The sequence below is a fragment of the Microcebus murinus genome, chromosome 8 (assembly GCF_040939455.1).
Source record: "Microcebus murinus isolate Inina chromosome 8, M.murinus_Inina_mat1.0, whole genome shotgun sequence".
Classification (NCBI taxonomy): domain Eukaryota; kingdom Metazoa; phylum Chordata; class Mammalia; order Primates; family Cheirogaleidae; genus Microcebus; species Microcebus murinus.
Genome location: NC_134111.1, coordinates 85,697,728 through 85,841,906, shown reverse-complemented (window position 1 = coordinate 85,841,906; position 144,179 = coordinate 85,697,728). Strand labels below are relative to the sequence as shown.

Sequence of the window (144,179 nt, the reverse complement as noted above, 5' to 3'; positions counted from 1 at the left end):
TCTGCCTGCTACAGGAGCTGGGGGGAACCAGTTATAGGATGTGGGCTGTCATGAGAAGAGAGAATGATCTTCGGGAAGACAAATCTGTTCAGCCAACGTGATTCTGTAGGGAGCCAAGAACTGAGAAATGCCTGTCAGCAGCATTCCCAGGAGGTAGGGGATAAATTCTTCCAGTAGAATGATTTATCTCATCTATTGCCTCATCCTTCTTGTCTAGATTATTATGCCCACTTCCAGTTTTGCCCTTTCTAATCCACTCTTCACACAAATGACAGAGTACTTTTTCTACAACACAATCAGATGATGTCATTCCCCTCATTAAAATAATTCCCTACTTATCCAGAGCATTTATTTATACCTTTGCCTTTATTACCATGCAATACAAATTCTTCATGGATAGTCTTTCCTTACCATTCAGTCTAAGACGACAGACCTTTCCATTTCTTGTTCTTTTTCTGGAAAGCCTAGTCCATCTTAACTCTGCACTTGTACCTGAGTAACTTTTCCATCTTTGAAAACTGACCATATCATCTCCTCCAGATAGCCTCTAGAGAGCCTTTACTTGTGGCTCATTCATCATATGGGCTGATCCATGTCCTCTGTGCCTTCCAGAAAAGCCCATGCTTACCTTTATCACACTATGTGCCATTCGCTTTAGTAGTTTATATTTCTTATTTTTTCTTTTTTCTTTTTTTTTTTTTTTTGAGACAGAGTCTCGCTTTGTTGCCCAGGCTAGAGTGAGTGCTGTGGCATTAGCCTAGCTCATAGCAACCTCAAACGCCTGGGCTCAAGCAATCCTACTGCCTCAGCCTCCCGAGTAGCTGGGACTACAGGCATGCACCACCATGCCCGGCTAATTTTTTCTATATATATTAGTTAGCCAATTAATTTCTTTCTATTTATAATAGAGAGGGGGTCTCACTCTTGCTCAGGCTGGTTTCAAACTCCTGACCTCAAGCAATCCGCCCTCCTTGGCCTCCCAGAGTGCTAGGATTACAGGCGTGAGCCACTGCACCTGGCCTATAGTTTATGCATTAGACTGTGAACTACAGGAAGGCAGAGCATTTTTAAGTCTTTATCCCCGTCACATTTCTAAATCTTTTTCATCCATCCCCATGCATTTCCTACTAATTATGTGCTCATTAAACATAAAGGTAAGCAGAATTTGAATGACCCTTGTATTAGTCCATTTTGCATTGCTATAAAGGAAATACCCAAGGCTGGGTCATTTATAAGGAAAAGAGGTTTATTTGGCTCATGGTTCTGTAGACTATACAAGTGTGGTGCCAGCCTCTGCTTCTGGTGAGGGATTCAGGGATCTTCCTATCACAGAGGAAAGTAAAGGGGGAGCAAGCCTGTCACTTGGCAAGAGAAGGAGGAGAGGAAATAGTGCCAGACTCTTTTAAACAACTCGCTCTCATTTGAACTAATAAAAGCAAGAGCTCATTCAGCATAGATGGGAGGACATCAGCCATTTATGAGGATCTGACCCCACTACCCAAACACCTCCTACCAGGCACCACTTCTAATGCTGGGTATCAAATTTCATTTTTTTTTTTTTTGAGACAGAGTTAGAGTGCCAGTGGCATCCAGCCTAGCTCACAGCAACCTCAAACTCCTGGGCTCAAGCAAGCCTTCTGCCTCAGCCTCCCGAGTAACTGGAACTACAGGCATGCGCCACCATGCCCGACTATTTTTTCTATATATTTTTAGTTGTCCAGCTAATTTCATTCTATTGTTTAGTACAGACGGGGGGGGGGGCTCACTCTTGCTCAGGCTGGTCTCGAACTCCTGAACTCAAGCGATCCTCCCACCTCGGCCTCCCAGAGTGCTAGGATTACAGGTGTGAGCCACTGTGCCCGGCCAGTATCAAATTTCAAGATGAGATTTGGAGAGGCCAAAATCCAAAACATATCAACCTTGTTTTTGTTTCAACAAATAGAATACACTTAAAGATAAATATCAAGATATTAATATCGGTTGAATTTGAGAAGTGTGAAAATGTGATATTTTTCTTTTTGGCTTATGTTGCATTTTTAAATTTGTAAGTAATAAACAGGAAGGATTACTATGAAGATCAAGACTAATCACAGCATCCACCCACCTCTCTGTCCAGAATTCTTTCAATCACACACAAAAAATACATCTTTAAAAAAGTATTTCCATCACAGTGCTAGAAAACAAGAGTGTCATCAGTGGAACAGAAAAGTCCTGATAGAAAACAGATGGGATCATATTGACAGAGAAACAAGATTAAAAGAAAACATGCTCAAGAGGAAAGGTCTGGAGAGAGAAGAAAAAGTCCAGAGATGTTCCAAGCTCAAAGTAAACAAATACGAAGAGCCTGGGAAGGCATAGAAATATCATCAGGGTATTAATTAATTGTGTTTGGAACAGTAGTGGAAAGCATGGGTACTGCTCTCCAGGCAATGCTCTAATAACTGCTTTCTAAACCTAGTGAACTACATGCCTAGAAGTTCTCCTGGCATGAGTGCCAGTCTTGGAAAGAGATGCAGAGCTGACTCTGAGTTACCTACAGACCTCTATAAGAACAGCAGGATGAAAGAAAAAGCAAGAGAGAATTTGACTCCTCCCTAGACCAAACTAAACCATAAATATTAATTTCTAATGTAGAAATGCTCAAATAGGAGCTGCACAGAGTGGGTACCAGAGGTAGAGAAGGAGGCCAATGCCCAACTCGGTACCTCTGGGGAGAATGAGGACCCAAATGCCTTGATGCCAAAGCCCCCCCCCCCATGTGCCCAGCCTGGCTTCAGGTACTACCCCTCCCCTAAAATCACCAGAGGCAAGCTCCTGCAAACAGAACCTATAGTCACTAAGAGAAAAATAACAATTTTCATAGATTAACATAAAGAAAAAAATATTATTATCAAACACTTAAGGAAAAACTATGAAATAGAGGCCCCGGATTCAATATAAAACTCATCTCAAAGGATACAGTTCGTAGAGCAAACCAGACAAAACAACAATGCAAAAAATAAGTAGAGATCAGAGAAATGAAACAATCTGATGCCTGAGATAAAGCATCCAGTAGAAGGGCAGGCTAGTAGAGATGGGTGAAACAACTGAAGGTTCAATGAAACAATTGAAGGTTGGCTTAGCTAGGGGCCCAGCTGAGCTGCGTGGTTCCTGTGAAGCTCAGGAGAATAAAAGAGGCAGAAAGAACCGCAGAGAAGTCAGGACTGGAGCACACCTTCAGATGGCCCTACAAGCATTCCAGAAAGAGAGAGAACAGGACATGAAGGGGAGGAAATTATATTTAAAAGAAGGAGAGGAGAGAAGGAGGAGGAAGCAAAAAGTAAGAAGGGGGAGAAGAAGGTATGGAGGAAAAGGTAATTTTCCACAGCTGACTGAGGACTGATGGAAAAAGACCCACAGATAGACACGTTCTACAAATATTTCAGAGCCTTAAGAATAAAAAGAAAACATTCAAAGGTTTTCAGAAAGGAAGAAAACAAACATGCGTCTACGAAGGAATGAAAATAAAGTTCAGTGTCACCACGACTTTACAACCCCCATAATGCACAATTCATACCGCGCCCCCGAGTGGCGGGTCACACAGGACTGCGGCGTCGCTGGCGCCCCCTGCAGCCGCGCAGTACAGCGCCCGGCGGGACCGCCACTGCTCACAGTCCAAGCTAGGAAATGGAGCCACGACTTCAGTGTTCTGAGAGAAAGTGATTTTAAATCTAGGGTTCTATACCCAGTCAATTTAGTGTGAGAGCCAAACAAAGACATTTTTTCCAGACATAAAAAGCTCAAAAAGCATCTCCAGGTCCTTTCTGAAAGAATTCCTTAAGATAAACTCCCGTTAAGACAAAATAAATACATAATGCCTTTTAACAGAAGGAAACAAAGACAGTTGAATTGTTGATGTACAATATTTAGCAAAAGCTACTTTGACCGTAGGAGAGTATGAGAAAGGAATGTAAAGTGTAAACTGAGAGCAAGCTACTGTTGTCTTGTTCAAGGAGAGGCTGTGTAGTTATTACTTGGCATCAAATAACAGAGAAACCCAACTCACAGAGGGATTTTTTTTTTTTTCATAACAATTTTGGAGGAAAGAAGCTGCTGGATATTGATCCAGAAACTTGATGCTATGTCAGTATAGGTGTCTCTGCAGTTCTCTCAGCCTGTCAGGCTTAGCATCTCATGGTTGTGAGGATGCCTTGCTGCACCTTCTTATGATGTAGCCATGTTGATAACAGCAAGGACAAGGGAAGATGGCACGTCATTTCTGTCTCTCATGGCAAGAAAGCCAGAGAAGATTTCTAGTATGCCTTATTGGCCCCAATTCATGTCATATGACTGCCCCAGCTACACAGGAGCCTGGAAAAAAGAGTGTTTCGCTCTTACCATCCCTGTATGGAAGAGCACAGGGAAGAAGGAGTTGAGGGAACAATGGTGGATCATCTGACCCGAGTGTTTGCACAGAGGCTAATGATGCTGATTCACTATTGACATTGATAGAGAAGGGGGTCAAGATATGGCACCCTAAAATACGCCCCTTTGGCAGACAGTTTATTTGGAGCTGGTGGCAATTAAGAATGAACAAATACAGGAAGAGTTCTCTGTCCTCCCCCTTCTGCCTTACCCTGGGGCATAAATTTCCCTTTGTGAAGGTGGCATAAATTCCACACCCCCTCCTGGACCAGGATGAGGAGAGGAGAGTGACTCTTATCCCCTGAAAACGAGAGACAGCACCAAGATGAGTCTGCATAAACAACTGTATCTTCCATTAGTTCCCTCATGAATTTCCTTTATAGTCACTTTCCCACAGTTTATCATCACTCGAAGCCCAAACCCTCTTTCTTTTGTTAAGAAAGGTATATAAGTTCTCAAATCTAACTGCTTCTTTGAGTTTCACTCCTTTTCTGTAAACTCCCATGAATGTAAAAAATAAATAAATAAATAAAATTCTATTCTTTTTCTCCTGTAAATCTGTCGTTTCTCAGGCATTGAACATAAGAGAGTAGAGGAAATAAAGGGTAACCACAAACTTAAACATGGGAAAAAACTTAATAGCAGCCGGATGCCAAATCCCTACCTCCTAACCCTCACAGAGGAGACTGAATAGTTTGTTCTGCCATTTGGGGCTGAATATGAGATTCCAAAGATGCAAAAATGAAATAGTCCTTGAACTATTTCCTCACGTGGGTAGAGTAAATTAACTACAGGACTTTTGTTTTTGCTGAATGTCACATACAGAGCTGATTGCTCAGACTTTTGAGAGCTGGGGGACAGGGAAAGGAAAAGAAGAGAAGTTAAAATGGCAGGTCTCCAAGTACTCTCACATTCATCAAATACATGTTTCTGGTGCTCTAAAAAAATAAACTCCAAATATGCAGGCAGCATGGCCCTATCTATAAAAAATATAAGAGTATGCATCCTTTGTGTATGTGTGCTTTTAGTTTAGAAATGATGAGCTGCTACACTGTTTATTATGTGAGGACACCAGGGTCAAATGATGTTTTATTACTAATAAAGCTGAATTTCTTCTTTCTTTTTTTAAGATGCAAAATAACTATAAACGTCTTAACATTTTCTTATTCACCTCACTCTAGAGACCAGTGTTCCAAATACCAGATTTGGAAACAACTTTAAATTTCACTTGAAAAACTGACCATTTCCATAACTTGCCTGATAGAAAATCCCTTGCATAGCTCAACCTGCCGGATCTGCTCTGAGGAGGTGTTCTGATCCCAGCGATGCAAGGCATTAAGATGGGAAGGCTGCCTGAAAAGAAGATTGTTTAGGGATTTCTTTGTACTGTGATTGTTCACTCTGGTGATTGTGCATGGAATTCAAATCATTTTAAGCAAGCAGAGGAGTTGCTGAATCACCTTGACCGTGGGCTTGCAAACCTGCAGCAACAACCGGGAGGGAGAAAAGGTTAAAAACTCAGTTAAAATTTCTAATTATAAAAATGCAAAATGGAATTAAAAATTCTTTAATCATAATAAACTATAGATGTAAAATTTATTACTTGCTGTTCTTGTGACTTGTAATAGACCACAGGCAAAATTATTAAGATCTATTCACAGTACTAACATTTTTCAAGAGAGGCTCCCCTTTTTAAATTTTGCTTATATGGTGTTATCATTTGAGTTTATCACTTCTGTAGCATGAAACAAACATAACCTTTTTTTGAAGTACATTTAAATGACGTCAAAATCTAATAAAATTAATGGTCCAGTTCTTTGCAATTGCTCTAATATATTTTCTTTCTTTCACTAAAATTATGAGTAAAGATGCCATTTCTTTTTAAGTGATTTCACATAATAAAAATATGAAGTCTAGATTAAATTGATCTTTCTACTACTGTTCATTCTGCTATATTCCCTCTATGAAATTGATGTTTCATCTTCAATTGTTTAATTTCAACTAAAATTGGAAGACCAAAGCAACTCAGGCTATATAATAATAAAATTACCTTACTCTGGTACAGTTTTATATTTTCAAAGCACTTTCCCCTTATTGAATTTTGTCTCACAACAAATCTAGTTATTATTATTTCCTTTTTGATATATGAGGAAAACGAAGCACCAAAATGTTAAGTGACTTGTTTTTTAGTTACACCATTAAGCTAGTGATAAAGCTAAGGCTGGAACTAAGTGTTTCTGTTTCTGTTATAGAGTTCTTTTCTTCTCTGACCATTCTATGAGACCTGAAAATAACTTGGGAGTGTGTGATCACATCAGCTAAATCCTAAGCTCTTCAATGAAGAGTTTGAGGAGATTGTTGGTTCTTGGAATGCCCTTCCAAATTCCACAATTTGGACACTATGATTATGGAAACTATAATGAGATTGGCAATCTAATCTTTCTTGTCCTTCAACAGCTGAAATAGAGCTACACAGCAGGTAGCTATAAAGCCAAAGCTGCATGTTACTGGAAAATATAAGCATTTTCAAGGCTGCCAGGGCCAGGGACTAGGGGGGAGGGTTTTTTGATTAAAAATAAAAATTTCAAGGTCTGGCATTCAGAATTAGTCAAGATCTCAAGGCCTGAAACGCCTGCTGCTACTTCAAACAGGATCTGGGAATATGAATATCCAGGAATAAAGTTCCCAAGACTGTGTATCTCAAGTCATAATATCAATGCTGACTACACAATTATGCTAAGGACATGAACTAGAGGGACCGTGTCAGTATGGACTTAAACCAGATGCTATGGGACAAAGTCAGAAAGATAATCCAATAGCTGTAGGTAGTTGCTATGGTTTGAATGTGTTCCCCAAAAAGCATGTGATGGAAATTTAACCCCTAATATAACAGTGTCAGAAGGTGGAGCCTAATGGGAGGTGTATAGGTCATGAGGGCTTCACCCTCAGGAGTAGGTTAATGTTGATTATAAAAGTGCCTGAGGCTATGAGTTTGAGCTCTTGTACTTGCTTCCACAGTCTTTCTCTCTCTTTCTCTCTCTTCCCCCTTCTCATTGTTTGCCCTTCCACCATGGGATGACACAGCAAGAAGGCCCCTACAAGATTCTGGCCCCTTGATCTTGGCCTTCCCAAACTCCAGGACCATAAACCAATATTTTTCTGTTTATTATAAATTACCCAGTTTAAGGAATTCTGTTATAGCAGAACAAAATGGACTAAGACAGCAATAGCTGGAGCAACTTACAGTAAGATTTTTTTGAAAAAACTCAGATTCCCTAAGAGGCAGAAGCCACGTGGGAAAGAGGTCTGCCCAAATTGCACTATTAATGAAGATAATTTAGGTGGAAGAATAAAGGGAGAGATTTGGCTGTTTTCAGATTATAAAACCAAAAACAGTATTTTGCATAGGGAATTAAGTTCAGAGTTGAGGAACTTAGAGTTTTGTGTCATTATTCATTCCCCCAGCTCCAGTCCAATTCACCACAATCAGATTTTTGAGATATGAGAAAAACAAGCCCTAGAAGAATGTGCATAAAAAGCATCAGACCCACCTTAAACACTTTACTCACCAATGCACAGGGGGCATAGGCACAGCTATGTGCCAGCAGGATAGGTAACCACTGAGCACCAATTCCCTGGATCTTAGCTCATGTTACTATAACAAATTACCATAGACTGGGGGCCTTAAACAACAAACATTTATTTCTCACAGTTATGGAGGCTGGGAAGTCCAAGCCAAAGTGCTGGCAGATCTTGTTCTGGTGAGGGTCTGCTTCCCAATTTGCAAATTGCCTTCTTCTTGCTGTGACTCATAAGTTGGAAAGCAAAGATAGTGAGAATAAACTCTCATGTCTCTTAATTTAAGAGATTTAATCCCATTCATCACTAATTGCCTCCCAAATGCCCCACATCCTAATATTATCACATTAGGAGTTAGGATTTCAACCCATGAGTTTTGGGGGGGCCACAAACATTAAGTCTATAACATCTGGTATTCTGAGAAAAATAAAGGCATGCTGGAGACATCGTTGAGAGCAGCATCAGCATTCGTTTCTACTGTGGTGTACTGGAGCCAGTTCTCACCTCCACTTTTCAGCCTCCATAACCACATGAGTCGATTCTTCATAATCAGTCTTTTTCTGGCACCTGTGGGAGCTGGGGTGGGAGGATTGCTTGAGTCCAAGGAGTTAAAGGTTGCAGTGAGCTATGATGACACAACTGTATTCCAACCTGGTGACAGAACAAGACCCTGTCTCTAAACAAAAAATAAAAATAAGTCTTTTCTATATATCCTAATGATTCTGTTTCTCTGGAGAACTCTAATACAGCCTATGAGAAATAAAATGCTTCAGAAATACAGTTGTTGATCACTGTTTCATCAGATGTTTATAGGATGCCTTGTAGTTTTAAAATATTCTCATAAACTGATTATTTTCTGAGTTCTTTGCAATAAAATGATATAAATAGGTAAATAGTGTGGTATCATCCTTTCACTTTTGCAGATGAGGAACTGGGTTTCACAGAGAATAAGTAACTCGGCCAAGTGATACGTAACTGAAACTTTGATTCTTGTTAGTGGGTTTTTGGTTTCAAGGGACCAAAACCACTTATACTTGCTAAATAAAGGGTCTCAGTAGTGTGCTGGTAAATGTTTAACAACTGGAAAAAAAGGGTCAGGATGTGTAATGTTTGCTAGATTTCCATGGTGTAAATACTTTTCACCTGTGGCTAATTTTCAAGCTATCAATGGTGATGCCACTGAATGAAGAGTTGGGAAAAGATGTGCATGATCAGTGCAAGTAGGTGAGAACTGGCTCCAGCACTCTACCAGGAGTTCTACATGGGAGGCTGCAGTAGGAAATCTCTGGGATAGCCAAGGCTAAGAAATAAATTATGGCTAGGACTTCTTTTAAAGCATTTGATGAGCAATCTTGAATCTTTTTTTGATTTGCTTTGGACATATTTATTGATCTTAACCATGTCTCTGAAAAGTTTACTTTGCTAAAGTATGACTTTCAGAGTACAAGACAGAAAAGGGAAATAGTGTGTAGAGTCACTGACAATGCTATCTTTCTCCTTATAGAGCCACTGTAAGGGCAAGTTTCTGCTGTTAATGGAGTAGAAAGGTATAAAATATCAGTGTTTTCCTGTATAACACAGTGGTGTGCCATGGGGGACAATCACCTGGTAAAATACAATTCAGAAACATGCAACAGAAAAACTAAAATTCACAGAAAACTATTTTTCTTATAATTTCTGTAACTTCTATCACAGCCATGTTGACAATTCACTAGAAAGATCCTATTAGAATCTCTTGAGGATGGACAATTTCCATACTAGAGTGATGCCATAAAGGAAAACTAGAAATTGGATTAACTACCTTGGAAACTTCCATTGACTGAGATTTTCAAAATTAATATCTTATGTCTTGACCACTTTCAGACAAATAGTAGACCACCAATAAATATTTTTGAATTTATAATGTTTCAAAGACTAGCACATACAACATTTATTTATGATAGAATTTTAATGCGATCAGTTAAAACATGAAAATTTCACATACAACTTAAAACAAATGGTTCTGCCTTTCTAATATCTACCTTCCTACATCTTGTGAGGTTAACTAGTTCCCTCTAATGAACAATGAAGTACGCTCTCTGAACCAAGTTAAGGGCTAGCTGCTACAAAGAAAAGGATTCATAGAACACAGCCCCTCTGGGAGATCTTAGACTAGCTTGAATCTTCAAATTAAAATCCAAATCAAGATTATGAATTTTTTTTCAAAAATGAATTCAAATAAGTCCAAGAGCCATGTTTTAATCATCTTAATTTTCCATCTGGTGGTAATGCACTTTTTATTGACTTTCCTTCCTCCCTTGGGAGAATAAAAAGTAATTCTAATAAAATGTTTAGCACAGGTGCCTGGCATGGCAAGCATATGTGTATCTTTTAGTTAACACTATTATCAGTGTTTACCATTGTCAGCAACCAGAACTCAATCTTGCTGTGGACTTTCTGAGAGAAAGTATGGTATACACTCCATAATTGTGCCATCGAGCGGTGAATCCCAAGCAACCCCTTCCCTTATTTGTTGAGGATTGGGTTGCTACTACTGGCACTAACTCTTCAGCATCGCTGGGTGGCACAGGCAACCCCCTTACTCACTGTTGTGTCCCATTGCCTCAGGACTACTCAAAGACCTCACCTGCAGCAGATGCTTCACAAGATGATGTTTGTCCTCAAGATCAACCTTCATCTCCACTCATTGCTTCTAGACAAATGACTGGGGTCAGTTTTAAGGAAACAGATAATTTACCCAAAGAGCTTCCGGATCCAGCTAGTATGCATCAGCAAAAAGCAGCAGGGTATACATGATATAAATTTTGCGAGTGTTGAATGGGGAGTGGAGATTGAGGTGGAGATAGAATATAAACTTAACAAGGAAAAGATCATTCATATGGGACACTTTCCTGTCACTCAGACTATAACACCTTCACAAGGATGCCTGGACTCAGTTCTAATATGCTGTTGTATGTCTCCTGGAAGCTTGGAAATAAGGATGGTCTGTAGTGGAGATGCCAGCACTGCCTTGGCAGAACATTGAGGAAGGGGGACTCATGTTCAAAGATATAAGTTCATTACATAAAACCAGAGAACCAGCCGGGCATGGTGGCTCACGCCTGTAATCCTAGCACTCTGGGAGGCTGAGGTGGGTGAATCTTTTGAGCTCAGGAGTTCGAAACCAACCTGAGCAAGAGCGAGACCCTGTCTCTACTATAAATAGAAAGAAATTAATTGGCCAACTAATATATATAGAAAAAATTAGCTGGGCATGGTGGCACATGCCTGTAGTCCCAGCTACTCGGGAGGCTGAGGCAGCAGGATCGCTTTAGCCCAGGAGTTTGAGGTTGCTGTGAGCTAGGCTGATGCCATGGCACTCACTGTAGCCTAGGCAACAAAGAAAGACTCTGTCTCAAAAAAAAAAAGAGAGAGAGAGAGAACCCACCAGACTCTTACCTGGAAGGGCCTGGGCAGGCACTCTCTCCCATAACTATAAGGAATGCACTAATGAGGGGGTGCTGGCATCATTGAAAAGCCATGAAATTGAGCTTTGTAGTGATAATGGAGATGATAAGATTCTGCAATAGCAGAGGCCAAGCGGTATCACTTAACTATAAGAGATAAGGCTGATGTAATTACTGTAACATGTGGACACAGTCCATAATGGTAAGCAAGGAAATTTGACTCACAAAGATGTGTGGTGATGACTAATTGACCAGAGTGTTCCTTGGAATAAGATAAATTAGCAAACAAACAAAAAGAAATCATTATTTGGTTTGTATAAGCAAAAATAATCAATAACTGGAAGGTAAATGACTGTTGTCAACCATTGCCACGGAAAAATCATGATCACTTACGTAGTGTCTACATCTGAGCCAGTTCTCAGACCTAGGGCTCATCAGTTGAGAAGGAGAAGGTCAGGTTCCCTTGCAAAAGGTCCTTGCCATGCCATAGCAAGTGTATAAAATAAATATTTCACCAATCCTTAATCAAAAGAACCTAGAACCTTTATCACTTTAACTGTACACTGTAGAAAGAGTAATACCCAGATCTTGCAAGGGCTGCTGGTAATAGGGTCAAAGATGACACTGATGCTAAAAGCACACAAAAAGTCATTATGGCCCCTAGTTAGAGTGGGGATGTATGGAGGCCAGGTGACAAATGGGGGTCATATCCCAAGTCCATCTCACAGTGGGTCCAGTGAGTCTGAGGCCCCCCAGGTGATCATTTTCCCAGTTATAAATGCAGCATTGGATATTCTAAGCAACCAGCAGATGCCTTACCATTAGTTTGTTGACCTATTAAGTAATAGCCATGGTGGTAGAAAAAGCCAAGTGGAAGTTCCTGAAACCACCCTTGCAACTTGGCCAAAATAATAAATCAAAAGCAATCCCTATCTCAGCTGCAATGGCAGAGATTTGTGCCATCCTCAAAGTCTAAAAGATGAATGAATGGTGGACCCCATCATATTCTCATTTAATTCACTGGTATGGCTCCTACAAAAATCAGGTTGAGCTATGCGTGGTGGCTCGTGCCTGTAATCCAAGCACTTCAGGAGGAGGATGGCTTGAGGCCAGGAGTTCAAGACCAACCTGAGCACAAGTAAGGCCCCATTTCTACAAAAAGTAGAAAAATTAGCTGGATATGGTGGTGTGTGCCTATAGTGCCAGCTACTTGAGGGGGCTGAGGCAGAAGGATCACTTGAGCCCAGGAGTTTGAGGCTGCAGTGACCTATGATGATGCCACTGCATGCTAGCCTGAGCAACAGAACAACACCTTGTCTCAAAAAAAAAAAAAAAAAAATCAGGTTGATCTCAGTGAATCATAGTGGACTACCATAAAATTGACCAAGTTGTAGCCTAAATCACAGCTGCTATGTCATATGTGGTAGTGCTACTAGAACAAATCAACACAGCTGCTGTTGAACTGAAAAGCAAATTTTAAAAATATGTTATCAGGAAAAAGGATTGAAAGAGCGTAGCATTCACCTGGATGGAGAGCAGTGCAAGTTCAGAGTCTTGCCCCAGGTCTATGTTAACTCTCCTCCTCTCTGTTTTAACAGTCTAAAGGGATACTTCGCAGAACTTCCTGAGAGTCCACTGAGTGAATGACATTATGTTAATCAAACCAGTGAGCATGAAGTAGCAAATGCACCAGATGTTCTGGTAAGTTACAGGTGAACTGGAAGGAAGATAAACCATACAAAAATTTCAGGGTAGATCAGTGACATTTTTAAGGTCTAATGTTTGGTGGCCATTCCTTCAATATAAGGGACAAGTTATTAGTTCATGCACTTCCTATCATAAAGAAAGAGACACAGTGCTTCAGTCCTCTTTGAATTTGGGAGATATCCTATTAGTTGGGTTCACTATCTCAAGTTTCTTGCCCCTTGATGGCACAATTCAGAGAGATGTTCCACTCTGTCTCTCAGAGAATCCCCAGCAAAATTGAGCCCCAGTTGTCCACAATAGTAACCTACTCAATAACACTAAATCCTTAATTGGCTTTTTTTCTGTACCCTTCTCTCTACACTACTCTCTACAATGCTTCCTGGGATACTTCTTAAATAAATTACACCAAAATTCTTGCTCAGGACCTACTATTGGAGGAGCCTAAGCCAAGATAGCAGATAAAGGTAGAAATAAGGAAGATAGCTACAAAAATATTGAAATAATCCAGGCAGGAGATGATGTGGCTAAATCAGGGTGGTATCACTTGTTAAAATAAGACATTGGGGTCGGGTACGATGGCTCATGCCTGTAATCCCAGCACTTTGGGACACTGAGGCAGGAGGATCAGTTGAGGCCAGGAGTTTGAGACCAGTCTGAGCAAGAGAGAGAAAAATGGAAAAATTAGCCAGGCATGGTGGTGTGCACCTATAGTCCCAGCTACTCAGGAGGCTGAGGCATGAGGATCCCTCGAGCCCAGGAGTTGGAGATTGCAATGAGCTGTGATGATGCCACTGCACTCTAGCCCAGGCAACAGAGCAAGACACTACCTCAAGAACAATAACAACAACAATAATAATAATAACTTGGGAGGCCATTAGACTGAGGTGGTGCCCTGGGTTCCTACATTAAGCAAGTGGAAATCAAACTCAGTGTAAGTGTTCTTAACCAGTCAGAAACCACCATCCAACCTCTAACTGGGTCATGTTAACCAATCGAATATTTTCTCTGCCTTGCTTCCTCATTCACATTTTAAAACCCTTCCTTTCATGCTCTTCTGGTGGAAACATGACCACCTGTGGTCAGAAGCTGCCTGTTCATGAATTGCTGTCTGCTCAAATGAACTCTTAAAATCTTAATGTGTCAACATTTATCTTTTAACACAGTGGAGGTAATTGGATATGGTCAAGTGTGGTTGAATTCTGGATGTATTTTGAAGTTAGTGGTGCAAAGTTGGATGTGTAATGAGTGAAAGGAATCCAGTATGTCTCCTAAGATTTTGCCTGAATCAGCAGGAATGATCAAGATTCTTTCAAGTGAGACTGAAAAGAGTTCGGGAAGAACAGATTTTCTACGGAAGACAACAGAGTTCAATTGTGATCAGCTTAAGTTTGAGACACCTAGTAAATATTTAAGAGAGGTTTTCAAGTAGGCAGTTGGGTACATGAGTCTAGTGTTCAGGAGGAAGGCCCACACAAGAGATATAAATCTGGGAGTTGTTGGGATATGATAATATTTCAAGCAATGACACCAAATGAAATCACCAAAAAAGTGAATGTGTAGAGAGAAAGAGAAGAGGATGGAGGCCTGAGTACTAGAGTCCTCTAGTGTTAAAAGATAGAAAAAAAGAGATGGACTGAAAAGTAGCTGTCAGTGGGATAGGAAGAAAACCCAGAAAATGGGATGTCCAGGAGGCCAATGGGGCCAAAAACATACAGCATGTCAAGGAGGAAGCAGTGATGGGCTATACCAAATGCTGCTGAAAAATCAGGTCAGATAAGGGCTGAGCACTTATGAGTGGATTTAGCCATGGGAAGATCAGCTCAAGCCTGGTGACAAGTTTTTGGCATATAAGCATATTACACAGCATACTTCATGAATCCAGTGAGGTCCAATGAATATCTGAGCATCCGGTGGCAAAATACAATACAGTCTTTCTCAAAAAGATGGGGAAGGTATGCATGAAAAGAAGAAAGGACTCTTACAATGAACTGTGGCAATTTTGCCTAAGGTCAACTATGTCACTGGCAATAAAACATTGGGAATAATATGATTATAATAGTAATAATATTATAGATGAACAAACTCACCTGTGTGCCCTGGGGTGGAAATATAATAACACTAGAATCTCCTGGCAGTCGAGCCAGATTAATTTACTGAATGCTTTTGTGATGGATTTTGCTGTAAAATAAATTGGATAGTAGACTCCATTGAAAAACAGCGCCTAAAATTTCCAGTTGCAGAGTGTTTTGGCTTGTTATAATCAGTGGGAAGCCCCTAGATGCTCTGACAATGATGGCTGGATTCAGGCTGGTACAGTCACCTGATAATAATGCTGGAAGTCATCTGTCAGCAAGCCCTAGTTGTTCAATGAGAACCCGTGAGGAAAAATGCCAAAAAAAGCCTCACACATGAAAAGCAACTGACTCCCAGAAAGTAGGAGGCAAAATAAGTCCATGTAATCATTTCATCCATTCTCTATCTGGCAAGCAATTGTTGTGATGTCTAGTTTTAACTTTGGTACAAATAATAGCTTTTTTTTTTTATCTCTTATAAAAGCATTTGATTTTGTTCTAGGAATTATCTTTAGTTTATTTCATCAGTGCTCAATGTCATCTTCTCTTCTGATAGAAAATGTTGCCTACTTGGTGTTTGCATTTCTTTTTTTTCTTTTTTCCTTTTTTTGTTTGAGACAGAGTCTTGTTCTGTCGCCCAGGCTACAGTGCTGTGGCATCAGCCTAGCTCACAGCAACCTCAAACTCCTGGGCTCAAACGATCCTACTGCCTTGTCCTCCCCGAGTGCTAAGATTACAGGAGTGAGCCACTGCACTGGCTGGTATCTGCATTTCTTTACCCACCATTCTTCTCTTGCCAATAGTCACACTCAGGATAAAAATAGTATCTACCTGTAGGGTTGTTAAGAAGATAATGGGACTTGGAAAAGAGCTTGCACTCTGTGTATGAGTGTTACCTCTTATTTTTACCTTTATGACATTTCCCTAGGGTGCCTGGAGGAGGCAGAGTACGGGTCTACCTCTTTCAGAACCTCTAATCGCCAACGCTTCCAGGACTTGGTGCCTCTTTCAGTCTTTGTCAAGTCTGGTTCCTGTTCCTAAGAGTCCCAGAAGGCCAGGCACAGTGGCTCACGCCTGGCACTCTGGGAGACCAACGTGGGAGGATTGCTTGTGGCCAGGAGTCTGAGACCAGCCTGAGCAAAAGTGAGACCACCTTATCTCTACAAAAAGTAAAGAAAAAATTAGCCAGTCATGTAGGCACACACCTGTAGTCCCAGCGACTTAACTTGGGAGGCTGAGGGAGGAGGATCACTTGAGCCCAGGAGCTGGAGGTGGCAGTGAGCTATGATATCTCCCCTGCACTCTAGCTTGAGAACAGATCAAGACCCTGTCTCAAAAAAAAAAAAAAAAGAGTCCCAGAGCCCTTCCCTTTTTTTTGGACTATCTTCTTATCTTTTTCAAAAAAGTTTTTAACTCAGTTCTCCATATAACCCAAAGCCTATCCAAGACAGGGAGGGGTAAGAGGAAAAGAAATAAAAAAATAGCTCTCGTGCTCCTGATCCATAGCTGTGCAAATAAAACACAAATTCACAGCTCAGTGGATTTGTGTGGCACACAGTAAGAAAATTGGCCAAACCATCTCTTGCCTCTGGCCTTCACACATGCTGCTGCTTCTGCCTGGAATATGAGGCTTCCCCTCCTCGACTGGCTGACTCCTACTCACTCTTCACATTTTAGCTGCGACATGAGTTCGCAAATTTAAACAATGATTCATTATTTGAAAACATCAACACAGATAAAAGATTTCAAAAAGATCAACATACTTCCATACATGATGTTTACTAGCAGCTCAAAGTAAGGACAGGAGAGCTTTGAAAGAGCTGTGATTGAGGCTGAGTTTCTCATCAAGGGCTCCCACTTCCTTCCTGCAGCTTCCCCTCTTTGGGTAATCCACCTTTTCAAAGGCTGTAGGTTTCAGACCCTTTCTTTCTTTCTTTCCTCTAGTCTTCCCACAGAGAAGGATCATTAATCGCTAATTTGCATCTTAGTGCAAATGTAAATAGAAGTGTTAAGTCTCCCTGGGCATTCCAAGGTTAAGACCAGGTACTCTGGTGGAATGAGAGACTTTGTTCCCAAATAAAGTGATGCTATACTGCAGAAGGAAGGATTCACTCATTTCAGTTTAGTACTAAGTGACTTTGGACCTGCACTAAGCTCTCTCTATCAGTACAATAACATCACATGTATTCTGATTTTCCCAAGGATTATTTTGAAAACCAAATGAGATAACGTATTTGAAAGTGTCCATAAACTATCAAGTATTACATAAATGCTAGTTCTATTACTAGTAACTTTTAGGAATTTAACATTCATTGACATTCAAGGGAAATCTGTAGGTCCTTTATTCTAAACTTCTAGTAATAGTTTGCAGTAAAGTTGCTGTATTCTGTTCTGCATGCAGTAGGAGTCTTAATTCCACGTAGATTTAGGGACAGGTTCAGACTAGTTTCATAAAGTGAGAAAGTATATTTCTCTAAGAATAAAACAATACATGTGTCTTGCAATGATCTCTTTTTTTTTGTAATCTTTTGGAATTTTCTCTTTTGTCTCAGTGGAAATCTTCTGAGCTTTCCTTACTTTTGCACCAAAGAGCATTTTATTTTCTCATATAACTTGAAATATATTTTTGCTGTTTAACCCAAGGGCTGAACTTTGATATTTACTGAAACAACTCATTTCTTCATTTTTAATAAAAATTTATTAGATCCTCTGTTATCTCTTAATTAATTAGGAAAAAAGATTTTACTTGTTATTTCTTATAGTTGAATTACACAGATCTCTAGAATCTTAAGTAAAAAAAAAAAGAAAAACTACATTTTTCTGCCATAACAAATGTGTGCAGTACAAACATTAGCATACACTTCATATTTCCTGCATGTCGCTAAGGCACAATAGTTTTCCTTTGATCAAATATTATGCATTTGCATGATTAAAAATGATCATTGCCTACACATATTGAAAGTTTACTTAAAGATTTCCAAGCAGCTTAAGTTTTCCTGTTAGGGATTCATGTGAATCTGTTTTTTCCTAAAGTCAAAGTAATTTTAAGGAGTAGGCAGTGAATTATGCTAGGACAAAAAGAATTTTAAAAAATCTGTTAATTTATTTTCTGTTAAAATGATATACACTAGGTAAGAGTATGGCTGCGAATATGGCTAGGTCATAGGCAATATCCTTTGAACCCAAATCAAATAAGCCACTGAGCTTTTCTCACAGTGATGCACTTAAGCACAATCACTCAATCAACCATTCTTCAACATAGCTCATAGTATCAGAAAAGTGTCATGTGTCAGTATGTCTAGATTCCAAGAGTGCTTGCCTTTTTTTTTTTCCATTTATTTGTTTACTCATTCATTCAACAGATATTTTTGGCCATTGATGTGCCAGACACCCATTTAGATGAACAAGTGCCTGAGCTGGGCATTCAGGTGAATAAGAGAGACAGGATTCCCCACTTTCATGGAGACTGTGATCAAGTCGGAAGATAAACGAAAACACAAAACAAGATAATGATGAAGCAGGGCAATGGGGAAGACTGGTTGACATAGGAAGGGGGGACAACTAATTTTGATTGGATGGTCAGGAAGTGACTCTCTGAGGATATAAAACTTGCTTGAAGATCTGAAGAAAAGAGGGAGTCCACCAAACCAAGAACTAAGTGAAGAATATTCCTGGCCCAAGGAACAGAAATGCAAAGGCCCTAACTAAGGAACAGACTGGCCTTCTCAGTATTTCTGCAAGAAGCCATTGTGCCTGCAGCTGGGGAGAGTGGTGGGACACGAAGTCAGAGACAGAAGTAGGGTTACATCATGAAGCTCGTGAAGACCAAAGTAAGGGATCTGGGTTTTACTTCAAGTGGGAGAAGCAGCCATAGGAGAGTTTTAAGTCGTGGAGCAGTAACAGGGTCTGTTACATTTACGGGACCACTCTGGCTACTCTGGGGAGAAAGAATTGTAAAACTGCAAAAGTGGAAACAGGAAAACTAATCGTGAAGTTATTGTAGTGGTCTAGAAGGAGATATTGGGGGCTCAGACCAGGATAAGAACATGGGAGATGGAGATAAATTAATGGATTCATGACACATTAGAAGGTAAAGCCAAGTTACCAACATATTAAATTAGATATTGAGAAGAAAGAAATATACCAAAATAACATAGGCTGGAGAATGAAATATAACAATCAGTGTTGACTGATCTGCAATTAAGCAAGAAAGAAACATGCTTCTTCCAGAGTTATATTTTTTATGTATATAAGACTAATGAATAGGCACAGGTAATTTAATGAGCTATAGCTTGAGGAGTGCAGTGATTGTGATTAGGTGGCAAAGCACATGGACTCATGGTACTTTTTATAGAACATTATAAAACATTGATACATTTAATTTTATCAGATAAGTTAGAAAATATTTTGTTAGCAGAAATATATACATACATACATACATATTACATATATTAGAACTAAAAAAAGTGTCTGACATATAGTATATGCTCAAGAAATTTGCTGAATGAATGCAAATATGTATAAAGTACATGTGCTCATGAAAAAGGCAACTAAGCATCATAAACTATGCGTCTAATAATGCTTGGTTGTGAGACGAATAGCAGCAAAAAGCAAAGGTGAACACATAACAGCAGGCTTCTGACAGACATACAGTTTAAGATCCACTGGGACGGAGAACCCATTCTGAAATGGAGCAAAAACTAGATCCAGTTATCAGTTCTGCACAAATCACTTCATTTGGAACTCTCCAGCACAAATGCGGCCAGGCAGGAAATGAGTGAGCAAAGGGATTGGAACTATCGGGAATGGCAAGCATGGGATAAACTAGAGGACACCTGCTTGGTACCAAGAGGCAGATATTTCTCAGCTTTAGGAGATAATTACTGCCATGCTGAACTGAGTTCCATAGTGCCGAATGTTTTCATTTTTCAAGGCTTTTATTTTTTTTTTTGAGACTGGGTCTCACTCTGTTGCTTGGGCTAGAATGCAGTGGCATCATTGTAGTTCACTGCAGTCTCAAAGTTTTGGGCTCAAGTAATTCTCCTGTCTCAGCCTCCCAAGTAGTTGGTACAGTCATGCTCTACCAAATCTGACTAATTTTTCAATTTTTTGTAGAGACGGGGTCTCTTTATGTTGCTCAGGTTGGTCTTGAATTCCTGGCCTCTAGTGACCCTCCTGCCTCAGCCTCTCAAAACTCTGGGATTATAAGTGTGTAGGCCTAAGCCACTGCACCTGGCCTTTTTCTTTGTCATCTTCTTTTTTTAGATACAGGGTCTTGCTCTGTCACCCAGGTTGTTGAGTGCAGTGGCATGACCATAGCTCACTGCAGCCTCAAATTCCTGGGCTCAAGCAATTCTGCCCCAGGCTCCTGAATTGCTTGGGACTACAGTGGTGTGTCACCACATCCAGCTAATTTTTTTTTTAATTTATTTTTTCATAGAGATAGGGTCTGGCAGTGTTACCCAGGCTGGTCTCAAACTCTTGGCCTCATGCGATCCTCCTGCCTCAGTTTCCCAAAGCACTAGGATGCTTTGAACCACTATGCCCAGCTTCAAGACTTTTAAATGTTGGTAATCCAATTTTTTAGAAAATGTCAACTGGCCAAATCTGGCTGTTGCACTCTTTATTTAGACTTTGGACTTAATCTTTCTGGGCCTCAGACAATATAATTATGTGACAGTGCTCTGTAAACTAAACATCATTTCTTCTGGTGGTTCATAAAATTTTGGGTCATAAACTCCTTCAAGAATCTGATGAAATTATGGATACTTTCCTTAAAAATTCTCCAGATAAATGACATTTTGGATAAAATTCCAGGATTTTCATGGGCCCCACAAAGGTTGTTCATGAACTATGAAGGATTACATTGACCCAGTTTAACACATTAACTGCCATATGAGTTGTAGCTAACTCACACTAGTTTTGAGCCCAGGACCTCATGAAGCAAAACCTGGGCAAGACCCTGCAGTTAGTTCGTGAAAATCTTACTAGTTGATGTTCTTATTGTTACAATTAATATTGACAATTTAATTCTAAAACCATGGATTAAATGAATAGAAGTCAATAAATTTTGTTTCTCTATTTATGTTTACCTTAAATTACACTTAAGCTTGACAAGTCAAGAAAAACATTTTACCCTTATGAACTATTTTTCAAGTTTTCACACTACTTTTACATTACTAATTTTTAAGTTTTTATATTACTTTTTATTGAAAAAATACAGAAAACAATAAAAAATAACAATTTTTTATTAAATTAGAAAGGATTGGTTTGTTTTCAAAGTTTTTATTCTATTTTTGTAATAAAACACCATGGCCCAAGGAAAAAAAATTTTTTTTCTAGTATGGCAGTCAGTGTGTTAAGAATTACTGGCTTGGGCCTGGCACAGTAGGTCAAGCCTGTAATCCCAGCACTTTGGGAGGCTGGGGCAGGAGGATGTCTTGAGGCCAGGAGCTTGAGACCAGCACAGGCAACATGGCAAGATCCCGTCTCTACAAAATATTAAAACAAATTATCCAGGTGTCATGGCACACTCCTGTAATCCCAGCTACTCTGGAGGCTGAGGTGGGAGGATCCCTGGAGCCCAGAAGTTTGAGGTTACAGTGAGCTATGATTGGGCCACTGCCCTCGAGCCTAGGCAACAGAAGGAGACCCTTTGTCTAAAGAAAAAGAAAAAAAAATCACTAGCTTAAAAAAAGAATCACTGGCTTAAAAAAAATACAAAAATTAAAATGTTATGATGATGATTCTTTTTTCTTGAACTGCCAGGAAACTGAGACCCAGATCTGTCACTCAAATATAATAATTATGATGGATCTTAAAATGCCTATTTTTCAGTTTGGTTTTTCTGATTGGTCTTGACCTTCTAAAATTCCATTTATCTCTTCTATTTTGTGAAGTTATAGTTGTCTATTTTATTGCCTGCCTTTTTGCTATACACCTAAAATTCCTTGAGCAACAATGAATAAATAAATGAATAAGAAATGAGAGTAATTTATGACAAGAGTAATACTAATTTATACATAGCATTGTGTACCAAATAAAAAAAATAAGAATAACTGTGAATTAGAGACAAAGTTTCTAGTGTTCTCTTACCTATCTTTTCTTCTCTCATTTTCTCTTGTAAGTTATCCTTCTTCCTTTCCTCAGGATTGTGGTCACACTGCTTTGCTTGCTCAGAGTTCTCCAAGGCTGTTGCCTACCCAAGTCTGTTGTCCATGGTAACCATCTATGTCTTCAACCTGCCTTGGGCTGACTCCCTTAGACCCCTGCTGATTGTCCTTCTCTTTCAGCAGAACCTCAGAAGTCCTTAACGACTATATGTCTCATTTTGACACTTAATCACATTTTGCTTTATAATGTTAGTAAATGTTTCACAACATGATTGTGCCATAAGGCTGCATAAAGCTTGGTGTCTTGTCCCTGTTTTATAAGCTCCACAGCACTTTGCAAAGTGGTGAGTACAGATAATGGCTACATAGACACTGATGAAGTTTGATTGTACTGCTTCTGATTCAAAGCCTTCTATTTTTCCATTTTTTTCAAACAGGGCAAATCACTCAACAAAAATGTCATTTTTAAAATAAGCTTTCACCTGGTGATGCAATGAAACCTGAATCCACAAGGGAACATGAGGATTTGGGCAGATGAAGGATATTACTGTCTGGAAGCTGTAAGAACTAATGCTGTAATTGATTTGACTGGATTCTAGGGATGATGAAGTGAACATAGATCATTGGGAAGTGGAAGAAGATTAACTAGGGAGTATGTTCTTTGCTATGCAGTAATAAGCTAGGAGTTTATGGTTTCTGATAATTTCTCAATCTATTTTACATTTTTATTAAACCCACGTTATTAGAGTACAAGTTATTAGACTTTAGATGAAGCCTGTTATTCACTGCGAAACATAGCCTTCAAGTAAATGCTAGTATGGCTTCTAAAGGTTAATGCTGCCAGTGTCAGATTTTTCTAGACAGTGGTTAAAAAGCCTTGACATTGGCTGAGTAGCCCCTGAGAAAGTACCTCTTTTTAAAACTGCACTTCCTCCCAGAACATAGCACTTCTAGGAGCTAGACTCATTTCAACAAACATTGAGAGCCTACTTCATATGAGGCATGCTGGTATGTGGGGAAAAGAGTCCTTGTCTTTGAGTTAGTAGAGATAGACATTAGATTTTAAAAAACTGAACACTTACCTCCTGCCCTCTCCCCACTGTTTAGCAGGGAAATACCATAGCAAGGATAGGCAACAAGAGAGTACAAAGGAAGAGCACCATGCCCATCACAGGACCTTGAAGCTCAGAAGCTCAGCCTCCTGGAGGAAGTGATAAAGCAGATGAGTTTTCAGACATGAGTAAGACTTGTGGAGTTTACATCTTTTTTGGGGGTGGGAGGAGACAGAGTCTCACTCTCTTTTCTGGGCTAGAGTTCTGTGGCCATCAACCTGGCTCACAGCAACCTTAAACTCCTAGACTCAAGCAATCCTCCTGCCTCAGCCTCCCAAGTAGCTGGGACTATAGGTGCACACCAGCATGACTAGATAATTTTTTTTTCCTGTTTTTAGTTGCCTCGTTAATTTTTTTCTATTTTTAGTAGAGATGGGGTCTTGTTCTTGCTCAGGTTGGTCTCAAACTTCTGAGCTCAAATGATCTACCTGCCTCAGCTTCCCAGAGTGCTAGGATTATAGGTGTGACCCACCGTGCCTGGCCTCTCTTTGGATACTTTAAATCATTTGGTAATTTTTATGTTACTTAGTGTGTGTGTGTTTGTACACACAATATTGTGTATTGTAATGTTGTGTCTTCGGTGATCAACTTTTATCCTTCCTGGTAGAGAGGAGAGGAGGACCCCTTTGTTCTTGTAAATTTATGTCCAGCTTTTAGCCAAATAGGGAAAAGACAGAAAGTTTTTCTTGTATCTGCTTCTTCTTAATTGCCTTTGGCTCAAATAATCCTTATGCCAAAGGAGCATGTTTTGGGGTGGCATATTCTGGGTACTACAATTATAAGATTATAACTGCAGTTCAAATTATCTTAATCTATAGTTATTTTTCCCCTACATATACATACAATAAAGTTAAGATCAAACCTAACAAATTGACTAATTATTTTTACTAAATTGCCATTAAGAAAAGGAATTAAAATAGCGATTCTTGTTTATTAGTTGAGAAATCACCAGCTATACTGAGACAATGGGTACACAATTATTTTTTTTCTGCTTTATTTTTTATAGCTAAAATTTTGAGATGAACAATTGACTTGCTAAGCATTAGGCATATTTTCCCAGAATTTGTTATTATGACCTAAGAATAGCATAACAAGATTTCCAAGAGTAAAATCATAACATACTTCTCAAAGATTATATTTCTTTTATATAATTATCTGGGCATTTATAGGATGCTTGGTAAAACAGACCATTCTTGATTATTTAGAGATCAGAGTGGTCTTTCTTCTGAGTTTTCATAATCAAATTACTGGATTTACAAAAGATTGTTTAGAGAAGCAAAATACAAAATATATACAAATACAAATACGTAATACAAAACTGGCCAGTTATATAATTAGTCATCAATCACATAAGAGAATCCTCTCTGCCTAACATTAACCTTTATACTTCTCATTGCTTAAAACATCAGTATCTGGACAATGTGATATAAAATACAATGCAAATCAAATTAAAGTGAAAATGCAATTATTGCACAAGATAAAAACTTTCTTGAAGACATTGAAAGTGATAATGGAAAACTGTAAGAACCACACACAAATGAGAATTAAACCACTCAACAACTGAAGAGAAAAGCAAGAGGCATGATGATTAGGTAGGAACTTCTAAAGAGAATAATTTAAATATGAAAGGATTAAAAGAGGCCCTTGGGAAAATGTGGATTGAGGATGTCTTGTCTTACTATCAGAAACATTTTCTTTGTTAACAGAAAAAAAGCCAAACTCTGTAAAATAATTTTAAAGAGATTTATTCTGAGCCAAATTTGAGAACCATGACCTGGAGCCATGCCCAAGAAGCCTTGAGCAAGTGGACTCGCTGTGGCTGGGTTACAGTTTGGTTTTATACATTTCAGGGAGACAGGGGTTACAGGTAAAGTCATAAATCAATACGTGGAAGGCATACATTGGTTTGGCCTGAAAAGCTGGGCCATCTCAAAGTTGGGGGGCTTAGAGGTTGTAGGTGGGTTTAAAGATTCTTTGGCTTATAATTAGTTAAAGACGTGAAGCTCTGTCTAACGGCTTGGAAGGTTTTAAGACAAGGAGCTGTTCATCAGAGACAAGGACATATATTTGTTGTATAAATTGAGGACATGCGGGTTTGTCTTATATACCCTTATGACTGTTAATGGTTTACAAAGGATGTTTCCAAGAAGTAGGGGCATGATGAGTCCTGTCTGACCTCCCTCCTCTTGGAAGGCAATTTAGTTTTGGGATATCCCCTTGGCCAAGAGGGGGTCCATTCAGTCAGCCTATGAGGTGGGAGAGCCTTAAGATTTTATTTTAGTTCCCAACTTGCAATATTACACTCCCAGACTCAGGGATTTTTTTCAACTTATTTTTCATTCTAAAAATCAACACATAATTGCAGTTGTAACCCAAATGTTATTAAATATAATTTATTAATATTGTCACACTTTTTATTTTCTTTTTCAAGTTAAAGATCCATCAAATATTTTCAATCTTCCTCTTCACCTTTTTTTCCTCTTCTTCCTTTTCCTTTTTCCATTCTCCCTCCTCAGTATTTATGACATTTTGGCCTGAGGATTAAGAAGATCCACCTTAAATGGGCTTTTCCCAGTACCACATAGTATCAGATCATGAGAACCTTCTGTGCAAAAACAGAGAAAGGAATGAGGCTGTGCCATCTCAAATCTCAAGATTCTGAAAACAATGAAAACACAGGTACCTCTGGGACAGAGGTAATAACACCTGCTCTGGCATGGCATCATCTTTTGGAATGGAATGTCTAACTCTTGTGGCCTGTTCTCACCCCCTCAGCTCTCCTACCACTGGAGGAGGACTTTCTTACTGTATTATTATTCTGCAGTGTGTGAAAAAAAAAACCTCTCCTTCATTCTGCATTTGAAAATAGATCTCTTCCCTATTCAATGTATTTTTTTAAAATTCTAAGCATCAGAGAACCCCATTGCCTGAATACATTTTCAGTCTCTTCCTGGCTTGAGTAAATGGAAAAGGGGATATGACTGAACAGCTTTGTTCATTATGATTCAGCCAAGGCTGTCCATACAAGTGAGGAATACGAAATATTGGTACATACCTTCCCAGTACATGCTGATGAACCAATAGGTAATTAGTATTCGATCTAGTATAGATGAATAATACAAGTGAGAATCGGGCATACATTTTAGGTTGAGTTTGAATCTTAAGGAGCTATATATATTTGCAAATTATATTCTTCAGATACCTTACAGTTGATATTAATAGGCTATTTTAAAGAAAATTTCACCAGTGACATAGCTCCAAATATAAAATGTGAAATGATTATTCTTTGGAAAAACATGCTTTATAAAGGATTTTATTACATTTCACTTAAACGGTTATTAGGTAAAATGTGTTTTGATTGTGATTAAAAACTTTTATAAAACATTTCATGATATTCTTCAATTATGCAGAAAGAGTAATATATTATAGAAAGGAGCTCTTATCCTCTCTAACATCATGTTGGAAAGTGATAAATAAAAGGTTTATTATTTTAAAAACAAATTCACAATTTTAAAGTTATTTCTTCCTGCACTTTATCTCTGTGAGTTCAAATATTGATTTTCACATTTTTAACTTTTATTATATTAGAAGACATACCAAACCTTGTAAAATAATGAATACTATCTTTTCATTCAGAATTTCTTCTAGGAATTTTTATAAATAAACCATTTGTCCTAAGTAGTACATGAAGAAGAATATAACCTGTGGGCCTATTTTAAAATATAAAGGCTGTAGTGCAACTACCTGGAGTATGATTATACTTCTCTTTTGTTCCAAAAAGCTTGGTGCCACTTTTCACCTTAAGTTTTTCCCTTAAGAAGTACATTGTCTGAAATTCTAGTGCTCTCTTAGTAAGGTTGGGTTCTTTGTTGTCTTGACAGGATATGAAAGTCTTGAGTCATGTTTACATAGAAGTACACTATCACAGTTTATCATACCACTATTGAAACTATTTTACTGGCTTTCTGTCACATTACAAATTGGTTATAAAATATGTTTACCTTATATAAAGTCAAAAACTGCGTTACTTGTGTTTAAACACTGCATAAAACAAGTTTAGTGATCTATTTATTCTTTATGCTTCCATGGACCATGTTGTTTGCACTTCAGAATGTCCAATTATCTGCAGTAATTTACGGCAGAAAGAACCCCTTTCCTGTATTTCTCAAACTGTGACTTTTTAACCTTATGAATTTAAGAATAATGAGTCAGTTTAATCTTATATCCTACAATAATATATTTGTATGTATGTACTATTATATTTATATACACATGATCTTAGTTGTAATGTATAGTGGTTTTATTCTATGCTTACTTAGTTATAAATTTCAATAAAGCACAAGAGAGATATGCATACACATACTGATTTATTGACAAAAACTGCAAACATATTTCAGCTTGTAGGAAAAAAGATGATGCATTTATCTATTTTATTGTCTTGTGAGGTCTATATTGGTATTCTTTATTTTCAAAAGTTAATGGCAACTTTTTTTAGAAGATCAATGAATTAAATACCCTTTAAAATTTGCATGACACCTATTTCAAAACTGGTATGTTCATCAACAAGTAAAACTTGAAATACAAAATATATTCGTTTCAAGTAATACTTAATTTTCAATAATTATAAGACACTTGGCAGAGCTAAGCTTGTCAAGATTGCTTGATCTGTGAACATGTTAGTGCTATAATTTAAAGAAACATAGTATATAAATGAGACTAAATGGGAACATAGGTCTATGATTCTGTTTGATTTGATATTAAATTTATACTATGAGTGGGCAGATAAAATGGTTATTTTAATTTCATATCTTAAGAAATTATTCTTAGGTATGGATTTTTTACTATCTTGTGCTGATGTTGTGTAATAAAAAATTACCTGAAGTCTGAGGATCTCTATTTAAATTACAGGGTTTTTTTGTCTATGGTTCGCCTACTGGGACAGAATGAGTTAGATTTTGTGATTCTTACCCAATGCTTCAACCGTTTATTCTGGCACCCTATAATTCAAGAAAGGAAATTTAATTCCTACTTGGAAATGAAATATAGAGGAGAAATTTCAAAGCAAGCCACATTATCTATTGATCATAATGGGAGTTGCATAAAACCTAGGTAGGTTTTTTTTTTTTTTTTTTTTTTTTTTTTTTTTTTTTTTTTTTTTGAGACAGAGTCTCACTTTGTTGTCCAGGCTAGAGTGAGTGCCGTGGCGTCAGCCTAGCTCACAGCAACCTCAAACTCCTGGGCTTGAGTGATCCTTCTGCCTCAGCCTCCTGAGTAGCTGGGACTACAGGCATGCGCCACCATGCCCGGCTAATTTTTTATATATATATCAGTTGGCCAATTAATTTCTATTTATAGTAGAGACGGGGTCTCGCTCTTGCTCAGGCTGGTTTTGAACTCCTGACCTTGAGCAATCCGCCCGCCTCGGCCTCCCAAGAGCTAGGATTACAGGCGTGAGCCACAGCGCCCGGCCCTTAGGTAGGTTTTTTAAAGAAGGTATTTTTCCCCTACAGAGACAATTGTGTACTGACAATTGAAGTTAATAATTTTGTTTTAATTTTAACAAATGTGGGGTTGGCTGAGAACCTCTTATTTTGAGTTTGGAGAAAGAGAAGTATAATAATAATCTCTCACATGTATTGGTTACAGAATGCTTTTACATAAGGTATTCTTATTTAATCCTCACAGCAACGCTATGAGAAGGCAGTTATTATTTTCCCCATTTTAGAGTAAAAAAAGGATGTAAACTCTATGAGGAGAGGCTCAGGTCAGTCTTAATAGCCCCTGTACTTCCAGTACCTAACAGAGCAACTGGCATATGATAAGCTCTCAGGAATCATTTGATGCATTAGATTAATTGGAAAGATTTAGCATTGAATGGCTTAATTTTTAATGCTAAAACTCCCCCCCTCACCAAGGTTGCTCTACCTAATAAAACTTGTAATTAAAAAAATATATATATATAGCCATATGGGAGGGCCAGGGCTTGAACATATATCTTATAACTCTAAGAACATTTCCGTCCTCATTTTTTTGTTTTTAGTTATTCATTAGTAGTTATCCCATCCCTCCTGTTTTCTCTTTTGGCTCTGCCATAGATACTTATGAATTCTTTAAAAAATATATATACATTTTAAAATGTATTTTTCCTTTTAGTTTTAAATACTTCTTTTTTTTTATTTTAGCGTATTATGGGCATATAAGTGTTAAGGTCACATTTATTGCCCATGCCCCACTCCCCCCTCGAGTAAGAGCTTCAAGCGTGTCCATCCCCCAAACGTTGCACATCTTACTCGTTGTGGTTGTATAAAATAGTTGGAAAACAAAGCGTATTTTTCCTTTTTCTGTTCTTTCTTGGTTTGATAATTACTGCTATCACAGCATCCATGTTCACCTAAAGCAATAAGCCAGCAAGATGTGAAAATCTTTGACATCAAGTCACTGAGTGTGAAAATAGAACTCTATTGAGAAGATAATATGATCACAAAAAAATTTCAGGTTATATATTTTGCCCATAAGGACTGTCATTTCTTGCCTCTGGAAGATCAAGCCTGCAATTCATAGGCTGGTTGGACAGTTTTGGGAATGAGACAACAGAAACCTGAAACATCTAGCACTACTGCCTTTGTCCATCTTGTTCTAATAGCAAAATGTTTCCCCCTGGGAGCAGGAAGAATTGTTTTTTTGATATAGAAAAATAGCAAAAACCAGAAGCCTTTCTTACCCAACCATACAGAGATAAAACAGAAGACTGGATTTCAAACCAAATGCTCCCAAATCTGAGCTTTTAGCAGGTACCATCTTTGCTGACAATTTCACTTTCCTAATTATTCCCAGGTTCTAGATTGCTGAGCCCTCCCTCACACCTTTCTTCCTTTCTTTTGTCATATCATGATGATCTATAAATAATGTGTACAGCTACTTCACTTACACAAAAGGGTCCTGTTGGGACATGAAGCATCTTCACCTTTCTACTCAGTTACATAGCTAACATGGCATTTTCCAGGGAACCAGGTCTTATAAATCCATAGTTCCAGATTTGTTTCCATAGCAATCCTATATTCTGGTAAAAATATTCCATGACGAAGGACTCTTGTTTTTAAAGTTTGCAGTCACTCAAATCCTGGGACTTTTCACTGGCTGCTTTTTCCTGATGTAAGTCCAGTCTTATGACATGCTAACTCCTCTCTCTGTCTCTTCTCCCTCGCTCCTCTCTTCTTCCTTTGCTGGCCCCAAACCTAATTTGTCTCTCCATGTCTCATGGAATGTAGTTAAGACATTGCCTGTTGATACTTTGGGTTTTGCTAATACCCCTCTTAGCCCAGCATCTTATCAAGAATTTTCTTGAACTATCCCACAATAGAAATCTGGTCTGAAATATTAAAATGCATTTTTAAAAGTTTTTTACACACTCCTAGGTTTTATTTGCTTTCAAACAGTCAGGCTATAATTGTTCCAGTTACAACTTTATGTACAGTAGATGGATGCTGGTGTGAGGAGAAGTAGACTGAATCTGTAGGAGTACTGAAAACCATATTCCAAATATGGTGTTTTGGCAAGCTGAGTGCTTTGAATTAAAGAAGACTGAAAGGCAAGCTGGGTGCAGTGGCTCATGCCTGTAATCTCAGCACTTTGGGAGGCTGAGGGTGGAGCATGGCTTGAGACCAAGTGTTCAAGATCAGCCTGGTAGAGTTTCAAAGTTAGTAAAATAATAATAATAAAAATAAATCAAAAAAGACCAGCCTGGGAAACATAGAAAGACCCCATATCCACAAAAAACAAAGACAAACCTGGAGGGCCTCAGAAATAGACCTCAGAACCAAGCTCTCTCTCTGAACCTTTTTCTTTCTCAAAGCATCAGAAGAGAATCTGTAAAATTTACTTATCTGACTAGGGAAGCTTCTTTAGAAAGAAACACAATTGTCTAAAGACCCCCTGCTCCCTAAGAACCTCATCAAATAACCAGAAAAGATTAACCACTGGAGAAAAGACTGGGAGTCTTGATGCCCAGGCAGACTATTCATCTATTCTCTGAGGGCAGCTTGGAGAGATTACCTGGGAGATTATCTATAGAATAAGATAACCTTTATTCTCACTACTCATCTTCCTGCCACCTCCTCCACAGCTCGGGAGAAACTTGTCTAGTCACATTGTTCTTTGGGCTCATTCATTTCCCTTGAAAATAATTTACTACCCTTCACAATCAACTACACTTTCCATTTCCTTCTCCCTTTTGAAGAGGGTATTTAAAGAGTCAACAGTTTGGCCCTTCTTTGAGTCTCATGTGTTACATGGCTCCCAAGTTTATGCAAATCAAATAAATCTATATGCCTTTTTCTCCTATTAATCTATTGTCAGTTATTTCTGTGACTCTTCAGTGAGCAGAGAGGAAGCTTTCTCTTTACCCTCACAAAACTAAGCAGCTTCCTCCAAGGAGCCAGAAGAATTTAGTCACATTAGAGAACTTCCAGGGCACAAACGATCTAGGAATCTCTAGGGAGAAAAATTTACCCTAAGTTAAAAAAAAAACATGGAAAAAACAGTGAGCAATTTTGGTCCAGAAATAATGCCCCAGCATCAAAGGGCCAAGTTGATTTTGACTATGTCATGGTGTCTTCACTTTGTCTTCATTCATTCATTCCTGTGAGTACACATTATGTCCTCAGTGCTATTCTGGGTATTCTATAACAGAATATATGTAATATATTCTGAATATATGTAATATATTCTGAATATATATGTAATATATTCTGAATTCTATAACAGAATATATGAAATAAATTAGATAAATGAGTTAAATACATATTGTGTTAGCTAGTCATATGTGCTAGAAACACATAAAGAAAAAAAAGTGGGGTAGGAAATGATTCTTCAGACCAGCCCCACGTGGACTTGTGATATTGATGCTGAATGTAGGTTCCTCTGCCTGACACCTGAGAACTAAACACGAGAGGTGAGTGTTGGTGAAGGCAAGGTGGTTTATTCAAGTTCTAGCAGCTTGAGGAGTTGGCAGACTGTTGTCTCAAAGACCGTCTCATCTCCTCTGCTCACTGAGCAACTTATAAAGGGAAGGAGTGAGGGAGGCTAGGGACAGAAAGCAAGCTTTGTGCAAGTCATCACAACTCTCTGGATGGTTAACAGTAAATTATAGGTCAGTAGGTCATCTAGTGGGTCTTGTCCTCAGCAGTCTGCAGTTGGCCCATTCCATTCTTGATCTGTTTTTCCTCAAGGTCATTTTCTAATCTTGAGCCCAGCAGCTGTGTAAACCACCAGCAGGTTAATTCTAAACTTTTAAGACAGAACTAGTTGAAAGCATTCTGTAAACCAAATGGCTTCACTTTAGCTAGCCTAGCGTTTATAGTCTGAATGGCCCTTGGGGTATGCTTACAATATGAATGTAAAAAAAAGCACACACACACACACAAAAAACAACCCCAAAAAGCCAATTTCACACAGCACTTCTGAGAGATAATGAAGGCACAGGCAAGACTAAATTAGTTCAGAGTAGGCGCGAAATTAGGGAAAAGACATACTCCCTATTTTAATAGAGCAGTGTGGCCATGGAGTACATTGCAAAAGAGCAGCTAGAGGCAGTTTTGGATTGGAGGAGTTGTGGGGTCTGCAGGGGTGAGGAGCTCATGACCTCAGCATATGCCAAGCTTCTGGGCCTGAGTAGCAAACGTCACTGTGGGGCTCAGAGATAAAGCCTGAGAGGAGGGAAGATCTGGATGCCACGTTGTGCCGATAGCACTGTGTTTGTGAGTCAGTGTGGAATACGATGTGAGACTCACAGTGTGGTAGGTAGGGGAGACATGAGACCTGACATATGGGTAGATGCACTGATGTCTCGGCAAATGCTGAACAACCAGCTTTCTGAGTGTAGTTCCGACATATGTGTCTGTTGATATTTGTGTTAATTAATGAATAAGCTAGAAGAAGACATTGTTCATCAATGATATGAGTGAGTTGTTTGCTGAGTTGAATACTGCAAAAACATATCAGTTACAATACAACAGCTACAGACATGATATATTTTAAGTGACGTCTGTATTAACATTTTCATCATCTAAGTCTAGAATAAACAATCAACAGAACAACATATCAGATCCTAATCTGTAGCACTGGTCAACATCCATGGTGTAAATGTTCTCACCATGGCTAACTTCAAGCTACCAAGGTGGTGTCGCTGAACATGGAGTTGGGAAGAGATGTGCAAGAGCACCTTAGCATATACTGTAGTATTTCCACCACAGAGATTTAAAAAATGTAAATAACATCAAGAGCAGAGATAACAAGAAAATGTAGTAAAATATTTAGAAAGTAAATTTTGAATATTTATTACCTTTCCTTTAAAAATTATCTAATAATTCTCAGTTCACATAATATAATTTTAAATAATGGCAATGTTTAACAAACAGCTGGTAATATTCCTGAAAATGTAAGAAATGGCTCTTGTGAGCTCATACATGCCAGCTATCACTCACCACTGGTGAATGCCTAAGCTATATAAATGTGGGTTATTAATAGGGTGATTTAATATTTATCACATTAAATAGAATTGCCCTGAAAGGGGAGTTTTTCAAAATATATTTCAGTTCTTTAATTTTACTCTATTTGCTTTGATTGGAATGGGCTTTTCTTTGAATATCTAAGCACTATATTTCCAAATCTCTCTTCGGGTGACATAAATGAGCAGATAATAATCTCAGCCATTATTTGTTGATTCCTGCTAGCTTCCTTCTCAGAAGGTGACTTTTCATTCATTCCTCCCCAAATTCTAGAAGTTCCTTATTGGATTCAGCTACCTATAATCACTGCTATCTAATAGGTATTAGGTTAAGCCAGATGAAATTGCTGTTTTCTGACCATTTTTTGACCTACAAAAATAGTAATTTTATATGCTTCAACCTGATATCTTTGTTCTAGTCAAACTGGCGGTGATTTCCCCTATCATTTGTCCGTGTTGCTATGATTTTGCCCATCTGAAATAATCTTCCTCTTCCCTTTTACTACTTCAAACTTTTTATCTTCTAAGACTTAACTCCCACTTTTACTTCTTCCACAAAACTATCCACAATCATGCCAATCTTCATTAATCAATTTTAAGTATTCTCTCTCTTGACCTTTTTTGATGCTTATATGTGGACTACAGAATTGAACACTTAATTATAATGTCTCATATTATTAGTATTGTTTCTTGTATAGTCTTGTCTGTAACTAGGCAGTAAATTCTCTGAGATACTAGAATTTCTTCTGTAACTTATAATGTATAATTGTGCTGAAAATTTGTATGCACTCTGGTATTTCAACTGATTAAGCTTTAAATGACATCCTTTGAAGTTGAACTTAATTAAAACTAGATTATGTAGGTACTTAAATGCTTGGGCTTTGGAGGCAGGCAGACCTGGATCTATTTCCTTGCTCTGCTATTTGTAATCTATGTGTTTTTGAGAAAGTCACTAAACAACTTTGAGCCCTTTTTCCTCTTTTATCAAATACGGTGATAATGGTGTCTATACTATTGGGTTATAATAGTAGGATTGTATGATGAATCTGGATTATATAATGGTGTCTATACTATTGGGTTATAATAGTAGGATTGTATGATGAATCTGGATTATATAGACTCTTTTCCAGAAATTTAAACCAATGGAATATATTTTTCTCCATGTTTTAAGCAATTCAGGGAAGGAAAGATTGCCATTGTCTTTCTCTGGTTTAAGAATAAAGAGAAAACTTGTTATAGTTATTTTTAAGATGATGTTTTTTGGCTTGACTCAACTTCCCAATCTCCCAAATTAATATGTAAAAAATGGTGTGTGTGTATATCTATCTATCTATCTATATATATATATAAACATACCCACACACATTTTGGGTGGGGGCACGGATATTCTTAAAAGTTGAAATATACTGGATTCTTGTCTACTTGAGTATCGGTGAGGATATTGTGGTTCTTATTACCTAAAAAATAATTCTTATCATTTTATTATTCTTGAACCTACAGTTTTTTGCACAGTAGTAAGTGCTAGCATTTATTAAGAACTTAGTATGCTCCAAGCACTTTGCTAAGTGAGTTAGCTTATTTTATTCATACAACAACAAGGTATTTTCTATTATCCTTACTTCACAGATGAAAAAAATATGTAAGTTATCTTTTGAGATACTAAGAAAAGTAACTAAAGGCATATGCAAAAATACTGAGAAACATTTTTAAACTATCTCTCACAGAAAGTGACTTTATAATTGTAACTAAATTTTAATTTAGCCTCCTAAACTCTAAAATATATTGCTGAAGGGCTATTAAGGGTTATTACCAATACTAGTAAAATGAGTCCAATATGAACAAGGCATAATTTCCAATACAGTATGTATGAATGAAAAAAAAATACAGCTGTAATGCACTTTGTAGTTGATCATTGCTTTTATGGATAGTGGTATACAGTCATTCGTTCATTTATTCCCATATTTATTGAAAACATATTGTGTATGAGGCATATTTAAATACACTAGTTACTGCTCACTTGTCCTTTGAAAGAAATTTAAATTATTGCATGAATTTTGATTAAACTGATTACAGAATTTTGAAACACAATGGAACCCAAACTAGGGCCAATGCTCATTTCCTAAATGAACATTTTATGTGCAAACAAACAGCTGCTAGAATCCAACAGAATTTAAAACAAGCTGTTTGTAAATTTTACTGACAGCTGTTTTTGGTGATTTTTGTCAACAGAGTTTTCCTGCGTTGCATCACAGCATTCTTTTATTATAGTGTCCCCTCAAAGAATAACTTGCTTGCTTTAATCACGTTTACAGAGATTTATGACTTGATGCTTATTCAGTGGTAGAGCTTCTCAACACAAAATGTCAGTGAGCCTGTTATAAATTGCTTCTGGCATTCCTACTCTATCTTTTATTTGGCTGGGAGTATTTCCACCTGAAAGTGATAAATTCCTGTTATAACTGCTTTATGTGCTTCAGTAATTACACTGTACAGAAAAAGGGGGTTTCTACAGAGGTGTCTCCTTAAAAATAGCAAGCAATAAAAGGCAGTGGAATGGGCTGAACTATCAAGTCTATTGAACAAAAAACAATGACCAGTGAAATATCTGTGTCAGACTGAATTTGATAAACGATCACGAAGCACAAAAGATACCAAAACCTTTAAAACAAGTGCTGTGGAGACATCTTAATGTAAATATCCTTAGACTTTTGAATCTGCGACAGAAATTTGGCAGGTGACCGCAAGAATAGAGTTAACATCCTTTCAAAAACCATTTCAAATATCTAGATGCTTCTAGAGAATTGGGTAATTTTTCGCTAAATGCCAAGGTCTGCATGACACTGACAGTGAGTCTATATATGTTAGGCAAAGAGATTGTGGCCTGTCAAAACAGTTTAGTATAATCCTTTACAGCCAATAGCTTGATCAATACATATAGGCACACAACTGAACTGATCAAGAGGAGAATCACATTAATCATTACGATATCTATGGGTGGTGGGTACTGATTAGTTTTGGCCCTACTGGTTTCTTTGCTCCACATAAGTTGTCTATTGTTACACAGGATAAAAAGACTGTTTTTAATTACCGAGGCTTTTTTGCTCTTAAAAGAGAAAAGAAAGGATGTAAATAAAAGATCCTCAAGTTCATGAAACAAAAATTATAAAGATTTTCATTATCAGGTCCTAATATATGCCAAGGATGGTGTTAGGAATCTAGTAGACACTTTGAGATGACACTAAAAGAGATTATGATCAATAAATAGGATTTATGTTTCCTTTCAAGGTTATTGCATCATATTTGCAAAGGAATTGCTGCAGCAAGTATCTCTGTTCCAATAGTCACAGAATGAGAGGCTCCTTCTTGCTTAGATTATGTGTTCTTTCATAAACAAGTGTAGCTGGCTTAGTGCAACTTCCCAATGCTAAGACTAGTCCTAAAAATGGGAAAATGTATTGTGTGCTCATTGTGAATTAAGCTTTAAGATACATATTGAAGTTTAAGGCAGTCCATTGTGAAGGGATTTCCATTGGTTGTGCTACTCTGCTGGTTTAGGACAGTTTCATAAGCTGGAATTCCTTTGTCACAACACCGCTGTCAGTATGAGATTGGTATACATTAATCCTAAATTTACAAAATGACACTAAGTTCCAAGATAGGTTACATGAGTCCACGGATACAATCCTAGGAAATGTCAGGGCTAGGATTATAACCCAGTTCTGCTTGCCTCCAGATCTCTGAGCACTTACTCATTATTCCACATTGGAATCCACCAAAAAAACACAAAGCATATGACTTTAACGTAATAGCATTTTCACATGTAAAGGCAAGCTCAATCAAATGTGTAGAACAGATACCACAGTCCTAGATGCTGAGGTGGTTTGTTCCATTTCATCAATTACCATGTTTGATTGTTCCTTATCAACTATTTTCAAACTGCACTTTTTGAGGTGGAGACTATAGATAATCATAGAGGTGCTGGTAAAGAAAATTTATATCTGACAAAGAGAATGTGCTCAAAGAGTCAAAGTGGTTGAATCCACTGCATAATACCAAAAGCCACAGAAGGATTAGTGTAAAGGCCACAATTTGTAAGCTATGTTCATATTCCATGGGAGGAGAGTCTGAGTATTATGGATATTCCATTTTGTTTGTTATATATGTTTATCCAAGTGTATATGAAGAAGATTTACTACTTTGTAAAACACTTCATCATACAACAGAAGAAAAACATTAGCATTTAGACTTTTCCACAAACTTATACTGAAACTGAAGATCAGAAAAGAGATCCAGGCTGGCAATGCCTTTGTAGCACAGCAGCACTGCAGAGAGTAATTGAAGCGTTGGGGGGGGGGGGGGATGGGAGGGAGGGCATGGAGAGAGAAAGATGGGTAAATATGCTACAGTGAGCTAATCTGTATGTCTCAGAGTCCCTCCAGGACCAGAGTGTTACACTGGGGGAGGATGAATCATTTTGAAAGAGTCTAAGGTACTTGGGAATACTGCTTAGTTGGAAGAGAATAGACTAGGAGTGAAGTGGAGCAACAAGCCTAAACTTTTATGTATACAGGAGGTCCTTGCAGGGAAACTCTGAAAGGGAATAAGATACCATTAAGCCCTTCTGGAAGTGAGAAGAGGATATCGTTAAAAAGTCCTAAACCAAGGCTTTACTAACCCTGCTGATGGACTGACTTCCCTGCAGAACTTTTTCTCTGAAAGCATTACCGGATTTTACACATTGGTGGTGCACCTTACCCTGGAAAGGTTGCCCATCTTCTATGCACACTCAAACATGAGAGAAGGAACTGGCTCTTGAAATTCAGGACCCAGGGTTGTGGGAAAGAGTTGATTCAAACACACATATCTTATCTCCACCAAAAACAAAGCACCAGCAACTTGAGCTGTAGCAGAGCAAGGCTGGAAGGAAGGAAATGGAAGGGGAAGTTGAAGATGAGGAAGTCACCTTGCTTATTCTTTACAAGTTTACTATGGCTGACATTAAACAGCTGCCAAGAACATCATAAGCCTTGGGGAAAGGGAATGGGGATATGACTGAGGAAAGGAAAGGAGGAAACTAACAGCAGAAAGAACTCATTGCACCTGCAACATAATTCATTTAATAGCACTATACAAATAGGCCAATTACAATTGTTTGGTCCCCAAAGCATTTTACTAAAATGTGAAATTTCTGTTTACTCTGATCACAGTTAAATTGTGCCCTAATTAAAAAAGCACCTGAAAAAAATGTTCAGTGTTATTACCTGGTAAATAAAGCATCAATAGTACTGAATATATACAATCGTCTTCAATTAGTTGCCATTTTTTGAGTAGTTATGATGTAGGTAATTTTATATTTAATCTCAATAATCTGAAATATCACTATGATAAATATTATTCCTATTTTGAAGAAAAAGGGAACTAATGCTCAGAGAGCTTAAGGCTTTACTTAAATTGCACAATTATTTAGTGGAAGTGGGATTAGAAGTGGGACTGACTCCTGAAATCCCAATTCACTCCATTAACACCATAGTGTCTCTCCAAGTTTTAACATTTTGTTTTTTAGAGTTTGATTTCTAGAGTTTGATTACTCAGCAAAGAGTAAGCTATGGTTTAACAGGGTTAATAATCAAGGACTAACTTCTTGAGTGCCTCTGAGTTATAAAAAAAATTATTTCATGTGCTATCATATGTCTAGTTAAAACACCTGTTAAGACCTTATTTAGTTTTTACTCATTCTGCCTCTACTAACCAAGTATCTGATTTTGGCCAAGACACTTAAACTCCTTGAGCCTTCATAATTTACTGGAGCCATTACGAATTAAAAAGATCTTGGTTAAAATTCTGCCTCTCTCATTGTCTCTGCCTTCACCCTGGGAAAGTAACTTAAGATCTCTGAGCCACACCTGCCTCCTCTTTTAAAGAACACAATCTTAGCTGTTATAGTACAACATACTATAGTCTGGGTGGTTTAAACAACAGAAATTTATTTCTCACAGTTCTGGAGGCTGCAAATCTTGAAATAAGGCTGCCAGCATGGCTGGGTTCTGGTGAGGGCCCTTTTCTCCTGCCTTCTTGCTGTGTCTTCACATGGCAGAGTAAGAGGGAACTCTTCCTTTGCTTATAAGGACAATAATCCTGTCATGGAGGATGGACCCACAAAACCTCATCGAAACATAATTATCTTCCAAAGGCCCCACCTATACCGTCATATTGGGGATTAGGGCTTTAACATACATATTGGGGGTTAGGGCTTTAACATAGGAACTTGGGGGTGACATATTCAGACCTTAACAGATACTAATAGCCATTTCATGGGGTTCTTATGAGGATTAAGGCAGGTAATAATATAAAGTAATGCTTACAACAGGGCCTGGCTTGCAGATAGTCCAATGATTCAACAAATGCTGAGCACCTACTGGAGCCAAGCACTACATGTGCCACATGGCACTACATTGGGGAATATGTCAGATGCAGCCAGTCTCTGGTTTTTCGAAGGTTTTGGATTAGATGGGGAAACTAACATATATGTATATATACACAAACTGGTGATATGAAGTACCTGAGAGAATCCAGTCCAGGGACCAGGAAAACCTTCAAAAGAGTGATATTGAGCTGAGACCCCAATGAGGAATGGGGAAGAGGACAATTTCAGTTTCCAAAGGGAATCTCTGTGCAAAAGCCCTGAGGCAGCAAGGGGTAGGTGCTTTTAAAGACCTGTTATAAAGCCCTGTGGGGGTGGGACAGTGATGGCTGGGGAATGTTTTGACCTGAGGCTAAGAGGCTGAAGTAGGGTCGCTTAGGTAAGGAGCAGTGAAATACCTTTAAAGAGTTTTAAGAAAGGGTTGTGCCAAGATGAGTTTGGTGTTTGAAAAAGGATTTAGGCGGCTACAGGGGTAGCCTCGGGGTACTGGAGAGGACCTGGGCGGACACTTGCATACCAGCTAGAAGCTATGGCAGAAATCCAGGTGAGGAAGAGGAAACTGGGACTGTTGTGGAGAGAATTGGGTAGATTTGAGATAAGCCAGGGGGGAAAAATGCAAAGATTTGGCAATGGATTGGGGGGTGGGGAGGAATGAAGCCTTACTCCATAGGTGTGATTTGTAAAATATGGTGATCAATGAAAGAACCTTATGAGGAAGGTAGACACAAAACGTTTTTGGAAATTTTATTCCCCATATTTCAAAAGTCAACTAGAACTTTTTAAACATGTCTTTCAGCAGATATCTGTAACTAGTTAGATAGAAACCCTCCTTATATATATTTTTTTAACAAGGCAGAAAATTTTAATGACCTTGGATTTGGCAAAAAGTTTGTTTTTTTTTTTTGCCCCTCTGCTGGCTATCCTTCCTTATTTTTACTTGGCTCTTATGCACCACAGGTGGGGTGGGGGGGAAGAGAAGAAAAAGTTACTTTCCTAGGAATAAAGAGTGGCACTTCCAGTGTCATGGGCAAAGCTTTTGCAAGTTCAACAGTAATCTAGACAGCACTCCTTATAGCTAACGTTCCATTAGTTTCTCGGTTTGTGTCTTTTCCAACGGTTAAGTTCGCCTGAGGGTCCCTAGAGCTTAAACTCCTGGAAGCAGCGACTTTGCGTTAGTCCTGGGCGTTATGCCCTCGGGCGGCCCCGCCCCTTTCCCGCCAACTGACGCGCCACCGTGGCCCCGCCCCTCCGTCCCGCGCGCCCCGGCTTTGGTAAGTTTCAGCTCCAAGCCCCGCCCCTGGGTCCCGCGAGCCGAGACTCTGAGCGAGTTTCAGCCGCCCAGCCCCGCCCCAGGCCCCGCCCCTGGGTCCCGCGAGCCGGGACACTGAGCGAGTTTCAGCCGCCCCGCCCCGCCCCAGGCCCCGCCCCTGGGTCGCGCGAGCCGGGACTCTGGGCGAGTTTCAGCCGCCCCGCCCCGCCCCGCGCGCCCCGCCCCCCGGGCGTCCCTCCAGAGCCGCGGGAACCGCTGGGGTGGGGTCGGCTCGCTGGCCTGCGGCGTCTCCGTGGCTGTCCGAGTCCTCCCGGCCTCCCACTCTTCGAGAAGCCTTTCCCGCGAAGGCGGGGCGATGCCGGGGAACCGGCAGCCGAGGGTCCGCTCCGGGAACGAGCCTCGTCCCGCGCCCGCCATGGAGCCCGCGGGGCGCGGGGCCTGGGCCCACAGCCGCGCCGCGCTCGGCCGCCTGGAGAACCTGCTGCGCTGCTCGCGTTGGTAAAGAGGGAGCGTCGAGGGGTTGCCGCGAGGGCAGAGGCCTGGGGCACGGGTCGCCCGGGTCTCAGGGGACCGGGGGATCTTTTCTGACCTCCCGTTTCCTCCTCCCACTGCCGCCCGGCAGTCGGGCCGGGTGCAGGGTTGGGACCTGCCCAGGGATCCCTTCCCTGGCCCCCGTTCGCACTCTTTCTGGGCTGCTTCCCAGCCTCCCCTCGCTCGCACCGAGTCCAGCTGCAACGGTAGTTTTCGAATTGAGCGCGCTGAAGAACCGTCTGGGGGTGTGGCTAAAACGCGCACCCTGGCCCCGCCCCCAGATGTGAATTATGGGGCGCCGGGCGGGGCGGGGGGCGCTAAGGATTCCGTTGCTTCCTACCCGGCCTAGGTCCTCGATCCCGGAGCCTCACACCAAGGGCTGCGGGGTCGTCCCAGAGGCCCTCTAAGTTAGAAGCCGCTGTCCCTCTTGGCTGAGCTGGCTTTTTTGAGATTTTCCCCGTAGCAGCTTTTTGGGGTGTGGTGGAGTGTTGGGGAGCCTTGTTAGGGGTAGGTTATAGATGGCAGTGTAATGGACACCGCCAATTCTGTGTCTCATTTCCTTGGTTAGGTCAAAAGACTGTATGGCCAGGGGTTCCAGCTTTTCGAGATTCTGTTTGTTATTATTTTTGCCTATTTTACTTCATGCTGTTACACAATGGGAGTCCTCTCAGGGTTTTCATTCCATCCAAAGACATTATTTTCATGAGTGGTTGGTTCTTGCTCCTTTTCTTGTAGCTCTTTCTAGTATAGAAACCAAGGAAGTTTATAAAACCCAAGAAGGGCTTGGCTCATTTTTCATTTCTTCTAAAAGCATTTATTGCTGTGTGCGCAGCTCAGTATTTCTGCGTCAAGATCACTCGGTTGGCTTTCTGTTTGTGGCTGTCACAACCGTATTTCTCTTTTGGACTTTTTTCTTCCCTCTGATTTCCTGCTTGCAAAACTTAGTTAATTCTATGTTGCTTATACACAAAGTGTAAGTAACAGCAACTTTTTCTTTGAAAAAGACTTAACTGTCATAGTTTTGTACTTATATTTTGTTTTACAGAAACTTAACATCCGTGACAAAATGACATCATTGCATTCTTTAGAGAAGTGACACTTTTGCTAGAATGAGCACATGAAGACATTTTGAGTTGTATGTGTATGTTTTCCCATAGCATATGGGTCATCTGAAAATAAGATTTAAGACTAGCACTGCTGCAATAACAGAAGCAATTAAGTTCACACCGTAATAGTTCAACAAAAGTTAGACATTCACTTGGCACATTTCTGTATGAAAGCATGGTGCTTCACTTAGACTGTAGAGTCAGACATCCTGAGTTCAGGTTCCAGCTTTGATACTAGTGAGTGGGCCAAGTCATTTGACTTCACTGTGCCTCATTATCCCCATATGAGTAATAATGATTAGCTCATTCTCCTGCAAGGATTTAATAATAAATTTATTGAGCACTTCCAAAGTACCAGACACTGCTCCAGACATTGGGTATTTGTTAGTGAATAAAGCAGACAAAAATCACATCCCTTAAGGAACTTATATAAGAGGCAAGAAACTAAATGAAATTATACATGTACAGTGTTAAGTGTGGTGGTTGTCATAGAATAAATGATAAATAATAGGTATCTTGTAAAAATACAAAAGAATGTGGTCTCTGTTTGCTAAATGATTTAGAAAAGGCCGGGTGTGGTGGCTCAGGCCTGTAATCCTAGCACTCTGGGAGGCCGAGGTGGGCGGATTGCTCAAAGTCAGGAGTTGGAAACCAGCCTGAGCAAGAGCGAGACCCTGTCTCTACTATAAATAGAAAGAAATTAATTGGCCAACTAATATATATAGAAAAAATTAGCCGGGCATGGTGGTGCATGCCTGTAGTCCCAGCTACTTGGGAGGCTGAGGCAGGAGGATTGCTTGAGCCCGGGAGTTTGAGGTTGCTGTGAGCTAGGCTGATACCATGGCACTCACTCTAGCCTGGGCAACAGAGAGACTCTGTCTCAAAAAAAAAAAAATGATTTAGAAAAGACAAAATAGGTATTCTGTATGAATCATCTATAGATTGTCCTGAAATCTAACAAAACCAGTTTCATTTTTTACCCCCCACCAAATATTTTTCCAGTTTCTGATTGAAGCGAGTAGACAGTAAGAGCCAAAGGCCTGAAAGTAGACATCAGTAACTTGGCCCATATTTTTAATATGGCTCATCCATTTGGCTAGATGATATTGAATGCCACTGATAATCTTTTAAATTAATAATTAGCATATGAACAACTGATGGATGAAGTCAATCTTAACTCTTTCTTATAATGCATATTTTTCACATTGGGCTCTGTATTTTTTTCTGTCAGGGGTCAGATAGTAAATATTTTAGGCTTTGCTGGCCACAAACAGTTTCTGTTATTTTTGTTTTTTTACCTTCCTTAAAAATGTAAAAATCATTCTTTGCTCAAGGGCTGTATGGGCTGCTGGCTTGATTTGGCCCACAGGCAATAGTTTGCCAAACTCTGTTTTAAAGGTAAAATGTCTTAAGTTTAAAAATCCTTTTCTGCATAAAATTTTGTATCATGTGGGTTCTAAGATATAGAAATGCTTTCCTAATTCTTAGTGCTCTCCACTGGCACTGTCTGTAGTGAATGAAGCCTGGCTACCTGCACCTTACCCAGGAGAAAACATCCTTTCCACCTCTGCCTTTGCCCTCCTAGCTGCCTGACATCATTGCTGGAAAGGAGCAACTCGGGATGGTCTGCGTCTCACTTTTGTACCCACCGTTCAAAGCAGTGTCATGTTATTTGAAATCGTGTCAGTATATCCTTTTACAGTTTCAAAGTTCTACCCAGTGGGCTAGTGATTACCCCGATTACCCTCTCATTCAGCTGCAGCTGTCATCTATCTCATGTTCCCAGCTGTCATCTGTCTCGTGTAGCACATTGGACGTATTTTGCAGCAAGCCTTACTTGCTGTGAGGGTGGACTGGCTACATAACAGGGCTTCCCTTCTTGACCTTTACCATAAGTACAGCTTCAAGGTGAAGCTGATCAAAGTGTTTAAGAGGCCAGATGTGACATTTGTGTTAGGGCCAAGCCTCACAATTTAAAGATTTCGAAAAAGGGGACAGGAAGACCATATCATTTGAGAGGATGGCAGAAAACACAGTAATAATGTGTTCCTGAAGGAAGCAGGAAATGATAAGAGGAGCTGCAGTGTAAAAGCCCCAGGTGTCATAGGACACACTTTTGTGAATTAAAATAATGAGGTACCTCTTGGCCTATTTTTGAAGGTGAAGATGGGATTTGGCATCTATGACAATTGTAACTTGGGTCTTTTTAATCAACTTTTAGTAAAAAGTTAAAAAGTAACCCTGTAACTTTTGGGATGAGTGATTTTTTTCCCCCTGAATTATCTCTTGTCATGTAAAAGGTGATCAAGATTAATTTAGTATTCTTTCATATTTTGAGGAATGTGGCTTCTATAGTTTAGCAGTTAAGAGCTTGGATTCTGGAGTCAGGCTCTGGCTTCATGTCCTGGTTCAGTGATTTTGGTCAAGTTATTTCATTTCTTTTTGCTTCCTTTTCTTTATCTGCAAAATGAGTTAATAGTTTCTACCTTAAAAGGGGGATTAAATAAGTTGATATTTATAAGATACTTAGAGCAGTGCCTGTTATATACTATATACTATATGAATGTTTGTAAAAGAAAGTACAGATTTCCTGACTCCAGCCAGCATTCAGCTTTTGCCTTTCCACATGAGTTTTGCACGTTCAAAGACATCCTTAAATCGGGTGATTGTTCCTTTCAGTTTGCCCTGGTGCTGGTTATTCATTAGAACAACAAGCAATTACTGAGGCATTGCATTAGCAGAGAAGGGAATGCATTTTTTACTCTTAAGGAGCATACACTTGATTTCAAGGGATAAAAGGTACATTTCAGGGTAAGTTACAATGCGGGCCACCTTGGCCAAGTGGATGGTGAGAAGAGTACTTGGGTGTGACCTATGACAGCTTCATGGGCTTTCGAACTGGGCCTTAAGGTATGGATAGATTTTTAGAAATGGAGCCAGGTGGGGGAATATTAGCAAATAACTGTATACTAAAAAGAATTGTTGAATAAATGGGGAGTGGGCCAGGTATTAAGACAGGGTCAAATCAGATTGTAATATTCATTTGGTTCACATAGTTAACTTCCTAAGGAGAGCGACTTGTGTAGCTTTCCCAGGACTCTGGTGTCCTCATCTGTAAAATGAAGAAGATGGACTAGTTGATTTTTTTTAAGGCTCCCTCTCGTTTGCAGATTTCATAATTATTAGTGTCCACTGGATGTAAAGTAGTGTTTAAAACTTTTTATTGAAGTATAACATACATACAGACAGAAAAACGTACAGATTGTTGGTATTCTGCTTGCATCATATCCTACAAATTAGAAAATATCTATTGTGGGATTTATTTACTTATGTAGTATTTTGATTGATTGATATCTGTCTCTTTCAGTTATACTACACATTTAGTAAAGAGACAGGTGCACTTTGTAGCCACAATGCCAGACACATAGTTTCTTAGTGTTAAAGGTTGAATTAATGTATGAAAGAATTTAGGTTAAGGTAGGATCACATTCGAAGGGCCTTTGCAAGTGGTAATACCAGAAGGACCTAGTTAATTTATCTGGATTGCCAAGCATCCACCATAGGTTTCTGAGGTTAATTGCCTGTAGTGAACAGTTACTGAGGCCTCAGGGTAGATGTAGAAGGTACAAGTCTTTCCTCTGGGATTTACAGCTAGAACTACAACATGCACAGTCCCAATACAGGCATATACACAGCTGGTGTTATATAGGTCTTTGACTGCCATAGTAACTTACTGGACATATTGAGTTCACTTTATACTGTTCCCTATAACAGAGAGGATGGCTTTACAAGTGAAGTTATTGGTATACAAGTCTGGGCTCAAAAGAAAGTGGATGGGATGGGAATGGAAATTTGAGAGTCACCTGCATATGTATGATAATTGAGGGCATACTTCTGGGGAATGCATAGGGAAGTGAGTGGAAAGAGAAATAACCTAGGTTTGAGCCTTGAGACTCCACATTTACATTTCTGGTGGAAGAGGAAGCTTTGAAGGACAGAGGAAGATCACTGGTTACTTACATATTGTTTTGCTTTCGAAGAAAGGACATAGAAGACATAATAACCAACTCTATCAGAGTTGGGTATACATGATATTCTTTGTGACTTACCTGTCTCTTATAGTAGATTCTATTATAATTAGTCATTAATAGACAGTTCTATTGCCCATTGGACTTTTGGATTGTTTGACTTATTCATTCAACATTTCTTGACTCTAAACAGACATTATTTTTTTATTTTTCCCATGTGATTTACTTGAACCTGGCATACAAAATAACTATACAAAATAAGATGCTTCCATGTCACCCATATACCTGTATTTGTTAAACACTTTATTTATTCTGAAGATAAATACAAGTTGTTTAATTGGCTTGGAAAGTCTATACATTTTGATGTTAAACATGTTGGTCCACAACTTAAAAATACTTTCTATTTTTAAGAAGTAAGAGCACTGTGGGAGCTGTCCTTCCTACTATTAAATAGCAGTTGATATCTCATGGAAGCTTAGGAGAGCCATTCAGTTAAGAAATAGATCTGCCTCAATATTGTAATCTCAACTGAATTTGCTTTCCTTTTTTTCTTTGCAAAGAAAATTTTATATCAATGGGATTTTTTTTTTTAAATCATTTGTTCTCACTACTTAGTTCTCCCCTAAATTATAATCTTCTGACAGCACCGGTCTTTCCAAATCAACTACATGTCAGATTAACAGAAGTATGACTACAAGCAAGGAGAAAGTAGAGTAGCTGAATTTTCAAGGTACAGAAATCCTGTTACCATGCAAATGTCTTTTCTTTTTCATCTGGATTTTTTTTCTTTCTAATATGTATGTATATCAAACAGAAAATAGGGTAAGGATGAAATGGAATTGTTAATACAAATACATTTTTGTATATAGTCTTTCATTTGGTTCGTTCATTGAGGATTTATTGAAATCCCACTGTTTGTACAGCACCATGCTAGGTTGGTAATGGTGGGTTGGGGAGCTCAGAAAAAAATGAAAGTCCAGATCTTTCATCTATAGAGTTATAGTCTATTTGGAAACAAGAAAAATAGAGAATTAAAATACAGTTAAAATACAGATACTCCTTGACTTACGATGAAATTACATTGTGATAAATGCATTGTATGTTAAAAATACTATGTCAAAAATGCATTTAATACTCCTACTGACCATCATAGCATAGCATAGCTTACCTTAAACATGCTTAGAACATTACATTAGCCTACAGTTGGGCCAAATCATCTAACACAAAGCCACTTTTATAATAAAGTGTTGAATATCTCATGTGATTTATTGAATACTGTTCTGAAGGTGAAAAACAGGATGGCTTGCTGCTGCTGCCCAGCATCATACTGCATGTGTCTAGCCTGGGAAAAGATCAAAATTTGAAGTATGGTTTCTCTTGAATATGTTAACACTTGTTGAAAAATTGTAAGTAGAACCATAGTAAGTTGAGGACCATCTGTACAAAATATAATATTTCCCTTTCAACGTTGAATTCCAGAGTCCCAATTAGATGCCATCTCTCTTCTTTGGATCTTTAGACCACTTGTTATGTCTCTTAAGTCAGATGTTAATTTGGTTTATATGATTACTCTCCTACATTATAAGCCCCTTAGGAAAGAGCAGAACACAGTCAACTTTTGTATTCTTTTCCTGTCTGGTGCATAGTGTGGATTTGCTTAAGTGATGGCATGAAGGCTAATATCCAAGAATTCCTATGCTAATTTTTTTAGTATCATATTATAACAGCTGGAACAGTATTTGGATAGTATGTTGCGCTTAAGTAGTTGTTAGGGAGGAAGACATATATTCCAGGCTGGGGAAAATAGTCTGAGCAAAGTCAATAGGATTGGTGCTAGACATTGGCTTTTTGAGAATCTTTATGGGCACTGGCTTGACCAGAGCAGAGTGTTGTTGAAGAGCAATGAGACAAAAAGTTGCATGGCTTGGGGTTTACCAGATTGTAAAGAACTTTTTAATATTAAATTTTTAAAAACTAAAAATAATATAGGCATTCATGAAAAGAATTAAAATACTAACATGGTATTTGGCCATTAAATGTTTGTTAAATGAATAATAGATAAGTCTGAATTCTCTTCTTTAAGAACTCATAATTATCAATTTATCGTGGTGTCCCTTAAGAGGTTCTCTATGTTGATGTAAGCGTTATATACCTCAGATGAGAGGGTACTGTACATCATGTAGATATGTTGTGATTTATTTGCCCATTTCCTTATTGGTAAAAATTTAGATTGTTTCCAGTCTTTTGCTGTAACAAGCAGTGCTGGAGTGAATATCCTTGTCATACGCCTTCACATTTATTTACAATGGTTTTGAATTATTTAATATAATTATACATGAACATAGTTGACAAAAGCAATAGGACAAAGACTATAATGAAAGCATTCTTTGCTTATCTCTCATCACCCCCGAGTTTTATGTTCTGGTTACAACCTCTTTCATCTTCTTTAGTTTTTCTAGCATTTACCTACATTTTCAAATAATATGTTTATATTGCTATTTCTTGATTTTTTTTCTATTCTAGAGATTATTTATTATCTTTCTTCCTACTCTTAAAAATGAGTTTTCTTATTACCTATTATCTATTAATTTTGTATATGTTTTTTATTTTTTTTTATTTTTTGAGACAGAGTCTCGCTTTGTTGCTCAGGCTTGAGTGAGTGCCGTGGCATCAGCCTAGCTCACAGCAACCTCCAACTCGGGCTCAAGCAATCCTGCTGCCTCAGCCTCCCGAGTAGCTGGGACTACAGGCATGCACCACCATGCCCGGCTAATTTTTTCTATATATGTTAGTTGGCCAATTAATTTCTTTCTATTTATAGTAGAGACGGTGTCTCGTTCTTGCTCAGGCTGATTTCGAACTCCTGACCTTGAGCAATCCGCCTGCCTCGGCCTCCCAGATTGCTGGGATTACAGGCGTGAACCACCACACCCGGCCTATTAATTTTGAATTATGGAAGTTGAGTAGATATAGAAATTCTAAGTACAAAATAATTTTCAGTTATCATTTTGAAGGCTTTGCTCAACAGTTCTGTGGCATCCCTTATTATTCTTGAGAAGTCTTATGCCGTTATGATTGCTTTTAAAAAATATATATATATGACATTTTATTTTAATCTCGGGAAGCTTTTAGACTCTTGTCTAGATACCATTGGTGTTTTGAAGTTTCATTTTCACAAGTGTCTAGTGTATCTGAAGGATAAATTCCTGGCAGTGAAATAGTTGCTTTAAAGTTGGATCCCTTTAAAATATTTTAGATATCTCCTAGTTGTAATAAAAATTTGTTTTTTTAAACTATGGGAGGCTGGGTGTGGTGGCTCACACCTGTAATCCTAGCACTCTGGGAGGCCGAGGCAGGTGGATCATTTGAGCTCAGGAGTTTGAGACCAGCCTGAGCAAGAGCGAGATCCTGCCTAACTTAAAAAATAGAAAGAAATTAGCTGGACAACTAAAAATATATGAATATATATAAAGAAAAATTAGTTGGGCATGGTGGTGCATGCCTGTAGTCCCAGCTACTCGGGAGGCTGAGGCAGGAGGATTGCTTGAACCCAAGAGTTTGAGGTTGCTGTGAGCTAGGCTGATGCCATGGCACTGTAGCCTGGGCAACAGGATGAGACTTTGTCTAAAAAAAAAAAGAAAAAACATTAAACTATGGGGTCTTGCTATGTTGCCCAGTCTGGAGTGTAGTGGCTATTTATAGGCTCAATCATAGCACACTACAGCCTCAAACTCTTGGGCTCAAGCTATCCTACTGTCTCAGCCTCCCAAGTAGCTGTGACTATAAGCACATGATACCACGCCCAGCTAAGAATTCTTTTATTCCAGGGTATCTTTTCAGCTAAGCTCTGCCATTCTCAGAAAGTCTGGCTTTGGCACAGATCAGTGCCACCCTCCTCTGTGCAGTGTATTCGCCCTTTGAGCTCTTCCACTGAAGTTCGAAGTTGGCACTACCCCCCATCCAGCTTGGTTCACTTGTTCCCCTCCCTACACCCTCTCTCAGTACACATACATGCACATACTTCACATTTCTAGTGTCTTTTTTCATCTATGAATGACAACAAAAAATATATTCTAGCTCATTGATTAGAATAATTAGTATAGCTGATCAATTATTCATAGATATTAAACCACTGCTAATTACATGGTATTTAATGGCATCTTATTGCTAGGGTGAAAGGTAGGAACTAAAGGTAAAGAGTTCAGAGCCATTTTAAAAAGGAAATTTAAAGTTTAGAAACAGAATCAAGACATTGAGTCATGTATTGCCAGAGAAAGCCAGGAGGCTATGGGGTGCCTCCTGGGGGTATGCCCACATTGAAAAGTAGGAAAAGCAGCTAAGAAGAGGCTGGACTAGGTAGATCAATGTGCTATGAGAATATTGCAACTCATTGGAAGGAAAACTTTTAGGAAAGTAGTTGAAGTTAGTACTATTTCACAGAGGGGTCAGGGAGAATGAGGACCAAAAATGCTTTGGAGAGCAGTTTCAGCAGAGTGGTGGCAGTTAAAGCTACGAAGGTAAGGAGATGGAGTTAACTGGTAGAGAGCACTTATTTAAGAACTTTTATCTGTTTTAGAAAGGGGAGATATGGGGCAGAAGATAGATTGGAAGAGGTAGGATCAAAAGAGTTTATTTTAGGTTGAAGGCAAGATTACCTGTGCACGTATAGGTCCAAATGGAAGAAGAAAGGCAAGAAAGAATGAGAATTGAGTACTTTAGGAGGCAGAGAAAATACAGGAGCTAGAAACAGACAGAACAGTGCATCTTATAGAAGAATACTGAAGGAAATTTTTTCCTCTGAGACTGTAAGGAGGGGTAAGATTACTGGTGAAGAGGTAGGCATATATTTAGGGGTGAAGATGGCTCTGAGGTAGTTAACTCTGGCTGGATAGGGAATCCATACAGAAATGAATGGGGCTCTCAAGGTGGAGAGCAACCTGAAGATGGAGGTTTGGCCAAAGGGATGTCATAAAAGAGAAAGAAGAAGGATACTGTGATGGGAGGAGGTGAGATAAGACCACTTTTGAGATCTTAGAGGCAGAGCTTGCAGTGAAGTAGAATTCAACACACTTGATTGGGAAAGAGGAGGTTAGGTTTGGTAGGTCAAATAATGAACAAAAGTTATAGGGCCAGCATGAATGTTAAGAAAGATCATCTTAATTGTCAGAATCACAAAAGTTGTGTTTTTATGAGTATGTTCTATGTAGTGTGATAGGAAAATCAAATATGGTGAGTTTTTAGAAAGTAATGGGTTTTATAATGTCAGTGAGCACCATTTTCAGTATCTTGAGAATAACATTGTAGGTGTGTACTATTTTGAGCACTCTTTCTGAAAAGCTCAATTTCACTTTAATGTTCATATCTATGAAAATGTGCAGCATAATACTTTTGATCTTTCAAGAAATGTGGAGAACTATTTTTATTGATACGTGGTATGTGTACAGAGGTAATTGGATAATAATGGTGTAAATTCCTAAAGGTCCTAGGGTTAGCGTAATAAACCAAGCACAAAAAATGCTCTTTCCTTATGAGACTTCTCTGCTTTCTTCTGGCTGCATTATCTACTGAGTGACTTAATGTGTGTTTATTATGTGTGATGTGTGTATACTTAATGTGTGTATATTTAATGTGTGATTATGATGACTTAATGTGTGTTTATTAGTAAATACCATTACCTTCTTAGGACTATCAAATGTAGCAGGTATTTTGATGGACAACATTGGGACTATTTTGTTTATGTTTCTCTTCCCTCAATTCAGTGAATCTCATTCAGTCTGCCAACTGCCAGCTTGATGATTTCTATTCGCAATTGCTTAAAGGACAAAACAGTCAACTTTCTGTGAACTGGAAGAATGGCTGTATTTTTGACAAAACATCTCTGAGAAATAGATGGCTACTTAACAATAGCAAGAAACATATGCTTTCTTATGGGAAACCATGGATACTTATGGTCAGGGTGATCAGATATCCTCGTTTGCCTGGGGTAGTGTTGGGTTATACCTGTTGTCCCAGTATCCTATTCAGCTATCACCCCTCTTCATTCTCAGAAATGCTCTCAAATGGATAATACATTATATGGTCATTCTTCTTGTGGGTCATATTTTGAGATATGTGGTCTACATATTGAATCATTGAGGTGGGGAACCTGCAACCTTAGAGTCACATGTGGCTGCCTGGATCCAAAAGTGTGGCCCTTTGACTGAATTCACATTTACAACAGGTCCTTTCAATAAAGGATCCAACTATCCAGCACCCAGAAAATACATTATAAAATGTGTTATAACTTGTACTGAGTTTGATAGTTGCTATTTAAATTCAGCAGGTGTGTTATGATACAGTATTTAACCAGAGAGTAACAGCCTTTCAAATGAATACATCCTTGATATCTTCTGCTTTGAGAAAGAGAAATATGGTTGTGTTGGGCCTTGGATTTGTGCAATGTTGGACATGAAATGTTTATTTAACAATGACCTAAGACATTATTGTTTTCATTTTTTCAAACAGCACTAATATTCTGAGGGAGCCTGTGTGCTTAGGAGGGTGTGAACACATCTTTTGTAGGTAAGTAATTATGGCTTGAGATATATATATATATACAAACACACATATATATTGTAACTATATTTTTTACTTGATAACATATAATCATGTTGATAATAATACTTTATATTTGTGTAGCTTTCATAGTATGCAAAGTAACTTACTGTACATTATCTCATTTTTATCCTTATAACTATTAATTTACAAATAAGAAAATCAAAACTCAAGAGGATGACTTTTTCAGAGTTACAAAGCTTAGTAAGTAGCTTTGCTAAGTTTGGGGGGGGAAGTTAATATCTTTTATATATTAAATAATTCAAATATGTCTTTTTATTTTCCAGTTAAGTTTTGAATCTAGACTTTCAAAATAATGGACATCTAGTTCTTACAGTTATCATACTAGTTTCTATCGTTCCAACTTTGTTTCTTTGTTTCCCCTCTCTTGTCTTCCTTTGAATTTATTGATTTTTTTTTTTCAGTCTATTACAGGGATACACTTTGGTTACATAAATTGCCTTTGCACCGCCTTAGCAAAGAACTAAAAACTGGGTGGCTTGGAACAATGGAATTGTATTATCTCACAGTTCTGGAAGCTAGAAGTCCAAGATCAGGAAGTTGATTCCTTCTGAGGGCTATGAGGCAGGATCTGCTCCATGTCTCCCTCCTAACTTCTAGTGGGTTAATGCAGTCTTTGCCATTCCTTGGCTTGTAGATACATCATTCTGATCTTTGCTTTCATGTTCACATAACATTCTCTTTTGTGGGCATGTGTGCCTCTGTGTCCAGATTTCTCCATTTTATAATACCAGTTATATTGGATTAGGGCTCACCCTAATGCTCTCATATTAACTTGATCATCTATAAAGACCCTGTAGGTCATATTCACAGGTACTGGGGGCTTAAGACTTCAACATCTTTTCAGGGGATACAGTTTAAGGTATTGTGGAATTATTATTATTTATTTATTTAATTTTTGAGACAGAGCCTTGCTCTGTTGCCCTGGGTAGAGTGCAGTGGTGTCATTGTAGCTCACTGCAACCTTAAACTCCAGTGGTCAAGTGATCCTCTTGCCTCAGCCTCCTAAGTATCTAGGACTACACATGTGCACCACCTAGGCCGGCTAATTTTTCTATTTTTTTGTAGAGATGAGGTCTTGGTCTTGCTCAGGCTGGTCTCAAACTCCTGAGCTCAAGCAATTCTCCTTCCTCGGCTTCCCAGAGTGCTAGGATTACAGGCATGAGCCACCATGCCCAGCAAGCTATTGTGAAATTAGATTCCTGTGAAAGCCTTATCTTCCAGATTTTCATCTCATCCTGTTCGGGATTTGGTTTAATCGTCTGTGAGACAGAGTTCATATAACCTCCTTTGAATTGATCTTTTAATTATTTCAGGTTATGAGTATGTGACTATTTGGCATGAGCAAACTGTATTCTGAAATTTGAGCATATATGAAAATAATCTAGTGTATGACTTCAGAGGGCTGAGGATGTGTGAGGCAGTTATGCTTCGGGTCCTAATTTTGTTTCTAGAAACATAGATATGTTACGGGGGCATATCTAGCAGGAAGATGGTGTAGGAAGTTATACTTGTTGCCTACCTGATATCCCTAGATGACGAAAGGCATTTCAAACTTGATATGTTCAGAACAGATCTCTTGATCATCCTCCCTTCAACCAGTTCCTGCCTGGGTCATCTTCATCACAATAAATGGTACCACTGACAACTAAATTGCTTACCACTTATCACTGAGTTCTGCTGGTCCATCTCAGAATGTGCCCTGAATCATGAATTTTTTCTCCTTTTTTTGTAGTTGCTATTGTTTATACTTTGGTCCAAGCCACCATCGTATTATTTCTCCTCAGGTTCATAACTGGTTTCTCCTTTATGGCATTATCACCCCTTCCTCATTTTCTGCATTCTTAAATGTGTTCTTTTAAAAATATGAATCATATCCATATCATTACCTTGTTTAAAACCCTTCAGTGGCTTCCTGTTAGAATAAAATCCATGCTCTGCACTCTGATCCATAAGATTCTGTACAGGACCTAGATCCCGCCCACCTCTCAGATGGGACCTTACTCCCCTCTGGCTCACACTGTTCAGCACCTTCTCTTTACAGATCCCTAAGCATACAAACTCACTCCTGCCCCAGGACTTTTGCACTTGCTAGTTCTTCCATGTAGAATGTTCTTTGCCAGATTTTTATGAGGCTGACTTCATCAGTTAAGTTTCAGCTGAGATGTCACTGCCTCCAAAATGCCTCCATGCCCTTATGAAATGTTGCCCACTCCTCCACTCTGTAGCAAACAGATGTGTTGTTCAGCTGATGCATGGTGGATATGCTCATTGTATACAGTAGGTCATTGACAAAGCTGCTAGATCATAGCCAACTCCACGAAATTGTATACAGTGTGTGTGTTTTGGGAGGGGAAACCATACCTTTAATCAGATTCTAAAGGACTCTGACTTAAAACGGCCAATAAAAGATTGAGAGGCATGAGAACATCTTAGAAGAGAAAATGATCATGTATGTATGACATGAGTGTAGGAGAGAATCCACTCAGTGCAGTTTTGATTCATTTTGGTTATATGATGCCAAGAATTAGGGCAGTTTATATCTTAAAGTTTTATATAAATTAAAGATTATATTCTTTGCAGATTTTGAGTTATATGAAACTGTTGGACAATAAGGTTTTGAAAGTGATTTTGACATAGCTCAGTCTAATTGAAATGTAGAGGTGGGATCAGGGTGGAGAGACACAGATTTTCACATCATAGCCAGTATAGTAGTAGTTTCTAAGTACTTTGATGCCAATCCCTGATAAAAGTAGTCCATGTACTCTAAGATATAAAATTTAGTTAAGACATATGGTGGGGGTACTCAAATATTTTGATCTCAGGCCTCTATAATCTCTTCAAAATTGAGAACTATAAAGAGCTTTTGTTTATGTGTATGTGTATATATTCTATATAAAACAGACTTTAAAAAAATACTAATTCATTTAAAAATAATAAATCCATAACCTACTAACATAAGTAATACTTTTTTTGCAAAAATAACAATTTTACAAACCAAAGAAAAAATAGGAATAGTGACACTGTTTTACATTTTTGCAAATCTCTTTAATGTCTCACCAAATAGAAGACAACTAGATTTTCATATCTGTTTATGTACTCCATCTGTTGTGATATGTTTTGATTGAAGTTTGTGAAGAAAATCTGGCCTTATACATATTTGTAGTCAGAAAAAGTATTTTAATAGCTTTTTTAGATAATTGTGGATATTCTTCCTTGATACTACACAAAAACTTGACAAGTGGTAGTTTCTTCAGTTCTTCACTGTGGAATCTGAAACTGTCTCAATAAATTTTTGTACTCTGTTAAATTCCATTGATATATCTATTAATAGCACTTTGGATTGATCTTTAATTCAGCATGATTTTATGACATCATGCATTGGTCATTTGGGAATATTGGCTCACTGAGTTATGCAGATTTCTATTGAGAAATGACATTTCTCCAGAATTCTGGATTAATGTGTATATAAAATAAGTTGAGAATAGTTATAGAACAAATATTATAGAATGTATAAAATAGACTAATCTGAGTACAAGTGCAGTGCTGAGCAATGACTTAAGTAACTGGATCTCATTTTCTTCAAAACTGAAAATGAGGTGGTAGCTCTTGATAAGTAGATTTCAGATTGTATTTTACTAATATTTCTCAAATAATTAAGTGTTGCACAACAATTGGTGATTTAAATTGAGTAATCACTTTACCTACTTTTTGTGTGGGGGTTCCAAATTAGAGTTCCTTTGTTAAAGAAATTTGACATTTATTGAACTAGATGATCTCAAATGTCTCTGTCAGCTCTAGCATGGGTTACAGATTCAATTAACAACCCTTTTTGAGTTACTTTGTGTCAGGAATCATGCTAGAAGCCAAGGGTACAAAAGTTAGAAATGCTGCAGGTTTTGTCTAGGATGATTCGTGTTGTAAGAATCCTCTGTGTCTACGAAGGAGTGGGTCACATGACAAACAACGTAGTGCTTGGAGTAGATGTGGCTTTTATCACTATTACATTACCCAATCCTCAGAACCCATCTGGTGAAGGGAAGGAAGGAGTAGATTTATGGGATCCTTATTCTGGAATTTACAGATGAGATTCAGGAAGGACTGTGAACTCCTCTTTTTCACAGGATTATGTATATATTTTCATCAGATGTGCAAAGGATTTGTAACCCCAAAAGTTAGGAAACCTTTTTTATCTCCAAGACTTTAACACTTAGATAATTCAGGGTAATTGAGTCTACAGATTATAAAATTGTTTGAAAGAATCCAAGATTTTTTCTCAAAAACTACTTTAAAACCTTTAGACACTTTGCCAAAACCAAAACAAAAGATCTTTCTCAGTGTCTGTAGTAATTTTAGGTATTTCTGTGAAGTGAAGTGTTAAGGTTTAGGATAGAAAAGGTTGAGATGCGTGGCTGCTAAGCATTAGGTACTATATCTGTTTATATCTCTTCTGTACTCACCCCTTAGAAGCTATAAATTTGTTTATTTGCAGGGAGAAATTTTGCAGACTAATGTCAGGCTAAGTAAAGTCTCTTCATAGCAAATTACATCAGCAACTTTACATTTAGATTTTATATGTGTGTATCACACTCTCTGAATAAAATATACCATTTTAACAAGTATTTTATAATTGACCATTGTATGTTAGAACAAACTCTGTTCCATTTACTTCTGTTCAAAATCTTGTTTATTGTTAAGTTTTTGGAATTCAGATTCTGCAGAATGGTTTGAGATATATATATATATATATTTTTTTTATTCTTTTTAAGTGATTGTGTAAGTGACTGCATTGGAACCAGATGTCCAGTGTGTCATACCCCAGCCTGGATACAAGACGTGAAGATAAATAGACAACTAGACAGCATGATCCAACTTTGTAGTAAGCTTCAAAATTTGCTACATGACAACCAACTTTCAGGTGAGAAGTATCACTGTCTCCCTTAGTTAAATAACTGATGAATTCATATTGATCACATAAAATATGTAAAAGACCTATCAGGAATTCTGAATAATGTATTTCAGATATTAAGATCTGTAGTGTTTTGGGTGTTTTTTTATTTAAGAAATGAGGTCTTGCTATGTTGCCCAGGCTGGACTCAAACTCCTGGGCTCAAGGGATCCTTCTGCTTCAGTCTCCCAATTAACTGGGACTATAGGTGTATGCCACCATGCCCAGCTGTTTTTTGGGGAGATAATTTTTTGGTGGGGGATCATTTTGAGAAATGACAGGAACTATAGAGATAATTAATTAAGTCTAAGCCCCTTATTTTATAGATGGGAAACTAATGTCCAGAGAGATTGTGATCTTGCCTATAGTCACACATGTAGTTAGTACCAGAAACTAGAGAAACAGAGCTCACATCTGATTGTAGATCCAGAGATTTTTTTCACTACTTTATTCTGTCTGCTTTTTACATTTATGATAATTTATGTAGAAGATATAGGGAATAGTGATTTTGGCGTTAATAGTGCTTAACTCACTTAAATACACTTTTGCAAGATAGACTACAGCATTCTTCCATGGATCACTTTTCTAGACTGAATTAATTAGATGAGCACATTTTGAAAGAGTGAAAATCTAGTATTCATTTTCTTTTCTATTTAAATGGGGGTTAATGTTTCTCAAATTGTTCTTAGACTCCATGTATTAACTATGTATCTTCCCTTGTGCTTTCTGCTGAGAACTAATTAGCTGTGGAAAGAAAGTAAAGTTTTTTGCATCTTTGTAATTGGATATTGGAATTGTCTTTTTATTGACCAGATCAGACCATTTTAGTGTGTGTTTATAGGAGAACTTTTTCTTTACTGGCAAGATGCCATGAATGATTGATAATGCTCATATGAAATTGTTGGATCTGTTTTTAAATCTTTTGTTCTTAGAATTCTGATGGGCTGTGTTACTGTCAGCTCTTAAAGATGTAGTTGATTGTACAAAGTAAAGAAACTAGGCAAATACTTTTGAGTCTTAATTGACCTTTTAAGAAGTAGAATTTAAACCATAATCTACCTGTTAAATTTTCTTCATCTAGTTATCTGGGTCATTGTATTAGACTTCATTCTTTTATGATAAAATGTGATGTAGTGCTAAAATTTTACTTATTTTCGGATGTAATTATACACATTTTTAAAAGTGCTTACCTTTAAAAAATAATATTGTGGTTGTAAATCTCTTTAAGAACAAATTGAGAAATTTTGTCTTTAGTGCATCTGAACTCTTCTTATTCAAAGACACACATACACACAGATACTCACAGTGTGTATTTTCTAGTTGGAAAGACTGATGTGTGGTCTAGCTTGCTCCCCCCACATAGATACCGTGGATTAATGCAGGGGTTCTTAACAAAGAGTCCATGCATCCTTGGCAGTGTTAGAGTTGGAGTGGGGAAGGATCAGTGAGCCTCTGTCTATGAAAGTACTTTTCCTTAGATTCTTAGAGGTGTGTGGTCTGCTAGGATTATTGGCCATGCATTGAAATTTGGGGTGCTGCTTTGAAATTTGTGGCTGTCATAGTATTTTTATTTGATTCTTCTCCAGTTGCTGTATGGTAATGTGTTCATTTGGTAGAGCTGCCATAACAAAGTATCACAGACTAGGTGGCTTAAACTGGGCGGTCCCCAACCTTTTTGGCACCAGGGTGTGGTTTCCTGGAAGATAGTTTTTCTGTGGATGGGGCATGGGGTGGGCTGAGGGGGAGGTGGGGTTCCGGTGGTTATGTGAGCGATGGGGAATGGCTATAAATACAGATGAAGCTTTTCTTCCCCGCCCACCACTCACCTTCTGCTGTGCTGCCTGGTTCCTTAAGTGTCATGGAAGATAATTTTTCCACAAAGGGGTTGGGGGTTGGGGGAGAGGTGGAGCTTGGTTCCTAATAGGTCATCACAGACCGGTACCAGTTAGCAGCCTGGGGTTTGGGGACCACAGGCTTAAACAACAGAATATAGTTTGACAGTTTGGAGACTAGAAGTCTGAGAACAAGGTGTGTGCAAGGTTAATTCCCTCTTGAGGTCTGTGAGAGAGAATCTGTTCCAGGCCTGTCTCCTTGGCTTGTAGATGGCCACCTTGATGTCACATGGTGTTCTCCTTGTAGGTGTGTTTGTTTCAAATTTCCCCTTTTAAAAAAGGACACCAGTCATACTGCATTAGGGGCCCATCTTACTCAAGTATCACCTCATTTTAACAATTACATCTATGATGACCGTATTTCCAAATAAAGTCACATTCTGAGGGTACTGGATGTTAAGGACTTCAGCATATGAATTTGGGTAGGAGAGGGACACAATCTAATCCACAACAAGTAATGAGACATTTTTAGTGGGGTAAAGGGGGAGCAGGGTAACTTGATGGGTTAACTAACCCTTGATGGGTTGACTGCTGTCAGTTATGGCGTATTGTGGGGTTCAGCAAAAGAAGTATAAGATAGACTCCTTTTCCAGAAATTCTACTCTAGTTAGTGATGTTTGAATTATTAGTATAGTTTTCATATTTTGGAGATCATGGAAGTATTAATTGCCTTCATATTTCATCTTAAAGAAGATATTTAGGAAAATTGAGTTTAGAATAAGTTTCTGGGTGGGACCTGAGGCCTTTTAAAATCCTGTCTTTCTCATCCAAGTAGAGTTGGAGATTGGAGAAAGAATTATGGTGATTCATTTTCCAAAGGTCATATTGTGTTTGTTTTCCTTATTACAATGAATAATCGTTATTAAGACTTAATCCTTCCCAGACTTAACCAGTCCTGCCTTCAACATTACTTATGTTAAGATGAGTTGAAATTTCACTGTTTAGATAACATATAATCAGAATTTTAGGAGTTAGAAGGTCATCTTCAATCCCCTTATTCTGTAGGTGAGGAAATTGAGGATACAGGTTACATAGGACATCATGTTGTAAGTTTCTTACTGTTTTTTCATTTAGAACAATGTTTTCATTGGAAGTGTAGGTATTCATTACTTTTGTGGAATTGAGTTGGATAAAAATTGACAGTGCTAAGACTAATTCATCTTCTAGAGACTAAACTTAATTAAAATAATCTTACAACAAATTTTTAAAGTTTTGTTTTTTGTTTAAATAATTTATTTTATAATGTTAACATCCTCCTTTGCTACCTTGCTAGAAAATGATAATAAATCTATAGTGTAAATGTACTGAAATATAAACTTCTACCCAGATCTGTAATTACCGTGGGGCAAAGCTTTTTCTACTTTAATGCAAGTTATATTGTCACCAACTTTTTCTCCCAAAGTCCTCCCAAAACAAACTAGTCTTGAGGGGCACTTGGGATTTTTTTTTTCTGGAACATTTCTTTTTGTTTCTTTATAGTTTATTCAATATATTTTATGCAGTACTTTGCGTTAGTTTATTATCTAGTAAGTACTTCTGAAACTAAAATGGTATAAAGCAAACTATGTAATAGGTAGAAGGAACCAATAGTTGGGGACAAATGATGGTTGATCCTCTTAATAATGAGGATATTGGAAAATTATCTCATTATAAGATAAGGGCATTAGATTAAGTGATCCCTAAGGTCTAGCTCCAAAATTGTATGATTCTGTTAAATGGTTATGTGTTGAAGATGATGAATTAAGTGGAATGGTTAAACATCGCCCACATTTTATCTATCTTTTTAAAAACTCTGTAGTTCACAATTTATCTTTCAAATGAACCTGTTACTTGCATTTACTATAAAATATATAATTACTGTAATTAAGGTGGGTAATTAGGAAGAACCTGTCAAATCGTGGACATGGTGTATGGTATACTGGAGATAAAGAAGCCTGATTTATAGTAATGCTTTCTAAAATGAGCTTCTAAATACTTGAACAGATTTTTCTCGGTTCAGTGTACTTTAAAGAGAAGAAATTTGTCTGTCAAATTTTGCTGACAACCATTTATGGATAATTTTACCTTATTCTTTATAACATAATCTTCTTTCTGCTAATGGAGTTAAATTTAAAAGTTTTTATTTTCTTTTAAACCCCATGATATTAAATCAGACCTTGCAGGTGCTGGTCAGGTTCTATGAAACATGTTGATGTTGTTGGCGTTAAGAAAAATACTTTGATTATGTTTTTATAGGATCACAATTTCCCTATCTGTTTTCTGGTTTAGAGAAAGATGCTGGTCTTTCTGTAATGATTACATAGTGTTTCATATATGCTATGACTTTTTTGTAATAGATGAAGATGAGTGTTTGAATAACTGTGTTGCTTTTCTTTTTTTAAATAGAACTAAATACTTCTTAATTTGCAAAATAATCATTCTTCAGTGAAGGCGTTAATGTTGCACAGATGGTAGCAGAATACTTTCCTTTGATTTTTAATAAGGGACTAGTTTGTCAAAGAGATTTCTCAACTTCTGTTGTGAAACCTATAATAGAGAATAATTTGAAAGGCACACAATGTACATGATTATAATCCTTTGATGTAGATTAATGATAGCTAAATCACATTTTCTAATTGTCTCTCTTTTCTATAGTTTATTATTAAATTTTAAGAAAAAACTTGGCTAAGCAGCTCCTTAGTAACATGTGCATCTCTGTTCCTCCATATTTTGTGGTATACTCTGAAATATTTAGATTCAGAGAATAGAATTCTTCTAAATGTTATCATTAAGAAATTTACTATGTAGAGGAAGGACCAATATTTTTCTTCATGAAATGAATATGATAATTTATCATGCTGGGAAGCATTCACCCATAAAAACTATTGTGGCTGTTAATAGTATGATTTATGTTCCAGCAGTAGAGTTGTTTTTCTTTTTTACGGTTTTATCTTAGATATGCTGCATAAAATTCAGAATTTACAATCATGTTTGTTGTTGTGGTCCTTACTTAGTTATGCCAAGATACATAATTGAAATTATCTTGAGTAAAGTTATTATTACTGAATGAATAGTAAAATTGTATACATATCAATTATAAGAATATGTACTCTCTTCATTTACTTCTTTATAAGTTAGGAAATATGTACACCTGAATATGAAATTTGTTATCTTTTTAGATGTAGGTTTTTTAGTTAATTGAGTGTGTTGCTAATACATATAAGTCTTAATTTTCCTTTAAATGCCCATTCTACATTTTTCAAGTTTTATAAACATGGGCAACTTTAGGATTTGACTTGGTTTTAATTGAAAATGTCGTTTGTGTTTAAAATAAATCTTTAAAAAAATCAAATACAAGTTTTTACAGACTACTGGAGGATTAACCTTTAAATCTTTGTAATCCTGAGTCTTTCTTAAGAAGTAATCCTGGTAACATTTCATTTTGACCTTTCCTCTAGACTTGAGATTTTATCAAAAATGACTTGGTTTTGAAATCTACTTATCACTGCAAAGAAAAGGCCTTGTTGAATTTAGATGTAAAGTTTCTCTGTGAGTGGATACCTCATTCTCATTGTTTTGATTTCTAAGATCCTGTCTTAATAACACTTTGTGGACCAGGTGATGTTCAGCTATGACATAAAAAGGGTATGTGTAGGAAGGCCTGCTCTTTCTTATTGCTGGGATTATTGGTACTGCCTTTTCAGTATAATGTTTCTGTTTCACCAGGAGGAAGTGATGGCTCTTTGGAATATACAGTATGGTTTGAATTCTTTTGCTATGCAGGGATCATTTCTGAAATTTCTAGAGTTAAATACTAATTATTTGTTTTTCGAAACCCACTATTTACATTTCTTCTTATCTGTTTAAGGTATTTGTTTAACCTGGTAGGCATGTTTATATAGACAGGACTTTTGTACTCAAGAAATACGAAGTAAAAGAAGAATAGGTAAAAGTTATTTTTAACTTTAGAGAATTGAGATCTTTGTTAATAGTCTTTTGATATATTAATAATTCCATGTAAATGTTATACTTGTCTGTTTTTACAAAAAAGCCTATGGAATTTGCATTGGGATTATGTTATATCTACAGGTCTATTTGAAAGAAATGACATTTTTTTTTAAGATTCTTTGTAATATTCAACATAGTCAAGTCATCTGTGAATAGATACAATTTTATGTCGTCCTTTCTAATCTATACTTTTTATATCTTTTTCTTACCTTATTGTGCTGTCTAGGACTTCTAGTATGATATTGAATAGGAGTGGTGAGAGCAGACATCTTGCCTTGTCCCTGATAAGAGGAACAAAGTAATGGTTCCAGTTTTCACCAGTTAGCATGATACTAGCTGTATGAATTTTTGTAGATGCCCTTCATCGGGTTAAGGAAATTCCCTTCTATTCCTAATTTGTTGAATGTTATTAAAAAAAAAAACAAAAACAAAACAAAGAATGGATGTTGGATTCTGTCAGATGTTTTTTTCTGTATCTGTTGAGAAGATTGCCTAATTTTCCTTTAGTTGGTTGATTATAGTGAATTATGTTGATTGATTTTTGAATGTCTTGTTTAAAATTAAATACCAGTTAATGTGTACTGCTTATTAAATCCCACATCTGCTTTTTTCTTTTCTATCTTTATTTTTTGAGAATTTTTTTTTTCTCCATAGCTCTTATCACCATCTGGCATACTGTATATTTTACTTATTTATTTGCATATTTTGTCTACTCTCTGGAATATAAGTTCCATGTTTTGTTGTCAGCTATATCTCCAGTCTCTAGAATAGTGTCTGGCACAAAGTAGTATTCAGTAAATATTTGTTGAATGAGTCTCTATCTGCTCTCAAAGAGTTCATACTATAGGAGCTGAGAAGTACACAAATAAAAGGTGATACACTTTAGGAGAGCTATAAACAAAACTCTTTGGGAGCTCAAGATGGAAGAGATTTAAGTTCATGTAATATATTTCTTTTCCTTTTTTCTATCAGATTTGAAAGAAGATACATCTAGGAAAAGTTTATTTAATGATGCCGAAAATAAGAAGAATTCAATAAAAATGTGGTTTAGCCCTCGAAGTAAGAAGGTCAGATATATTGTAAGTAAAGTTTCAGTGCAAACCCAGCCTCAAGTGATGAAAGATGGAAATGCTCAGCAAGCCTCGATGTATGAATTTGTTTCCACAACTCCTCCTGTAGCTGTTTCTGAGAGGGCTAAAAAGCCTTCTAAAAGATCTGACAAAAAGCAAAAAAAGAAAACTGTAGCTGAAATCAACCAAAAATGGAATTTAGAAGCAAAAAAAGAAGATAGTGAACTTGACGCCAAAGAGGAGTTTAAGGAAAAGCTGGAATCCTGCAGCCCACCATCCGTTTTTGCTCATCACCATCAGGTAAATGGTGAAATAGACTTACTAGCAAGTGGCTCTGTGACAGAGTCTCAGTGTCTTGGAAATTTAACTGAAGTTTCTTTACCATTGGCTGAGCAAATAGAGTCTCCAGACCCTGACAGTAGGAATGAAGTCGGGACTCCTGAGGAGAAGGTCTGTGAAAATCATCTTACATCTGAGAAATCTTTGCCATTAGGTCATAATGGAAAACGTGGGTGTCGAAGCAGACTTTCCAGTCCCATTTCTAAGAGATGTAGAAGCCACACTCCGAGCACCAGTGCAGATTTTGTTAAGCCAACGGTGCTCTTCGAAAACACACCGCCAAGCAAATGTAAAGTTGGTGATACACGTAGCAGGAAAAGCCGTACTATATTAGATGAATCTGTTACTAGCCTTTCACCAGGTACCCCGCCCTCCACACTGAATACTTCAAGTTACAGAAGAATGATGTCTAGTCCCTCAGCAATGAAGCTGTTGCCCAGTAGCCTCGTGGCTGGGAAAAGAAATCATAGAGGAGAGACTTTGCTGCATATTGCTTCTATTAAGGTAAGACACTTCCTCTGAAATGCTATCTTGGGATGAGGCCAACTGTAAAGCAGTTTCTTTGGGGATTGTGAAAAATGGCATAAGACTACTAGGATAATTAATCTACCGTAGATAGTAAACTTCCTCTGAACCGGAGAAGTAAAATTCACAGGGACTGTACCTCCATCTCAGGTAGAGCAGCGGTCACTGGGTTTGAGAAGCATGATCTTGTGGGAGAACACCAGTATTTGAACATTTTAACTCCTACTTTGCCAAGTGCTTTTGCTTTTGTCTATTTTGTTTAGTTTTCATCATTTTGGCTCCCCATTCTTCCCATGCTTTATCAATGTAGAGAATTGGTAAGTTACTGCTGACAACACATTTTTATTTAGCAAAAGAGTGAAGGACCCTCTGAGAAGGGGACAAGCTTCTGGCTTGACTCTCCTAGTGGGTACTGCCAAAATTTGGAAGATTGAAAGATGTGGTCTCTACATTTCTCCAATGACCTGGACATTTGACTTACCAGAAATGGCTCCTTGTACTGGCCTGTTCGTTGAAGTTACTTCTCTTTAATTATTGCCTCAATACCTGTGTTGTTTTTTGGAACCTGGTTCATTTTCTGAACACTTGCAGTGGTTGATCTTTGAAATGGACTCAAGTATTACATATGAAACAAATCAGTAAGCACCATAACTTTATAGACTTTGCTTTGTGATTTCATGCAAGTGTTACAAAAATATGATATGGTAGACCTTAGTACTAAATTAGGATAGCTTTTGTTGTTCCCTCAGTGACTTTACAAGGTAAATTTACCCAGAAATCCTTGGGTCCTTTGGATGTATAAAAAACTTTGGGAAGTCTGGAAGGAACCCCTTGGAGGCTCCCAAACATGAGGCTGGTGGGCAACATAAAACATCTGGGAAGATCATAGAGTAGACATTGAGCATGATCCAATGATTCCTATTTTTTTGTGTGGAGAAAGGGAAGAGCACAAAATGAGCTTCTCCCAATTGTTGATTTTTTTTTCCTTGCCTTTCTTCCAAACTAATATAGAATAGAGTTGGCCCTCTGTGTCCATGAGTTCTACATTCATGGATTCAATGATAACAGATTGAAAATATTTAGGAAAAGTAATAAAAATAACAATACAACAAGAAAAAATAATGCAAATAAAAATACAATATAACAACTATTTACATAGCATTTATATTGCATTAGGTATTATAGAGATGATTTAAAGTGTACAGGAGGATGTGTGTAGGTTATATGCAAATACATCATTTTATATAAGTGGCTTGAGCATCTGTGGATTTTGGTATTTACTGTGAACCGGTTACCGGTGGATACTGAGGTGATAACTACTATATTTCTGATGCCAGTGAGAGGGGAACCTGCAGCATGACTACGTGCTAGGGATCACATATCTGTTGGACAACTTGAAGTTTTGGAATTGGTTCAGGTTACACTTTAGTTTGATTTCTGCAAAGCATGACTTAGCAAATCAGACTTTTTTTTGGTCATCTTTGTATCTATGTATATGTGCATATTACATATATATGTAAGATATTGTAATCTCAATGTTATAATGTTATTAATGCTTCACAGATATAAATAGTGTAATTATTTTTTGTTCACTTTTCTGATTAATAAGAATTTCTACGTTCTTCTAAACATAAGAAAATTTATCTTTATTAATGAGGATCCCTAGGGCCTAGAGTCTAGGCTAGGGTATGGTAAACTGTTTCTTAAAGGGGCACTTAGAGTAAATGTTTTCAAGCTTTGCAGGCAAGAAAGTCTCTATCACAGCTATTCAGCTCTGTCCTTATAGTGCAAAAGCAGCCACAGACAGTATGTAAGCTGGTAAAACTACATATGAAATTAAGTAGCTGGCCTTCAGGCCGTAGTTTTCCTATTCTTGGTCTAGGCCTGGAAAAAACTCAAAATAAAACATAAAGATGGGAAAAAATGGTGGCATGATGCTGTCTTAGTGAATTTTCTTCATTAGCATGTTCAAGATTGCCTCATACAAGTTTTGTCACATTGTCAGTTTACTTAAGAGTCTTGCCAGACTTAGAATTATTCATTTTGATTCCCTGGAACTTAATTATTAAATACTATTATTGTCACCCGTTGTCATATTCTGTTACAGTATATTTAAGAAAAGCTAATTGATTTTTATCATTTTTAAAATCATGAATTAACAATAGTGTTCTTTTAAAAATTTATTATGAGTTGAATGAATGCCCCCTGCCTCAGCTTGATTTTAATAGACCAATGCTTGGAAAAAAGTCAGTGGATTTTTCAGCATATTTATCTTTAAAAAAGTTTCATCTCATTCCTGTCTTAATTTTCTCATTTGCAGCCAAGAACGAGTAATCTATGTGTACTAGAAAACCACATATTACAATTCTGCTTATTTATATTTTGTACCCAACTACTTGGGAAAGGATTTGAAGTGGCTGTAAACCTGAAGCTACTATAAAACAGAAGAAGGAGCAGGGAAAGAGGAAAGAGTTACTGCTACTGCGTAATGAATTTATATTTGGTGACCCTTAAGACAGCCAGAGCCAACAAGGGGAAATACCAGGTTTTGTGCTGTCAGAGATATGTTTTGGGGGTTGTTGTAGTTGTTAGTTTCCCTAAAGCATACTGGTGGACTTGCAGGTTCCACAGATGAAACTGTGAAACAATGCCATTATTCGTGTCAGGTTACCCTGAGCATGCTTGGTATATATGCACTTAGGGCAGAGAACCCAGTAGTATTAGCAGTTTGTTCTCTTAGGCTAGTTTTCCCCAGTGCAGGTAGGGCTTTACTGAATGAATGATCTCTGAACTAGGGAACGTTACTGATAACATTTTTAACATCCCTGTGGGTATTGCCAAAGGCCATAGAACTTTCCATAGGTCACCACTTGGCACTTTTTTTCTATTGTAGCCTAAACAAATTACCACAAAATTAGTGACTTAAAACAATGCAAATTAATTTTCTTACAGTTCTGTAGGTCTAAAGTCTGATATGGGTCTCATCAGACTAAGATCAGTTTGCTAACCTTGACTTTCTGGAGGTTCTAGGAAAGGATCCATTTCCTTGTTCATTTTGATTGTTGGCAGAAACCACATCCTTCTTGTGTGAAGACAGATTCAGTTTTCTTGCTGGCTTTCAGCTGAGGGCCGTTCCTGAGTTCTAGAGATTGTCCTATTCCTTAGTTCATGGCCCTCTTCTTCCGTCTTCAAATCCAGCAACAGCAGATTGAGTCCTTCTCAGATCTCCTCTTTCTGACATAGCCCAGAAAAGCTCTCTGCTTTTAAGGGCCCATGTAATTAAATTTGGGCCACTTGGGCAATGCAGAGTACTCCCTATTTGAGGTATTTACCTGTTTGCTGGAGAAGCTAACTCATATACAGGTCCTGGGGATTAGGACGTGGACGTTTTTGGGGTTCATTATCCTTCCAACCACACCATTGAAGTAGCCTCCCGATTTCTTGCCCTGTTTTTCCCTTTGTATTTCCTTTAGTCAGTTCTCTATGTGACAGCCAGAGTAATCTGATGTAAGTCAAAACATACCATTGCTCTGCTCCCTTATCAATGACTCTTTCTATATGCTTCTTCCTATTTAAATATCTTTGTAACTCATGTTCCTATTTGAGTATCTGTGTCTCCTATAGTTAAAATGTTACTGAGAACATTGTCTTATAAATGAGATTTTATGAGAAAGCATTGTGCCTAAGTGGAAACTAAAATAAACACTGATTCTTCTGATTAAATAAAAAGCAAATACTAAGGATATAGGGAAAATTTTCTGTTTTATAGTATGTCACCTTTGCTTCAGAATTTGTGGGTGCTGGAATAACGCTCTCTCCCTGCTCCCTGGTTCTCTAACACAGATTCTAAAAATGGCAATGATTACTTATAATTTAGGCCACACAGACATAATAGGTAATATTTTGAAGGCAATTTACAAGGCATGGTACACTTAGAACATAACAAGGGTAGTGAAGATCCCCTGGGTAGAGGGAAAAATCCTTTCTTAGGAGTCTTCTTTCTGAGGATTTGATTTTGTAATTAATTATACTTTAATGCAGTCATGTTATATTGTGTGTGAAGTCATGTTATTATTATGCGTCCTTCGTACTAGCTTCATGAAAGGTAACAGAGGACACAAAAGCAAACTGACATCTGTGATATTGTCAAGATTTTAATTTCTAGAACACTTCCGGGAGTTAGTATTCATTTTTTTCTCTGTCACCCACCACCTATGTTCCAGTCTCCTTTTGTAATACCAGTAACTTTCTGTTCTGTTGGCTAGGTTGTCAGGATCATCTGTTAAATTACAGGCATACCTCGTTTTATTGTGCTCCGCTTTCTTGCACTTCGCAGAAATTACGATTTTTTTTTACAAATTAAAGGTTTGCGGCAACCGTGCTTCGAGCAAGTCTTTTGGCACCATTTTTACAACAGCGTGTGTTTACCTATGTTTCTGTGTCACATTTTGGTAATTCTCACAATATTTCAAACTTTTTCATTATTATTATATCTCTAATGGTGATCTTTGATTAGTGACCTTTGGTGTTACTATTGTAATTGTTTTGGGGTGCCATGAACGGCACCCATATAAGACAGTGAACTTAATTGGTAAATGTATGTGTTCTGACTTCTCCACTCCCTGGCCATTCCCTTGCCTCTCCCTACTTCCGTGGGCCTCCCTATTCCCTGAGACACAACGATATTGAAATTAGGCCGATTAATAACCCTCCAGTGGCCTCTGAGTGTTCAAGTAAAAGGAAAAGTCACACAGGTCTCTCACTTTGATTCAAAAGCTAGAAATGACTAAACTTCATCAGCAAGGCATATGGAAAGCTGAAGTAGGCTGAAAGCTAGGCCTCTTGTGGTAAACAGCCCAGTTGTGAATGCAAAGGAAAAGTTCTAGAAGGAAATTAAAAGTGCTATGTCAGTGAATACACGGATGATAAGAAAGCAAAACAGTCTTACTGCTGATGTGGAGAAAGTTTGAGCAGTCTGGATAGAAGAACAGAGCAGCCACAGCATTTCCTTAAGCCAAAGCCTAATGCAGAACAAGGTTCTAACCCTCTTTAATTCTTTGAAGGCTGAGAGAGGTGAGGAAGAAAGGTTTAAAGGTGAGGTGAGGAAGAAAGGTTTAAAGGTGGCAGAGTTTGGTTCTTGAGGTTTAAGGGAAGACGCCATCTCCATGATGCAAAAGTGCAAGGTGAAGCAGCAGGTTTTTCACAAGATCTACCTAAGATAATTGAAGAGGGTGGCACACTAGACAGCAGGTTTCAATGTAGGTAAAACAGTCTTCTATTGGAAGAAGATGCCATCTAGGACTTTCATAGCTAGAGAGAAGTTGATGCCTGGCTTCAAAACTTTAAAGGACAGGCTGACTCTCTTGTGAGAAGCTAATGTAGCCAGTGCCTTTAAATGGAAGCCAGTGCTCATTTGCCATTCCAAAAATCCTAGGGTTCTTAAGAATTATGCTAAATCTACCCCACCTATGTTCTACAAACGAAACAGCAAAACCTGGATGACAGCACATCTGTTTGCAGCATGGTTTACTGAATATTTTAAGCCCATCGATTGAGACCCACTGCTCAGAAAAAAGATCTCTTTCATAATATTATTGCTCACTAATGATGCACCTAGATACCCAAGAGCTCTGATGAAGATGTGCAAGGAAAATAATGGTGTTTCACGCCTGCCAACTCAACGTCTATTCTGCAGCCCATGGATGGATCAAAGCGTAATTGTGACTTTCAAATTGTCTTTTTTTTTAAAGTATCTTGTCTAATTGTAAAACTAATATACCGTCCAGTTACATACATTTCTCCTGAAAAAGCACAAACTGGATAGTAACTAAGTCTCTAGGCAATATATTCAAAGCTAAGAGAATTCAAAATTAAAAAAATAAAACCAGTCTTTAGATGCAGTTGCCAGAGCCACGCCACCTGCAGGCTAGCCAGTACAGTGGTACTTCTTGACTCCAGGAGGCTGGAAGATATCTAATAACCCCACTCGGAACATTTACTTCAAGTAGTCTTTTTCCAGTTTCCAACTCATGAATTAAGGTAATATTTTGTTAACTCTATTTCAGAAAACTTTTTACAAGTGTTTTTTTTTTTTTATGTACAATGACAACTTTTAAAAGGTCGCTAAAGTTACCTGGACAGCAAACTAGGTAGAAATCGCTTTACAAAAAAGATGGAAGGCCCAAAATGCCACTTTCTATGGAGAACCCACACAGTTCATGTTTATTTCAAAGCAAAGAAAAAAACTTTTGATCATACTAGAAGAAAGTCAGCCATAGCTTTGGAATCTGTACTCAAACTACACATACAATGAGGACAATATTCTGCTTATACAATGGATCTGCTGCTACATTTGTCTTACTGTTTGTCTAATGTTAACAGTTATAAACAGAATGGTGCAACTATTAATAGTATTTGGAGCAATCCTTATAGTGTTACACCGTGTCAGGCACAACATTTCACTTCTCTTCACACCTCTGGTTCTCTCTGTGTATCCTGGGCTTCCTCCCCTTTTGTTAAGTCATTTTTGCTATTGAAGGTCTTGAGAATCCCCTCAGGAGCTTTCCCCTTGATCATACTGGCAACAGTCTTGCATGTAACCTCAAGCAAACCTTTGAGGTCTAAGTACTTTGCAGCCAGAATAAGTTCAAAAAGTGTTCTTTGGTCAACTTTCAAGAATTCTTGGCCCCAAACAGGGATATGGTCTGTTCGGTTCTCTTCATTCTCATCATCCTCAGGAAGAGGAGGATCATCCTTGTGGGTGTGCCACTGAATGGCCTTTTTCAGTATTGCTGCGTTAACATTTGGTAGAAGAACTGGGTCATCATCTCCTTCATTAACCACTCCCAAATCTTCAAACATGAGTCTTCATAGTCACAGCTGTTTGGCAGCTTCCACATGAACTTCAAATATCTCTCTACCAGAACTCTGCAGCTTAATTGAAGGCAAGGTGTTCTGTCTCAGAGATGGCTGGCTGGAGGCTGATGAGAGCTAGGTGGTGTCTGCACAAGAAGAGAAAGGTGGAGGACAAGGCCAATCCAAGTCTTATTTAAGAAATAGGTTTTATAAGGCTATAGCTGCCATAGATAGTGATTCCTCTGATGGATCTGGACAAAGTAAATTGAAAACCTTCTGGAAAAGATTCACCATTCTCGATGTCATTAAGATCATTTATGATTCATGGGAGGAGTTCAAAATAACAACATTAACAGGAATTTAGAAGAAGTTGATTGCAGTTTTCGTGGATGACTTGGAGGGGTTTAAGACTTAAGTAGAGGAAGTAAGTGCAGATGTGAAAATGGCAAGAGAACTAGAATTAGGAGTGGAGCCTGAAGGTGTGATTCATTTGCTGTAAGCTCATGATAAAGCTTTGAACAGATGAGGAGTTGTTTCTTATGGATGAGCAGGGAAAGTGGTTTCTTGAGATGGAATCTGGTAAAGATGCTGTGAACACTGTTGAAATGACAACTAAGGGCCTAGAATATTACATAGACTTGTTTGATAAAGGCAGCAGCCTTTAATTTCAATCTTGAGAGAAATCCTACTCTCTCAAGATAATACCAAACAGCACCACATTCTACAGAGAAATCTTTTGTGAAAGGAAAAGTCAAATGATATGGCAAAGTTCATTGTTGTCTTTTTTTTTTTTTTTTTTTTAATTTCAAAACATTAGGGGATACAAATGTTCTGGGTTACATGGATCACTTTTGTAATGCTTAAGTCCTGGCTATAGCTGTGCCCATCACCCAAATAGGGCTCACTGTACCCATCAGGTAGGTTTTTAATCTCTCCCCTCCTCCCCCTCCCACTGGTTGATTTCCTCTGAGTTTTACTTACCTCTGTGTACACATGTGTTCATCAATTAGTTCCAATTTAATAGTACATGTAGTGTTTGTTTTTCTGTTCTTGAGATACTTCACTTAGGAGAGTGGTCTCCAATTCCATCCAGATTGTTGCAAAAGATATTAATTCAGCCTTTTTTATGGTGGAGTACTATTATTTTAAGAAATAGCCACAGCCACCCAACCTTCAGCAAACACCTACCCTGATCAGTCAGCCATCAACATTGAGGCAAGACCCTCCATCAGCAAAAAGATATGACTTGCTGAAAGTTCAGATGATTGTTAGCACTTTTTAGCAATAAAGTATTTTTTAATTAAGGTATATACACTTTTTAGATGTAATGCTATTGCACACTTAATAGACTATAGTATAATGTTAACGTAACTGGGCAACAAAAAATTTGGTGAATATTGCTATATTTACTTTATTGCAGTGGTCTGGAACCAAACCTGCAGTATCTGTGAGATGTACTTGTATTTTATTCGGTAAATTCTGATTAAGAAACCAGAGAAATGTTTAACATATTTTGAGCTTCATTCCAGATGGCTTATTATTTTGTTTTAACAACATCTAATTGCTAAAAGGGAGGGTTTTAGGTACCTGGTCAGTCCATTTATGTGGAAAAGCTTAACCATGCTGGGTAAGTCATTTTTTATTATACTTAATTGTAACATCGGTTTTATTTTTATGAAGTTGTTTATTATTAATGGTATTTTAAAAGAGCTAACCTTTATAATAAGGAAAAAGTTTTGTTTCTGTGAGTGTGTTTTTGGAAAGTTAATTTCTATTGCTGGAATATGCACGTATCTGTAAAATGAACAAATGTTTGAAGACTCTTTCCTTTGTTGAAAAGTTAGCAATAAAATAATTCAGTGGGATACGTACACGCACTCCCATATTTTCAGCCTTTAATGTATTAATTGAAAATTTCAAATCCATTTAACATTTCTTATAAACCTTGGTAAATACTTCGCTTAGATAATTTTTTCTTTTTTGCTATGGTTTAAGAAAACTTTAGTATCCCTTTAAGTTGAGAGGAGCCTAAAAGTGAGTACTTATTACCCAGAAAATACCGTTAGAGAAGAAAGTAAAGAAATGAGAATCAGAAGCTAGTTTATTTCCTAGAAACTTTATCAGTTCAAGCTTATCCAGTTACTGTAGGTCCTATCTAATTATCATAATTTTATTTATGTGCATGACATTAAATTTACATAAAGTAGAAAGGTGAAAATATGACAATCTTTAAAGTGCTAGGGAGGAGAAAGCAGATTGAGTATAAAAAGCAAGCAGTTTGCTAATCAGCTGTATATTTTAGAGAGTGGAATGTTAACAGAAGACACTTTGATCATTTGAAGAGGTGACATGAAAGAAAAATAGCAACTGTTTAGCAACCTAAAAAGAGATTCTGCTTTTATTCTGCAAATTGTCCCTCTATTTCTATTTGACTGTTCTCATATGACTCTTCCATTCCACAATTGTCTATATTTTATGAGCTTCTTTCGTTTAATATATTTTTATCATTATCATGTAGAATTAGAATGGGGGGAATTTTTGAGAAGGTGTTTTTGTGTATTTTTTGTGGGTACTTTGTTGTTGAAGGTAGGGAAAATGTGTGGTTCTTTTTGCCCGCTATTCAGGTGATTGTTGAAATTCACATTTTGTATTTTGGTAGATGCTCTTGGGTTCATTTTGAACTGACTTGAATATAGAGCCGAAGTTCCAAATATATGTTAGCTTGCTCTAGAAATGTAATATTTGCACTGTTACAAACTCTGGGAAAGTGTTTTTTATTGGAATTGGGGCAATTGATTTGAAACATTATAATGCTTGCTTTTAAGCAAGCCCATTGAACATTTAAAGTCATTTTTGTTAATTTAGGAACATAAAAATGTGTGTTGCATGTGGATTTAACTTTTAAGAAAACTTTAAGTTACAGTAAGTTATTATGTTTGTGAAATAGTTCAAAACATGGGAAAAGAAATAAATAGAAGTAAAAAGCAGAAAAGAAATCTAGCATTATTATATTTAGGGGACTTAGTGATTTCTATATTGTCAAACTGATAGAGGAAAAAATTCATTTCAGAAAAGAATATTGGGAGGGGGTGGTGGAAGGGTTGAGATTTCTTTTTCCCTAAAGAAGCACTTCACAAAACTAATTGAACACAGCATCGTATATGTAACTTATTTTTGTTTTATTTTCTCTTCATGGGCTTAGGGTAATGTACCTTCTATTTTCAATGACTAGTAATAGTAGTGTAATTTCGAGAGAATTTTACCTTCATCCCACTATGTTACTATTATCCTTCGTAAAGCCTGACATTGTTTTACAAAGGAGTGATATCTTTTATTTTATAGCTAGAGATTTTAGAAAAGGCTTTAAGAGTTAACCGATACTTAAATGTAATATGTAATCAAATATGAAAGATGGATGTCAGATCTATCCACACTAGATTAAGCTGAAGAGACTATAGTATTAAATAGTTTGAGGATGATATTTCTCACCTTTTGGGAAAAGAAACAAAAAGAAGACTGAGGGATGGAACACCTGAGATCAGTTTTCCAGAGTAAACTCCTTTATCAGGGCTCACTTTCATTGGGAGCTGGCCACAGATAAGCCTACTTCCAAAGCTATTTCTTTTCTTCCTTCAAAAGACAGCTTGTAAGGTCCACTCACCCATATTTGAATTTATTAGATTATGATGCAGAAGACACAGAAATTTCAAATTGGGAAGGAAATTTTAATTTTAATGCTATTTAAGGCCGGGCGCGGTGGCTCACGCCTGTAATCCTAGCTCTTGGGAGGCCGAGGCGGGCGGATTGCTCAAGGTCAGGAGTTCAAAACCACCCTGAGCAAGAGCAAGACCCCGTCTCTACTATAAATAGAAAGAAATTAATTGGCCAACTGATATATATATATAAAATTAGCCGGGCATGGTGGCGCATGCCTGTAGTCCCAGCTACTCGGGAGGCTGAGGCAGAAGGATCACTTGAGCCCAGGAGTTTGAGGTTGCTGTGAGCTAGACTGACGCCACGGCACTCACTCTAGCCTGGACAACAAAGCGAGAGACTCTGTCTCAAAAAAAAAAAAAAAAAAAAATGCTATTTAATAATTGAAAATGTCTTAATAACAGGAAAGTAGAATTAATATTGTCTGCCTTTAGTTTGTCTTCCTTGCCTTGTGCCCCATTTTAATTCACTTATTCCCCACATCTTGTTCATCTTCAAAAACAGGTTGTAAAGTCTAAAATAAAGTTACAGTATTTCTTATTTTTCCTCATGTTCCTTCTCCCTTCACTATAGCAGCGAGCCACAGTTATAAAATTATTGCATATCTCTCCAGAGTGTTGGAATAAGGAAGACAGTGAAAGAGAAAGATTGAAAACCGTTTGTGATTTGTCAGGATATATCATTTTTAAATGGAAGCTGCATTTCCTGTACTTGAGTTAAGTTGCTAATGAGTGGTGATTGTAGTCTTGAACCTGGGTGTAAGAATTAAATGCTGATTCCGTGGGTTGTTTTGGATAGGTTGCTACTGACCCCTTTTCTGCCATTTTAAACAGAGCAAGTACTTCTGTCCAGAAAATTCCTTTGAGCAAATAAGGTGAATGTAAGCTAAATGTGTTAGGATAAATAGAGTAACTGCCAATAAGATAACAGTTTTTGGCAGTGTACATGGTTTCACTGAGTAGTCTTTGGCTTTAAACAATTTTGTTTGTTTCAAACAATGCCCCCAAACCACTTTCTTGTTTTTAAAAGGGTTCTTTCACAAATGAAATGATTACTTTAAAAACTTCGTTATGACCAGATGATCTTTAGCCAGTGTTATTTGATATCTTGAAGTGAATTTTGAATATGGGTTGCTAATAGAGACTTCGTAATCTGTATTCAAGAATGACCATAGCTCAGAACAGTTGGTAGCTCAGAACAGTTGGTACATATGTAATTTATTAGCTCATGAGCAACAACTGCAAGGGAAAAATATTTAAGTTTTACTTTATGTTGAAGACAGAATTTAAAAACCTATATATCTTCCCTTCTTTCCTTGATGCTTTTTAATTTCTTCCTTTTTTCCCATTGTTTTACCAGGGCGACATACCTTCTGTTGAATACCTCTTACAAAATGGAAGTGACCCAAATGTTAAAGACCATGCTGGATGGACACCATTGGTAATTCTGTTTGTTTTCTATTCTCATTCTCTTTATATTTGTAGTTCTTATAGTTTATAGTTATGTAGTTGTCCATATATCATCTTCTGCCATATATACTCTTTTTAGTTTGAAGAATTTATGTTTTCACCAAGTATGAGAAAATGATTACTTCTATTTAGCCTTTCATTTGCGACAGGCAAGACATTGGCTACTTTTTTACTGACTACCTTTAGATTTAGGAATGCAGTGACTGCAGAGTTTAGCTAATGTGTGGAGGCAACTGCTACAACTGACATCAGGCTCCTTTCTGCACCATTGCATGTCACTGGAGCCAGATTTCTTACAACAAAGACAGATCCGAGGAACCTGGTATAGGAGTGTGATCACAAGGCAGTGATTCCTACTGAGGGTCTGTTTTAGCCTCACTGATAACCTATGCGATTGCAAATATATAGAGGCAATAGAAGTCTTGGCTTATATTGAGCATTTTTAAAAGTCTTATTATTACTAAAAATGCAGTGTGAAAAATACTCTGGATAAAGAATGGCACAAATACTTGGAAACAGTTGCTATATGGGCTAATTATGGTAGGACAATAAACATGAGATTTGAATGCAGCCCCAGAAGTGTAAACAAATGAATAGGCCAGGTGCAGTGGCTCATGCCTGTAATCCTAGCACTCTGGAAGGCCGAGGTGGGCAGATTGCTCGAGGTCAGGAGTTCGAAACCAGCCTGAGCAAGAGCGAGACCCCGTCTCTACTATAAATAGAAAGAAATTAATTGGCCTACTAATATATAGAGAGAAAATTAGCCGGGCATGGTGGCGCATGCCTGTAGTTCCAGCTACTTGGGAGTCTGAGGCAGCAGGATTGCTTGAGCCCAGGAGTTTGAGGTTGCTGTGAGCTAGGCTGACGCCACGGCATTCACTGTAGCCGGGGCAACAAAGTGAGACTCTGTCTCAAAAAAAAACCAACAAATGAGTAGATGCCTTTATCCTGTAAACTAGAAATGCAGCACAGACATTAGGAGACTCTCAATAGGCCAAGTGGAAAAAAAGTTTAAATTTACATTTAATGACTTCTTGCCAAATTTTTAAGCTGGGAAGGTTTAGTTTGGATCAGAATCACTTTGTTGTTTGGACTCTACAGGCTGGCTAAACTTTTCAAAGAAAGGGATATATATATATATATTTTTTTTTTTTTTTTTTTAAGCAAGTATGACAAATTATAGTAAAGATTGGTGCATAGTTTAGAGCAGTGGTCCCCAGCCTTTTTGGTACCAGGGCCTGGTTTCATGGAAGACAATTTTCCACAGACCAGGGTAGGGGTGGGTGGCCAGGCCTGGTTTCAGGATGATTCAAGCATATTACATTTATTGTGCATTTTATTTCTATTATTATTACATTGTAATATAGGATGTAATAGTTATACAATTCACCATAATACAGAATCTAATGCCGCCACTGATCTGACAGGAGGCAGAGCTCAGGCGGTGATGCAAGTGAGGGGGAGCGGTTGTAAATACAGATGAACCTTGGCTTGGGCCCACTGCTCACCTCCTGCTGTGTGGCCAGGTTCCGGTACTGGTCCATGGCCTGGGGTTGGGGACCACAGATTTAGAGGATATGATGTTTACTTTGGATTCTTTTCTAGAAATAGACCTATAAACATTGAGTGTGGTATCACTGATTATGAATTGAATTAGACGTACTTAAAAAGTATAGTATGTCAGAGATTTATTAGAATCCAACACAAGCATTTTCAGCAGTTCATAAGGACATAAGGAAAGATTTGAACCTAAGGTATCTTTGAACATTTTATTGTTACCAGTTTTGTTATTCATTCAATAAATAAACTTTCGGAATTCCTACTCTGTGTTGTTATCAGTGACACTAGCCATTCAGTAATCTTTAGCTTCAACAAATAGCTTGTCTTGTAAATACTCCTAGGATATTCAATTTGTTGGGTGGTTATGTGGATGTGCTGGTGCACCACAGGTGTATGGCTAAACACCTGATTTACTGAATTCTCTTCAGTCTTGGAGAATTGATTTTATGCTTGATCTGTTTGTTAAATACTAAGTCTTTTTTTTTTCTTAATGTTTTAAAGTTATTTAAACATAGGACAATTTAAATGTAGGACAATTTAGGAACGTTATTTAAACATAGGACAATTTAGGAACTATATAGTTGGTTTCAAGCTACATTTTCTTCTTTAAAAAAGAACTCTTTGGTCCAAGGCTCAAATGAATAGTCTTTTCTTTGTCCATGAGTTGCACAGATCTTGATCTCCATGTATTATATCACAAAGATTATTTAATAATGGCTTTTACTCTCTGAACAATTTATGGTCTGTATGAATAAGAATAAATTTACTGACTGAGGTTCACATTTATTTTTCTAGAGTGTGATGTTGTTATAATATCATCTATTGCTCTTTCTCATCACTTCTCTCACTCTTTTTTTTAAAACTAATTTAATTAGCATGAAGCCTGCAATCACGGGCATCTGAAGGTAGTGGAATTGTTGCTCCAGCATAAGGCATTAGTAAACTCCACTGGGTATCAGAACGACTCACCACTTCATGATGCGGTTAAAAATGGGCATGTGGATATAGTCAAACTGCTACTTTCCTATGGAGCCTCTAGGAATGCTGTGTAAGTATATCAACTTAAAAATTGATTTTTAAATTGTCTTGAATTCCTGAAACAAGACATGTGAGGAAGCAGAGACTAATACTCAGATTGACAGCTTTTTCTCTGTACATTCACAATGAAAAGCAGATGTGATCATCTGATTCTGTATTTAAAGTCAGCATTCATCTCCTTTGCCCCTGTGATCCAATTGGTGCTCTGTATCTGTGGGTTCTGTATCCAAGTATTCAGCCAACTGTGGATCAAAAATACTTGGGACAAAACCCAATAAAAAAATAATAGAACAACTAAAAAACTACAAATAAAACAATATATCAAATATTAATATAGCATTTCGTTTGTATTAAGTATTGTAAGTAATCTAGAGATGATTTAAAATATATGGGAGGATGTTGTAGGTTATGCCCAAATACTACATCACTTTACATAAGAGACATGAGCATCTGTAGATTTTGGTATTCACGAAGGTCCTGGAACCACTTCCCCATGGATATGGAGGGACAACGGTGCCTTCATATTTGAGGGAGATTTGCTGTCATAATTCAGAAACAATTGTCAAATTAATTTTGGAAACTTTGATTTTTTGGACAAATTCACTTAGCATTTATATTCTGCAGTTTGATTAATACTTATTAATAAGAAAATGATTATTATAGAAATAATTGTTTTATATGCTTTCTAACACTTCAGAATTGTTTTAGATATTCCATTACTTCTATACATTTTCTGTGTACTTCATATAACAACAGTTAAGGTATGTAAGAATTCAGATATTAGGTAAGAGCAGTGGAATTATTTCTTAGACTTTTTATATCATTCAAATGAGGCTCTGGATAAATTGTTTTTCAGTGTCAGGACACAGAGATGCATTAGTGAATGCCGGCAGCTGCTTTTTAAAATTGCTATTCAAGAGTGTCACAAGCAAATGCCATATGTAGATATTTTTATCTTTAATCTGTAACTCGGTTCATGTCTCCCTATATATTATTTTATTCTTTTCAGTTAATCAGATAGTTGAAATGAAAATGGAACAATTGCCTCTTTGTGCCCTAGTTGCTTCTATAGGTTTGACAAAAGCACACAAAAGTCAGGCTTACCCTAGTTACAGAGAAAAATAAGAATTACAAAATGCAGAACTTATAGGTTGTAAGTTTTTCTTGGTGTAACCACTTAACATAATTGAAAAATAAATTAATAACACAAGAATGTGCCATACTTTGGTGCTGTTAGTTTCAGTAAATGTGTCTAATCTCTTTCATTTCTCCTCATAAGTTATAACTGGGGCAAACTCAGGGGATATATATGTTCTTCTGTTTTTTATTTTTCTGTGTGTGTGTGTGTGTGTGTATCTATATACATGGACCTAATAGAGGTATCTATTACCTATATAAGTACCTAACAGATATGACCCTACTATGGGTATAGCAAGCCCTTTGGTAAAGCAAGTTGTTGCTTGGGTCAGGTGAAACTGAATAGTTTCCATCCCAGGGTTCTTAAATCAGCCATGACTGCTTTAATGAATGGAGCATTGGTCAGGGCGTTAGGGAATCCAGCTTTTATTTGTGACTCCATTATTGACTTTATAGCTTCAGGCAGGTTAATTTCTGTGCCTTGGTGTCCTCACCAATAAAACATGGGTGATGCCTGCTGCGTTTCTATTTCTTCAGAGCACAGTGAGGATTAATGAGCCAAAACACAGAGCCTGTCTTGTGGTTTGTACACCATGATTCTTCACTGCTCTGTGAGAGCTTATTAATAAACAAGGAGCGGGTATGAGACAGTAAGTGAGTCTGCCTTCACAGGTGACTTCGCTGTTGCTTTAGATAGGCTTACCAAGTGAAGTGGCAGATTTGGGTCTATCTCTAGCCCTGCAGTGTCCAGTAGACCTTTCTGTGGTGATGGGAATGTTTATGCTGGGCATTCAGTAGCCACTAACTACATGTAGCTACTGAACACTTGAAAATTGGCTAGTACTACTGAGGAACTAAAATTTTAAAATGCATTTAATAGCCACATGTGTCAGTGACTACTGTGTTAGACAGCCATTTGATACGGTTAGGATAGTTGGGCAGGATGGATTGCTGTTGAATGAGTATAGTAGGGCAGATACAGGTGTATGTTTAGTTCACGGCATAACAGTGTGGTGGGTGTTTCTAAGCATTACAGTTTCTTTTCCAGACTATTGGTCATCATACTTAAGCATTTTCCTATGTTTTTTGCTTTTTGTTTTATTGGTGTTCTCCTCATTGGCTTTACACGTTTCCTAAGTGATCTCCTTCTTTTCAGATTACCTTTCTTTAATTCATTTCCCGTACCTCAGCCTGAGTCCTTTCAAAAAATGGAAGTCTGGCCAAATCGCTTATTTGCTTAAAACCCATCAATGACTTTGTTTTAAAGCCTAATGTTTTTAAAATAACGGTGAAACTCCATGTTCTCCCAGACCCTTCTAAGTGCCTAGCATAATCTATGCTCACATTTGTTTGTAGAGTGAATTAGTAAATATTTGAATGAATGAAGATATTGGGTATTTTTTTCCTCTCTTTTGATAAAAGGTGAGATGAGATGAAAATAGAAATCACCTCCTTCTGCCACCAACTTCATTAAGTGTGACAAGTCTTTGTAATAAGCTGTACCTTTTCTAGGGTGGTAGAACTGGTTCCTGGGAGCTGTTAGAATAAATTTTGTGTGTTTCCAGGACAGAATTCTTAGCCTCATGCCCAACTGGCATCCATAGCATGCTACTTTTTGTGGGATTGTGGCTACCCAAAGTAATTCCTATATACAGCCTTGACACTTTTAAGCCCCCCCCCACCCACACACACTGCCCCCTCAATGTTCTAGATATGGTCCTTCTAGAATTAAGTAGTGATAGGTAATATAGTAGATGAAGTTCATTCCTGTCTCTTCCTCCATTTCTTAAGGAGATCATGAGATGGGTATGGGGATAGGGCATGGAGACTATGGGGTTTTTACTGCTCTTCTTTTTTTGCCTGAAGCTCTTACTCCTTATAAGCCATTAACATCTTAGAATCTGGAATCTGAGCTGGCAAGCATGTTTTCTTTTTCTTTTCTCTGCTTATATTAATATCTCTTTTACTCTTAAGGAACTCTTTTCTTAATAACCAGGACTAGACTCTTCCCATACCTGGCGGAAGGGTAAGAACCAGAAAAGGCAAAAGCCATTCTTCTGTCCATCCCTGGTTAGGGCTTGGTACTTTGACTAATTGAAGAAGCAGTGCCCTTTTGCTTCTTCCAAATTTCTAAATGGCCTCCTTTAGCTCTTGAATGGACATTTTGGCTGTCTCCTTTATTACCTCAAGATTGGTGTCTTCTAGATGCCTTTCTTTTTCATTGGTTTTGTTACACTCCCTCCATTGCTTCTCACTTTATCATCTCACTGGTTCTGTCTGGCTGCTTATGTTCTAGTAGGAGTGAACAGATGGTTAAGTCACTGATTATAGAATAGTGTGATGCATGTGTTTATAGCATAGTGTCCAAGATTCTATGAAAATCTAGAGTAGGGGCTGTAAGACTAGAGGAAGTTATGAAAGGGTTTCTGGAAGAAGCAGCACTCCAACTGAGTTGTGAAGAGGAAAAAGAATGGGCTTTTCAGGAAGGTAAGGTGTCAGGTGCTAAGGTACTCTAAGGCTAGACTGTTGCTCATTCATTCTAGGAATTTGTCAATGATATAAGCCTGGGATGAAAGGGAGGAGGAGGAGATAGATAAGAGGCCAGAAAAGGTAGCCAGGGACTATGAAATGCTGTGTGGCTAAGGGGTTCCAATTTTAAATTAAAAACTTCTTCCTCCATGCTGGGCAGGGAGCTCAGCTAAGAGGTATGTCCAGGGATCTGGGGAGGGAGTTATGAGAGTCTGAATTAAAGTAGTGACAGTAGCAGTGGGAGGGGGAGGGGGCAGCTCTGTTAATGTATTCTTTCAGATGAAGTTTGATTTACTGTGTCAAGTTTCAAAAATACTGTATTAGGATGTTGATTGAAATTAGGTATGTATATAGATTAAAGTGGATTAATAAAGTTGGTTTCTTACTCAGGACCATGTTTCTCCATTTATTTAAGCAGTCTGTTATATATATCTTAGTAAAGTTTTTAATACGTGTATGACTATACACATGCATGTAACTATTAATATTTATTGAGGTTATTCTAGGTACAGGTTGACTATCACTTATCTAGAATACTTGGGATTAGAAATGTTTCAGATTTTGGAATATTTGCATATATATAATGAGATATCTTGGGGATGGGACCCAAGTTTAAACATAAAATTCATTTGTTTCATATACACCTTATATACATAGCCCGAAGGTTATTTTATACAATATTTTAAAAATAATTTTGTGCATGAAAAAAAGTTTTGTTAAGTACTTATATGTGGAATTTTTACTTTTGGTATCATGTCAGCTCTCAAAAAGTTTTGGATTTTGGAGCATTTTGAATTTCACATTTTCGGATTAGAGATGCTCAGCCTATATAGTATTTGATTCTTTTGTTGCCCTAGTGAACTGGGTATTCTATTAATACAATTTGTTATTCCTGGTATATATAGGAAAGCTGTTGATTTTAGTACATTTCTCTTCTATCCAGCCAACACTTAATTCTAAGGATCTGATTATCATTTATTAACTTTCATTTCTTCATTTGTCAAAGCTTTTGGGAAAATATTATAATGGTGGTAGTTAGCTTATTTCTTTTGTTCTTCTTTTTTAAAAAATATTGACTATAGCTTTATAGTCAATATTAGTATCAGTGTTAAACATAAAGATTTATGTCTTGTGGAAGTTTTCTTCCATTTATTTAAAAATTTTTTTAACTAGGCTATATTTTATTTTATTAAATTATTTTTAGCTTAAATGACCTTACACTTGTTACTAGCTGATGTTGTTAATACATTTTTTAAAATTTAAGCATTCTTCCTTTCCCGAGATAAACTTGACTTTGTGTTATTCTTTAAAGAAATATTTTGCATCTGTTTTCTAGGGTTTTGTTTAGGAATTTTGCATTTGTGATTATAAGTTAGAGTGATTCATGATTTTTTCTTTCATTTTTTGCCCTCAGATTTTGATATCAAAGTTATATTCATAGCTTCAAGTAATCAGATTGCTTTCTACTTTTTCTGTTCTCTGGACCATGAATAGAGTATCTTACAGAAATAAGCCCCATCCCCCCCTTGACGCAACATTATCTCTTTTGATAACTTACATATTATATAATTTTAAGAGATATCACCAATTTTATTTAGTTACCACTGTGAAATACTAACATATTAGTAGTAGAATACAGGCACTATGGAGAAGATGGACTTTTTTTTATCCCATTAAGTTTATCCTTAACACGTTAACTGCCATATGAGGTGTATTTAACAACAGGTTAAACAGTTTTGAGCCTAGGGCCTCATGAAGCATATGTAACTCACATCTCTTCACCTTGGGAACCATGAGATCTATTTTTTTTTTTTTTTTGAGACAGAGTCTCGCTTTGTTGCCCAGGCTAGTGTGAGTGCCGTGGCGTCAGCCTAGCTCACAGCAACCTCAAACTCCTGGGCTCGAGCGATCCTTCTGTCTCAGCCTCCCGAGTAGCTGAGACTACAGGCATGTGCCACCATGCCCGGCTAATTTTTTATATATATATCAGTTGGCCAATTAGTTTCTTTCTATTTATAGTAGAGACGGGGTCTCGCTCTTGCTCAGGCTGGTTTCGAACTCCCGACCTCGAGCAATCCGCCCGCCTCGGCCTCCCAGAGAGCTAGGATTACAGGTGTGAGCCACCGCGCCCGGCCTGAGATCTATTTTTTGAGTTGTGTATAGCTCACAGAAAATAAAAAATAACAATTTTTTCATTAAATTAGAAAGGATCATTTTGTTTTTGATGTTTTTATTCTGTTTTTGTAATAAAACATTGGCCCCAAGGAAAAAATTTTTTTCTAGTGTGGCAGTCAATGTGTTAAATAGTGCCTGTGGACCAAAAAAGTTAGCCTATTTTGCGGTTTTATCCGAGACCATGATTTTTAGGAAGATTCTCAGGAAGATCATCTTACTGATGCTTAACATGGGCCACACCGGTGAGCCAGAGTCTGTGAGGAAATACTGTTCCTGCTGTGTTCCCCATGTGCATAGCAAACCTATAGACCTTGAGGTCTTCCTTTGGATATATTTTAGTCAAGTGTTGTGATAGTCTTTGTGTACTGAATGCTAAACAGTACTTCTTGTTTTAACATTCTTCGAGGCCCTGGGAATTGAAGTAGGCCTGTAGGCCAGCGTTGTGCCCACTGATGTTCGTTGCACTCTAGATGAGGAGGTGTGGCTAATGGAGTTATTGAAAGCATGTTTGATAAAAGACCTGTGTCCTCAACCAAATGCAGATTCTTCTTAATATTTGGTATATTTCGATTGACTTTATAACTCTCTTGTACTATAAGAATTTTAGTCTGAATTATTTCAATTGGGAGTGAAGCAAACTATAGAGAAGACTACAAAGAGTTTTGTTATATAGTTCTGGGAGAGAGAAGAAAAACTAAGATAAAATCCAGCCTCAGAGTTACTCCTGGATGTTTTCAGGAGAGAGGAAAGCTTGTATGAGACAGCTTAGGGATCCAGGTTGTATTCTGATACGTTCTGTTATTAAGTTATCATGAAGGGTGCTAAGTCCACATGACCTTAAAGATTGGAAAGGCTTAAGAACTATCTTTTCAGTAATGATTTATAAAGTGTAAAGATAACCAAGAGCCTTTTTGTAACCTAGGAAGTATGGAGTGTAAACAATTAGGCCATATAATTAGGCATTGAATGTTTATGGAAGACTAGACATAAGAAAAAGAAAGAATGGAATATTATCTACTACTGCAAAGCCAAGTGAATTTAAAAACATCTTATTGAATATTGGTGGAAGGAAAGCTTAAAACCTGAGAAGCCAAGGCGTGATAGCTAGGAATTAACCATATACAGTACTAATTTCAAATATCACTGATACCTTTATTTGCCATCTTCATTATTTAATTAAAAAAATAAAGGGGCCAGCCTGGGCACCATAGCAATTCCTCATCTCTACAAAAAATTAAAAAAAAAATAAAAGTTAGCTGATGTGGTGGTGTACACCAGTGGTTGCAGCTACTCAGGAGGCTGAGGCAGGAGGATGGTTTGAGCCTAAAAGTTTGGGGCTGCAGTGAGCTATGATTGCTCCACTGAACTCCAACTTGGGGGACAAGTAAGACCCTGTCGCAAACAACAATAAAAGGTAAATAAAGGAGCTTCATAGTATACCAGTGAAATCTCCCAACCTATTTTTTCCCATTGAGGATATGTTCTTCAACTGTGGATTTTCCTACTGCAGAGGTTTTAGGCCCTAAATCTTTATGATTATGGAGGATTCAAATATACAATAGAAAGTCCTATATCTACTTCAGACTTTATCTTTTGATTTAGTTTTAATATTCTGGCAACTTACCATTTTTATTTATTTTTTATTTTATTTATTTTTGTTGGGTGTTGTTTTGTTTTGTTTTGAGAGGGAGTCGTGCTATTTTTGCCTTCAACTTGTAATCCTTTTGCCTAAGCCCTCTAAGTAGTTGGCACTACAGGCATGTGCCATCGTACCTGGCTATTACTGTTTTTTAAAAGTCACATTGTAGTTAGATTACTTTATAATGTGCATTGAGCTTTTGCTATGCAAACTTTTGCATTTTTAAATGTGTCTTACATTTAAATACGGTATTAATTCATTTAACTCTGAATAATTTTTTGTATAAAAATTTACCTCTTGTCAACTAAAATAAGTCTGTTATCTAAGAGGGAAAATTGGTTCTATTTTGGCCTCCGATAATGAGAGAAAGGTTTATATCTTTTGTAATCTTTGTGGTCTGGGAAACGTTATGTAGATAATTGTTCAGAACATCATTGGTTTATCCACTGCCTTCTGTACATCCCAGTGTGAACCTAGGACCTAAAGCTGTTATGGGAGTGTGTGGAGAATAGCATATGCTTTTTTTTTTATCGATATGTAGGATTTAGAATTTGATGCTTGGTCTGCCATTAACGGTTTCCCTTGGAAGGATGTTGAATTCTTAAGTAGAAGGTATTATATGGACCATTGGACCTATTAATTGTCCCACTGCCCTAGGTTAATTTTTAAAAAATTAATTGCCTACGTACAACAGAGATATTAATAGTATACGTTTTATAGCTTCAAAAAAGTCTCATGGTCTTTTGAATTAGTGTGCTGCTTTTTTCTGCAGAGTGACTTGAAAGCAGAGTGACTTGAAATATTAAATCTGTGTGTTTGCAATTTTGTAGTTCATAAGGGATTTCATCCATGGACTGTCTTGGTATCTTGTCATGCGTGATAGGTTAGCATTAGTAAAAATGCCTGTTTGCATATGTTTTTGCAGATTTGGATGATATATGTGTACAAGATTAAATTGTATCACTTGTAGATAGATATCACTTGTAGAAAGATATCAATTGTATCACTATTAATTGCATCACTCCTTTCCCCCTTTTACTAGTGGTGCAGCTAATTCAGGGCACAGTTATAGGCAAGTGTCTATCATCATTTCTGAGGGGAAAAGGACTGTATTCTGAACTGTGCCTTTGGGACAAAGCTGAAATGTTAAACACCACAGTTTAGCCCTTTGATAAGTAATTCCTTTTTATCAGTCTTCATGATCAGAAAGAATCGTAGTTAGGAAAAGGATTTTCAAAGTTATCTAGTCCATATTCTTTTTCTTTTTTTTTTTTTTTTTTTTTGAGACAGAGTCTCGCTTTGTTGCCTAGGCTAGAGTGAGTGCCGTGGCGTCAGCCTAGCTCACAGCAACCTCAAACTCCTGGGCTCAAGCAATCCTCCTGCCTCAGCCTCCCGAGTAGCTGGGACTACAGGCATGTGCCACCATGCCCGGCTAATTTTTTCTATATATATCAGTTGACCAATTAATTTCTTTCTATTTATAGTAGAGACGGGGTCTTACTCTTGCTCAGGCTGGTTTTGAACTCCTGACCTTGAGCAATCCGCCCGCCTCGGCCTCCCAAGAGCTAGGATTACAGGCGTGAGCCACCGCGCCCGGCCTCATATTCTTTTTCTTTAGATTGTACCATATAGGAAAATGAAAATCTCTTATTTTAATGTTAAGAATACATGCTTCTATACTTTCCCATCCAAATTATCATTAGAAAGCATGCATAAAGTATATCATAAAATTGGGGAAAATGAAGATGAGAGGTTAACATTTGGACATAACTTAGTTTCCTTATTTTCATTCTGTATCTTCCAAAAATGCAAATCTAATACACTAATATTAATAGCAGTTATTAAGCTGTCACTATATACCAGGCACTGTTTTAAGCACTTCTGATGTATTAATTCATTTGTTCCTTAACAATAATCCTATAAAGTAGGTTGTGTTATTATCTACATTTTATAGATAAGGAACCAGAAACACAGTGGTTTAGTAATTCCTCTAAGGTCATATGACTTTTTGGTGGCAGAGCTGAAATTTAAATTCAGGCAATCTGATTCTGTAACCCCAGCTCTTAACTACCACGCTGTATCGATGCCATCTCTCCTGCTCACAGCTATTTAAGGAGCTGTTCAAGGTTTCTGATTGACCTTAGGAGGGAGATCAACTCTTTAATACCTCCCCTTTGTTCTTGTATAATCTGACCACAGCTTACATACAGTTCTAGAACACCCCATACACCTGTGGTATACTCCCTCTCCTTATCCCTCCCTGGGATTCTGTCTCCCCTTCTTTTTCTGTCCTTCTTTTCTTGGTGTCTCTGATTTGCCATGCTATCTCACTCAAAGTCCTTCACACACTTTTCTCTTTGCTGGGTTATTCTTCCTCTGTTCCCGTATTTCCTTCTTTTTTTTACTCTTTTAGGTCTAGGAAGCTTTACCAGACTTCAAAATCCTTTTTGTGTATTTCCCTCTGCTTTCCCCCCACTGAGCTCTGTGAGGACAGAAACTACCTTTTATCTCATTCATTCTTTTGTGCCTACAAGAGTTTTTGGTACATAAAAAGAAAAATAAACAAAATGTATTCAATGAAGGAATATTTTCCAGACTGATTACAAAGCTGTGTTTGTAACTTTTCCTCTACATGTTTATATAGCACTCATTCCCTATGTGTTAGATAAATGATTATTGCTAGTTTTGATAAATATGTAAAGTAATACATGTATCCATTTCCATATAGAATCTACTGTCAGTGTATGTAAGTATCAGTGATCATCATCCTCCAGCATTTCTTAGTTTTTATATAGCAAAAAGCAATGACTTATGAACAGTTAGATCTTCTGTCAAGGTTTTAAAATTTAAAATCTTGGCCGGGTGTGGTGGCTCATGCCTGTAATCCTAGCACTCTGGGAGGTCGAGGCGAGCGGATTGCTCAAGTTCAGGAGCAGCCTGAGCAAGAGCGAGACCCCGTCTCTACTATAAATGGAAGGAAATTAATTGGCCAACTAAAAATATATACAAAAAATTAACCGGGCATGGTAGCGCATGCCTGTAGTCCCAGCTACTCAAGAGGCTGAGGCAGGAGGATCGGTTGAGCCCAGGAGTTTGAGGTTGCTGTAAGCTAGGCTGACACCACAGCACTCACTCTAGCCTGGGCAAGAAAGCGAGACTCTGTCTCAAAAAAAAAAAAAACATAAATAAAATAAAATAAAATTTAAAATCTCCAGTCATATCTTTAAAGATTTTATATGAAACATTTTTCAAATAATAATTTGCAATCACAGGTTAAAGGAGTAGGGCAGGAGTACATTAGAGGAAAAGAACTGGTAAAATCTGCCAATGTGCTTACCATATTATGAAGGAACAGAAAAAATATTTAGGAAAAAAAGATACCCTCTTAGTCAAAGATTATTTAAAATGTTTCAATAACCAAAAAAATAATAATATATATATATATAATTTTTAGGATTCAGTATAGATAAAGTATATTATCTATATATAATCATTTGACATTCACTTAGAGAGTTTCTTTGAAAGGGCCTTAAAATTGGTACATATAAAAGGTATTAATATATTGTCATACAATACATGTAAATTTAGCAATTTAGATGTTAACTTTTCCTGTATTCTGTAAATAGCTTTAATTACACTGGTGTTGCATTAACCCATATACTTTAATTAGTTGACACATGTGCCTTTCCATTTTCACAGCTACATACTTTCTGTGTCTCTCATGTCCATTGCTTTATACCTGATTATTTCATCAATTTTTCATTTTGTATTTGGCCTTACACATGAGCACACAGTAGGTCGATTCTTTAGCTTGCTAGAAGGCTTTCTTTCACCAGTTCCATACATTTCAGCAATCATATTGCTTATTTTTTGCTTGGGCCCATCATGTTCACCCACCATATTCCAGTTTCTAGTCCTGAGCTCAAGGCCATTTTGTTTCCCAGTGTATATTCTTGACCTCCTTAGAAATCCATCTCATGTATCACCTTTTTACTGAAGCTTTGGTTTACACTTTATCAGTTTGATACTTGTTGAATGACTATATGTCTTCAGTAGGATTATAGGCAAGGACAGTGTTTTCTAAGTTTTACATATCCCTCCAAAATACCTAGTTTGTGTGTTAAGGCTTTGGGTTAAATCATGCTAGAAAACAGAGAACATACTACATTTCAGTATATTTAGACAAAATCATTCTATAAGCTCCTTTGGTAACCTATTTTAATAAAATAGCAAATTAAATTGATATCTGTCTTGAGTCCATGATGTTCTAGTAAATCTAAAAAAAACTTCCTTATATAGTGATAGAGAATAACTGACTTATCACGCTCTTCAGTTAGTAATCAGTCACACTAATAGTCTCTGTTGCATGTGACAACATATGCCTTTTCCTCCATATAGTACCTTTTTTTAAAAAAAAAGGGAATAAATCTATTTATGTGCATTTTGAATTGATTTTTCACACTAAGTCTCTAATCAAAGTGTCAGTCCATTCAAATATATCATTATGGGAAGAAAGCACACTGTTTTGTGTCCAAATAATAAAGAATAAATCTTAGGTATACCCCATCTTGTTTTGCTGTGGTTTTTGAAGTTGCCACATATAAACTTACCTAATTCCAAATATCAGTGGTTGGTTCATGACAAAGCAGAAACAACATGACATGATTTAATAGGCTCCATCTCCCATGATTCAGGACTGATGTTTTACTGATTATCTTTCCATCTATAGCACTTACAATGTGCCACTCCATTCATTAGCAGTACAGGAGGGCCAAGAGTTTAGTGACTGTGTATAAGCTGAAGCCATTCGTAATCCAGGTGGAGAAACCACATGTTTTAAGACCTTATAAGATAGTAAGCTTTGTGTAATAAGGGTCCTAAATGAAAATTGGAATCCTGCTAGTCATTTTATAAAACAGTTCTTTAGAAGGCAACAAGATGATACTGGTTTAGACCAGTTTAGATGTTTTATTGGTTAGTTTTTGGTTTAAAGCCCTCACTAGCCAATGGTGGTACTTTCAGGAGTCTGTCACTTAATATGTTTTCATGTTGTCATAATGGACTTGTATTTGTGTAAAATAACTAGGCTAATATCATCCAGCTAATAAAGTGTACTTGGTTGGTCTGTGTATTTTATATCTTCGGAGGATAAAATCTACATTTGTCTTTATTAAGAAGTCCTTGTGTGTGCAGTGATTTTTTGGTGGTGTATGACATATTTTTTGTTGTTCATTCATTTTTGTACTTGGTGGCTTAAGACCTAGAATACTGGTTCTTCAACTCAAATTTTTACTTTTGTATTTATAGCATATGTGTGTGGGGAGATTGTGTAGTTGGTATGGGAGCACAGAAATTTAGAGAATGAAATTAGGAAGTATCAAGTATAGTGGATGAGAACATTTTGACATACCCTGAGACAGTCTGCTCTGAATGTAAACAGTGACCTGTATCACTTTGTTTTAAATCAGAAAGCCGAAGTACAATTGATTGCATTATACCTTGGCTGGAGAAAGATGTTGCCAGAGGAAGGTTACGCGGTGTTGGACCTAGCCATAAAGGGGAGTCTGAGAATACAAACTTGTCAGTATTTATCCTGCACTGTGCAGAGAAGAAAGAGTGACAGAACCTGATAGTCACGAATGGCAGTCATTAGAGAAACATTTGCTGTGGTTCATTTCTTGTCGTAATCCACTAGCTTTCTTTCCTCACTCTGCCAGCAAAACAGCTTTCACCAAGGTCATTAAGGACCTTGTGTCTGAACTCAGTACATGCTGATGTCATCTGTGTGACCTCTCTGCAGCATCAGACAGAGCTGCTGCCTTCCTCCTGCTCACCCTTAATGTTTCACTCTGTTCCTTCCAGATCTTTTTGTATACATTCAATACAGTTTTCAAAATTGGTATTACACTGTGTTTATAATTTTATATCCTGTTTAACACATTACATTTTCACGTAAATTCTAGTGGCCATCGTATGTATATATCATAATCTTAAAAACAAAAGATTATAAAAGAAATGCTCATTTTGAAAACCTATTGCCATAGTATATAGTATATTTAAATTATATTTTGGAACCATTTATAAGGAAGCAGAATAGTAGACAGAAGTCCTATAGTTTTAACAAGTTACTTGTAATTGAAAGACTAAGGATGGGCGATATTTAATTTTAGTGGAATTGAACAAGGGGAATATGACCTTAGTCAAAGTCATTGGAACTTGCTCCTCTCTGTTTTCTCGTCTATAAAATAATGGGATCATCCTGTGATCTCTGAAGTCTTTTCCAGTGTAACATTTTGTAATTTGTAAATTAGTTCATGCTGAGAAATTGTATGAAAGTGTTCTCTGAACCATACTAGTTTGTTCTGTGATAGCTGTGATTATTATATATTATAGTGTACATAACATGTTAAAATTAATTTTTAAAGTGCTCTGTGCACTACTTTATTAAATTGTTTGTCATGTGGCATAATTTTCCTTCTAGTAGATGTAAATGCCTGTCCTGTGAATTTATCTAATTTTGTACTTTGTTTATATAGACTATAGAGCCTATAATAGCTATAGTAAATGATTTTTATTTGCATTTGAAAGCCTCTTACCCATAGTGATTCATGGTTATGAAGCCATATTTTAAAATATGAATACAGAAGAATACAGAGTTGTGAAAAAATCCACATGTAAGTAACAGTATATTCAATGAAAACCAATCCCTATAATGATCTGGTATCAATGAAATTTTATCTCTTATGTCCTTTGAATTCAGCAGTTTTTCTTACTAGATCCTTATACCTAATATGAGTTCTGAGTCATTTATTTTAGTTAAAATTGTATATTATTAAGGATGTTAAAGAAATCGTTTGGCCAGTATATCCATTTTAGTTAAGAATCAAGCCACACATGTTATTTACTTAAACCCATCTGCACTTACTTTACCAGTAACATATTTGGTCTGCGGCCCGTGGATTATACAGACAATGAAAATATGAAATCCCTATTGCTGCTACCAGAGAAGAATGAATCATCCTCAACTAGCCATTGCTCGGTGGTAAGCATGGATTTAGCTTTGGGACATTTATATCTTTTATTGAAATTGGTTATGAAAGGAACATAATGGAAAAATTTCCAGTTAGCAAATTACTTTCATTCACCAAACAATTATTGAGCACTTCCTGAGTATTAGCTACTGTGGATTCAAAGACATAATCAGAATAAGACCATCCAGAAATATTTACTGAGCCCCTTCTGTACTAGGCAACATTCATGCAACAATGACTATGAATGATGGAACTCTTATTCTCAAGGAGCTTACCGTCTGGTGAGACATAGGAGAGGGACAGACTGTAAATATGTAAACTAATATAAATAAAATAGTTTCAGGCACACAGAAATGAGTGCTTTGAAGAAGATGATGTGGCTTCACCAGATGGAGATAGTGGGCTCCTGCGAGGGAGGGAGGTCATTGAGGAGGAAGGGCCTTTTAGGCATTGATTTGAATTGAAACCTAAATGCTGAGGGGGAGGCAGCCAGGTGAACATCTGGAGGACATAGCATATAGTCCATTCAGTATATGAGGTTGGCACATTTGAAGGTTAGAAAGAAGTTCAATATTGAGGGAGACTAGTGAGTGTCTAAATGGGACTTTCTGATGGGTTCTATATGAGATGTGCAAAAAGAATGAAATTAGTATGATCATAGCGGTGGAGTAGATGGAGGTGCCATTTGCTGCCATGGGGAAGGAAATCAAGTTCTGTGTGCCAATTTTATGTTTATAATATATCCAATGGAGAGGTTGAATGATCATTGGATATGTAAATCTGGAGCTTGGGAGAGAGATGTAAGCTAAAGTGCAAAGAACACCTATTCCTTAGGAACCCATAGCTGAGTGGGGAATACAAATGTAAAAAATTTTACTACAGATTGCAATGAATTTATAGTGGAAGCTGTTAAAATGTACAGTAGAATCAGAGAGACGAAGGAAGCTATCTTCAGGAGGGATCAGGGAGAACTTCACAAAGAAGGTGTCTTAAGTTGTTAAGGGCAAAAGTTTTAGCATGGTATCTAATAGAATGCCATTGGCTGCCAGTAACAGAAAACCTTTACTCAAATGCTTCAAGACAATTTATTATTGTATGTAGGATAATCCCAATGTAGGATAGCTTTGCATTTGGTTAATTGAGCTGTCATTAGTGGTTGCACCAAACACCCAAGTTTTTTCTATTTCTGTACTTTGCCTTCCTCAGTTTGGTGGCTTTGTCTTCACTAATCTCCCCTTAATGGTTATAGGAAGATTATCACAATTCTAGATGTGACAGTGGCTAGTGAAAAAAGAGGCATTAAAGCCTTTACCAGAGCCTTGCTGTGGATTTCCTCTTGTCTTACTGGTCAGAACTAGTCAGAAATTGGTTTAACATACTCTGGGGCTAGAGACAGGGTCAGCCCTTGGAGGGTGGTACATGAACAAAATTGGGCTTCTGTTAGTGTGGAGGAAGTGAGGAATGGATTTTGATTGGACAATCAGCAATGCCCATTCCAGTCAGGTATACAGAGTGGGGATGACAGTCCATATCTAAGAAACAGCTGCTCAGAGACAGCTTTCTAAAGAAGCTTAGAAATTTGAGAAACTATGGAGTTTAGTGTGAGAGGAACATAAAGTATGTTTAAGAGGAATTCAAGGTGAAAGGCTTTGAATTCCCTAATAAGGAGTTTAGAGTTAATGGGCACTTTCAGTGTGTTTTTTAACTGGAATGGGACTGTCTGCTGGACAGTTGGGAGTGGGAAGAGACTGAAGGCTGATTGGGAGGCTGTGGAAGTAGAGTCCAGGTGTGAAATGCTGAGGACCAGAAGTATAGGTGGGAGTAGTGATGGTGTGGTGAGAAGAAGAAGGGTTTGAGAGAGAGAGTGATGGTGGTGGACTCACTGAATTAGTAACTGCTCAGATGGGGGAAAATAAGACAAGGGGGTGTGCTGAGGTCTAGGACCATTCTAGGACAGAGGAGCCTCTTGTCTAGCAAGGACAGTGGAGTAGTAATTGATGCCATTGTTTAAGATAAGGGGGTAGCCTAGGATCACAGGTGCTCTCCTGGGCTAGTTACCTTCATTCTCCCAACACCTTTATCTCCTGCTTTAGACTTCAGCCTTATAAATATGCTCCACCTTATAGTTTTGGTAATGAACTGGAAGAGAACCTAGAAGTCAGCAGTTTAATTTCCTCATTTTACAAATAAAAAAATCTGAGACCTAGAGAGGTTGTGATTTGCCCCAGGGTTAACCAGACACAAAGAAAGTTTGTTTTTTTAATAGACCAGTTAGAACTCATTTCTTAAATCTTCGGTCAGTACTCAATTCGGTCCCATCGTACCTAACAGCTATAAATTGGTACTTATTTTATTCATTTGTACTTGAAGTCTCCTGGCGGAGCATAGCATAACCAAGTTGCCGTTTGCCAGTGTTCTTTTATGTAAAAGCTGGAGAAGGATTATTTTAAATGTGTCAAGAATAAAGATATCTTTATGGTATTCTTGGAGTTTGAGGATGGCTATGCCTTTCAGAAAAGAAGGGTTCTTGTTAAATGTTAGAAACCTGTATTTTGTGCATGTCATGTGGACATGGTCCGGGAGTGTCATTATTTACTATCTTAGTGACTGATACTTTGCTAAGGAAAAGATAGTGAATAGTATCAAGTCCTTCTAAGTTGAAAGGGTAGTTTGTTCATGTGTAGTCCTTCAGATGTCACCTCTGGGATCTGTGTCCCCCTCAGCCACCACCAGACTAATGGTCAACTGTTTTTCAGCTACATGGGCTGCCTTGCTGTGTCTTGAGCCCACCAAATGGGCTCCCATTTTAGGTCCTCAGCACTAGCTGCTTTCTCTGCCAGGAGCATTATGGGAGCCAGATGTGGCCGTGGCCGTGGCCTACTTCCTCATGCCCTTCACTCTGACTCCAGCGTGGGCTTAGCAGAGAGGCCCCTGTGTCACTGTATATTAAATAGCCACCTCCCAGTGCTGCTCAATTCGTCCCCTGCTTGGTTCTACCATACCACTTACCTGATAATATGTTTTTATTTTACTGTTTTTTCCCCCTCAACTAGAATATAAACTCTGAGGGCAGGGACTGACTCTTTTGTCTACCGTAGTAGCCCTAGCTTCCAGATGGTTTCTGGCAAATACTGAGTGCTCAATAAGTATATGTTGAATGCATGAATGAGCACTGGAATGTTCTTTATCATACATATTTGCCCCTGAAACAAGCACAAGTATTTGGTAGCTGAGTCTGGAATCCTTTAAATCAGTTATTTCTAAGCTATTCTGAGGAGCTGCTCCAAGGAACGTCAAGTAAAAGAGAAGAGATTTGAATTCCTCTACTTCCCATTTAGAATTTTTGTTTCAAGTAAAGATGAATGGCTTTCAGAAAACTGCTTTATTTATTTATTAATTGATCGCTTGATTGATTGAGATGGAGTCTCACTCTGTCACCTGTGCTAGAGTGCCTTGGCGTCAGTCTAGCTCACAGCAACCTCAAACTCCTGGGCCCAAGCAATTCTCCTGCCTCAGCCTCCCAAGCAGCTGGAACCACAGGTGGGCGCCACCATGCCTGGCTAATTTTTTCTATTTTTAGTAGAGATGGGGTCTCACTCTTACTCAGGCTGGTCTTGAACTCCTGAGCGCAAGTGATCCTCCCTCCTCAGCCTCCCAGAGTGCTAGGATTACAGGCGTGAGTTATGGCGCTCAGCCTCAGAAAACTGCTTTAAATTTGAGAAGAGGCCATTAATCTTAAAGACTTAAAAAGCTGCTTGCCATGTTCATTTTGGGACTTCTCTGCCCATGATCCCTTTTGAACAGCATGGTTCTTTTTATATTTTTTCTGATTTTTTTCAACTTTATTTTTTATAAACTCAATTAAGAACAATCATTTTATCTAAGAAAAAGTATCCTATCGAATTGTTCTTTAAGAGTTTGTTTAACGTTAATGAACGTAATATCTAATCTCTATAAAATTATAGTGTTGAATCTTTGGGATGTTTTTGAATCTCTTTTGAGCCTGGTGGTTCTGAGACCTCTGCTTATTCAAATCAAACCCCCAGCCCCCACCCCAGCCCAAATCAGACATGTGGCTCTGGCAGCTGTTTGCTTTATGTTTTATTATAGCATTTCTTAACTATGAGAAATTAGTGCCAGTTTCTATTTTTTATGCAAATTAAAAAACTATGATAGGAAAGTGCTTGACCCACTTTGGTGCTTTCCTTGGGTTGGTGGAAATAGTATCCTGTGCTATATTTAGAAATGATATCTTTTCACTCTTGTATTTTGTGCAGCGAACTAATTTAGCTGAAGTGGAGTTATATAAATTGAGAAGTAATGTGTTCTATTTAAAGCTATTTTTATGGCTTTTATTTATATAACTGACAAGAATTTTTGAAATACTATACTGTTTTTTAATATTATCATTATGTAGTAATTGAACAATCTATAAAGCACTCTAAACTATTTTCATGTTATGGAGTGTTTATACTATTTAGGTTAGGCATGGTTACATCATCTTACAATTTAGTGACTAGGAAAGATACATACACAGAAACTTTGTAAGTTTGTGTGTGGCTTATGTAGTGTGTGTACAGTTAAACCTTTGCTACTAGAACCTTAGAGGAATAGGTAATTTAGGTAGCTGAACTTTTAAGTGCTGAATTCTGTCATTTAAAAACACTTTTTATGGAAATACTTTTAAAAAATGTCCTGTATGCTTTGCTTAATACATAGTGGGCTCTCAACATGTTTTGAGTGAATGAATTATTGAGATCAATCTCTTTATAGATGTAGCCAGTGATTTAAGTGTTGTAGGGCAGCAGACTGATTAAATTATCACTGCTCTGATATGTGGAGTGAATATTTAAGTACCAGCTCTCTCCCATGTAGTGAGTGCACTGAAGGTGGCCATCCCTTCAACGTTTCCCTCATGTTCTTTGGAGGTTTTGAAAGCCCAAATGTCTAGTATACATTATGTACTCATATGCATGTGAGAGCTCTATGTCTTGTGTTTAGAAATGACAGTAGTGTGTTTGGTTTTTTATCCTTTAACACAATAATACTGATTAACTTTTTCTTTCTTGTTTGCCGGATACTTGTTTCAGTCTTCTTAGGTAGCTTTCAGCTAGCTCTCATTCCATATCCATTTGATAAATTTCTGTTGGCTGCTATTGTAACCACTATCCCATTGTTTCTTTGAATCTTTTACTTATAATCTTTAATACTATCCATTGTTGCCTTCTTTTTATTTTTGTCTTTTTTATCTCCTGGAAATTCTAAGTCTAAATATTAAAGTAAAAATAGTTTTATTAGTCAAAGCACTTCTTTCCTTTTCATGAGCTCCATGGACTTCTTACTATTTGTGGACCTGATAGTTTTCTAGTCTGTTTTCATCTTTTCTTAGTTTTGAGAGATTACTATCTTGAAAATAAAAATTTATTTCCTATCTTTGAGGTCCGTTGCTTTTCTATGAATAGAAGCCTTGGTGGAGTTGATGCTTTCAGATACTCTCGGTTTAAACTAAACAGACCAAGTTGAGTTTAACTCTTTTAGGATAAGTTAGTAGTGGGGCATATGGAATTGATCATTTTAAGTGGGTTTTTTGGGTTACTTGGGGGAAAAGGTGACAGAATGAAGTTGTAGAACCCTAGAGAGACCCAATTTAAAATCAAGGAAACAAGATGCCTTGGGTACAGAGAGCTATCCCAACTGATGTTTTCTTGAGGGTAGAATGAAGAAATAGAAAAATAATTGTTTAAATGCATTTTCAGTTCTAGAAACATCTCAGGTCTACAGAAAAAAAAGAGGTAAAAATTTATAATAAAAAATTAAGTATAAAATAAAAAAAAATGCATTGAGCATCAAGGTTCTGAGTATAGATTCAGTGGAAATTATTGAGAATAATTAGAGTAAGTTAAGTAATGAAATTCAAGCTTATATCATATGAAGGTCTGATTAAGATCTTTCTCTAGTCTTCAGATATTTTTAATGCTGTGATGTCTCCTTTTTGTTAACAGATGAACACTGGGCAGCGTAGAGATAGACCTCTTGTGCTTATAGGCAGTGGGCTTTCTTCAGAACAACAGAACATGCTCAGTGAACTTGCCACAGTTCTTAAGGCTAAAAAGTGTGCTGAGTTTGACAGTACAGGTGAGGATTTGACATTTTTTTTTTGGTAGGAAAAAATGTTTAAATAGATAATCCTTTTGAAGAACTACCTTTGATAAACTGACATATGTTTTAGTCATTGGGAGATAACTGTATACATATACTTTGCATCTTGTAATAAATCTAAAGTATTTTTATAGCAATAAACTACTTACAACTTTTTTTTTTCTTTTTAAAGAAACTTGCTTTGTCACCCAGGCTGGAGTGCAGTAGCACAATTATAGCTCATGGGTAGCTCACTGCAACACCAGACTCCTAGGTGGAAGTGATCCTCCAGCCTCAGCCTCCCAAGTAACTAGGACCATAGGTGCGCACCACTGTGCCTGGCTAATTTTTTATTTTATTTTTTTTAGAGACTGGGGTCTTGCTATGTTGCCCAGTCTACTTATAGTCTTAATGTAGTTAGGAAATGTAAAGGTTAAAGCTTTGCATATATTTTAGGACAGAACAGTATGTTGGAGAAGCAAATTTACGACTTTGCTAATAACAAATAAATTATAGTACAATTTAATGCCATAATTCCTTAGTTAAAAGTTGAAAATAAAAGAAAAATTATTTGTTTGCTAATGTGGCTTTAATATTTTTTTTTTTTTTTTCCGAGACAGAGTCTCACTCTGTTAGCCAGGGTAGAGTGCCGTGGCATCAGCTTAGCTCACAGCAACCTCAAACTCATGGGCTCAAGCAATCCTACTGCCTCAGCCTCCCGAGTAGCTGGGACACTACAGGCATGCGTGCCACCATGCCCGGCTAATTTTTTCTATATATATTTTTAATTGTCCAGCCAATTTCTTTCTCTATGTATGTTTTTTTTAGTAGAGATGGGGTCTCACTCTTGCTCAGGCTGGTCTCGAACTCCTGACCTTCAGGGATTCTCTCACCTGGGACTCCCAGAGTGCTAGGATTACAGGCATGAGCCACCACACCTGGCCGTTAATATGGTTTTTTTATATGATTTTTTTATGTTGATGGCCAGCATAGAAAGTGATACTAAATATTAATAAAAGAAGTCTTATATTTAAGTCTAAAAATTGTTGCCTTTGAATAAAATTCAGATAGAAGTTTATAAAATATAGACGTAGCTAGTTATAAAAGCAGGCTAATTAAAGAATTATTTTGGTTTATATCTCTATTTCTTTTACTGCTTTTTTTTTTTTTTGTATTGTAGTAACTCATGTTATTGTACCTGGTGATGTAGTTCAAAGTACCCTGAAGTGTATGCTTGGAATTCTCAGTGGATGTTGGATCCTGAAATTTGAATGTAAGTATTGGATTTGGGGGAATTACAAAATGAATTAAGTAGACTAGTTTCATTTTTCACAGTTATTACTGCCTATAATTATTTAAGGAACTTATGTTAACTTTTTTATCTCTGGTTGGTCACTGCATTTTAAAATTTTTTTTTATACTAATGGCATCATTTAGATGTTAGTAGACATTTACAAATATTTCCTGGCTTTATAGTTCTTTTTTCCTATAATACCAACTATTTTAATAAAGAGTAAATGGAGTACTTAGTATACTTTTGACTTTAAGCAATCCATATTAATGTTAAATGATATATTTAATTTTATAAATGCATGTTTTAAATATACTGTGTGACAGGTCTATGAAATGGAAGTAGTTTATTCTTTCTGTTTATGATTTCTAAAATATTACCTGTATAACACCTTTTTGGTCTCTTAGTTAATTCAGTATTTTTAGGAAGATGTTGAAAATTTTAGACTGCCTTGTACTATCTGATTCCAGCTGTCTCAACCTCCACTGAAAATATGTCCCTGCTTCCCTCTTCTTGCTGGTAGTCAAACCCTACCACCTTCAGTGCTGCCTTTCACCTTCCCTACTGTCACTTGTTTTCTTCTCTTATCCTGGGATTCACTTGGGACTTGAGACAAAAAGAAAGCTTATACACGGTTATTTTCTACTCCTCAATAGCCTAAGTATCTACTTTTGATATCATGGCTAAAATAGGGCAGCGGATTAACTTTTTTTGTTAACTAATTGTTGAGGAAAGATTAGTGGCCACAAAAGAGTGACACAGGGAGTCTTGAAATGATACAGTTGAGTTATTTTATTTTATTTTACTTCATTTCAGAGTACTATGGGGATACAAATGTTTTGGTTACATAAATTGCTTTTGTACAGTTTGAGTTGAAGTTGTAAGTGTACTCATCACCCACATAGTGTGCATTGTACCTTTTAGGTGTGAATTTACTCATTCTCTCCTCTCCCCTCCCATCTGCTTGATTTCTGATGAATTTTATTTCCATGTGTGCACATAAGTGTTGATTGATAAGTTCCAATTTAATAGTGAATACATGTGGTGTTTGTTTTTTGATTCTTATGACTTCACTTAGAATGGTCTCTAGTTCCATCCAGGTTAATATAAGAGGGTATTAGTTTATCATCTTTTTTATAGCTGAGTAGTAACTCCATGTATACATATACCACATTTTATTAATCCACTCATGTTTTGATGGGCACTTGGGTTGTTTCCACATCTTTCCAATTGTGCTGCTATAAACATTTGGATGCAGGTATCTGTTTTATAAAGTATCCTTTTTTCCTTTGGGTAAATACCCAGTGGTGAGATTGCTGGATTAAATGGTAGGTCTACTTTTAGTTCTTTAAGATATTTCCATATTACTTTCCATAGAGGTTGTACCAGTTTGCAGTCCTGCCAACAGTCTCTAAGTCTTCCTATCTCTTCATATCCTAGCCAACTTTTGTTTGTTGTTTGGGGATTTTTTTGATAACAGCCATTCTCACTGGAGTTTAGGTTATAGCTCATTGTGGTTTTGATTTTCATTTTCCTCATGATTAGAGACATTGAGCATTTTTTTATGTTTGTTGGCCATTAGTTTATCTTCTTTTGAAAAGTTTCTTTCATGCCTTTTGCCCACTTTTTAATGGGGTTGTTTGATGTTTTTTTTTTTTCCCTTGGTGATTTGCTTGAGTTCTTTGTAGATTCTGGTTACCAGTCCTTTATTGGATGTATAGCATATAAACAATTTCTTTCATTCTGTAGGTTGTCTATTCACTCTATTGATTGTTTCTGTGGCTACACAAAGAGTATCTTGATCATAGTAGTAGTTACGTTACACCAGGCTACACATGATCAAATTATGTAGATCTGCGCGTGCGCATGCACACACATGGTGTGTGTAACTAGCGAATTCCAAATAAGCTCTGTGGATTGTATCGATGTCAGTTTGTTGGTATTTTTATAATTGTGTAAGATGTTAACATTGGACACTAGAGGAAAGGTGTGTGGGGCTTCTTTTTATATTTCTTTGCAACCTCCTGTGACTAAAATTATTTTAAAAAGTTAAGTTAAAAAAGAATAGTGGATATATTTAATGAAACTTTCTTTTTAAGAAGCAATTGATGGATTAAAATTAGTTTTAAATAATGGCTTTGTGCTTTGGAGGTTTTATGGTAGAATGCTTGATTTATCAAGATCTTAATTATTAATTTACTCTGTAGCTGGATGTTGACTTAGAGTCAACATGTTGACTTATAGAGTCCAAAAAGATACAGATTCAGAGTTTGAGGCAATCCCTTTAAATAATTACTGAGTTTGTAAAAAGAAGGCAAGAACTTTATAATACCTTCTTTCCTAATATATATTTCTCACAGTTTCTATATTGTTCTCAGTGTCAAGTATCTCAGTGTTTTTTGTTTGCTTTTATTTTTTAAAGAGATGGGATTTCGCTATGTTGCCGAGGCTGGACTTGAACTCCTGGGCTCAAGCTATCCTATCTCAGCCTCCTGAGTAGCTGGGAATACAGGCGTGTGTCACTGTGTCTGGCTCAGTTTGATTTTAAAAATTGTTTCAGAGCCATTCGAAACTATTTGAAACCATTTATATTATAAAAAGATGAGGTAGACCAAAGCTTTCAAAATTATGTGTAAAGATTTATGACTTTATGTTTGAGTCTGTCCATTAGCTTGGTGGATAAAAGCTTTACTGGATTAACTATTAAGAAACTTTAAACATTTTATGAGAATTTCGATAAACCAAAGAGATTCAAGAGGAATTTTATTCTAAATTTTCTCTGTAGATAATTGACTTATTTTACAAATTTAACAAAAAGAATTTGGATCCAGTGGAAGTTTTCTGTTCAAAAGCATTTTATCTTAATCGTTTGATATCTATTTTCCTACATTGTATATATAGAGTATCTTACAATGCCACAGTTAATGGACTTAGCATGAAGATTCTGAGAATAGGCCATAATTGTGCAGACCAGCCAATCTGTCTCATCATATTTATTTTACAAATATTTTACCGAATGGTATTTATCTTATATTTTATAGAAATAAGGGTTATAGATGGGAAAAGTTTCTTCTTCAAGATCAAATTTGTGGCTTGGACTCTGCTTTGGTGCTGCTAGTTTGGGTGCTCATTCTACACAGGCAATTAATAACCACTCTCATTACAAGGGTAAATTTTGGTAATTAAAGAGGGGACTAGAATGAAAGAGTATAAGATGTATAAATTAGTCATTTTATTAATGTCTTAGAGTATGAAAAAGATGAAATTGCATGCTAAAGATGCATACTAGCCTTCGATAAGAAAATATTTTTACTGACCTTTTCTTTTAGTATACAGCTTTCAAAGTATTTCCTACTCTAACTTCTTTATAAGAAAATTTAATTCTGTATCCTCATTTCTCACTTCATTGTGAAGGGGAGAGCAGATGGCTGTCATCTTTTCTTTAATAATCTCTCCCTCTTTCCCACTCTCATTTTAGTTTAAATAAAATTGCAGCTGTAGAAGTTTTAGAAGTCCCCAGCTCCTAAGGGAATTGCTGGAGGATTGTGCCAAGCGTTTTACATTGGACTTTTTCTGTGAGATGGGGAAGGGCCAAATAGGGTGTTCGTTTGTTTTTTGTTTTCCTTGAAGAGAGGTAGACCCTAAAAGGCAATTATTGTATCATCATTTATAAATAACCTTATAATCAAGCTAACAAATTCATCCTTAAAATATACTTTTTAAATCTATACTGACAGTGCTGTGGAATTTTGAAAATAAATGCAATTTTTATTCTATTCAAACTTTTGCTAATCATCGGAATAACAAATGTATGTACCAAAGCATTTCTGTAAACACATATTGATTAGACAACTTCATGCTTATAGAAGTCCTCCAGCAAAGATCCTCCAAGGAAAAAAAAAAACAACATCCTTTGTTCCAGGATTCCTACTATGAGGATTTACCCTAAGCAAGTAAGACAGATGAGAGACAAAAGTATTGGCATTGTTATTTCTAGTAGCAAGAGTAGGGAGAATAACATAAATATGAGAGGATTAAGAAAGTTCTAGAATGCTTGAAGATATTGTCTGAAAAAAAGTTTATATTTTTATATGATAAATATTAAGACAAAAATATTCTCAAAAACAGAATTGTTTAAATTTCCCTTTTTTTGAGATAGGCTTTCACGCTGTTGCCCAGGCTAAAGTATGGTGGTGTCATCATAGCTCACTGCAACCTTGAATTCCTGGGCTTGAGCAATCCCCCTGCCCTTAGCCTCCTAAGTAGCTGGGACTATAGGCATGTGCCACAACACCTGTATAATTTTTTCATTGTTGTAGAGATGGGATCTTGCTATGTTGCTCAGGCTGGTCTCAAACTTCTGGCCTCAAATTATCATCCCACCTCAACCTCCCAAAATGCTGGGATTACAGGCATGAGCCACAACCCCCAACAAGGATTGTTTAAGTTTTTAAAAAGCATAAAACAATTATATCTTCACTTTAAACAATATGTAAATGTGTGAATGCGTATGAGTAAAAAATAATCAAAAGAAACCAAAACAGTGGTGGATTGTTGGGTTACTGAAGAGGCCTATATGTTTGTAATGGTTTTAAAGGCAATGTTTTCCTATTAATCAATTTCAAATTCTATAGGAATAAATACAGTTTTTCAAGCTCTAATAATAATTAGAAAATATATTTTTATTTTAGTGTTTTCCAAAGATTAATTGGTTAAGTAAGGGGTTTGATCTTAATCAGGGGAATTAGAACCTGCATGTGTGTATTTCTCCCATTGGAGACACCAGTTATATAGATCTAGCAAATATGTTTTAATATGGTGATTGTCCTAATGAGAACAGAAATTTTTACATAAACATTTGAACTTCTAATATATTACTACAAAAGAGCTCAGAGCATGAATTTTCCATTTTTTGTGAGAGTTTTTGGACATTAGACTGAGTTTGGTCTTTAACCTACACCAAGGTAAAGTATTTTAATTTTAATATTATTATTCATAATACACAGTCTTAGAGTTGATACCCAAGTTTTGCCTGAGAAAATTTTATGGTATAATCATATATTTTTGTGAGAGAATTTGACCTGCTTCTCAATATGCAATAAATGAAATAAATTTATCATATAATCGTGAAAAAATGTGTTTTTATATATAAATATGCTTATGGCTACAATATTAGCTTAAAAAGTAGCCCCAAATAAATAATTTATAAATGATACTTATATAGAATCACACAATCTAATGATCTGTGACAGTATTTCCTGGGATATCTCAAATCTGGATGGGAACATTTAGCATGAAAATTTTATATTTCCAGCGTTTATTTCATTTTCTTTTCACTCTTTGTCATGGAATTTGATATGCTGGGCTCATTTCCCTATTTTACTTGCCATCTGATTTTTCAAAAACTGCATTGATAGTATAAGTTAATTGTATTTCCATTTTTTGTCATTGTTGTAGAGAGTTTTCTATTGTGATTTCTCTTTTTTTCTAAAGTTTAGTGTTATCGTATTTTCTACTTGATTAAAAAGCCTAATATAAAAGCATTTGCAAAAAAGTTGTTTTGCTTTTAAAACCTGGGTGTTGATTTTAATAGAATCAGAAGAGAAATTTCTCAATATTTATTTTGGTTATATGGTGTTATCTTGAGTGACATAAATTCCTAGTTTGGATCTAATGACATATTTATTAGGACTTTTGTTTTGACATACAATAGTGATATATCACTATGATATTAAAAATACCACTGATTCTGTATTTTAATTTTTTTAAAGGAAATTTGGTGTTGACTAAGATGATATTTAATTCTGATTTTTAGTGCTATTTCAGTTACAAATAGCCAGTAGCTCCAGAAGAATAATAGTTCTTTAAAATATGGATTCATTTATGGCTCTGGCTTTTGAAGAGAGTGAGGAAATTCTATGAATGACCTTCCATGCAGAGTTAATTTTCTCTCCCTCCCACGACCCTTTGGACATTTCACAGATCTCCATTTTAAAGCTTTCTTTCATCTTCATTGTCATCTCTAATCATCTGTATGCAGCTATGGATTCAGGAATCCCTTTTTTCCTACTCCCTCTCATTTGTATGATCCTTTTTTTTTCTTCTGAAACTAGGAAAAGCGACTAAATTTAATATGAATCTGTGAACACTATCCATGTTCATGGAGCTAAAATGAAAATATACATCCATTGATCTATATATATGGTTTCATGAAGTAGGAGGCAATAGTGGTGTTACTAGTGATTTAGAATAAAGGAATATCTTTCTGTATAGTACAAGTTTCTTTATAAAAAATTGTTGTAGCCCAGGAATTTATAAGCTGCATTAGTATGCAAAAATTCCAGGCTTTCCCAAGTTACCTAGAGCTACCTTAATGACTTTGAGTTAATGACTTTGGGTTCAGTAGTACTTTGGGAATTGGGCTACTTACCTATATATAAAAAGTAATAAGATCTCAGGGCAAAAAGAAAGCTTGCATGAAATGGTAGGAATGATCAGGAATACACCTGGACTAAAAGAATTCCTTAGTTTAATGGATAGGTAGGCCATCCATTTATTTTTGCAAAGTGAGACCTTCAGTCAAAATCTTAAACTATAATAGAATATGTGAAAAGAAAGATGAAATAAAGCATACATTTTATAAGTATAGGGTCTTGACACATTTTCAAGTATGCATCATTCTAGCATATTCAGAAATCTTTGTTTACATAAATAACTTATTCATGTATAGTCATTTCAGTTTGGAAATTATTAGTTAAGAAAGCTAACTAAAATGTGGTGTTTTATTTGCTTTTTTTTCCTTCAAAAGGGAGAATAAGAGTCCATCTTTTCTATTGAATTGTCTTAGTGACAGATGTTGGAATAGTTATGGGCTTTAGTAATGATTTATTATAAATATCAAATAGCAAATAAAACCTTAAACTACCATCCGTTATTTAGGCTTATTAATTAGGCAATGTTTGGCTGGTAGATTCCTGCATTTCATTGATGATGTTAATGTATCACCATTTAAATTGCTGAAAGTTTGTTTTCTTTATTTTTAAAATCTTTTGTTTGTATATATTCAAGGGGTACAAGTGCAATTTTGCTACATTGATGCATTGCATTGTGGGGAAATCAGGGTCTTCAGGTCATCCCTACACAATGTACCCACCAAACAACCTCCTATCATCCACCTCCCTCTTTGAAAGTTTTTTTTAAAGTTATTTCATTCTTATTGTTTTACTTTTCAATAAATCAGTTCAGTTGGTTTATCCCAAGAGGTTCACTGGGAAGTTGATATGAATTTGTAGTTATGGTCAATGTCTTCTGAGAAGTGTGGTCTTCATTCCGAAACTTATGGTCCAATTTAGAGAGTAGCAACTTTGGCATCAGTCAGATCAAATAAACTCATTCACATACTGAAGACAAAACCAAATGCATTCTTTTCCCCCACAATATCTCCCCACTCCAGGGTAGTAACCAGATTTTACCATTTGGTATATTTTTTGGCTAATCTCTTAAAACTGTCCTCCTACTTAATTGTCTATTAAGTAATAATGTGATTTATTGTAAGGGAAGTACAATATATTAAATATGAATAGAGATGCTTTGTTTTTTTTTGTTTTTTTTTTACAACTTAAGAATAAAGATTAACAACAACAAAATAAACCGAATCTAGGAGTTGGAGGATACCTTAGGACTTAAGTTCCCTTATCTATAAAGTGAAGAGATTGATTAGCCAAAGTATCAGGAGTTTGAGGTTGGCAGTCTGAAGACTGTTAGGATTTATGTGGTTTTGTCTAACATAACGGCATAATTTTTATGTCTTTAGATATGATGTACATTTTCCTGTTTCTTACAGTCTCTACAACCTTCTACCACTTCACACCAGGTTCCTCAAACATTCATATAATCTATTCGGCCCTTTTGTGCATTTGAGTCACAATCCTCAGTGCAGATGTCACGCCTAGCTTTTAAAAAATTCTTGAGCTTTTCTATGCTATAATAGCAACTTTAACAAAATACTTTGTCACGTTTAAATATGTTGTTATAGACCTGAAAACTATTCCTTAGTTTTCAGGAGGGAAAAAAGTGCTATTTTTTTTTCCTTTCTTTCATTGATATTAGGTGGCATAAGGAGTTAGCACATTGTTACTTGGTATAAGAGAATATCAGAGGAATGAATTTGCTCAGCTTAATAACTGTGATTAGAGCATTCAATTTTTCTGCCTTACTTTACAGAAATTTACTGAACAACTGCTATGGAGCTGAAAATTTTATGAATGAAACATACACTATAAATGCAGTAGTTCCTTCCTTCCCATGGACGTTCCATGCTGTCCTTTGGGTGTTTGCCATCTCATTTCTCTTGAACTCCAGTATCTATTAAGGCTAGATTCTGATTGACTTGACTAATGCTGCCAGCACATTGTCGAGGAGCAACAAATACCCTTTTAATATGTTTCTTTTGAAAATTTGAATAATCAGTCAAATAAACCCATAAAATAGACAAGCAGCCACCATAAACACAGCCCATTTACTTATTTCAGTAATTAGTACTTAGCCACTCACTGATACATACAGTAGGTATCATAGGAGTGTTCAGTGTTTGATCTTTGGCTTTATATGCTGGCATATCCATTCATCTAAAGATAAACTGTTGTGAATGTTCTACAAATATCATTGGGAAACAGATTTAGGAAGGGAGCTATTATACATGCTTAAGTGATTAAAAAAGTAGGAAGAATAATTTACATGTAAAGTAATGAGTTTAAGTCACTGGGTTGCTAATGTTTTTTGGGTTGGTATATAATATGGAAATAGCATATGACATAGGACCAGCACACTGTCAATGTTTCTAATATGATATTTTTACCTAGTCAAAAATTTTATTTTGATTCTCATTTTCAATATACAGTAAAGTTAATATTAACTTTATCAGAAAGATAGTCTTTTCCTCAGTGAGCATTTATTAAAATTTATATTATTTCTAAAATATAATTTTTATTACATGCAAAGAACAACAGTTTTCATAGAACATTTATGGTAAGTTGGTGAGAATAACCGGATTCAGAAATTCAGCTTAGAAACTGGAATAAGTATGATTTTGATATTAAAAACAATGGTGGAGAGAGAGACAAGCACTGAAACACAGGCAAAACTAACAAATTAAGAATCACAGGATAGGAAATTACAATGTCTCCAACTTGAGTGTTGAATTTGAATATGCATTAACAGTCCCAAGTTCAGAAAGACTCAGTCTCTTGATGAACCCTATTTTTGTCGAGATGGAGTGGTCGTTAAAATTTTCTGACTTTTATGTATTAAGCAACATCTAGGAATACTCAGTTAAAGCAGCTTTAAAGCATTTGACATATTCACATCATGCCTTTAGAGTCCACAGTTTATCTTGTGTATCAGAAAGTTATATTTTAGTGTAAAATACACAGGCTCTAGGAAACTAAGCTGACTTGGGTTCAAATTCCCATTCTGCCACTTAATAGCTGATGTCTTTAGGCAGATTAACTTCTTTGCATATCAGTTCCCTCCCTGAAATGGAAATAACATACAGTAAATCTTCATTATTGTACATTCTGTATTTGTGAATGTGCTTATTAGTTGCTAAATTTCTTTTTTTTTGTAACTCCCAAATCAATACTCAACAACACTTTTGTAGACATGTGCAGAGTAGCGAAAAATTTGAGTTACCCGATGAACATAGTTCCCAGCTGAGGTCAAACAAAGTGGTTGGTTGCCTCCTCTTTTCAGCTCTCATACTGTAAACAAGTATTTCCCTTTCATGGTCTATTACTTCCATTTTTTTTTGCATTTTTGTGTTGTGTGTTTTTTTTTGTCATTGGTTTCATTTGTTTAAAATGGCTTGTAAATATTGTGCTGAAGTGTTGGGTAGTGTTCCTAAGCTCAAGAAGACTGTAATGCGCCTTTTAGAGAAAATACTGGTGTTAGATAAATTTTGTTAAGGCCTGGAGTGCAATGCTTTTGGCCCCGAGTTTAATGTTAATCAACAATGTATAATAAATAAGGTGTCTTTAAACAAAAAAATATATAAAACAAGGTTAAGTATTGATCAACTGATGAAAATGTTGGGAACAGAGGCTTACAGGAACCTAACCCTGTATTTCCTCCAGGAGCAATGGTTTATTATTCACTAATTCACTGTTCACACATCTTTTTAGAACATAATACTGCAAATGATGACCGTTGACTGTACCAGTCTTGCTGGACTTAGGGAAGAATACAAGTACTTTACTACATAGATAGTAGCTGTTAACAAAGTAATTTTTATCAGGGTCTTAGAACAAACAATTGTATCCTTGGTCCTTTAAAGTTAGAAAAGGAAAATGGAATAAAATAAAGTGGGCTTTAAAGATTTTGTTTTTCTGTTTTCTCCTTTAACTAGAAAATAATGGTGTGTGATTTTAACATTCATTTGGTTTTGGTGAGGACTTGTGATTGTGATTATTTTAAATCAGAAAATTAAAGTTTTCAGAGCACTGGACAGTGTTTACACATTTGGCCTATAACGTTGTATTCTGCTCATAGGATGAATATTAGCTAACATAGTATTCACAGTTTCTATAAAATGATATTGCTATCATTCTCCACTAAAGACCATTTATGAGAAGAGAGTTTTGTCTTAGAGGATTTATAGGTGTAAGAAAAATAAGCTTGCTAAAACCAAACAAATTCTCCTCAGATTCTACTCATTTCTGCCCAGGGAAGCAACAATAAAACATGTTGATATTCTATGTTTTCTTAATGATATTCTACTTTTCATTTTAATATTTAATAATTGTATTTTATTTTTGTTCAATACCAGGAATATTAAGAACTAAAAGCCTGATTTTGTACTATTTCTTGCCTTACTAAAATATATATTTGTTTAGACAGAGTCTCACTTTGTTGCCCGGGCTAGAGTGCTGTGGCATCAGCCTAGCTCACAGCAACCTCAAATTCCTGGGCTCAAGCAATCCTTCTGCCTCAGCCTCCTGAGTAGCTAGGACTACAGGCATGCACCACCATGCCCGACTAATTTTTTCTATATATTTTTAGTTGGCCAATTAATTTCTTTCTATTTTTAGTAGATACGGGGTCTCGCTCTTCTCAGGCTGGCTTCAAACTCCTGACCTTGAGTGATCCTCCCACCTTAGCCTCCCAGAGTGCTACGATTACAGGCGTGAGCCATCATACCTGGCCCTTACTAATATTTTTAATCACTTCACTGTTACATCTAAATCATTAATACTTCCAGAACATTTGATTGCCAGATTTTTTTTAGATTTAAGATAGATTGGTCCAACATTGTTTTCAAAAACAACTTTGCATTCAGATATTTTTACTTAAAAAACAGTTATTTTTGCTTTTTACATATTTGAAAAAATGTGGAATGTAAAAGAATATTTTTCTTCTTTATCTTTCTGACAATCAAATCTGCTCCCATATTTGTTCTTCTTCAAAAGGTTATTACCATTTCCAGTTGAAAGAGAGGGAAAAGCTGAATCTGGAAACATGAATCTTTTCTTGTTGTCTGTAGCTCTAGACCTTTGTTCCTTAATTGACTTTGTAACAAATTTAAGTCATAGCAAGTTCTTCAAATTTCTGGACAAGAATAAGGAGTTTCCTTTGCCTTTATATGCTATGACTTGAGATTGTCTCAGTGGCATCCTTAGTATCTTTAAAACATAAGTATAATTACAAATATGCTTGCAAAATTAAAAGGTACCAATTTTTTCAGTTCTGTCTCTTACTCCAAGTTCTGCAGATTGATTTATGTAAGCCAGAGATGAAGTTTTATTATTATGGTAGTTGGGGGTAATAGAGAAGAAAGTTTAAAAATGGTTATGTCATAAAGACTGGATTAGTCTAAAGCAGACCATTACCAACTCTTGTAAAGTATTAGGTTTTTTGCTTTCAAGCTAATTATTACAAGTCCAGAGGCCTTTTACTTATACACAAATGAATCATAGTTTATATCAAATGCAATACTGAGACAGTTCTGGTATTTGTAGCAGATTAGCTATTGGTTTGGGGCCACCTTTCAGTTCAGAAAGGAGCCCTTTTTAAAGGCTTATGCATAGTTTCAAGGCAAGTAGTGGTTCTTCTCCTGCATTGGGGTCATTCTGTTGTTAAGTAATGATTAATTAGCTAGACAAAATTTTGTGACTGACATTTTTTAAGAGTTTTCCAAAATACTGTTAAATCAGTATATTTCCAACATAGATACTAATTCTCAATCAAAAGTGTATGTTTATGCAAACATAAATTGTTTCTGGTTAAGTTTTAAGGCATTAGATATCAAGTGATAATAGGATGTGATGTTTTGATATTTAAAACTACTTTAAAATAATTAAGAATTTGAAATGTAATTGAACTCTTACAGGTACTGGGTTTTTTTTATTTGTATAGATAGACTCCTTTAACGTTTATGTCTTTAGTGAATTTTATAAGAACTTTTTTCCTTTGTATTAACAACACTAGACAGTGGGTAAAGACACCTGAGTTATTGTCCCAACTTTGCCAATAACCTCTGCTATTAAGCTCCTGTTCCATGGGAAGAGTATATTAAATGCTGAAGAATGCATAAGTGAATAATGTATGATTTCTATCCTCAGTGATAAAACTTAGGTTATTGAGCAAAATAATCTCAAAGACAAATAGCAAATTGTATGAAGAGTTTGTTTTTACGATGAAGATAATTTATTATACTAACCAGTTCTAGAATGCTTCTTGCATTTTACCCAGAAGAGCCCTGTGGAGTAGATAGTATTGTTATTTTCATTTTTCCTTTCTGTAGGCAAGGAAGCTGAGGCTCAAAGAGTTTAAGCAATTATCTCAAAGCAAATAATTGGGGTATCTAAGTCATCTGACTCCAGATCTCAAATTTAGTTTAGTTGTATGCTATCAAAACAGGAGCATGATAAATATACATACATGCCATCAATTCCCTCCGTTGATGATGACAGGCCAGTATCCTAAGGTGTGGCTTCTAGTTTAAGTTGACCGTGTCTTCCCATCTGTGATTGGTCCTGGGCATTCCTGAAGGCTCATATTATTTCTAGAGCTCAGCCGGACAATTGGTGCTGGCTACCAGCCAATGGCCCTGCTCAGGGCTTCCCCACCCAGGAGGCACTTAGTGGAATGACTGTAAACAGTGCCAGGCTGGGCTATCTCTATTGCTCTTGCTTTTTAACTGGAAACTGAACACACTTATCCAAGCCATGAAAATAATGCCTTTTTTTCCCCCTCTGAAGCCCAATCAAATCATCTTATACTGGCAAACTTCAGTGTGTACCTATCAAATGCCAAACATGCCCCAGGCTCTGCTTATTGTTTATTTTAACAAGTACTGTTGAGTCCCTATTGTATAGCCAGCTGAGACAGGTGCTATGGACTGAAGCATTTTCCTTACTGTCAGATCATTTATAGTCTAACAGGAATTAGATGTATGACTGCCAAAATGAGAAGTGCAGATAATAAGTGTTCAGTTTAGATTATTCTGGGCTGGACTCATGATGGACTTTTTATTCACCTTCATTTTGGTAATTGCTATAAGTGAAAATGTAAATTTTTATCCTGTTTGTTTCTTTTTTTTTTTTTTTTTTTTTATTTTTGGACGAGGTTCTGGGGCCCCAAGAGCGGGGGGCCCGGAAGTCGCCCTATCCTATGTTTGAAATAGTATGTTGGTTTAGGTTTTTCAGAAAGGAGATTAAAATTACAGTTAGTGTTTAGTACTAATTGCTTAATCCTCTGAAGGAAAGATTTCTTATAATTTATATGGAAAAACTAGTTTCAGTATATTTTGTTTTGGCATAAAAGTAAGGCTTCTATTTCAAAACAATACCTAACCATGGAGAGGAAAAACAGCTTCTGAGCATATTGCTTAATTTTATTGAGAGAGAAATAACGCTAACTTCTTATTTCCTTTGCTTTTATCCTTGTTTTTTGTCAGGGGTGAAAGCATGTCTACAAAGAAAAATATGTGTACAGGAAGAAAAGTATGAAATTCCTGAAGGTCCGCAGAGAAGCAGGCTCAACAGAGAACAGCTGGTATTTTTTCTTTTGACACTACTTTCATTGTTCTTATTATGACTTAATGTTGTTATCACCATCAGGAAAAACTCCTTCTGCCCTTTCAACAAGTACAGGTGACTGATTAAAATTTTAATTGTGCTTATTGCCAGCACTTGATTCTGAAAGATGATCACAATGAGCAGTAAAATCCAGAAGGTAATAATTTCATACTGTTAATGGATTTTTGGCATCTTGAACATTCCCATAAACCTTTCAGAATCTGAGGTAAATCTCAGATACAGGAAGTAGCTTGAAAGAAGACTTACAGCTGCTGCTCGGATTTAGTTACCATATGTCTTTATGGTCACATATTGCAGTTTTAATGGATAATATTCCATTATCCTGTTGATATATATAGAAATATATTGGAAATGACAAAAGTTTTCAAAGAAGGGAATTGTGAAACAATTCCTTTCTGTAGAGCGCACAGAAGTGTGTTTCATAGCTGGATCCCTAGCCATGGCTTCCTAATCTCTTGTGCCCCAGTGAATACATCTCTGGAACCCTGGAGGCCACATTCCCACCGTGGTTTTCCTGGAGACCTTAGATTGATAATATGTAGCTATGTAGAGACCCAAATGCGAATGCGTAGGGGCAGAACTGTATATGGAAAAGATGTTACTCTTACCATTTAATAAAGTTCAGTCTGGTGTCCCTGAAGCATATTTCAGATACCTTAGGTATTCTTGGGACTTTAAGTCCCACCAAATATGCATAAGCAGCCTGATCAAAGAAGTTTGACTTATAGTTTTTGGATTTTTTTGTTTGTTTGCTTTGTTAGAGTGAAAAGGAACCAAGTTGGTAACTGAATCTTAGGGAAAAAAATCATAAATGCGAAACCTTTATTTGCATAAGTATTTTTCTTGATCCAATTGGTTAGCTTGAAAAACAGCTTGTCCTAGCACCCCATTAAGTAGCTTTTTAACTGCTCATAACTATTATACGTTGAACATCCCTAATCTGGAAATCCAAAATCAGAAACTTTTTGAGTTTCTGATCAGACTTTTTGATTTTCCACAGCACAAGTGGAAAATTCCATATGTAAGCTAATGTGATAGGCCACAGTCAGAACCTTGTGTCATACACAAAATTATTGAAAATGTTGTATAAAACTACCTTCAGGCTATGTGTATATGAAACATAAATGAATTTTGTGTTTAGAATTGGGTCTCATCCCCAAGATAGCTCATTATGTGAATGCAAATATTCCAAAATCTGAAAAAATTTGAAATCTGAAACACTGCTGGTCCCCCAGGCATTTCGGATAAGAGATACTTAACCTATATTTTATTTCCTTCATTCATATGCAGTGTTTTTATTTAAAACTTATTTTAATCTGCCCTTCATATGTTTTTTTCTTATTATTTCAGTTGCCAAGGCTGTTTGATGGATGCTACTTCTATCTGGGGGGAACCTTCACACACCACCCAAAGGACAGCCTTATTAAGCTTGTCACTGCAGCAGGGGGCCAGATCCTCAGTAGAAAGCCCAAGCCAGACAGTGATGTGACTCAGACCATCAATACAGTCGCGTACCATGCCAAACCTGATTCTGATCAGCGCTTCTGCACACAGTATATCATCTATGAGGATTTATCTAATTATTGCCCAGAGAGGGTTCGCCAGGGCAAAGTCTGGATGGCTCCTTCAAGCTGGTTTATAGACTGTGTGATGTCCTTTGAATTGCTCCCTCTTGACAGCTGAATATTATACCAGATGAACATTTCAAATTGAACTTGCACAGTCTATGAGAACCCAGCCATTGTGCTGTTTTTGGTCATTCACATTTTTACAAATAGGTAGAGTTATTCATATTTTTTCTTTGAAGTAAAAAAAAATCTTATGCTAGATTAGGAATTCACTTTGCGTTTACCATTTAGATACTAGGATTGCATTGCAGGATTTTTCTTTTTTAAATTGGCATGTTTTTTGATTCATCATGTCTTTCTATTCAAATTATTAGCTATCAAAGATTTTTAATGAGATGATATCAGATTGTTGGCTAAATATACAAGGGGCCTTTTACTATTCTTTGATGAAAAAAATTGACACCTGCCACCAGCAAAAATTCCTGCCATTCTTTAGTAGACAGAGAGTATTGTCAAATAATTTATTTTAGTTTTATTGCAATGAAAAAAGAGACCTGGTTGCCACCAAAGGTATTAAATTCTTCTATTGTTCTCGCATCTGCATTTGTTAGTTTACATTGTGTTTATTTTGTTTTTTATAATTTACTTGGGTGTCTGTTCCTACATTTTTGTCCTTGTTTTTTCTCTAATGTATTAATCAAGAAATCATGCTTTAAACCTTAACATAGTGTTTTGGTGGAGAAAATCAACATTGGGCTCATGGTACATATTTTTGTTATATACATTTGCTTATTGTTAACTATTAATTTATAACTGTGTTTACTATATATGTATATATACTTAGTGCATTTTTGTCTAACACATTTTAATATCAGTATTTCTTAGAAGGTCTTAACGGTCTAGCAAATTGTCAATCAAATGTCAGTACATTAGATTAAGAAGCAGTTTTTCTAGTAGACCTTGCTAGGTATTTTTAAAATAATTTCTTTGAAGGTCTTAATTTTTTCCTTTCTAAAGTTTTAAAGTTTTTAGGTTGGCGTGGAGGCAGAAGTTGGAGATTACTGGATTTAGAACCAATTTTTGCCACATCACATAAAAGGCCATAACAGTTAAGGGTCAAGGCAGGAGTGGGAAGGGCTTACTCCTAACACCAAACAGTTAAGGCCATGAATAGTAGGCAGGACACCACCCGGGAATGGCCAGACCTGGAAGCTTACTCTGGTCTGAGTGCTGTCACTTGTGAATTGACAAGGATAGATTAGATCATTTTAAAATATTTTTTTAAGAACCAGAATTCTTTCTTAAGGCCTTCCTAGAAGTTGAATATACTTACAATATTAAAGGCTTGAGGAAGGAGACACTGTGGGACCTGCCATTTTGGCAGAGAGGACAGCTGGACTACCACCGGCATAGAATATCCCTAATTTTAAAATACCAAGAATCTGAAGTGTGAAGTTAATCAACATTTTAAGAAACACCTATTTGAAAGTTTGAGATTCTGTTTATCATTTCAAAATACATTTTATTTTAATTCCTTCTTTGGCATCTTAATGTTTCGTACAAAGAAATATATTGTGTGAACAAAATAATATACTTTTGACCCTGACCTTCCAGGGCGAATTAGTGCTGACACTCTGTACAACCAGTAATGTATTTGTCCCACATTTCATTCTGATGGAGAATGATGAACACCATAACACCAAACAAATCTGAGGGGTTAGATAATGTCTGGATTAAATCATTTAAGGTTCTCTGGGATTTTGGTTGTCATTTTTTATTTATAACTGACTTTTAAGTCACTTTCCATTGGCACGTAAGTCACATTCCTAGAAAGGTTTGTATCTGTTTCTTGCATCTGAATTTCTGTTTGTAAAACACCTTTTGGGTTTCTTGCTCATTTTTCTTCATTCATTTTCTTGGTTTATCCCCCTCCCTCTTTGTGATTGTTCCCCCTCACTATTAAGCAGTTTCACTTTTGGTTTCTTTAAATATTTATTTTGGTAGCACTTGGTTTATGTTAAGCTCTTAAAATTTATGATTGTACTACTTTCTATGTAGATGTAATTAGCTTCATTTTTCAATCATAGATTCAAACTTCCTTTTTATTTAGCATAAATCATTAAAGTTATTTGTGTTTCCATATATCTGTAGTATTCTGTGCTGTTGAATAATGAGACTCAACATGACTTGTGGGGAATCCTTATCAGTTAACACAAACATATCATTTTGGACACTAACACTTTTTAATTAATTTTAAATAGAAATATTTCTAAAGTACATTAGATACTTTATTACCTTAAATAAATTATTCTGAATAGAGTGTAACTTTGATAGTGTGGACTCATTGAGAGCATCAATTACACAGTGATTCCTTCCTGGTCCTGTTAAAGTCAGAGGGTTGGGAGCTTTTCCACATTATTTTTCATGGCTGTTTTTTAGCTGTGTTTGCATATATCCCATTTTTCGTTTTTCCCTTGACAGTTGCTACCTTGTAGCTATTTATCTATCTCTAGTAATACTTTATTGTTTCTTAATTTTTTTCTTTTGACTTGCTGAAAAATGGAAGCCAGATTGGAAGTATATTAGAATTATGCCTGAAATAAGGATAAGGGAGCAGTATGTGTGGATTTTGATGATTCACTGAAGAGTTAGATACTTGAGTTTTAGTAGGTAGAATTTGCCATTTATTTTATGTCTCAATTTCTTTTGAGCCCGTTTTGTGAATTTGATGTTACCTCTGCATAGATGAAGATTATGTTTTGGGGGGTTTGATGTTTACTGTGGGAATAAGAAGATTCAGAGGTGGGGGTGAGTTCACATTAGCTGTCATTGCCTCCATGGGTCAGTATAGAAAAAGAGTTAATTGTGTTCTAAAGGTTCATGGACCTCACAAATGTCTATTCTGTTTGCTAATCAGAACACATTAAAGTGCCAGGAAATAATGCTTATTTTATTTAATAACTAAAAGACATTTTTGTTTGAAGATGGATGGAACTACAAATTATGAATTTAATGTTTGACTTTATAAGTCAACCATTTTCAAAGATTTGCACGTCAAACTATCTAATAAATGAAGATGGAGCAGTTCACTTCTAATTGTTTTTAGTCAACTAAAAGTCTTATGTCTGGCTAATTAAGCTGCGTGCTCTCTTATGAATGAGGGATTGTTGATTATTTGTGTAGCTTTCCAAGGCACAAGGTGCACTATTTGATCCCTGTAAGCTTCTATTGGAAGGGTGGTGTGGAAGAAATGGGGAAAGCACTGGAGTCTGCCCTGTTCTGACTTTGAGTTGACTTAAAGGGCTAATGACTAACAGCCCAGTGTCTGAGAAGGATCCTCCACAGGCTTCGAAGTTAGTCACACCTGGGTTTCTTTGTCAACCTATTACTAGTTTAACCTGCGTCATCAGTTATTAAGCGGGAAGAATACTATCCGTCTCACCTGGATGTGAACATGTATGGAAGCACTGAGCACACTAGGTATTCACAGGGTCACCTTCCAGGACCATACAGAGGTGCATCTAAAAGCAGCTCGTGAGAAAGTAGCACAGCTCAAGTCAGAGATCCTGGCTGTTATCTCCCACGCAGGCCCACTGCTGGCCTCCTGTCTTCCTTTCACTGGTAGTAGCTGAGCAACAACTGGAGCTGGGCCTGTCTGGCTAATTTCTTCTGACTTTTACCATTCCATCTACACTGGTGAAGTTTTCCCATCTATGTAGCTTCTCCTGCCCTTTCAGGTAAAACTTCATGCTTTTTGCTTTCATCCCGTGACTATATTTACGGTGATATCAAAGTGCTTAGGCCTCCACAGGTAAGTCATGTACCTTAAAAAGCTTTGGGCAACTTCTGTCAGCATGGTGTCCTGAACCCTTCTGCCATCTCTGCTTGAGCCCTTAAAAAAAGGTGGTTGAACTATTCTATTTTTAGTTCATAATTTGTGAGACTCATATTTTCATTAATACTATGAGTTCGTCAAACCCACCTCCCATTTGCCTACTGCCTAAAATAATGTTATGTAAATATTCTGCCATGAATGAAATAAAAAGGTCTTTTTCTATATATTACTGATGTAAACATTGGAGTTTTTAAACAACTATGCTTATGAAAGCATTACATAGGTACTGTAGAAACCTTGCAAAGTACAAAAACAAGAAAGAAAGAAAACAAGTCCCTATATCCAGGGACCATAAAGTGACAAATTATTTGATGTGGCCCAACATTGTTGAAAGGGCACATGTGCATCATTCAGCACAGTCTCTCTTACCCCTTCCATTTATTTATTCTTTTAGTTGAGTCTTGGAAACATTGACTTAATCCACAACTCAAGAATAATAGTTACTAATATGTCTTTTTTAAATTTACACATTATGTAGCTTTTGTAACTAAGGGAATAAACCTTGTATATACTTTGACTTCCTGTATTTTCCCATGAAATTAATTACTATACATAATTTCACAGAGCTGTATATCAACAAGATGTATCATAATTTATTTAACTGAATCCCTGCTATTGAATACGTGGATTGTTTCTCTTACAGATAAATCTATACAAACATATTTATAATAAATTTTGGTGGAAGGGGCAGTTTCTTTAAAACGTCAAGCTAAGTCAGCATCTGTCATTACAATCTCTAAAGAATGCAGTGCCTGCCCTACACATTTAAATTAAGACCTGTAGTTATGCTTAAAATATAAAAGTTAGAAAATGAGCCTTAACTGACTGCTATCTATGATCTTCTTACGAGTTGAAAACTAAGCAGCAAAACAAAAGTAGCAGGCCCTTTGATAGAGGCCTTAGACATGATTATACTTATGAGGAGCTCTTGTGTTAAGATGAGGAAGCAGGACCAGAGAATTGTGGTGACTTGCTCACGATCATTTCACTTGATAATAATGGGGCCTACAGCAAATACCTGTGTTCTTTCCCTATGCCACGCCAACTCCCAGGGCACCTTGCATCTTTAAGTCTGTTAAAGTGTTTGCTGTCACAGGATCCTGTGATCTGACACATCAACTTGAATGAACTTACCGGGCTCTCATTGTCTAAGACAATGAGAAAGGGAGATGGCATCTATCCCACATTTGATGTAACCCCCACCTCTATCTCAGCAGACATTACAATCATTGTTCTTTGCTTTTGAGACCTCAAAGAATCTTAAAATCTTTCTCAACTCTTGTTTCAGTTGGCCACAACTAATTGGCCAAGTTGGCTTATCTGCTAGAATGTATTTACTGTCATTAAACTAGTCCATGCTTAAAAACTCAAGTAGTTTTTAAGCTTAGATGTTTGTTGCCTTTCTCTTCAGCACAGGAGTACAGGACATACTCCAGTTAGTGACTGGCTCAGCGTAGAAGTGATTTTCAACTGGGAGGCCATGCTCTCCTTGTTAGGGTTAGAAAGGATAAAAACAAACCCTCACAAACAGAGAGAGTGGAAAGGAGGGATATGGTTTGAAAAAGCTCACTAGGTGGTTTTTATGCCTGCACTTCCCACAGTTTGAAGTCACTGCTTTAGCACCATTGTTGGAATTTACTTATGACATGGTCACATCATTTAGAAATCGTATTTCTGCTCCAAGTGCCTATTGCAATGCAAAACGTGTATGTGTTTGATGACCAAATGTAACCATATGTTATGTATGTAATGTGTCTGATTCCCCATGACACACATTTCTAAAGCTAAGGTATGTGGAGTTTGCTATAGAATGTCATGATGTGCCTTAAAGTCACCATTCTCATTGTAATCATTTCCTTTTTTCTGTGAGTGCTGGAGTTCTGACATCTGGTGGTAAATTCAGATTGCTTTTCTGGGCTGTGGAAGTAACAATTAACATGTATAACATTTAATTTATATTAAAAGAGAATTAATACATTCTGAAAAGCAAATGAAATCTGTAGAGACTTTTCTATTGACCTTTCTTTTGCAACAGAAAGCACAAAGAGTAGGCAGTTGACTTTTTCAGTAAGTACCCTCTTATTTAAAGTGCTATGCAAAGATTCACTTGTAGTTATATATAGGTATTTTATCATTTTCCTTCTTAAAAGTATAGATCTGGTTTTACATTTTAAAAGGAGATTTGAAAAAGAGTCTGGTACTGATTAACCCAGTAATTTGTACTACATTAATTCATTGAATATTGATTGAGAACCTACGGGGTACCAGATTGTGCTACTCATTCAGAGCAACCAAGGTAAGACATGGCCACAGTCCTCAATGGGCTTACTGTACTCTAGAAGAAGAGCCAAAGGAATAAACAGATGGTTGCACAGGTATTGTTTGGCAAGCCTGGCCTCTGTTATCCTATCCAAGAGGAATGCCTTGTTGGAGACCTGCACACCAGTGAACATTGCCATACTTCAAAGAAGGCTGCCTTGCTACACATGACTCACTGGGTAAAAGAACCAACCAGTGTTTGGACATAATCAGATATGTTTTGCAAAAATATCTAGGATATATCTTAGGATCAGATGAATTAATATTCACCATGCTTAATACATTTGTCCAAATGCAATAAACATTTTTGATCCCCCTTGAGTAATACTACTAGTCTTTTGCAGAAGAGAATGACATTTTATCAATATTTTATTAGAGGGTTTTTAAAAATTAGGTATTCAAGTCAGAAATAGGAAATGCAGCTTGCTGAAACTATGAATGGGAAATGAGTTTTTTGCTATCCGTGTTTAATTTGCCAAGTTAGCAAATTTAATCTGAAGATAATTTAAACAGTAGTTAAATCTATCCAGATTTATTCCATCACCTTTTTAAGAAATGCATCTTTTTTATATTCATGCTGGTTTTCTATGAATTCAGATGTAGTCATTAGAAGAGAGGGTTGTTTTTTTAATGTCAGAAGGTTTTTAAACTGGATTGTTGGCATTTAAAAATTTTTATTTTGTAGCAAAGTAATTTGTGTACATAGATTAAAAAGTCAAATAGTGCTAAAAACTTAGAATAAAATGTATGTCTCCTGTACCCCTCTCGACCTCTGCCCAGAAACAATCACTTTGTACCTGTTAGTAGTTTATTTTGGTATTTACCTTCTACACAGTATGTCTGTACTGCATTTTCTTGATTCATCCATTTTAGATATCTGTTCATTTCCTATCATGGTATACGATGATTTGGGCACTCAGATTCCTTCTCTCTCCTTTTCCCATCTTCCCAACAGGTAATTTAAATCTCTTTCCAGGTATTACTCTTCTGAGTTATTTGCAATTATTGGAGTTTTTTGGTAAACCTTTTGTTTTTCTTGAATTTTTTAGTAGTTTTTAAAATCTGTGTCTAAAGTTTTGAACCTATGTCTACATCTATTACTTTCTGACATCTCTAAAAGGTCTCATAATATAATTTTTTCTCCTAGACAAACCTATTCAGATAATAAACTAGATTTAGCTTTTTCTGGAAATATTCCTCCTGAAGTCCCCCACCTCCCACTCCCATCTGGACGGGTTGCCAGCGAGATCTGTCCCCTCACCTTCATTCTGGGACTCACTGTCATGCTCAGTTCCTGGGAGCCCTGCAGTTTCTCTTTTCTGTTGGATTCCCTGTTTTCTGCTTTATGTCTATGTTTTGGTGGAGCATATCTTCCAGTAGCTTTGTGAGAAAGAACACAATCAGTAAATATTTTGTCTGGAAAAGGTTTTCATTCTGCTATCACATCTGGCCGTTCAGCTTGGCAAATAATAATTCTAAAGGTGGCGATTGTTTTCTCTCAGGAGTTTTGAGGGGTGTGTCAGCTTCTTCCCTCTTGTGGGTGTCTTCCCTGCTGCCACTTGGATTTGACCTTATCCAATATAAGTCATTTTCATCCACCATATATTGCATTGAGAGTTACATTGAGTTGTTCATTGTGTTATTTTAGTGTGGTTTTCAGGCAGAGAAAGGGGCAATCAATGGAGCAATGCCATTAGCATCCATACCTATACTTCTGAATACCGGAAATTATTACCTTTTACATATATTTAATAAAATTATACATTGGATTTATTCTGCTATTTGGAAATAATTGGCATAGTCTTGTTTAAAATGGTGTAGCCTGGCCCTTTGAAAGTAATATTTGACAGAATAAGGCAAGTTAGTCATGTAGGGCTTAGGACAACTTGCTAACAAAACTTGGTAAACATTTTCTTTCCCAAAGGAGATTTGGGCCCTTGAATGATGATTGTAAATGACTAATCATCCCCTGCCCCCCAAAAGGCTACTGATTCTGTCTGTAGTATTCTAAACAAAAAACATCTGTACATTCATAGTTAATCTTTTTTAGCAGTAAGCCTTTCTATCTAATGTTTTCTGGCCAGGCACTTTCCTTTAGGTAATACTATTGAGATGTATAAAATCATGTAATTATAACCCAAAAGTAAAGGCAGTATTCACAGGAGATCTGCTAAAATGCAAATGTAAGCCATCTAGATGCAGAGGAGGTGATGGAAATGTTTAAAAGGCATAAGAAAAGAAAGAGCTATCAGTTAATTATGACAAAAAGATAAGGCTATCAATTGATGATGACCAATCAGACATTTTAAGGGACAGGGGAATATCAAAGAGAAAGCCAGCCAGGCTCCCATAACTTTGGTTGAGGAAAGAGGATGAAAGAATAAACAAGTTGAAATATATATAATAATTGCTTTATGTCTTTTTTATGTTACATTGTAAGTTCTGAAGAATTGGCAGGTAGGCTATTCTTCACTGGAAGATAAGCTTGTGGTTTTGTGGTTTCTCATCTGTAAGAAAATATAGTCATTCAATTTTCATAATATTTGTACTTTGTGGGAATTAGAGTCAATAAACCACTTAGCCTGCTTTGGGTAGTAAATAATCCACAGAAATATTGTTTTCAGATGGTTACCTCTGGGGAATATTTTAAAACATCATATAATAATTTTGAAGGAAATGAATCCTTATAACAAAAAAGAGGAATTTAGGAGAGAGTTGAACACATCCTTGATGGGATCATTCCTACTAAAATTGTCATTGTGTGCTTAGTGTCAGGAAACCGTGAATTAAAATCTTGATCCAGAGCCATTTCCTTCTCTTGTTTTGAAGCTTTTCCAAAATTTTGTTCCTTTACAAATCTTTTCCATTTGTTAGGTGAGTGTCAGTATAACTAAAAATAGCATACTGTTTCAGTTGTTTAAAATATTGTATCACATGTAAGCTAAAAGGCTACGGAATTGGAGCTCAAAGTTTTTTCTCCCTTGATTATTAGATTTGCCTTTTTCTTTATCTAATACTTGGGTGTGTTTTTCTTGCCAATTCTACATTTTTAATAGGATCTTTCTTAATAGAAAGGTTTCTGCCTTCATCCTTGTCTTAACATCTTGAACAGAAGACTGACTGCATTGTCTTTGGCTTACCATTACTATTATCATGTTCGCTTCTGCTGGAATTTCCTTCACTCCAATACTCCCATTCTCCTGCTTTGCTCTGTATTTTTACCCCTGTTGACAACTTAATGGCATTTAGTCCCCAAAATTCTGAGCTTAGAGATTCTCTGGTTATTTTCTAGCTTTGTCATCCCAGAGGAAAAAAATGTTCCACAGGATTCTTGGAATTGCCTACTTTTATAAAGCCCATCAGAAGTTCATCCACTTCAATGAATGGAATACTACTTTTTTTTTCAATTTGCTTTTCCAATTATTAGTTTTCTTTTTCTCTCTTCTCCCCTCCTACCCTGCCCTCAGAATTTGGCTTTTACTTCAACATTCGCTCAGTGTAGCTATGAAAAAGTTATCGAAATTTTTATTTCCAGTTACTGGAGAGAGTCATTGGCCCTTTGGTTCTCATTAGTAAAGCAACTGTAACATAAACTCCTCAAAGCTAAGACTATATAGTAGTAGTAGCAGTGAATTCTTTGTGTTGCATGCCTACCGTGATCAGATATTGTTTTCATTGTTTTATATGTGTTAAAAAATTCTTACAAGAACCTTTATCGTTTCGTCAGGACTACATTTATCCCATTTTAAAGATGAGAAAACAGGCTCTGAGAGTTTAAATAACTTGAGCAAGGTCATGCAAGTAATCTTAATCTTGCTGAGAGTTGAGCCTAGATTCTCTTGACTTAAGAGCCCAAACTATTAACTACCACTTTAGCCTTCCACAACATTTTTGAACCTAGGTGTGGCTACAAAAAGAAAGAGTCTTTGGCACAAAGAATTAGCCCCTGAGCTCACTGAAGTACCAGCTAAAGAAAATAAAGTTTGAAAAGCAGTATAAAAGGCAGCATACAATAATGATTAATAATGGGCTGACTTTAAGTTAGAAAAATTAACTTGCATGATGGTACCAAGTAACTTCACATCTCACACCCAATTTCCTCCTCTGTGAAATGGGGACGATGATATCTTGAAGGGCCATGAATATTAAATGGGAACCTATAAAGTAGTTGGATAAAGGAGGCAATAAATACATGATCTGTCTTGGTTAGGAGTAGATCAGTCACATGGGTCTGAAAGGCAGTGACCTAAAGCAGGTAGAGAGTTAATTTTTTCTTATGTAACATGAGCTCTGGAGGCAGGTGGTCCAAGGCTGGTATGGTGACTCACATTCTCTACTTTCCATCATTGTTACAAGGTATCCACTAAAATTCTGACCATCACATCTGCATTTTAGACTGAAAGGAGGAGATGGCAAAAGAGCCTACGAGCTCTGTCAGCCACACCCAAAAACTGCTATGTTTTTTTGACCAGAAAAATCATATGGTCACTCTAACAAAATTTTAATAACAACAACAGAATGGAGCTGTTAGCAAAAAAGAAGGGGTTACTGTGTGTGTTTACATGATGATTGTATGTGTATATTATATGCCAGAAGCAGCAGCACAGAGGACAAACGAAAAGCTGGGGGGAAGAGAAGGACCTACCACTACTAGCAAAAGTCAAACAGCAGCAGCTAGTGGAGGCTGGAGGCAATGAGTTGGAGAGAGAATGAGATGATGTTACTACTATATACATTGAAATATGATTAAGACAGAAAAAAATGAACTTCCCCTTTCAAAAGAATGGCATGCAAATATATTTTTAAAAGTCACATTTAGGTGTTACCTTATTTGGTTAGACAGAGTGACAACAATGCCTCTGTATTGGGCTTGGGCTCCACAGGGATTAACTTCCTGCTCCCTTACCCTTTGTCCTTCGCCAACCTTTTAAATGAGTATAGTCTAGATAATAATATTGATTTGTTTTTTTTTTCCAACCTATTCCCACTTCCAGGGGAAAAGCAAACCAAAACAGAACACTCACTTATAGAAAATGGCTGATAGCATCACTTTTGCTGTAAGAGACTAGTCTACGGCAATGGACCAACATAGCTGGCTTGGGGTGTGGGAGCCATCAGAAAGGCCCCATTTGTCATCAGCCCACTGCACACTGGATCCTTTTCTGGAGTGACCCTTTTACTTCAGAAGTCTCTGTAACCCTAAGATGATCCAGTGAATTATTAATACTTGGCATTTGCCCTGCAAGTGGTTGATTTCATTAGCCTTATTGATCTGTAGTGGAAAATAAAGACTTTCAATGCCCAGGCTCCATTGTTCAAACCAAGTATATAACCAAAGGTTAATTTAACCTCGAATAGACGATCAGATTACATTTAGCTGGTATTTTGGTGTCATGTTGTTTTACAAAGTTAAATTCATGTGAGGACAAATGCAGATACAGTTATTTTAAGCACATTTCTAAGGGTTAGACAAAACAAGGAAATGGCAACTCTATAGAACAAGCTAAATGTTTTTATTTTTGGTTTTCAATGCTATATTATATAGAACAAGGTAATTTTAATGATAATGAGTTTCACTCAAAAAATCCAGTTATCAATATATAATAGCTAAGATGATAAACAATAGAAAAAGGAGATTTTAAATAACCATATAATTAATAGATCCAATAAAAGAAGCTTCAAGAGTTCTTATGGAAGATAAATGAAACAGAGAGGAAACATAACCCATGAGGGATAGTGTCCAGGTTCACTGCTAATGGTAAATATTTTATAATGCAGGAAAATGGACTGGATATAAAAGATAATTATGATTTTCCCCATCTGTTTTAAAATATGAAGGTGATATTATTTTAATATGCTCGAGTTTAATAGAGGACAGTGGCCTGTGTACAGATTTTTCACCTCTGGTCTGATAAAGTTCATTTTTACCATTTCGCAAGATATGCCACTGCACAGAGCATTCTTGCTTATTAAGTTAAATGTACTAGTAACAAAAGAAAGTAGAAAGGAGGCAAAAATGTGTTCCATCTGGTGAAAAAGAAATATTACAAAATTTGGAAAAATATTTAAATGTTGCGCTACCTTTGGATTATACCAAAAGTTCAGAACTGAGCTTTAATGTTGCAAGCTTAAGAGTCATCGTCGTCCTTGAAGGAAGATAGGCATGTTTGTGTCCTGCAGTTAAGAGCTGAGCCAGTTTCACTGTGGCATTGATTGAGTTTGCTGGCTTCAGCTGCTGGGGTTTTGCCATTATAAAGATAAGAGCTGATGCAATCATACAGAGGCTCCTGATATTTATGTAGATACACTTACCGTGGCTTGAAGGATTCTGCTTTACCTAATTTCAAATCACTGCTAGGCATGATTGGGCCAGTACAATGTTTCTCAATTTCTTGGAGACTTGCTACATATTTCTGTCACATAAAAGTCAAGAATTTATTAAATTAAATCTCTGTCTCCTGATAATGAGATCTGTGATTGCCACTCACATCCGAGCACACTCCCATATTCATGACTTGAGATGTTAAGCATTTTTGTCTCTATCAGAATAAATTCAAGTATTTCTGGGACAGGGTTAAAATAGAACATCGTGCCAAATATTGATGTTTATTTTATATATCAAGAACATAGCATTGAAAGCATTGTTTTCTTGTGTTTTTATTTTTTTTTAACAAAGAAATGTTCCTCTTTCCTTGTGTATCATTGCCAACAGTGGTGACTCTGCAATCAGAATTTAGTCAGCAATATTTTTGATTCATGAGGCAGACTAGCATACATTTTGCTCTTCTGTAGCAATATTGGTTCTGCAGGGGAGGTGGTAGTAAAACATTTATTTTTCTGAGTAAACCTAAGTAGACATGAATCAGAAGACACATGGGAAGGAAATATATGTTCTTCTGAGATGCTGTTTTTGCAAAGGTTCTTTTTGACAATAACCACACTTTATATCTCTGTCCTTTACAATATTCTGTAATTTCTAATACAACATAAAATAAATTTATACTTTCCTTTGAAAGACAGAAGTTGTAGTTTCTGCTATCAATCCCTCAAGTTAAAGTATATTGTGTGGTGTGAAGCGGAGTGATGATATATCAGCAAGTGCGTTAGACTAGATTTTGGAAGTTCCAGATTGAATCCCCACTGGCTCATTTACTAACTGTTGACTTGGACAAGGCCTTTCGGAGTCTCATTTTCTTGATTTATATTACAAAAAAGAATAATTTTAACCCATTTCTTGGGGTTGCTTTGAACATCAAGCAAGATAATCCATGTATGAATTGTTAGGTCCTCCATAGATAAACAGAAGTATAATTTAGGAGGCTTTTGACACCGATATAAATTCAGAGCGTATTCTACCTAAGGAAAAAGGATAGCTGATAGAGGTATGACCAAGGCAGATAAAGTTTTTGGCTGTCATGGGATACAGGAAGAGTGACATCAAATAAGTCTGATGTCTTGGAGGTGAGTAGCATCTCCAAAGCTCCCTACTTCCAAGATACAGACTTGCAATAATTACAATATTAATGTCAGAATATTTACAACCTATCTAAAATGTTTTATATTCTAACACTTTTTATTGATATGTAATAACTGTGCAGATTTATGGGGTACATGTGATATTTTGACACATGCATACAATGTATAATGATCAAATCAGGGTAGTTAGGATATCCATCATCTCGAACATTTATCATTTCTATGTGTTGACAACATTTCAAATATCCCTTCTAGCTATTTTGAAATATACACTAAATTATTGTTAACTATAGTTACCCTACTATACTATCGAACACTAGAACTTATTCCTTTTATCTAACTGTGTGTTTGTACCTATTAATCAATCTCTCTTTACCCCCATGCCTCCTGAACCTCTGGTAACAATCATTCTACTCTCTACCTCCCTGAGATCCACTTTTATAACTCCTACACATGAGTGGGAACATGCAATATTTGTCTTTTTGTGCCTGGCTTATTTCACTTAACATAATGACCTCCAGTTTCATTCGTGTTGCTGAAAATGACAAGATTTCATTCTTTTCGTGGCTGAATAGTATTCTATTCTGTACATATACTACATTTGCTTTAACCATTTACTTGTTGATGGACACATTGGTTGATTCCATATCTTGGCAATTGTGAATAGTGCTGCAATATATGTGGGTGGACATGGGGGGATACCAGTGGGGACCAGGGATGGGGAGAAGTAGGGCCTGTTGGACCCCAGGCAGGATGTAGTCTGGTGGGAGCTGCACTCTCAAAATGGCACAGTGCTGCAGCTGCTTGGGTCTCGGGTGGTGGTTGGGACCCAGGGCAAAGTAGCTGTCAGGAATCATGCCATTGCATGGACTCCCGGGAGCTCCCTACTCTAGTCTGAGGGTCCCTGAGGGCTGAGGGCTCTCCCATGGCTAGGATCGGACAAATTCTCAGGGGGAACATAAACTGCAGGGGATCTCTCACTTACCTTTTCCTCTCAATGAGTAGTTCCTCCTGGCTTCAAGTCAATCCTGGCTGCTTAGATTCCCTATCCTTCCATGCCTCAGATATTTCCTGCCACTTCCCTGCTGACTTCCAGCATTCTCTCTTAGAAGGTCTGTTAGAAGTGTTGTTATCTATTCGTTCTTTTGCTGCAGTCTTGTACCCTTGGAGGCGGGTTGGGTGCCTGTCAGTGGTCTGTTAGGAACCGGGCCACACAGCAGGAGGCGAGCAGAGGCAAGTGAAGCTTTGTGTGTATTTACAGCTGTTCCCCATAGCTGGAGTCACTGCATAAGCTCCGCCTCCCGTCAGATTAGTTGGGGATTAGATTCTCATAGGAGCACGAACCCTACTGTAAACTGCATGCGAGGGATCTAGGTTGCACCCTCCTTGAGAGAATCTAATGCCTGGTGATCTGAGGTGGAGCTGAGGCGGTGATGCTAGAGCTGGGGAGTGGCTGCAAATACAGATTATCATGAGCAGAGAGGTTTGACCACCCACACAATAAATGTAATGCGCTTGAATCATCCCTAAACCAACCCCCCGCCACACCCCTCCACCGTCAGTGGAAAAATTGTCTTCCATGAAACCTGTTCCTGATGCCAAGAAGGTTGAGGTCTGCTGTTCTTTTGGTCCTTTTTGTGGAGGTGGCAAGCACTGGGCATCTTTAGTGAGCCATTTTGAAGGTACCTAAATTTGTAATGTTTCATAGATGTCCTGTAGTCAAAGATAAATAAAATTGATGATATCTTTAATAAATGCCTTAAACTCTATTAAAATCAAGGTACAACTATTATGTACATCTGTTAACAGATCATTTTATTTATTTTTTCTCCATATGATTTCTTGAAAGAAATTATTTATGTTCTTAAGGAGATATTCTTAAGTAAAAAGTCTTTATTATTAAGCCTCGTGATGTTTTTAACTTCACAGAGTACAAAGAATATTTTCGTGAGCTATTCTTCACAATTGCATACTGTCAGTGGTATAGGAGAATTATACATTACAATCAAGATTAATCTTTACATTGAATTCTTAGTCATGCATAAATTCCCTATCACCTTTCAGAATTAAAAAGGGGGATTTTAAATGGAAGAGACTATTAAATTTACAAAGTAATCATATGACAGACATCTAAAAAATGTCTATAGTCTACTGCCTTGTTCCTTACAATGTAGTAAAAGTATATGAAATCCAAATTTGGCTCTGAACTTTAAACTTGCAAAACTCTACAAACAGCACAGGAAATATGTTTTGAAAAGTAGCCAGAAATCAAAGGTCAATTCAATATGACTTCCAAAATGAGAGCTTACCAAAAGTGCTTTTCTTTTTTTCCTTCATTTTTTGGATTTTTTTTTTTTTTTACTGCAGGAAAGCATTCATTCTATCTGTAAATGTCATTCTCCTTAAAATGCTCAAAATAATTTCCAAAAGAATAATTCTTTCATTGACACTTTTATACTGCTTATCAAAAAGTCTTCATTCTTTATATCTCACTTATTTTTGACATTATAAATGTGTATCTCTTCAAAAGCATCATTTCTTAAATAAATATTAACATGATGACTAGGTCTACTACTCATCCAGGCAGTATGGACTTAAAGATGACAGGACATAGTTTTGATTCATGAGGAGAAATTGACATTTCCTGATGATTTAACAAGTTTAAGAATTGTTATTTTACAAAGACAACAAATGTTTTGAGTCAGGTGAAAACAATTGTATTTTATCAATGGTCTGAAATGAGAAGTTGTGTATCGGTCACATGTGTGTGTCAATTGTATATTGTTGTATAACAAAACTTAGTGGCCCTAGAAATGTACCATATTCCATGAATCTCTGGCTTCACAGGCTCACCTGGATGGTTTTACTCTATGTGGTGTCAGATGGGGCTGCAGACATCTGTAGGTTTGACTGGGTTTGGTCATTCAATGTCGTTCACACATGTGACTGGCAGTTGGTATTGACTGCATGACCCTCTCGTATCTTGGTTTGTCTTCCCTTGGCCTTTCAGCTTGGCTTAGACTTGTAAAAATATGGAAACTGGGTTCCCCCCCGCCAAAAAAAAAGTATTCCAAACAGTAAAGGAAGAAACTCTAAATTCCTTGAGACCTAGCCTCAGAAGTTACATAGTATTGCTTGTACTGCATTCTATTAATTGAAACATGTCACAGAGCCAGCCAGGTTCCTGGGAGGAGAAATGGAATCCAGTCTCAATAGAAGGAGGGGTCAGAGAATTACAGCCATCTTCAACGAACTACAGGGGGAAAAGCCTCCATGTTTGGTGAAAAATTGACATGGTATCTTATAAATTGTTTCAGACTCTGTCGTTACTTAGATGACTACTTCCTTTTTCTAAATTTTGCTCTTTATTGTTTAGTGATTCAAAACAGAGTTCATTGTATACACAGAACATTATGACTTTTTGATCTGGCATGCAGCTTTGGAAAAATATATGTAAGTAAAATGGCTGCAGAATAATTATCATTGGTACATAAAAGTAGAAGAAAAAACTTTTAAAAATTTACTTGAATTTATGGAAGCTCATCATAAACTAAATTGTTCATGCTCATTGTTTGGTTAGATTTAGTGGAATGACAGGGATTTCTAGATGTTGCCTCCTATTTTTCATTTTCTCCTTCCTTAGTATAGATTTATATATTTTTGGCTTACTTGAAGAGTTAAATTTCTGAGCATCCATTACAGTCAGTTGTGTGGCTAAGCGCCAATGATCAGTCATATGAAGTGTTGGGTGAACTCTTCCTGTCTGTCTTTCATTTTACCATTCAAAGTGAATAACATTGTTAGACAAGGATCACATCCAGATATCATGGAGTAGGAAACTAAAAAGGAGTCTGGTTCCCTTATGACACTGTGGAGTGCTTATACCAGCCCTTGACTGTTGTCAACCTTGGGTTTCATGGGAGAGAAATAAGTCTTCTGTCTTGTATAAGCTATTTTTATTTTGGATTTTTGTTGTTGTTGTTATAAGGAGCTAAGCCTAATCCAAATTCATTCACCTGCTAAACAAGTTCTCCATCCTAGACTTAATGAAAATATAGTCAATGTTGGTATTTATCCTTTTTATGGGTGATGTCTTAAATATGATTCTTTCTCCCTCTCTTCCTTCCTCCCTCCTTTCTCTCTCTCTTTCTTTCCTTCTCCCCTCTCTTCCTCTCCCCTTTCCTCCCCTCTCCACCCCTCCCCTCTCTTCCCTCTCCTCCCCTCCCCTCTCTTCCCCTCCCCTTCCCTTCCCTTTCCCTTCCCTTTTCTTTCTTGCTGGCCTGACACTTATTTGGTGACTTTAATGGAAGAAATATTATATGTGTGCACATGTGCTCATTTGCATGCAAGGAAAATTAAGGAATCATTAAAGCTGACCTCAAATAATAGTCCAACTGTTGTTTGTTAAGTTGTAAATGGCCAAAGACTACACTTAAGAAAGCAAATTCTTTTCATGTTTGTTTTGATTATCAGAGTACTATTGAGGATCCCAAGCAGGAAATGAGTAAGTCTAATTAAAATCAAATAAAAAGTTAAACATTTTAACATCAGTATTAATACCCTACAGTCAATGATTGATACAAAGAAAATTTTGCAACATTTTATATAAATAGAAATATTTTAAAATAGCTCTAAAATTTTATGTTCTTCATTTAAATCATGTCTTTATGCTCATGATGCCCACTAGTTTTTAATAACAGATTTTTTTTGAGATATAATTCACATACCATAAAATTCAGGCTTTTGAAGTGTACAATTCACTGGGTTTTTGTATATCTATAGAGGTATGCACCCATCACCACCATCTAATTTCAGAACATTTTTCATTACCCTAGAAAGGATCTTTGTTCCCATTAGCAGTCATTCCCCTACCCCTTCCCTACCAAATACTAATCTACTTTCCACTTCTATGGATTTGCTATTCTGACCATTTCACATAAGTGGAATCACACAATATGTGGCCTTTTGCTATTGGCTGCTTTCACTTAGCATAATGCTTTCAAGATCCCTGTATTACCATAGCATTTATTAGTACTTCATTTATGTCTGAATAGTTTTCATTGTATGGATATGCCATATTTTGTTTTTCCATTCATCAGTAAGTAGATATTTGTGTATTATAAAAAATGTTCTTATACATATTTTTATGCAAGTTTTTGTGGGGACATACGTTTTCATTTTTCATGGGTATATTCCTAAAAGTGGAATTGCTGAATCATATAGTGACTCTATGCTTAATCCTTTTAGAACCTGCCAGAGTGTTTCTCAAAGTGGTTGCACCATTTTACATTGTCAACAGCATTATGTGAGGGTCTGGTTTCTCTACATCCTTGACAACACTTATTACTGGACTTTTTGATTCTAGACATTCTAATAGATGTGAAATGGTATCTCAGTGTAGTTTGTTTTGCATTTCCCTGATGACTAATGATGTTGAACATCTTTCCATGTGTTTATTTGGCCATTTGCTTATCTTCCTTGGAGAAATGTCTGTTCATCTCCTTGACCATTTTTGATTGGATAATTTGTCTTTTTATTATGGAGTTGCAAGAATTCTTTGTATATTCTAGATAGAAGTCCCTTGTCAGACATATAATTTTCAAATATTTTCTCTCATTCTGTGAGTTGTATTTCCACTTCCTGGATGGTGTCCTTTGAAACAAAACTTTTAAAATTTTTGATGATGTTTGATTTATCTATTTTTTTTCTTTTGCCACTTGTGATTTTGGTGTCATATCTAAGAAGCTATTGCCTAATCTAAGATTATGAAGATTTAATCCTATGTTAACTTCTAAGAGTTTTATAGTTTTAATTCTTACAGTTAAGTCTATGATCCATTTTGAGTTGTTTTCATATATAGCTTGAGGTAGAAATACTGCCTCCTTCTTTTGCCTGTGGATATCCAGTTGTCCTAGCACCATTTGTTGAAAAGATTATTTTTTCCCCAATTGAATGGCCTTGGCAACGATCAGAAATCAAAAATATCTAAAATCAATTGACTATAGATGTAAAGTTTTATTGTGGACTCTCAATTCTATTCCTTAATCTATATGACTAGTTTTATGCCAGTACTAAACTGTCTTGATTACTGTAGGTTTGTGGTAAGTTTTAGAACTGGGATATATGAATTTTCCAATTTTGTTCTTCTTTAATATTATTTTAGATATTTTATATCTTTTGAATTTCCATATGAATTTTAGGATCAGCTTTCCATTCTTGCAAAAAAAAATCTAGAATTTTGGTAGGGATTACCTTGAATCTGTATGTCAATGTGGAAGTATTGTCATCTTACCAATTTTAAGTTTTCCAGTTCTTAAACATGGGATGTGTTTTTCATATATTTAGTTTTTTTTTTTTTACTTATTTTGAATATTTTTTGTAGTTTTTTCAGTGTTCAATCCTTACACATCTTTCTTTATATTTATTCCTAAATATTTTATTCTTTTTGATGCTACTATACATTGAATTATTTTATCAACATCATTTTCTGATATTTTTATTGTTAGCATGTAGAAATATAATTTTGGTAGTTTGTGGTTTTCCATGAATTTATCCATTTCATTTAAGTTATCTAATTTTTTGTCACACAACTGTTCCTAATATTTCCTTATAATCCTTTCAATTGTCTAAATCCTGTAGTAATGTCCCCTCTTTCATTCCTGATTTTAATAATTTTTGTCTCTTTTTTCATCTTGTCAATATAAGCAAAAGGTTCACAATATTATTATTTTTTTTTTCTTTTTTTTTTTTTTATGTCAATTCCTGGTGGTGAATCACAATATTATTGATCCTTTCAAAGAACCAACTTTTGGTTTCATTGATTTTCTCTCTTGTTTTTCTATTCTCTTTCACTTATATCCACTCTTGTCTTTATAATTTCATTCCTCTGCTTGTTTTTGGTTGAGTTGATTTTCTTATTCTAGTTTCTTAGGTTTAAGTTTAGCTTATTGATTTGAGATTTTTCTTTTTTTAAAAAAAATAGTAATTGATAGGTATAAATTTCCCTCTATGTACTGATTTAGTTGCACCCTGTAAGTTTTGGTACATTGTGTTTTTATTTTCACTGATAGCTAATCATTTTCTTATTTCTGTTGTGGTTTCTTCTTTGATTCATTGCTTATTTAGGAATGTACCTACCATTGGTGTGAAATTATGGGATGTAGGGGAAAAAAGAAATACTGAAAGAAAATTTTAATGATTTATAGTATGAAGTAGGTCCTACTCTAAAAATAAATTACTTGCATTAATAGGACATGCCATTGATCATTTCCATCTTACAACTGTGTTGCTTTATTATTACATCTCCAACATGATAGAAGTAGATTTTCCCAAGGTTTTCATTATGTTTTTACTACTTATAATATTCTGTATTTTTTCTGATTTGATTCCAATTTCCCTGATTATTTGGCAATCAGTGCAACATAGCAGTTTTTCTCTTTCTCCATCTTGAAGAGGCAATGTGGTCAGCAAATAAAGTCAAATATTTATTATATTTTCTATTTCAGCATAAGAGTTACAACAGAAGAGAAGTGATATTTAGTGTACCTATTATGTTTTTTTATGTGTTATTTTAATTATTTCAACACCATATGGCAAGAAAAATTGTTCTCAGTTTTCATATGAGATTTATGAAAATTAAGTAATTTTGCAAAAAGTCACAGTGATAAATAATATACCTGGGATTTGAATGCATTCTCCCTGACCGGCAGGGGGAATAGCCCATCATGACTGGATTTGGGGAGTTTTGTAATAAGCATTAGGAATACTCGAGTAGTGTCAGGCTACACAATCTTTCTCCATTTTCTAAAGTTTTAACTTTTATTTATTTATTTTGAGACAGAGTCTCACTCTGTCACGCTGAGTAGAGTGCCCTAATGTCATCGTAGCTCACTGCAACCTCAAACTCCTGGGCTCAAGTGATTCTTCTGCCTCAGCCTCCCAAGCTAGGACTACAGGTGCATGACACCATGCCTGGCTAACTTTTTTCTATTTTTAGTAGAGATGGGGTCTCACTCTTGCTCAGGCTGGTCTTGAACTCCTGAACTCAAGCAATCTTCCTGCCTCAACCTCCCAGAGTGCTAGGATTCCAGGCATAAGCCACTGTTCCAGTTTTAAAGTTTGTATTTCTAAATTTTCTGTTAATTTTCACCTAAATATTCTCCACCAGATGATACACTTTCAAATGTGTTGATTTTCCAAGTGTTTGATACCTTCTTGACATATAATTCTTTTCTCTTTTGATCAGTTCTGTTTGTTGCATCATCAAATTCTAGCCATGATTTACATGCCACCAAATCTTGGAGGTACTTAAGATAGCATCTGTAATTTTGCTGTAAAATTCTATACCCATTTTTTTTCAGGTTGTGTTCCACTACGCTTGAAGTTAAGAGTATTATTTCTATCATTTTACCCTGTTTTTTAAAATTCATGTTCTTTTTGTCATAGCTATTGACCTCCCCGCCATCTTGTTGTCACATTGTAATGGTGTTTTCCCCCATCCATTCTCAGCTTGCAGCTTACAAGTTTAGTGGTAGAGAGGATGGATTCTGAAGCCAGACTGTAGATTCAAATTCTTGCTCTGCCACTGATCCCAACTGTGAGAACCTGGGACTGTTCATCTCTTAAATGGTACCTCACAGGTTTATTGTGAGCTTAAATAAGTAGACACATACAAAGTGCTTAGTCAGAGCTCAACATGAAGTGTTCAACAACTTCACTATTATCTTCGTCAGTAGTATTATTTATTTTCAGCCCCAATATTCAAATACATGCATATACATATATATACATAATTTTTTCAGTAAGAGCATAAGCTGGAACCTAGCATTCTAATATTTTCAAAAATAACTTCTACATGATTAGCTATTATTTTGACACAATCCCCTTACTTTTTCACTATCACATCACATGCATAACTATTCTTGGATAAATTTTTTAAAATTCTGTGTTTCTAGCAGCAACATGCCATAATGGAAAAAGCTAGAATATTGAGCTACAGAAGAGGTTTGCAAACTTCAGTTTAAACTTAAACTGATAGGGCCTGATTCTTCCATCAGGCACAGGCAATCAATAATCCTTCCAAAGATTTGGGTTGCCTTTAATGACTGGGATGCATCCACATCATTCCGGGAGGGTGCACTTCCTCCTCTCTTCCACTGACTCTACTAGCCAAGCTCTTCATGATATTTACTTTTCTTGGAACTCTGCATCTTCTGCAACAGAATGCATTTCTCAAACCTTGTCCTTTCGCAGGGAGATCTTTGTCAGAAATACAAACCATAAACTCTGCAGGATATTGGATCACCTCTGTTCAGCCTGGAGGTGAAATATAAGCTTTTTTGTTTCCCCATGGATACAACTTTTATAGCGTATAAGGGTGGAGGATCAGAGGAGAAATGCTTTTGAGACAAGTACTCATTAGCTTTTCTGATTTACCAGTTTTCTTCTGTTCTCTGTACTTTCTTTCACCCAACCTTCTGATTAAAGGTAATTCCAAGTAGCAACAGCTTTCTTCAGCAATTGTAGTAGAATCAAAATCATATGAAGCACCTGTAAAATTATAGTTACCAGAGTCTGATCTTGATCTCTTAAATCAAAATATCTGAGTTTAAGGTTGTACAGATTTGTATTTAAAAAATGGTATCCAGGCTATACACATTTTCCTCTTCTTCTTCTTTTTCTTTTTTCTTTTCTCTTAATATACCTGACAGCAAATACTTGAACTGCTGGGATTTTTATTAAAATTTTTCTCTTAAAATTTTCAAACTTTTATCTTTTATTCTACCGTCTGGGAGATTTCCTTGCCTTATTTCTAACTTATCTATTGAAAAGTATATTTCAAAAACATTAATTTCTAGGTACTCTTTTTGTTTTCTGAATGCCGAAAACAAATTTCTGTTATTGTCTTAGGCATGTAGTATTCTCTTTAATTTCTTTGAAGATGCAAAATAGCTTTAGTTTCATCTGGGATCAGTTTTTCTATTTATCTTGGTTTTTACCTTTATAGTTATCTATTTTTCTCAGCTGCTAGTGACCTTGAATATTGACTCAAACTCAATATCCAAGAGGGATTATTTTTCCAGAGTGAGTGTTGAGGGAGCTGTCTGTCTAGCATTGTCAAGTGTCAGAAACAGGAGGGCTACACTCAAGGACACTAAGATGCTCAGTAGCTATCCCCAGATTTAAAAAAAAAAATGTCTAGCAATGATATCTTTGGTTTTTTTTTCCCCCCTGGAGGGAAATACCAGTTACCTATATTCTGTATGCAAGGGTAGAGAAATGGGGTGAGGTGAAATGGAATCAACTTTTCTGTAGTGTGTACAAATCTCTAATCAACTTCCTTATTTTCTGCCTCCCTTCTTGCTCTTGTCCTTTATCTCACCTGTTCTCGATCTTAGGTCTGGGGCCTTGTTTGACTTTCTATTACACTAAATCCAGCTTTGTTTAAACTCTAGGCCACAGCTTCCACAGTTTTGGCTCATCCATCAGCACTATTTCATCTGCTTTTTCTCTTCTGGAAGTAATGAAGCCTCCATCCAGTGGAATAGGCCCCTGATCCTTTGCTGTCATTGGGATGGGGATTAGCACAGATGGGAGACAAAGCATATGCACAATGGAGCCACCACTGGGGACGCTAGATCTAGGGTTGCTCTGTAGGGACAAAGTTATTCCACATGGATGTTTTCCGTTTCTCCCAAGGCTCAACCTTGAATTCATCTCTGCCTCCTCAAAATTAGTTTAATAATGTGATCCCAGAGATCCTCTCTTCTTGCTGAGATGTTCTCTCACTGGTAAAAAGCATCTTCTTATCAAAGGTAGTGTCTTCCTTTGCTCTGATGCACATGTTCTGTGTCTGCCCCAAATTTCCAACACACCTACACATTTTTTCCACTTTAGATCATTTTTGAATTGGAAACTTTGCCAAGTGGAGTTAAATTCCCATCTTAGTTGCCACTGAACTTGGAAATCCTTTCCAAGCTGTTAGGGGCTGAATTGTGTTTTCCTCCATCCCCCAATTCAAATATTGAAATCCCAATCTCCAGTACCTCACAATGTGCCTTTATTACTGTTGCAAAGAGGTCATTAAGCTATAATGAAGTCATTAGGGTGGGTCCTAATCCAATATGACTATTGTCTTTATAAGAAGAGATTAGGACACAAACAGGCAGGCAGAGTGCAGACCATGTGAAAACGTAGAGTGTGGCCACCTGTAAGCCAAGGAGAGAGGACTCAGAAGAAACCAACCCTGTTGACACCTCGAGCTCAGACTCTTAGCCTTTAGAGCAGTGAGACAATAAATGTCTGTTGTTTCAGCCACCCAGTCTGTGGCACTTTGTTATGGCAGTCCTGCTAAACGAATAAACAAGCTCTTAATTTAGACAAACCTTTGTCTTAATTAGACAAGGACATTAAGGTACAGCTAGTAACATGGCTAACAAATGGGAAAGGTAGACTTATACTTAGGATATCTGACTCTCTCCCTGTCTTGATACTAACTGGTTCCTGGAGTGTGCATTATTCCAGGGTAGCCTGTAAGTCCTGTATCAATTATTCATTCCATGTATTTTTCTGTCTTACATTCTGA

At 36.8% G+C, this 144,179-nt stretch overlaps 1 protein-coding gene and 1 pseudogene across 1 annotated transcript; one reads left to right on the top strand and one right to left on the bottom strand.

Moving 5' to 3' along the window:
* Window positions 1-41,863: 41,863 nt before the first annotated feature.
* BARD1 (BRCA1 associated RING domain 1) lies at window positions 41,864-121,982 on the top strand. Its single transcript, XM_012756781.3, has 11 exons — window positions 41,864-42,125; window positions 53,797-53,853; window positions 58,677-58,825; window positions 65,707-66,647; window positions 78,597-78,677; window positions 81,142-81,314; window positions 95,718-95,826; window positions 101,818-101,950; window positions 103,134-103,226; window positions 117,196-117,293; window positions 118,688-121,982. The coding sequence occupies exons 1-11, from the start codon at window positions 41,983-41,985 to the stop codon at window positions 119,018-119,020; spliced, it is 2,310 nt and encodes a 769-aa protein (XP_012612235.2). The 5' UTR covers window positions 41,864-41,982; the 3' UTR covers window positions 119,021-121,982.
* On the bottom strand, window positions 73,137-73,529 carry LOC142872384 (S-phase kinase-associated protein 1 pseudogene; annotated as a pseudogene).
* Window positions 121,983-144,179: the final 22,197 nt, after the last annotated feature.

Bases quoted from the DNA above. Each gene is read 5' to 3' on its own strand.
- BARD1 (XM_012756781.3), top strand. From the start codon at position 41,983: ATGCCGGGGAACCGGCAGCCGAGGGTCCGCTCCGGGAACGAGCCTCGT. The intron at 53,854-58,676 runs GTAAGTAATTAT...ATTCTTTTTAAG, and splicing joins TGTGAACACATCTTTTGTAG to TGATTGTGTAAGTGACTGCA. The intron at 95,827-101,817 runs GTAAGCATGGAT...TTTTGTTAACAG, and splicing joins CAACTAGCCATTGCTCGGTG to ATGAACACTGGGCAGCGTAG.